The sequence below is a fragment of the Stenella coeruleoalba genome, assembly GCF_951394435.1.
Source record: "Stenella coeruleoalba genome assembly, chromosome: 7".
Lineage (NCBI taxonomy): Eukaryota > Metazoa > Chordata > Mammalia > Artiodactyla > Delphinidae > Stenella > Stenella coeruleoalba.
This window is the reverse complement of record NC_137153.1, coordinates 22,829,625-22,960,904: the sequence shown is the minus strand read 5'-3', so window position 1 is coordinate 22,960,904 and position 131,280 is coordinate 22,829,625. Positions and strand designations below refer to the sequence as shown.

The following is a 131,280-nucleotide window of genomic DNA, read 5'->3' as shown; positions in this document are numbered from 1 at the left end:
ACTCAGTGCCTGTTACACGCATGGGGTTTGCCGTCCATGGCGGGAGACAGGTTTTGCGCCTGCGAGCAGAGCTAGAACAGGCTAGAAGATCTGCCGCAGCACTTGGTACGTTAGCAGGTGAACCAACCAGCAAAAGGCGTCTGGAGGAGCCAGGGGCAGAGACGGTTTGAACAGAACAGAGTGGAGATAGGCGGGGGGGGGGGGGGGGGGTGGGGGTGGTGTGTGTGTGTGTGTGTGTGTGTGTGTGTGTGTGTGTGTGTGTGTGTGTGTGTGTGTGTGTGTGTCTGTGTGTGTGTCTGTGTGTGTGTGTGTGTGTCTGTGTGTGTGTCTGTGTGTGTCTGTGTGTGTGTCTGTGTGTGTGTCTGTGTGTGTGTCTGTGTGTGTGTGTGTAGTAGGGAACCCTCTCCACCCCCAGAAGTGTAAGTGCCTGGACTTGGAGCCTCTTATCTGCTCTCCTGTTACTCTTTCTCTCGCTGAGCTGAGCTGATAAGGAGTCCTTGCTTCAATGGTTCATCCTGGTTCTTTGCTGTGCAACAGGAAATAAAGAGGTTGAGCCTGGGCTTGGGTCAGAGTAGGACGAACCGCCGTCTGGTGGTGGCTGCACTTTCGGCATTGGATTCCCGTGCAGGGCCTGGGTCTGGCCTCAGGATTCTCTCCTCTTGAAGGAGTTGACTCGGTTTCATAAGGGAGCTGGTGAGTTTTCTTCTATGTGGAGAGAGATCAGGCCCAGATGAATCAGGTTCAGATGCTGTCCTATTGGGAGTGAAGTTCCCTATGGGGTCCAGATACACAGCAAGGACATTCGGGGAACAGCTATTTCAAGTTCATTGAAGAGACGACGGCCAAGCTCTCATTTCCCTTGAATACTTCCTTGGGTTTTTTAAATCGTGTCAAGCAATCTACAAGTTTTAGAATATCATCTATCCTTAATTCCACTGAGATCAAGTAGGGAGAGAAAATGTAGCTAATCAGATAGGGACTGGTCCTGATGTGGCTCAGGAAACTTGGTTCCAATTCTCATCTCCGCCACTAACTGGTGGCTTTGGAAACACGGGGCCTCTCGTTTCTCATTCATAAAGAGACGCAGACAGGCAAGGTGATCTGGAAATTCTGATGGTCTTAGGGCCCTTCTGAGCGGTCTGCTTCTCCCTTCTCTTGAACCCTTGCTGCCTCGTGACGGGAGTCAGGGCAGTGCCACAGCAAAGCCAAGCCTGGAAAGGTGGCTGGAGAGTCCCCAGTCCCTGCCCGCTGGGGACATGAATGTGGTGTGCGGAGGGCAGGTGGGGGTGGGAGGAAGGGGACGGGCTCAGCCTCAGAGTCTGCTGGGCCTCCCAGAAAGCGGCTCTTAGCCAGAGCCCTGCGGCTGCGTGGGCTCCGAGGTCGGGCACCCTGTTGTGAGAGGGCCCAGGAAGGGTGAAACTGCTGTGATTATCACTGCCTGCCCAAAGGGCAGAGAGAGTGTCCGAGGTTGAGCAGACCCCGGGAAGAGGTCAGGGTATTCTGGTTCAGTCCGCTGGCACTGTCATCAAGGCCATCGGAAAATAGAGAGAGCTACCAAAGCTGTTCAGAAGGGTGAGGCCACTGACAGAGCTGCTCACGCACAGGAATCCGAAAGCAACCTGGCTGCGGTTGACGGGGGAGTTTGGCAACTCTCTTTTCTTTTGAAGTATTTCACTGTTTTCTCTGCCAACGTCTCATTTTACTCAAGCTGCAGCTACTCTTGGGGGAAAGTGTGGTTCCTTCCCTCCTCCTGCACAGAAACAATAGACACCCGAGCATGAGAGCTGGAAGGAGTCTCAGCAACTGGTGGCAAAGCCTCCGTTTCACAGATGAAGACACGGAAGCTTTGGTGACTTGCCCAAGGCACAGAGTTCACAGGGGAACTTAGGACTGCTGTCTTCCGCGTTGGTAGTCTCTCAGTACACCAGGTTCCTCTTAAGGCAGGCTCTCAAAAACCGTGTAACTCCAAAGTACGCCACTTCCCGTGGTCGGTGGTGGGTGGGTGGTAGTCGGGTGTGTCAGTGCTTTGAGCTGGCAGCTCAGCTTCCTCTGGCTGTCAGTGCTGTGATTACACAGACTTCTGTGTGTAGAAAGCCACCTCCTAACTGGCTGGCCGGTTTCCAGTTTTTAGGGAAGCCAGGACAGCCTTCACACTGTTCCTTTGCTGATACGCACCATAACGGTAATCTTTCTTGACTGGTGTTTTTTTTTTTTTTTTTTTTTGCGGAACGCGGGCCTCTCTCTGTTGTGGCCTCTCCCGTTGCGGAGCACAGGCTCCGGAGACGCGCAGGCTCAGCGGCCATGGCTCACGGGCCCAGCCACTCCGCGGCATGTGGGATCTTCCCGGACCGGGGCACGAACCCGTGTCCCCTGCATCGGCAGGCGGACTCCCAACCACTGCGCCACCAGGGAAGCCCTTGACTGGTGTTTTATAGCAGGCACGTCAACTGTGCAGAAAAAATTCGCAGCTCTGGGCTGCCTTATATTTCCTGAAGGAGCCAGACTTAGGGCCCTTGTGAGATAACCAGTGCTGTGATTAGGTGACATGATACCCCCAAGGTACCCCCCAAAGCATGTTGTGAACTGCAGGGCGGATCAAACCTCAGTTAGTGGATTCCCATCCCTCTGCACAGTGTAATGAGTGTAGGCCTGCTTACTGGGCTAGCCTAGGATAATAATGGGCTAGCCTAGGATAACAGAAATGTATTTAGATTATACATGTTGGAAGAGAATTCAGCCACACAGAAGTACCATGCTGCAGTTCTCGACCCAGGAAAGTTAAAAATTAACAAACTCAAGGGACTTGCCTGGTGGTGCAGTGGTTAAGACTCCTAGCTCCCAATGCAGGGGGCCTGGGTTCGATCCCTGGTCAGGGAACTAGATCCCACATGCATGCTGCAACTGAGAGTTCACATGCCACAACTAAGGAGCCGGTGAGCCGCAACTAAGGAGCCCGCCTGCTGCAACTAAGACCGGCGCAACCAAATAAATAAATAAATAAAATTTTAAAACAAAACACAAACTCAAGTGATGTGCCTATTACATGTGAGCTAACAGATCAGAGGAGGAAAGAAGGAAGCTTTAGTTTGGGGCCCTGCCTTTCAGGAACTTAAAGTCAGAGGAAGGGTGTCTTAGTCAGTGCAGGCTGCTATAACAAAATGCCATAGACTGAGTGACTTACAAGCAACAACAATTTATTTCTTTTAGTTCTGGAGGCTGGAAGTCGGATATCAGAGTGCCAGCATGGTCTGGTTCTGGTGAGGGCCAGCCCTCTTCTGGGTTGGAAATGGCCCCCTTCTCATATCCTCACATGATGAAAAGAGGGCAAGGGAGCTGTCTGGCATCTCCTTTATAAGGGCACTAATCCCATTCATGAGGGCTCTACCCTAACGGCCTGATTACTGCCCCCCAAAGGCCTTACCTCCTAATACCATTACATTGGGGTTAGGATTTCAACATATGAATTTGGGGAAGACACAAACGTTCAGTCTATAGCAAAGGGTAATTCCAAGGTATCAGCACAATGAAGGATTAGTATAGCACTAGGAATTTGTAGAGCGGCGGTTGGATGGGTTGGGAGGAGAATGCCCAATCTTGGACTCTGGTTCCTATTTTAATGCAATAATAAAAAAAATGAACAGTGGCTAACATTTATTGGGTGCTTACTGTCTGCTGGACACTACAGGTTGGGCTCTTCAGAAGCAGGCCTGGAGACAGAGTTTGGGGTATCAGGGTCACCACCTGTGAAGGAAAAGGGCAAGAAGCACGATTAGGGAGAAGAGCTCAATCTACAATGCAGGCCCCCTAAACTCTTGGTCACACTGGTGGAAAATTCTAGAGCAAGTATTGTCCGTGAATGTCCCGTATCAAGCAGAAACAGCTAGGCCTTTATCCATCCCTACCCTTCTCCCTCAGTCATCAGGTACTCCTGGCAAGGGCCTGACCTCAGCTGGGTGGCTCTCTGCAGCTGGGGCAGCCTAGAAGGAGCTGACAGCTGGCTGGGAGGCTGTTGACTGCACTCCCTGCAGCTGGGCAGCAAATCCTTGAAGGGCGCCCTGGACAGTGCATCTCCATGACTCTCTGGCTGTGCTAAGATCTTTGAATGTATTTAATCTTCCCAATGAGACAGGTACTGTTACTTCACAAATGAGTTAACAGAGGCTTAGAAATGGTAAATAGGGCTTCCCTGGTGGTGCAGTGGTTGAGAATCTGCCTGCCAATGCAGGGGACACAGGTTCGAGCCCTGGTCTGGGAAGATCCCATATGCTGCGGAGCAACTAGGCCCGTGAGCCACAACTACTGAGCCTGTGCGTCTGGAGCCTGTGCTCCGCAACAAGAGAGGCTGCGATAGTGAGAGGCCCCAGCCCCGCGATGAAGAGTGGCCCCCGCTTGCCACAACTAGGGAAAGCCCTCGCACAGAAATGAAGACCCAACACAGCCATAAATAAATAAAAAGCCAAGTATTTGAAGCCCTTTAAAATAAAATAAAATAAATAAATAAATTTTAAAAAGAAATGGTAAATAATTTGTCCAGGGTTACCAGTGGATGATTGTGGTTGTGATTTATAATAAGAAATATATACGTGGTCTTTGTCCCTGTTTCTGGCACAGAGCTCCTAAAACCCTTGGAATTTCATAAGCAATGAGAACAAAAAAGATGTCTTGATGTTTATAAAAACTTCTTTCAGCCATACCTGAGTTTATGTTAATGAGGTGGCCAACCACATGATAAGAACATTCATGCTCCCCCACCCCCGCCCCAACCCCCAGAGAAGGGAGAGGGGATAGAGGTTGAGTTCAATCAGCAATGGCCAATGATCTAATCAATACTGCCTAGGTAATGAAGCCTCCATAAAATCCCAAAAAGATTCAGAGAGCTTCCAGGTTGGGTAACCAAAATGCTTTCACATGCCACCACATGGGGCCCCAAATTCCACAAGGATAGAAGCGCCTTTGTTTGAGACCTCACCCTATGTATCTCTCCATCTGGCTGTTAATTCATATTCTTTAATAGCCTTTTGTAATAAACCAGAGCAGGTTTCCTGAGTCCTGTGAGCTGCCCTAGCAAATTAATTGAACCCAAAGAGGGGGTGTGGGAATCTCTGATTTATAGCCAGTCCGTCAGAAGTATAGGTAACAACCTGGACTTGTGATTGGCATCTGAAGCTGGGTAGGGGAGGTCATTCTTGTGGGACTGAGTCCTTAACCTCTGGGACCTGATGCTATCTCCCAGTAGATACTATTAGCACGGAGTTGAAGTGTAGGACGCCCAGCAGGTGTCCAAGAATTGCTTGATGGTGTGGGGAAAACTCTCCACATCCCTACACAGTGCAGCTGGGTAAAGAACCCCTTTTAATGATGGAGAGAGGCTTTAGCTGGGCGAATCTAATTTTTGCATTCTTCTCCTTTCCTCTTTTTCTGCTCTAGTCCCAATTAGGGCAAGAGTTGGCTGTGATTCTGATCATCCTACCAGATTTATGAAGCGCACACACATACCATGTTTTTTCCTGAAAACTGCAGCTTTTCTGCAAGTTTCATATGAATAATTCCCTTTGATTGTAGGAGAGGACTGGAAGAGAAACTTCCAGAAACCAGAACCGAATTTGTTTTTGTTTTTGTTTACCAGGAGCACCAACTAGAGCTTCTGGGGGTGGGGCCCTTTATAGAATGGACCCAAATCTCAGATGTCTTTACCAGTTTCCAGGATTAGAAGCGAGCTGCAGGCATCGTCCTCGGATGAGAGGATGACGGGGGAAGAGGTGAGATTCCTTAGCGCCCTGTTCTGATTCTCTGTCACTGATACTGCATACGGGGTTCTCTGGCGTCAGGCTCCCGCAGGCCCCTCCCTCGTCTCAAAACACCGCTATAGCAATAGAACATTGCTTCTGGTCCTCCAGAGTCCAGCGCGGAGCCATGGTGGGAAGAGGTGATCTTTCTAGAAAAAGAGCCTCCAAAGTCGGAGTTATGTTCAGAGTCGCTCTTGTCCAGTCTCTACTCGGTGGGGTGCCCGTGAGGCTGGTAGAGGGCAGGCACTTGGGGAGGCGGGAAAGGGGCGGGGACTCGGGAAGGGGCGGGGACTCGGGGAAGGGGCGGGGACTCGGGGAGGGGTCGCGAAGGGGCCTGGAGCGCGCGCAGCTAGCCCTCTGGGAGAGCCGATCCTGTCCCTACTGGCGCTTACTCTGCGACGCAGGCTCGGCGCAGGAGCGGAGCTCAGCTCTGGGTCACCGGACCCCCGGGGAAGGAGGTGCGAGCGAATCCTGCGCTCCAGAGGAAGTGGGCGTGTGGGTACCCGGCCGCGGGGCTCTGGAGTGGGGCGCGTGTCTCGTTTTGCTGCGAACGCTGGATGCCAGGCGCGGGGAACCATCGGTCAGAAAAGTCTCCGGAGTCGGGTCTCCGGAGTCGGGTCCTCGGGGGAAGGCGACCGAGCAAGATGGAAAGTCCGCTCTTATCGGATCCTTGCGCCCCCGGTCGGGCCCTGCCTGTCCCACATAACGCTCCCCTCTCCAGCCGTTTCTTGCGCCCAGGCCTTTCATGTCCCCACGTCGGTCCCTGGCGCAGACTCTGGGCCCTTACTGGGCCCGTACTGGCGTCTTCCTCGACGTTGGGAGGAGTCCGGGAACCACGGACCAAGACCTCCCTGCTCCCTTCACCGGGTAAAAATCCAGGACGTCCTATTCTTTGCGCTGTGCAAGGACCTCCTCCAACAGCGGGATCCTGCCAGGGGCACCTCTTCAGCGCAGGGAGAAGGACCCCGCAGGAAGCCGGGGGTGCATTTGGTTGATTTTAAGGGAGAAGGCTGGTGCCTCCGTCCTGGCCTCACGACCTGGCCTTTGTTCCAAATCTCGGCCCTGCTCGGAAGCCTCCAGAACTCCCAGCCAGGAAGCCTTCACGGCGGCACCAGAGGTGACCAAGGCCCTAGTCCGGCAGAGGGCAGAGCAGGGGTGAGGCAGGCCCGCTCCGCGTTGGCGTCAGTGCGGGGCTCCTCTGATTTCTCACCTGTACGCTGCTGAGAAATGTCCTGGTGTGTGCTGGCGTCTTGCACTTTTGCCACCAGTGTGCACAAAAGGTCATCTTGGACCTCCTGGTGGCTCTGCTGGTGATGCCTTGGAAAGTGCCAACCCAGGCAGCTGGCTACTAGCCCTTTGGGGACGTGTGTGACATCTGACTGGCCTTTGGCATCATGTGCTCCACCGCCTTTATCCTGCCCTTATGCCTCAGCAGACCAGCCCCTTCAACTACCAGCAGCATGTGACCCTCCGGGCTGCTTTGGTGGCCATTGTGGTGACTGAAGGTGACACTTCAGTTTTCCTATCCTTCATCCCTGGCAAATGGAGCAGCTGGCATAGGGCAGAGCCCAGCCTAACAGTACAGGGCTCCCTATCTGGGTTCAAAGATGCACCCCGAGCCTCAGCTTCACCTGTGCAGTAGCCTGCTCAATGATGGTCATGGTGGTAGCAGGCTGAGGGCAGCAGGGGCCCATGCTCAGCCAGGACCCGCGGTCACTTGATGGACATTGTGACATCCTCCCTTCCCTTCATAGGGTAGGGGTTGGGCAAACAGGATGGAGTGGCCCTTTCTGATTTTGTCTAGAAATTGTGTTGGGTGGTAGAGAAAGGTCACCACCTAAGGCCGGCAGCAGGACCTGTGATTTTGTGGCCTTGGACCCTGGGGCCCATGGCTAGAGGAGATCAGGAGAGCCTTTAATCTGGTTCTTTTGGAGCTGGAGTTCCTAGAATGCCTCACCTGTATGCAGGGGGTCCCACCTCCACCAGCCTTATACCGCGCTAGGTGCTTTACGTGGGTTAACCTCATTATGGATTAATTCATCTCTGAGGCCTCAGTGAGACCAGAGCTCTTATCCCCATTTCACAGATGAAGAAACTAAAACAGAGAGACGGTTAACCAATTTGCTTAGAGTCACACAGCTAACAAGTAATCAAACCAGTATTCGAACGGATAGTCTGACCCCAAAACTTGCCCTGATGACCACCATGCTATGCTAGGCTAATGGGAGGAGGGAGAGTTTGGGATGGAATGCCTATCTTTTTTTGGCTATTTTAATAAATTACTTAGGACTTGCTTCCTTCTTATGTGTTTCTGGAGGCATTTACTCATTCTGTACAAAATACAGTCGTATGTGTCCTCAGTCTGGCTTTTCTCTTGTTCCACGGGCAGAGATGCTTGTTTGCTGTCACTGCGGTGGGTGGGTGTTTGGAGCCGCCCTCATTCTCACTGGGGACAACTGTGGGCTGGCTTTCTGTGTGTGCAGGGATGGGCCAGCGTGACCCAGTGCAGGCAGGAGACGAGAGATCTGAGTTCTGGCTCCATCACTGCAGGCAGGTGTGACGTAAGGGAAGATCCAATGGAATAATTATTTCTGTGTAGCCTGCCTCAAAGGGAGGTGTTGCAAAGAAATGGGCACTTTATAAATGCTTTCTGAAAGTATCAAGTGCTACCTAAATGAAGGGCATCATGAAGGTGGGGTTCTCCAGACTGCCTCCTCTGGAATCAGGGCCACTTCCCCCAAGTGGCTGAGCCATTGTCTTATGAAACCCCAGTCTCAAACACAAATCAGGCATCTGCCCTGCTGTGGCCTGACCCCCTTCCTACTTGGGTCTTTGAGCTGGGCTCTGGAAGGGGAGGAAAGGTTGAACTGGCTCTGCCATTTATTAGCTGTTTGAGCTTGAGAGCCCATCTTTTTATTGTTGGCTTCAGTTTGGCTTGAGAAAAATAAACGTTTTATTATGGCAGATTTCAACCATACACAATAATGAGGAGAATAGTGTACCTATCACCCAGTTTCAATAATGATCTGCATTTTGCCAATCTTGTTTCACCTGTAATTCCTCACTTCTCCCCTCCCCAACATATTTTAGAGCAAATCTAAGACATCATGCCATTTCATCCATACACACTTTAGTATGAAAAAACAGATGAAAACGTAACTACAGTAACAATAGGCACACCGGAAAAGTAAGAACAGTCCTTCATATCATCTAGTACCCAGGCTGTATTCAGATTTCCCTGACTTTATCAAACATGTCCAATAGTAAATTGGTTTGTCCAAATCTGGCTCTACAAAGGCCCATCTCTTGCATTTGATTGACAAGTCTTTTCTTAGCATTAGTAGTTCTTTTGTTTTCTTGGGTTTTTTTTTTTTTTCATGTATTAGAGTTTTGGTTTGTAAAGTTCTTTTGTGGGTGGTTTTTCCTCTTTCTTTGAGCTCACTCATCCTTGCCTGGTGTTTCTGTGCTTGCCTGCCCCAGGACACCCAGTTAAGAGCCAGGTTTTTTCTTGGCAGCTAAGAGCCATGTCGTTCCTGGGGATACCATTGACCCAGTTGGCTAGCAGGTGGCTTGCCCAAGGAATTCTTCACAAGGCAACATCTTTGGTCTTTTACCTTCCGGAAAAAGCCATAGATAGCTCCTTGGGGTGGTCAAATGTAGCTTTATTCTGTGTAACTGCATAAATGGGGACACTCCCCTTCTATCCCTAGCTTTACGTGGTTGGGCGGCTTTGATCACCTCCTCGCATGGGGCACTTTTATTCCTTTTTAATCCACGTGGACTGAAACCCCAGAAGCCTCTGCTGGTTTCCAGACCAGAACCCAGCTGGCTCGTAGCCTCAGCCACGAGCACGAGCATTCCCTGCACGGTGTTCCCCAGGCACAGTGACCATGTTTTGAGCACAGCTATGTCTTTCCCATCTACATGCTTTTATAAAACAATACCAAGTTGCTTGGAAGTCCGCTCACGTGATGTTCCACCTTAGGGAACATCAGGTACTGGGAGATCTTTTTTACTCATTCATTCATTCATTCATTCAACAAATGATTATTGAATGCCCACCAGGTGCCAAGCATTGTGCTTCTCTTCCTGTAACTCCTCCTGGCTTCTGCCTCTCCACGAAGCTGCAAGCGCTTCTGTGCTCCTTGGCCTCAGGGAGGTTGGTCTTTCAAAGCCTGGGCAGATACTGCCTGCTAGTCACTGACCTTCCTGAATTCTGTTCTCCTAGAGTTTGAGCACCTTTAGGAGATCCTACTAGGAGTCCCGGAGAGGAGAGGGGATCGTATTTGCAGGAGAAAGAGTAGAGGAAATTTGGGGAAACAGAAAAGAGATGGGGTCTGTGGATCCTAGCATCAGTGAGGACCCATCCCCCAAGTCATTGGCAAGACTTCAAAGGAAATGGGTTGTGTGTTTCACCGGGGGAGGCTGGATGCAGGCCCCAGGTTTCTAGTCTCAGCATAGATTCCTATGCCCCGTCCATGACACAGGAGCAGAGAGCCACCCAGAATCCACGGGACCACTATGGGCTTAGACAGTGAGGGTCCTAGAGGCAACCACTTCCAGTAGGTTCCATGTGAAAGTAACCAGAGTGAAAAAATCTCAACTGGTTATAGTTCTTAAACACAGACAAGACAGAGCAGCCAGAAAAGAGCCAGAGGGGGCTTCCCTGGTGGCGCAGTGGTTGAGAGTCCGCCTGCCGATGCAGGGGACACGGGTTCGAGCCCCAGTCTGGGAAGATCCCACATGCCGCGGACTGGCTGGACCTGTGAGCCATGGCCGCTGAGCCTGCGCGTCCAGAGCCTGTGCTCCTCAACGGGAGAGGCCACAACAGTGAGAGGCCCAAGTACCGCAAAAAAAAAAAAAAAAAAGAAAAAGAAAAGAGCCAGAGGAAGAGCATCGTAGGCAGAGGGAACAGCCATTGCCAAGCTCTTGAGTCAGGAGAGAACTTGTAATGGAGGAACAGAAAGGAGGCCAGCATGGCTGGGATGTAATGGACAAGGAGAAGGGTACCCGGTAGTGAGGTGGAGTTATGCTAAGGTGAGGCATTTCAAGCACCCAGGGCACAAAGCTTAAGGCGGCACTTGCTCTCAGGTTCATGGCTCCCTGCCTCAGCCTAGTCCAGGCCTGGAGAAGGCCAGATCACTTAGAGCCTGGTAATAAGTTATTTTAATACATTGGGGAGCCATTCAAGGATTTTATGCGGTGGAGAGAATGATGTGATTAGGTTCACCTTTTGACAGATCACCCTGGTAACTTGTTATGGGAGAGCTTCAAGACAATCCCACAAAAGGGGACTGAGGACCATGGCCCTGTCATTACCAAGTCTTAATATTCATTTTTCCTCCTGTCCCTCAGACCCCATTGTGGCAACAGGCTCTGATGTGTGGTGGTGCTTGGGCCTGGGGAAGAGAGATCTGGCTTTGGAGGTGGGTGTGTAAACATCTGCAAAGTCACGTCAGGTAAGGATCCCTGGCAGGAGCTTGGGGGCTGAGATGAGGACAGGCCTGAGCCCCGCAGCTCACGGGCCAGACCTCCCCGCAATCCCAAACCCCATCTGAATTCCTGTTACTCTGGCCCTTTAAGAAAGGAGCTAGAACTCAGGCTAGCCTGAGGCTATGGTCTCCTGGGAACCAAAGGACAACAAAGGCATCAGAGATTTGGGGGATAAGGACAGATGCCAATCTGGTAGAGCAGGACTGGGAGTGGATTTCTCATTTCTTTCTTCCTCTGGCCCCGCCATCACCTCTTCCAGCCCTGGCTCTTCTCCACACATTCTTGCTTACAGGAGTTTCTTAGTTGATTCTCTTGAATTTTTAGGTGAAAAAAAAAAAAATCAAATATTCTGCAAACAGTGATACTTTGGTCTCATCAAATTTCCAAACTTTCCAGTTTTTCTTTCATTCTTTCACCAAGTTGCTTTGGTGCTTGCATCTGCAAGCCACTTGAATTTTTTCTTTGTATTCTACCTATACAGAGTTTTTTTTTTCAATGCCCAGAGAAAATAATTTTACCACCATCTGTATCAGGCATCTAGCTATCTAGCTATCTATTTCTGGAATTCAGTAAACTAATCTGTAGATTCACATTTTCCTTTGTTTCAAAAAAATTTTGTTGCATTTTTTTTTCTGTTCCAATAGCTTTGTTTCCTTCCTCAAGTTTATTAATTAACCATGTGTTGCATCTACAATGCAGATTTCTGTATTTATATTTTCTGTAACTGTTTTAATCTTTCTGGTTTTTCTTGGAACTCCATGTAGTTTTGTGTAGAGTTTTCTATGTCTGAGACTGGCTTTTAATTCATAAAAGATTTCTTATAGTTATTTAGATTTTAAGTTGTATTAGTTTATGAAAGTAACATTGAAATATCTAGCTTTCATTAAGTTTTAAAATTTAATTTATAAATATTGTCATGTTATTAATGTATCTAATATACTTTCTAGAAAATGAAAACAACTTTGATTAACTCAAAATGACAGAACAAATTTATTTCTCTTATACATCTGGTTCCACTTTTACTCATATTTATGAAGTTATTAAACATTTAATTTGCATTTTATAAATTCGATATATTTGATTTTCCATTTTCATTAGTTGCAAACATCTCTTTAAATTTTTATTTTTTTGGCCACGCCACGTGGCTTGCGGGATCTTAATTCCCTGACCAGGGATTGAACCCAGGCCACGGCAGTGAAAGGACCGAGTCCTAACCACTGGACTGCCAGGGAATTCCCTAATTACAAATGCTTATTGAGCAGGTTGTAGAGTCACCTGCAATTATAAGAAATAATACAGGGAGATCCCATGTACCCTTTATCTAGTTTCATTCAATGGCAACAATTATTGTACAATATCACAACCAGAGTACTGACATTGATAAAATCTACCTATCTTATTCAATTTTCTCAATTTTACTTATACTGGTGTGTGTGTATTTAGTTATATATAATGGTATTATATGTGTAGGTTCTCATGTCCAACACCACAGTCAAGATGTAGAACACAAGGATTCCTCTTACAGTTCTTTTTAGTTACACTCATCTGCCTCCCACCTCCTCTCCCCTCTTCACCTTTTGTTCCCCACTTCAACTGCTAATTTGTTCTCTGTTTCTAAAATTGTGTCATTTCAAAAAGTTTATATAAATGAAATAGACTAAGTAACATTTTAGGATTAGATTTTTTTTTCTTTTTTTTTTTTTGCGGTACGCGGGCCTCTCACTGTTGTGGCCTCTCCCATTGCGGAGCACAGGCTCTGGACGCGTAGGCTCAGCGGCCATGGCTCACAGGCCCAGCCACTCTGCGGCATGTGGGATCTTCCCATACTGGGGCACGAACCCGTGTCCCCTGCATTGGCAGGCAGACTCTCAACCACTGTGCCACCAGGGAAGCCCTAAATTGAATATTCTTAAACTTAACCTTAAACATGGAGAGAACAGTTGGCTAGCTCATGCAAGCTGAGGTTACTGGTAGACAGTTTAATACCTGTAATACCATCTCAGGTTGCTTAGAGTGAGGAGATGTGAAATTGGGACGTAGACTCCAGAGCTGTGGGTGACCCCGGTGATCCTACCCATAGCAAGGAAAGGCGCACTGGATGGTAATTTAGGGTCACTATGGTAGCAGGGGACTCTAGGTCCTTCCCTTCAGATGGGACTGTTTGCAACCCCCTGTCCCCTGCATGCAGTCCTTTCATCATCACTCAATCATTCCTCCTGTTTCAGGTAAAACTACAGCACACACATAGCATGCGTTTCTAACTGATTGGATTCGTCTAGTTTGTTTAATGCCTGACTTCTGTGTCTGGCTATTGGCCACAGCATCAATTCTCATGACATTCTAAAGATGGAAGATCTTAGTCGGGGGTGTTCAGGAGCATGGACGTGGCAGTCAGGCTACATCTGGATTAGAGTGAGTTCCAACTCTGCACGTGGTAGCTGGTTCCTTGGCTAAACCTCAGGTTATTCCCCTGCAATAAGGGTAACCATCTCCATCTGAAGGGGCTGCTGCAAAAATTAAATTCATGCCATTTATATGGCCAACTTTGTGTAAAGAGTAGTTATCTTCATTTTCATAAGGCTTTACTCTTTGTCACTGATTCATTTTCAACTTTGTTGACTCCAGTGTTTGCTGCTTCTGTGATGAACATGATTGCCTCTTTTATGTCTTTCTATCCCTCTGACAGTTCACTTTCATGTCATTGTTGGTTTATCCATTGTGACATGGAAATCAGGCTTTCTTTGATTTCCCTGGGAATGTGAAGTAGTTATTAACTGAAATTTCTTCTCTTTTCTCAAGAGAACTTTCCAATATACCCTTATCTTCTTTTTCCTATTATGCTTTCTTTGTTGTTGTTTGTTTTTGCTGTAGAAATTCTGCATATCCTGCTGCTTTTTGTTCTGTTTGTTTATCTCTGACTGGGACCCATTCAACGCTCACCTGGTATTTGTCCCCAAAGCCTGTGGGTGGATGTGCCTTGATTTCCTTCCCCATTTATCTTGGCATCTCTTGGTAACCTCCACCCACAAGTGGAGGCCTTCGTGCTGATACTTTTTTTTCTGTTCAGCCTCCAAGTTATCTGAAGAGGGTGTGGTGGAAACTGGGTTCATGGGCAGCTTTCCTCTGACAGCTTTGTTTCTGAGTCTCTCTGAATGTGCTGAAGTCCTCTCTCACGGCCCAGCTCTCAAGGCTTGTGTCCTGGGTTTTTGGTTGGTTCCTTCATTTTGGGGAGAGATGGCCACTCTGCTGAGAAAGTTGGGCCTTTGTTTTCTAAGTAGAAGCACATCCTTCCAGGTCATGTGTGGTCCATGGCTGCTTGGTGGTCTTGCCTCTCAGCCTCACCCTAACCCTAACCGCCCATCATGGAAGCCTGGTCAGATAAATGGTACCATTGTGTGCCCCCTCGGCCTTCTCTCAGGCTTAATTCCACTTCAGTTAAGCCAGTGTGGAGTGTGGGTGGGGCTGGTGGAGTCAGAATCCAAATGGGTGTCCCTATTCTTCCTGCTGCCTTTTGCCCTCTACACCCCCAGGGGCCGGATGCCCCTCCAGGCCGGAGGCTGGGGCAGGGGACCTGTTAGGCCTTCAGAATCTCTTCTTACAACCAGGGCTGAAAAGGAGACTCATGACTCACCTCCCTGAGTTCTCTTTGCACTTGGTGTTGTCTTTATTCTAGATCCTTTTTATTCTTTTTTTTTTTTTTTGCCGTACGCGGGCCTCTCACTGCTGTGGCCTCTCCCATTGCGGAGCACAGGCTCCGGACGCACAGGCCCAGCGGCCATGGCTCACGGGCCCAGCCGCTCCGCGTCATGTGGGATCTTCCCGGACCGGGGCACGAACCCGCATCCCCTGCATCGGCAGGCGGAATCTCAACCACTGCGCCACCAGGGAAGCCCAAGATCCTTTTTATTCTTGAAAAACTATCCAGAAAGATAGTTTTTGTAAATGTGATATAATACCACCATCTTTTTAAAGAAATACTCTGGAAAAAACTGTAAGAGAGCAAAATGCATCTTAATTTTTCTTCATTTTTCTGTTCCCAGCTTTTCCTACCTGGCCTTTTGAGGGACACTCTCCCTGTGGCCTTGCCCATAGCCTACTGCAGGGCCCACTCAGACTGTCCCACCCCTGTACTAAAACCTGGGTCTTCAATGCTGTTAACTCAGGGGCCCGCTTGATTCAGGATGATAAAAGGCTTACATTTCAGCACCTTTCAGGGAAGAGGAGGATTTCAACCCTGGTCTCCTAGATTATAATAGCCCATCCTACACTGTCTGATGGGAAGTATTTCAAATCGTATTTAAGGTGGTGGGTGCTGGAGTCATTTTTAGATGTAGCAAGGTAGTATAATTTGATGGCCTGCAAATCACCATTCTAGTGTCTACCCCGCCCTGTTACCCAAAGGCTAGTACACCTTGTCAGTGACCCTTTGGTGTGAGTTGGACCCCTTTGCAGGTTCCATAAATAAGGGTCAAGGAAGGGCAGGGGTGGTCAAAGGGTGATGAAATTCTTGGTGTCCAGAAACTTCCTATTTATTCCTCTTTTACGTTCCTAGGGAGGGGAACAATGAACCGGAAAATCTGGTATCCCCACGACCTAGCATATAGGAGCCACCTCAAAGTATTTGCCAAATTTAATTGATCCTAGGAGACAGTGTGCTCTCCGGGGCAAACCAATCAAGAACACGCCTCTGTCGTTGCTGCCATGCCTCCTCCGGGCCGCATGGTGGCGCTGCGCCTCCGCCGAGGTCCGCGGCGCGGACTCCAGGGCGCGCAGGCTTCTGGGGACCCTCAGAGCTGCGGCGGCGACGCGCTGGGCGCCTGCGGTGAGTGCGGCCGGCGGGCCTGGGGGCGGGTCGCCCCGCTTGCTGGCTCGCGGCAGGCCTAGCGCTACCGCCGGGCCTCTCGCTTACGGGCCGGGGAGTGTCGATCGCGTCGGCTGAGCAGGCCCGAGGCGGCGGCGCGCGAGCCCGGGGACAGCGAAAGCGAGCGCAGCTGGGGCCGGGAGACCCCTAGCTGCCCCACTACTGCCCTGCCTGGCGACCCTCGCCACGTCCCTTCCCCGCCTCGGAGCCCGGCTCCTCTCCGATAGGAGAGGCCTTGGCCTTGGTCTAGGGTGGGCCCGGGAGGCGCTCTGATCGCGGCCGTGTCCGTTGCCCCGCAGGTTCTCCCACCTGTCACCCTGGCCCTTCTCTGCTTGGACGGCGTCTTCCTCTCCTCAGCCGAGAATGACTTCGTGCACCGCATCCAGGAGGAGCTGGACCGCTTCCTGCTGCAGAAGCAGCTGTCAAAGTAAGCTGGTGTGATGGTGGCGTCGGGCCCTGGGCTGCTGAAAAGGTCAGGGTTCGCCCAGAGCCTCCTGTGCCCCTTTGCCCAGTGGTGCATCCAAAGTAACGGGCTCGCAGCTGGCTCTGACCTTGGCCTTTAGGTTTAATAATCTGCTCTCAGGCCTCTCCCAGCTGCATCTTTCTTTTTTAAAAAATTTTTAATTATCTATTTTATACATATTAGTGTATATATGTCAATCCCAATCTCCCAGTTCGTATCGCGCGCCCCCCCCCCGGTGTCTCTACATGTGTGTTCTCTACATGTGTGTCTTTATTTCTGCCTTGCAAACTGGTTCATCTGTACCATTTTTCTAGATTACACATATATACATTAATATACGATATTTGTTTTTCTCTTTCTGACTTACTTCACTCTGTATGACAGTCTCTAGATCCATCCACGCCTCTACAAATGACCCAATCTCACTCCTTTTATGGCTGAGTAATATTCCATTGTATATATGTATCACATCTTCTTTATCCATTCGTCTGTTGATGGGCATTTAGGTTGCTTCCATGACCTGGTAAATGGTGCTGCAATGAACATTGGGGTGCATGTGTCTTTTTGAATTATGGTTTTCTCAGGGTATATGCCCAGTAGTGGGATTGCTGGGTCATATGGTAATTCTATTTTTAGTTTTTTAAGGACCCTCCATACCGTTCTCCATAGTGACTGTATCAATTTACATTCCCACCAACAGTGCAAGAGGGTTCCCTTCTTGCCACACCCTCTCCAGCATTTATTGTCTGTAGATTTTCTGATGATACCCATTCTAACTGGTGTGAGGTGATACCTCATTGTAGTTTTGATTTGCATTTCTCTAATAATTAGTGATGTTGAGCAGCTTTTCATGTGCCTCTTGGCCATCTGTATGTCTCGGAGAAATGCCTATTTAGTTCTTCTGCCCATTTTTGGATTGGGTTGTTTGTTTTTTTAATATTGAGCTGCATGAGCTGTTTATATATTTTGGAGATTAATCCTTTGTCCGTTGATTCATTTGCAAATATTTTCTCCCATTCTGAGGGTTGTCTTTTCGCCTTGTTTACGGCTTCCTTTGCTTTGCGAAAGCTTTTAAGTTTCATTAGGTCCCATATGTTTATTATTGTTTTTATTTCCATTGCTCTAGGAGATGGGTCAGAAAAGATCTTGCTGTGATTTATGTCAAAGAGTGTTCTTCCTATGTTTTCTTCTAAGAGTTTTATAGTGTCTGGTCTTACATTTAGGTCTTTAATCAATTTTGAGTTTATTTTTGTGTATGGTGTTAGGGAGTGTTCTAATTTCATTCTTTTACGTGTAGCTGTCCAGTTTTCCCAGCACCACTTATTGAAGAGACTGTCTTTTCTCCATTGTATATCCTTGCCTCCTTTGTCATAGGTTAGTTGACCATAGGTGTGTGGGTTTATCTCTGGGCTTTCTATCCTGTTCCATTGATTTATATTTCTGTTTTTGTGCCAAGACAGTAATATTGTCTTGATTACTGTAGCTTTGTAGTATAGTCTGAAGCCAGCTGCACCGTTCACTTGTAACCCTGAGCATCACCCGAGACCGAAGGGGCCCAGCACTGGAAGGGGAGTGGGGCCAGTAGCTCCCTGTCGTAACCTCTATCGGCAGGTCCTTTGCAGTCAGCCTGGGACCCGAGGGGGCAGAGGGAGCCTAGTGTTTAAGCCACAGTTAAACCGGGAGTGGACTCGGTGGGGCTCAGGCCTGGGGGCTGCACCTGGAGCCCCTGCTCAGCACCCCTTCCCGTTGCTCCCCAGGGTCCTTCTCTTCCCCCCACTCTCCAGTCGCCTCCGGTACTTGATCCACAGGACAGCAGAGAATTTTGATCTTTTGAGCAGCTTCTCTGTTGGGGAGGGCTGGAGGAGGAGGACGGTCATCTGTCACGTGGACATCAGGTGTGTATCCTGCCTCCTTGGAGGCCCCTCAGCAGCTGCTTGAGCGGGGGGCGGGGGTTGGGGGCTGGTCGGTTGAGCTGGTCAGTGTCTAAGAGGGAACCAGGGCCGGGAGGCCCCAGGCCACCACCTGTGTCCCCAGCCTCAGGGGCTTAGAGTCAGTGCTGCTTTCTGCTCCAGCAGCGGAGTAGATGTGCATTGTCTGTGGAATTCCTTTAGCAAATTCAGCTTATGCACGCTGGGCCAAAAGAGAGAAAGAGAGCGTGGTTTAAACAGCGAAGGTGTCTGCCCAGCGTTGCTCTCAGTGAGCTTGTGCCCCGCAGAGGCCACGGAACGTGCGAGTACATCTGGGCTTTCACTCACCTGTTTCCACATGCCTCTTGCAGGATCTTATCATGATGACTATGATCCTAGCTTTGAAAGTTACATATTTTTTTAATAACGCAGTTCCTAAATGCTAGTACGCACCTTACCCTGTGAGTAAGCGAAGACTCGGCGCTCTCATATTCGGTTTATAACACTGGAGGGAGAGCTGACTGCTTCGGGCCTGTTCAGGGCATCCAGCCTCCACTCTGATGCCTTGTTAAGGTGTTCTTGAGGGTCATTTTGGCTTTGGTTTTTGCCCAAGGCTGACTTGAGAGCCTCGTGCCTGAATGGCAGGTCGCTCCAGTAAACCATTTTCCTTGGGGCCCAAACACCGCCCTGATCACCGCCTGCTCCTGCTGCAGGTTACCCGGTTCAGATGGGCTCTCTGGCCCCTGCCGCCCTCCTGCTTCCCACCCTAGCAAGTACCGAGGTCCGAGGTCCACCTCAAGCCAGGGAGCGGCTGCTGGTCCCCGAGGAGCGCGGGCCGGCCGGTGGCATCGTGGACGCAAGCCGGACCAGGCTTTGTATGTGCCCCGGGCGCTGCGCAGGCAAGAAGAATGGGCGCCCCTCCCGGCCCCAGGGCTTCAGGGAGATGCTCCAGCTGGCGGGCTCCCAGAAGAGCCCGATGATATCCGTGCCGGGGACCCCACCTCCGATCAGGAACTTCCTGTGTTGGCGACTCAGGCAGCAGAGGTCCGAAAAGGCCGTAGCAAAAGTGAGAATGAGTCACTGCCAGACCCAGTGGCCACTGAGTCCCCAGGGCCAGAGGATCACTCAGGGATGGGAGACAGGTCGGAGTCGGACACACAGCCTGGGCCCGGTCTGCAGCCAGACTTGGAAGACGGGAGTGGGAGTGAGCTGGAGAGGAGCCTGGCGGCAGAGAAGGAAGAGGACGAGGTGGAAGAGGAGGGGCCGGGCAGCTGCTCCGAGGAGGACGATTACAGTGAGCTGCTGCAGGAGGTGATGAGGCTCTTAAGCCCGGAAAAGGGAGGGCGGAAGTGAGGTGGGTGTAGTCGAGGGTGGATGGGGGCCGAGGGTCATGGTGTGGAGGGGTGGGGGGGGGGGGCGGGTGCTGGCTGAGCAGGCCTGGGTGTTGGGTGATAGGGGTCCCTTAGGAGATGTGCGGGGAGGGACCCAGGGGCCTTGCCCACAGGAGTCAGGACTGACATGCAGAGGGCAGGAGGCTCAGGGTCTGGGATCAGGGGTGTGGAATTCGGTCCCAGCTCAATCATGTAGGTGCTATTCGACTGTGGGCAAGTCATTTGGCTTTTCTTAGTCTCAGTTTCCTCATCTGAAAAAATAGCAGGTAATGATACACACTGCCCAAGGTAACATAGATGTGCACATGTTACAGAATGCACTGCAGATGTTGGTCATGAAAATCACTCTTCTGCCTGAAGCTTTGTCTTACAGATCTTGTACCCTTGGAACTGTGTGTCATGTGTCCGCCCCTGAGCCTGGCCGCGGTGTCAGTTGGGAGGGCGGGCATCCTGTATCGCTATTTTACAGATGAAGGATGGACGCCAGAAAGCCTTGCTTATTATCACATCATTAATGAGAGAAGGAAAGATCCTGGGCCTGCCCAGCTCTGTGACTCACTGATGGCAACTTGGGGCAAAATTACTTAATTCGTTGACTCAGCTTACCCATCTGTAAAGTGGGCCTATAGAATAGGGTTTTCGGGATTCTGTGAAACATGATGTGTGTCCGTGCCAGTCACCCAGTGGGGACTCCCCTAAAACTCACGCTTCTCCATCTTCTGGCCCAGTCTGCCATCCTGCTGTCTTTCCCAGACCCCTACCCGGGGTGCTCACCTCCCTATCTACCCAGAAGCCTGCAGGACTCTCAGCGTGTGATTTTGAGAGCAGTCATTTGGAGTCATGTGTGTCAGAGCTCCCCTCGCTAAAGGGTCTGATCTCTCCCAGATAACGGACAACCTGACCGAGAAGGAGATTCAAGTAGAGAAGATCCACATGGACACGTCCTCCTTCGCAGAGGAGCTGCCTGGAGAGAAGGATTTTGCCCACGTGGTGGAGATCTATGACTTTGAGCCGGCGCTCAAGACCGAGGACTTGCTGGCAGCCTTTTCCGAGTTCCAGTGAGAGGCTTCGGGGAGGTGGGGAGGAGGGGGTGCCCAACTTCTGGAGAGGAGCCAGGACAGCCCTTTGTTGTGGGGGACAGTTGCCTGCCCCTCCCCCGGTGCCCAGTGATCTAGAAGGAAAGGCAGAAAGTGGACGTGGTTGCTCTGGGCTCCATCCTCCTGGGCAGTTGGCTTGCTGGCCATGACTTTGTGGAGGAGGAGAGCTGAGGTTTCGGTTGCAGACACTCTCCAGAGGCCCGAGACCTGGTCCTGCTGGCACCGGGCAGCAGATCTCCGTCCCGGTCCCCCAACACCCACGTGGTGGCCAGGACCCAGCGGGGCCCCTGCCTCCCCTGCTCCACGAGCAGCCACCCGTAGGTCAGTCAGCAGGATGGGGCCATTTCCAGGCAGGAACTATTCCTGGGGTGAACTGGGCTTGAGCGGCCCTGGGGCAGGGTCTGGTGGAGATGGGAGATGGGGATATAGTGAGAGAAAGATTTCTCTTGTTTCCCCGAATTCCTTGGATCCAAATCCAATCTCTTCTCCTTTTTTCTTTTTCTTTCTCCAAATGCTCATTTTCTTTTCTCCAGTCCCCCTTCTCTTTTCCTCCTTAGGCTTTAAAAACATCCCTTTCTTCAGGGCCCCCTTTCTGACTGCGTCCCGCACAGCCTCCCCTTCCCTCCCCAAGCCTGAGCTGGTGGACAGCTCGAGGGGCTCATCAGCTCTCCACCCCTGAGGGCGGAGCCAGACCGGGGCCACTGGTGGTTTCCTTGGCCGGCGTGGCGGTGCCACGGAGAAGCCGTGGGCCCTGGGACTGCTCTGGCTTCCCACGGGACCCAGACTCAGGGGTGCTTTCCTGAGCAGCAGAAAGAAAGTCGAACAGGGGCACTTGCATTGACACGCTTGTATTAGGTCCTGTGCCCACCACACAAACCCTTTGCCTCCAGCCTCGGACCCCATGCCCTTGGCCTGGCGTGACGGCACCCGTGAGGAGCTCCCTTCGCCCTTGGCATTGTGTTCTACGAGCTTTGCATCCTGGCTCCCTCAGTTCTAGGAGTGGGGGGCCCATCCGACCACGGGGCTGGTGTCTCTTTCTGAGGCGGACTGTCTGGTCTTCAGAGGAAGTCTGCGCCCGACGGCCGTCTCCTTCCCAGAGGAGACGGAACTAGTCTCGGGCTCAGAGTGTTTGAGGGTTGGAGGTGGGAGGGCACTTCCTGTAGCAGGAGGGGTTTTGCCCATTTGCTCGCCTCATCACTCTGTCTCTTCCCCGGCAGAGACAAGGGGTTCAAGATCCAGTGGGTGGACGACACACACGCGCTCGGGGTCTTTCCCTGCCTGGTTTCAGGTGAGGCGGGCCCTCCTCTGATTGCCGTTGGGGAGGGCGGGAGCCTAGGTTTCCCTAGGTGGGGATCCCCCAGGTCAGGGTGCAGGCTACCCTGAGCCGGCGGACTGGCAGGGTGTCTCCCAGACCCTCCAGAAGTCCTGGGGGGCAGAGCAGGAGCCGGGCCAGGAAGCTCACGGCCTCGCCTGTTCATCTTCGTGCCTTCAGTTCGGAGGTTTCAGATTCAGGTGACCTTTACTGAGCATGTAGGGCCAAGCCCTACGGACTAACACATACTAAATGAAAGCATATGAAGGCGCCATGTTTTATTTTTATAAATTTATTTATTTTATTTTAGGCTGTGTTGGGTCTTCATTGCTGTGTGCGGGCTTTCTCTAGTTGCGGTGAGCGGGGGCTGCTCTTCGTTGCCGTGCGTGGGCTCTAGGCGCGTGGGCTTCAGTAGTTGTGGCGAGCAGGCTCAGTAGCTGTGGCGAGCAGGCTCTAGAGCGCAGGCTCAGTAGTTGTGGCACACGGGCTTAGTTGCTCCGCGGCATGTGGGATCTTCACGGACCAGGGCTCGAACCCGTGTCCACTGCATTGGCAGGAGGATTCTTAACCACTGCGCCACCAGGGAAGTCCCGAAGGTGCCATTTTTATAGGTCAAAAGCATTCAAATACGGCAATTTCATACGGTTTGAGCAGATGCGTCTCATTCCGTTTTCATTACAGTGCCAAGAAGTAGGTCAGGTGACCCCTATTTCACAGATGGGGAGACTGAGTTCCCTGGATGTCAGTGTGTGGTCAGGGTTACTAAGACTCTTGGCGTCAGAGCTGGGGAGGCCAGCCAGCCTCCTGGCTGTAGCCCCGGACGGTGCCCGTCCTCCGTCTTGGCCACTTTCCAGAGCTGCCCCTGCCACGCCACTGCTCAGTTTGGGTGTATTTGTAAAGAGTTGGTACCCCGCCGCCCTTGGCTGGGTTCTCACAACAACAGCTTCTGAACACAGAGCTGGGAGTGACCATGGCCGGGGTGGGCCCAGTTCTCAGGAGAGCCTGGGGTTTCAGGGAAGGGGGGCAGTGTCTAGGGAGCAAGAGGACTGGGGCGAGGTAGGGGCGTCAACCCCAGGGAGGGAGCCACTGAAAGAGGGGGGGGGCAGGGGGAGGCCCAGAGGCTTTCTGGTCCGCGGAAAGGAGGAACAGTGGGCTAGGCGTGGCCACGGCTGCCTTCCGGGCTCCACCAAGCTGTGGGGCACGGGCGGCCACGTCCTGGCCCCAGTTTCCTCATCCCTACGGCGGCTTGGACCCGAAGCCCCTCCCAGCTCTGACCTGCTGTGTCTGTTAAGTGGCCTGAGTGCTCCAAGACCTGGCACAGCTTGGGGCAGTGAGGGCACGTGCCCTGGGAGGGTCTCGAGTCGGGGAAGGGTGGCGTTTGTTTTAAGCTCCCGGGCTTTGGAAGGCGGGGGCCTGCGCCTCCTGACGTCAGAACTGTAGGCTCCCGCGGCTCCCGACCAGCCGGGGCAGGAACGTAGAAGCTGGGCTCCGAGCGGGCTGTGCACCTGAGAGCGTGGGTGGCCCCGTGCAGGTCTGCGGGCTCGGGGGGCGAGGCCAGCTCGTGGGGCAGCCCTGTCCCTGAGCTCTGAATGGGTGTACAGAGCAGCTGCGTGGGCCTCGGGGTGACACTCGTGCTCCTGGGTCCTGCGGAGGCCTCAGTAGGAGGAAGAGGGCATGGCTCCAGATCTGTTGTCTTTCCACAGCTGCTGAGGCCCTGACCAGGGATTTCTCCACCCTCAAGATCCGGCCCCTGACGCAGGGAACCAAGCAGTCCAAGCTGAAGGCCCTGCAGAGGCCAAGTAAGGGAGCCTGTGGTCTGGGTGGGAGGGCTGTGCGCGTGTTCGGTTGGGCGGGGCGGGCCCTTCCCTCCGATTCCCTCCCCTCTTCAGTTCTCTGCTTTAGGGCTCCTGGGCTGCAGTGGCCAGTGGGGTGCTCCTCCCCACCCCAGGGGGGCCCCTCAGCAGTGCTGTCTGCCAGCTGCTCTGTCCCGGGCTTGCCCTCCGCTCACACCTCTCGTGCTGTGGCTCAGGGGGAAGCTTGGTCTTTCTGTGCGGCCGTGGAAGCCGTGTTTTGCTGTAGGGTAAAAAGCTTGGGCTTCCGTGTGATCCTGGCTCTGGTACTTCTGTAAGTTGGCCTTGAGCAAGTCACCTAACGTCTGCGACATAAGCACTGGGGTGAATAAGAAAGCCTGGCACACGTGCCCGCAGCGGTGAGGGGCACACAGGAGATGCCGTATAAGTGACATCTCCTCCCCTTTCCTCTCCTCCTTCCAGAAGCGCGAGGGGCGCCTTAGAGGCCGGTTTTCCACGGCTGCAAAGCAGTGGCTGCAAAACTGGCCTGGGAGAAGCCTGCCGAGGCCGTCCACATTCTTGTGGGTTACGTGGGCTTTGTCCCAGACTCCTTGGGGACAATAAACATCCTGTCTGTTGACCCAAGAGCTCCAGGTGTCCCATCCTGATTTGCTTTCCCTAGGGGTAGACAGGATTAACACTGCCGCCACAGAGAAACAGGAAGGGCGCAGAGAGGTGATAGGATTAGTCAGGACCCCACAGGGGGCCTGGAGCCCTAGGCGGCCCCCTCTCACCAGCATCTGGTCCTGCTCTAATGGCCTCTGAGGCCGCTGTGTTGCTGGGAGGAGAGGCCATAGCCTTGAATTCAAGTCCGCACCCCATGGGGCTTTCCTTTTAGAGCTTCTGCGTCTGGCAAAGGAGAGACCACAGACAAACACAGCCGTGGCCCGGAGGCTGGTGGCCCGGGCCCTGGGGCTCCAACACAGAAAGAAAGAGCGGCCCGCCGTGGAGCCTTCCCCGACCCTGAGGCCCTGAGAGGCCCAGGCGGCTTGGATTGGCGCCCCCCGACCCCCTCGTCAGCTGGGGCCCCAACACCGCAAGCCTTTACACGCACCAGAGCAGCCCTGAGCCATCCTTGGGGCGTCACTGTGGGGCATGGGGGGCTTTACCTTGATCTAGTTCCAGAAGTTGAGAAAAAAATAAAAATGTAAGAATTGTTAACGTGATTGCTTCAAAATGGGATGGTCTGCCGCTGGACACTAGGGGGCGCTGTTCGCTTCCCATTTGAGACCTGCTCTCCTCACTCTAGTTGACTGGGCTCGAGGATCCAGCTGGGCCTCGAAGGCATTTTTGCGCAGAGCCTGCCCAGCTTGGGGGTGCAGGTTACACCTGTTGTGTGACACATGCCCAGTCTCCCCCAGAGCAGCTGTGGGCTATTGGCAGTGCTGCGGGCACCCCCCCTTTGGACTGGTCCCAGTGTTACCAGTGGTGTGGGTTACACGGGTGGGGGTGGGGGGGGGTCCTTGCGGAAATAAACACGAACAAGCCAAGAGGCGAAATCTGAAATGCCCGCCGAGGTCTCTCCCCTCCCTGGAACGGCGGGGAGGGCAGCTTTGTGCGGACAAGGCCCCAGCACACTCATCTTCCCGGTTTGGGCAGAGTTGGTGCCGAGCGGTCCTGCCTGGCGCGCTGAGGTCATCGTGGACCCCTCGATTTGTTGGGCCACAGCGTGCTATGACACAAGTGGGAGCTCTGCGCCTGGGGGGAGAGTGGCTGGCTCGGGGTCCACCCTCACTGCACCCCGGGGACCCATGATCTACTTGACTCCCCCTCCCCCAGAGCCTGAGACTTAAGTCTAGGTGTCCCATCTGGTCCTCACACAACCACCGTGGCCCTGACACATTTCACTAAAACACAAGAGCTGAAGAAAGGCTGAGGCCTCTGTTTCTGTGGATTTTCCTGACCTCCTTAGACCGCGGCTCTCGGCAGGAGCTGCCCTTCCTCTGTGGTGTGCGTTGAACGAGGCCCCTGAGGCCACGCCGGACGGGAGGGGCCCAGGAACTCAACGTCCCTGCAGGAGCGCACATGTCAGGGTGCCAAGCTCCCTGACTGCCGACTAGGGAAAGGAGCTCTGCTGCTCAGGGGCTGCGTGCAGAGGCCCAAATGAAACACACATGCAGGTCATAAATCTTTTATTCCAAGTTTCAAGTATGTGTAAGTGTCTGTGGTGACACATGGCGATCGGTAAGTGTCCTCATCACCCAGGACCCTGGTTATAGCACCGTTGAATCAGTTACAGAACTGGAAGGACAGAAAGAGAAGTCACTTACACAGGCGGGCTGCTTTTCTTCTGAGCTATACTTTCAAAGGCCCAGATGCCCAATATGAAATGCCACTAAATTTGTGTTTCAAAGTCTGTGAAAATAGAATATAATAATAGTATCTTGAAAAATAAGAGGACACGGGGGTGTGTGGGGGAGAGAAGTACCAGCTCTGAGCTCACTGAATCAGAAGACGTGTGGCAGCATTACTTATATGTGTGGATAGAATAGAGGCAGTTTGTTTAATTGGAAGAGAAGTTTAGCTACTCCAGTTGGCTGGAAACGACCTAAGAGGAGGAGAAATGGGATTCATCCAGACCTCCTCGGGTTGATCACTCACGTTGCCAGCATGTAACTTGAGAAGAAAATGGCCCCATGTTATCTGTGGTGAGCCAGGCAGGTGGTGAGACTCGGAGTGGACTGTGCTTAGGATGGGACAAGCTGGTGACAACCTGTGCGCTGGGGTCCTGGACAGGATGGCTCTCCGTTGGCACTGCTCCCACAGCCCCGTGGACAAGCCCCAGCCCCAGAGGCCTTCCCAGCCTGCAGGTGTCAGGAACACGCCTTCCTCGCCTTCCTCCTGAGCCTGGCCGGGGCTGCAGGGGGTCGAGACAGGCGGGCCGGGCTGGATGAAGGGGAGCAGGGCGAGGCTGTCGGTCGTTGGGGAAGATGCACTGTGGCCCAAAGGCAGGAGGTGACCATGTCACTGCTTTACCGCGTGGAGAGCTGGTTATTTATGAGTCCACTGAAGTGTTCAAACTTTTTTTCTGTCTCTTCACTGAAGGAACCACCTGAAGGGTGGGCATCAGGGAGACAAGAGTTTGGCAAACCGGATGCACAGGTCACAGGGTCCCTGGGCCACCACCCTCCTCGGGCGGCCACCTCTATGTGACACCCCCAGGGCAGCGACAGGTGCTGGCCATCTCTAGGGCCAGGCCCATGTCAGCTGCTCTGTCAAAGTCGAGTGAAGGAGCGACTAAATCTAGTGCTTTTCGTTTTCTCCTCCACCGAGAGCGAGGCCATCACTTTTCCCGCTCAGCCTCCCCTTTTGGAACCCAGGTTGTATAACGCGAGGAAAAGCTTCTTTACTGGCAACCAGAAGCCACAGTGGTTGACTAGCTTCTAGCTCTCGACAGGAAAACGATACAGAGCCTGCAAATTGCTGGTGCCCCCATTTTTGAGGTCTCATGCGTAATGAGGTGGTAGCCTCAGCTCCAGCCCTGAAATAGCTTTGGGGTCTATGCTGGGCCGGCCCGGTTTCTGCCCCGTCCTTTCTCCTTAGCCAGAGCTGGCTATGAAAACCCGGTCTCCATCCAGGCCTGTGGTGTCTACAGTGTCCTTCCTGCGTGTGGAAACGCGAGGCTGGCCCCATTCCCTGAAGTCTTCACCCAAGTTAGGAAGCTGCTCTGGCTCCTGGAGAAAGTGGGGCAGCTCTTGCCTGTCTCCTGGAGTTGGGCTGCGGCGTGGGGGGCCTGGCGGGCCTGAGGCGCTGTGCTCCCCAGGGGGGCCCGGGGGCCTTACCTATGTGGCAGTTGTACATCCAGATGCGGTGGCCGTCATAGCGGGTCCTGCACTTCATGATGTTATTGGTGTAGTCGGACTCCGCCACCTCGTAGTTGGGGTTGATGACGACCTGGGGGAGAGTCTGGTTGGAGGGGGTCCCGCCCCGGCCACCCTCCGTCCCAGGCCCAGCTGAGATGCTGAGACCAGGCCTGCCCCCTGCAAGCATGGCCGGTGCTGTGTTCCAGAAGCAGCCCGGTGGGCGCAGAGCTGGTCGGAGATGAGGTCGGGGGGAGGGGGGCGCGCAGAGGAGGGTGAGGCCTGGAGGAGTGAGACCTCCGCGCACCTCTGTCTGTCTCAGTGTAATTCACACACACACACACACACACACACACACACACACACACAGTCATACCCCATCCTGGGTGCGCTGGGAGGTCTGGTACAGAGGCAGGAGCTGGGGCCTGGGGAGGCCACGGAACGGCTGTTGAAGGCGCCAGAAGGGAGCCGGGGAGTAGGATGTGCTGGGAGGGGTGGGGGCAAGGCCCGGGCGCTGTGGGGAGTTGGAGGGGGGCTGCCCTGGGTGCTGGAGACGACACTGCTCCCGGCGGTGTGACATTGGACATGTCCCTTCTGCTCTCCAGGCCTCGGTTTGCTCTAGGGGACCCCCAAGCCCTTCCCGCTCACCAGTGCAGGGCCTGGGCTCTCGGGGAGACTGGGCCTGCTTGTCCCCCTTCCTCTGCATCATCCTAGGAAAGAGGGCACAGCCCAAAGGAGCAGGGGCAGGAAGACCGTCATTTTGAGGGGGCTTCTGAGAGCGGACAGAAAAGGGGGATTTGGGGTGAGGAACCCAGAGGAGAAAGGGGAGGGAGGGGGAGGGGGAGGGGAGGGACAGAAGCTGGGCCTGGGGCTGTGGGCGAAGGTATGGAGGACACAATGGAGGCTTTTCCCGAGGGCCCTGCCACATGTGGAAGGGCTGAGAGCCCAGGGAGACAAGGGGGGCAGTGCTGCCCTAGGTCAGTGTGATGGGGGAGGGGTAGCCTGCTAGTTAAGGCACATTCTGTAGGTTTGGGGCCCTCAGGACCTTTCCCTCCAGAAGGGCCTGGATGTGACCCTTTAGTAGGCTGGTTGGGCCCTGCCAGAGCTGCTGTGGGAAACGGGCCAGTGGGAGCCCCCAGCCCTGCATCCTGGCCAGTGCAGGCCATGCTGGGGGCCCCAGGCTACCACCGTGACTCTGTGTCTCTAGGTAAGGCTGGTCAATGTCCCGCTCTGGGGTGACCTTACTTTTCTTTGATCTCTTTTCTACCGGACAACCTTAGCTGACCCCTGCCCCAGCCCATGTCCAGGATGGACAAACCCCCTGCACCAAGGCCCAGGCAGCCCCTTGCCCATGGACAGCCATGCCCTGAGGGAGCCCACCCAGGTGTCCCTGTGGGGTGACCGTGTGGGTAGTAGGGGCTATCAGGGCCTGCTTGACCCACTTGGGTGCACAGTCCCATCAGACTCTCAGATATATGGTTTCCAATCTCGTGGGGATCACTGGCTTTAGTTCCTTAGACAAAGGACCTGCTGTGGTTTACAACAGCGAAGATGTGGAAGCAACCTAAGTGTTCATCAACAGGTGACTGGATAGAGACGTGGTACATATATACACAATGGACTACTACTCTGCCGGAAAAAAGAATGACATTTTGCAACTTTCCACAACATGGATGGACTTGGTGGGTATTATGCTTAGTGACATAAGTCAGAGAAAGAAAAATACCGCATGTTATCACTTCTATGTAGAATCTAAAAAAATAAAACAAACTAGTGAACATAACAAAAAAGAAAGACCCACAGATACAGAGAGGAAGCTAATGGTTACCAGTGGGGAGAGGGAAGGGGCCAGGCGGGGGTACAAACTACTGTGTAGGAAATAAATAAGCTACAAGGAAGGATACATTGTACAGCACGGGGAATCGAGCCAATATTTTCTAATAACTATAAATGGAGTATAAGCTAGAAAAATATTGAATCACTATGTTGGACACCTGAAACTAATGTAATACGGTAAATCAACTATACCTCAATTTTTAAAAACTTGAAAAAAAAACCCACAAACAAATGAAAAATAAATAAATTGGCAGTGGCCGTGGCAACCTTATATTGAAAAAAAAAGATCTGCTGTGGATCCAGGAACCTAGTAACCTAGTAACGCATTGAGCCCTGCCTCTGAGACTCTGCGTACAGGCCCCTCCGGATGGAACGCCACCTCCTCCCCGGCCTGGCTTTCTCCTGCCGGGAGAGTACTGGTGCCTGCACTTGGGTCCACGTGGGAATGGAGAGAACCGGTGACTCAGGCCGGGGCTCTCACACGGCTAAAGCTCCACATCTATCACAAGGGACAGTCTTTTCCATGAACAAGCCCCTAATGAGTTAATTTGCTACTTGTCTAGTTTAGGAGTCGAGAACACAGCATACGGAGTCATGTGACCTGGGTTGGCCTGGCTGTGAAATGTGAGTAATGGTAACACTCATCCCTGGGGGATTACATGAGACCATGGGTTCACAGGGTGTAGGCAGGTTCTGGCCCATCACCGATCTTCAAGGAGCCGCAGTTATTAAATAGACGTTGTCAGAATACACGATGCTACACGTCCCCCAGGCAAAGGGACAGCAGACCTCAAGCATACACCACCACGCATGGAGTACGTGCACAGACACAGATATTCAGTTTTTTAAATAGAAAGCACTCTGCTCTTCGGTCGGTCCTCTCCAAGTCTGCGGTTCTGGGCTTGTGGGTGGAAAAACGCTTGGCTGTCTGATTTTCAGTCTCTGAAATTGACCAGGGAAACTTTCAAAACCCCTCTGTGGTCACTTCCCTGCAGGTGTTGGTTCCTCCCAGGACTGTCTATAGGGTGGGGACCGTGACTGGGCCCTGCGCTGGTTGAATGCCCCCTTAGGAAAGCTTTCAATACAGCTTTCTGGTCGCCCACTTGCCACCCAACCATCAAGCTTGAAAGCAAGACGGGTGGGGATGTGGGAAAAATGAGAAGGCGAAACGAAGCCTCCACAGGCAGGAGTGCATCTGTGCCCCAGAAGGGGAGATGGTGGGGATACAGTGCCCCTTGGCCCCTCCACCAGTCAGGGCCCTGGCTGGAGCCTGCAGCTATATGCGGGAAGGGGGGAGGCCAAGCCCTCTTAGTTCCTCCTCAGGGCGGGCCTTCCCCCTGGACAGCGCATGTGGAAGTCCCGGGAAGTCTCCACTCAAACAGTCACTGCAAAGGCTATCTCTAGTCCCTAACAGCCTACCATTATAGATTCATTTCTTTGCATTGAAAATTGCCCCCTCTGCAGATCCTCTCCTATGGGGCAAACGTTTCTGGGAGAGGCAAGTCACAAACACTTGGGAGTGAATGGCTCTTTGTGCGACTGCTTTTAGCCTTAACAGCACAGAGCAAGGCAGGGTGAGGGCGCTGGGAGAGATGGGGTGGAGGTGAAAGTACAGCTCCAAAGGACACAAGAGGTGTAGGTCGCCTTAGAGTCTGTGCACAAATTCCCGGCCTGAGGACCAAATCTGGCCTTCAGATGCATCTTGATTTGCAAGCACCAGGTGTCAACAATTGATGTCTCAGGAGGTCTGCAGTTCCCCACCGGTCTGCATATCTCACATACCTAGGTTACCTGGGTGACAGCGACAGCCTCCGGGCGTAGGACTCTGTGCACTTTAGATGGCCTGGCCTCCATGCGTTTTCTGCCTGGGCACCATCAGAAGGAGGCTACCCACCCACTTGCTAAGGCAGAGACACCTCCTCCCATCAGCGGGGGCCCGGAGGCCCTTCTCATGCCCCTCACCTGGAACAGGTAGTCTCCAGGGGGCACGTCGGTGATGTCGACCCACTGGCAGTCGATATCATGGCGGTACATGTCCCAGCAGCCCATGGTGATGCCCTGCTCGCCGAAGTTGGCACACTCATAACTCTTCTGGATGTCTGAAGGCAGGGGCAGAGGGAAGCCCAGTCACCACGCACCCATGACCCCTCTGCCGGAAGAGGCTTCCTCTGCCATCTGTGCCACCCTGCCCACAAAGGGCCCCGAGCAGCCCTGCTGGGTGGGTGACATCCCCAGACCCCACCCTCAGCATCTCTCTGTTCTCCCAGGCCGACAACCTTGGCTTCACCTGGGCTCGGCAGCCCATCCCTTCCGTGCTCTCCTTTTGATGGAATCCCTCCCTCTTTCCCTACCCACAACCCACTGCTCCCTCCTCCACGAAGCCTTCCCTGGCCACTCTGGCCCACCTCGGCCTCTCCAAGGACTATCAGCCTAGGCATGAAGCGTGTGCTTATCTGGGTACGTTTTTGGTGTTTATTGTTGAGCTTGATGCTGGGGTCATCTTGTCTCCCTCTGGGGAATCTGCACTTGGATGTGGACTCAGGCCTGGCTTGTTTCTCTGACCCTTCCTGGGTCAGTCCATTGTCTGGCGTATGGTAGGTGCTCAAAACCCATCTGCTGTGTGATTTCCTGGTATGTCAGGGGCCACGTCAACCACTGACAATTCGCACCCATTTACCGAGAGGCTGCCTCATCTGGGCGCTACTCTAAGCTCCGGCCATGCTGACAAGGGTCATCGAGTCTCCCCTGGGAGAGCCTGGTCAGGCCAGGATGGCAGGTGCGCGCACAGGTGGTCACGGTGCAGGCGTGGCAGCTGACTAGGGGTGTGAGCGCGGTGGAGAGGGTCTGGGAACCTCAGAGTGAGGGTTTAACTTGAACCTGGAGGTAAGAACCAGTGTGGCGGGGCACTTGTGTTGGGACCCAGGGAGAAAAGGCTGTAGCAGCCAGAGTGGGAGGGGACTGCGTGTCAGGTTCAAGGGTTTGGGCCTTACCCGGGAGGCCACGTGGACCCACCAGTGCCCGTCAGCATAACTCTGGGGACCCAGATGCCTTTATAGCCAGGCTTTGCCTAACCCCCAGCCCCAGGCTATAGTCATGGGATCCCCACTGAGGAAGGTCGCGGGGAGAGTCAGCAGTGGCCAGGGTGACACAGAGACCTGTGCCCGGCCTCGGCTTCCAGCCGGGTGAGTGCACGTGAGTCCCTCCGAAACTTCCCAGCACCATCTTGCCCCGCCAGAGATACCTCCTTCACATTCTGTGTCCTCCAAGCAGAAGCTGGCCTTGTGGCCCTCTGCCACCTTGGTACCATTGAGGTTTAGCAGGTCGTAGTGGGTGAACACCTCCATGCTGTGGTAGTGCCTGGGGGCGAGAGAGGGGGCCTGGATGTCAGTCTCTGGAGTGACGGCCGCCTGCAAGCGATGGCCCAGCTGGCGATTTCCCACTGGGGGCACCATGGGCAGAGCAGTGTGGTCCAAAGTGGCGGCCAGTGGGAGAGGAGTGGGCAGCAACAGGGCATTAGGAAAGGGGGGGTGGAGCTAATAACCATGGTGCTTATGTGGGCTCTGGAGGGACACAGCCCGCTCACCTCCCCAGGCCTCAGTTCTCTCATCACCTAAGTGGGAATAATGACACACGTAATGCACAGGATGTCGTGGAGAATAGTAAGATGAACTGATGAGCAGAGGGCCCGGCATCAATAATAAGCTCAATAAATTAGGACATTTTCAGTAAATGTGTGTAACATCTTCCGGGGTGCTAAAGTGGCTATCACAGCCCATGCCTGCTTGAGACATTTTCTGCAGACAAATGCAAGTCACTCTTCCCTGTCTTTTGAAAACCTTTAAGGTGGGAGTGTGGTCGGGAGGGAGGGAGGGAGACTGCAGAGGGGGAGGAGGGGTGGGAAAGGCAGGGGCTGATGAGTGGGACCCACGCGTGTCCTGAACCAGGCGACGGAGGCCGAAGTCTGTGCTTCTGGCATCGAGTAAATAAAAGAGGAGGCGAAAAGAGGGCTCTTAGGCCCTGTGGGAGGGAGAGGATGGCAGGCACACCCTGCGGGCCCTGGGAAGGAGTAGAGGGGGAGAGAGTCTGTACACCCCCGTGGCTCTTCCCTCGGCTGAGTGTTTACCTAATGGTGTGCCAATCGGTCACTTGGCAGGAATTGAGAACAGATGCGGATTCTTGGAAAGGCCTGTGTTTGGTGCAGAATAAACAAGGGAAACAGCTGCCGCATGTTGCCCTGGGGCCTTCCTAAAGCTCTCGGTGGCCAGGCCCGTCCTAAGCTGCTACCCATGTATCACAAGCGGCTGCAACGCACTTATCTCTGTCATTACAGGGACATTTGGAAAATGGGGAAAAACGGAGGAACAAGGTACCAAGGCTTGGGGAACAGAATCACATGTTTCATTTCCATGCGAGCTGAGTTCCCTCTGCAGGAAAGAGGGAATGATAGCACGATCCCCCATCAGGGGTTCTGTGAGGATGCCGTAGGAGAAATCACAGAAATACCTAACACGGGGCTTGGAACAGAGCAGCACTTAGTACCTGTCAACCCTCTGCTTACTACCACTACTCCCAGGAGCGATGGAGTCGTGTTTAATTACTGCCCCCACCATTACCATGGCTACGATTATCGCCAGGCCCGGACAGCAGCTTCCCCGCCTCCCGGGCCTCAGGTGGTCGGCTTCAGGCTCCCCCCGCTGGATCGGGAGCAGAAGAGGACAGAGGGAAGAGGGGAATTAAAAGGATAGGTTTTCAGGGGCTTCCCTGGTGGCACAGTGGTTGAGAGTCTGCCTGCCGATGCAGGGGACACGGGTTCGTGCCCCGGTCCGGGAAGATCCCACATGCCGCGGAGCGGCTGGGCCCGTGAGCCATGGCCGCTGAGCCTGCGCGTCCGGAGCCTGTGCTCCGCGACGGGAGAGGCCACAACAGTGGCCGCAGAAAAAAAAAAAAAAAAAAAGGACAGGTTTTCAGAGAGGAAATCAGAGGCTCTTTTCCCTTCTTCCTGTGTTGGGCTTGTGCTAAAAAAAAATGTCAGAAGTTCCTAAGTTGGGCTTTTCCCAGGTCACTCATGTTTCTGGGTAAAAGAATGCTGAGCCAGGGGCCCACAGGGAACGGTCACAAGGATGCATTTTGTGGCAGTTGAAGGGATGACTCTGAAAGAGTCTATTTTGGCTTCTTGAAAGAGCAAGGTGAGACATGAGGTCTGACTCATCGCCTAAAACATGTCTGCCTCTTTCAGAGACGAGTTTATGTTGTCATGTTTGCCGGCTGGAAAGACTGAAGAGGAATAGGTTTACGTTCCGTTGTCTAAACAAAATTCAGACAGAGTCCACAGATGGACTCTTGTAAGGCTGACCTTCTCCCGCTCCCCTGGCTTCCTGCAGACTCGATTTAAGAGTCGTCTTCCTCAGCTCCTCAGTTTTTCCCCTGTGGATATCGGGAGGGAAGCAGCTGGTTTGGAGCCTCCCCATGCTAGCTAGCTGAGGTCCGGGAGCCTCTGTGCTTTACCGCTGGGGCAAACGTGGACATCAGCCCCGGGGCCACGTTTCCCTCCCAGCTGGTTGGCTGTGGAGCCCAGGGGCACCCACCTTCCACCACCCACACACACATCCCAGGGGGTATGGATCGTGGCTGCTGGGAAGGTGATCAGGAGAAATTTCCTCTTTTCAGGCTGAGTGTCCTGAACTTTGGAAGTCTAAGAGGGGGCCTGATCCATGGGATAAAGATAGGGAAACTCCGATTTGCAAAGAAATTCCAGAAGTCTAAGGAGGGAGAGAACACCTGACACTAGAGGGAGGTCATCGTAATCTGGATGAGAGGAAGGACAGCTTTCTACCGTGAGACTGCAGATCACGTATTCTAGGACACGGTACTAGCCGAGGCAGGAGGTGCTGGGTGGACACGTGGATGACACAGCTAGTCCAGAGCAAGAAGGGAGGTTTGGGTATATTCTGTTACCCTAGGTCATCTCGGGCCCAAACAAAACTTTCGATCTGAGCATCAGTGTGCGTTGTAGAGATGTTTCACTCTTTTTCGTTTCCCACACCAGCCACGCGTCTTCCGGTGCCTCCAGGATGGAGAGTCGTGGCCGGCACTCAGTCATGGTTGGGAAAAGGCTCCCATCCCCATTTCAGAGAAATCTGGGGGTGTGTTCCAGCCTCAGGAGGTGTGGCCACAAAGGGCAGGGTCCCTTCTGCTTGCTCTGCCCCGCCCTCCTCATGTGCTAGGCAGCCCCTGGCTGGAACAAAGCCCCACGGGTAGGATGAGGGCCTAAAATTGGCTCACAGAGGCCGCACCGAATCTGTGGGGCTCTGACCTGATACGGGGGCTGCTCCGCACACGGTAGGGGGTGGGGCGGAATGAAGGAAAGTCCCCCCTTTGTACCCGGGCCATCCCTGACCGGAGGGCTGGCACCTGTGCTGGCTGTCACCTCCCTGCCACTCCAGCTCCCAGCTCCTCTCCCGGGCTTCCCCAAGATGTGAGGGGCAGGGAGACTGAGCCCTGGGACAGAGCAGGGGCTGAGAGCCAGGAGACGCCGGGTTGCTCTGTGCCCAGCTGTCAAAGCTGTAACATCGTGTGCCAGGGGAGCAGGTGTGGTCCCACTCCCTGAGACACAAGAAGCAGGACGGGGACCCCCATCCCGGGCCCAGAAGGGAGAGAATACCTGACACTAGAGGGCTTGTGCTAAAAAAAATCATCAACCAAGGGCCAGGTATATGAGAGAGAATGGTGCAGGGCGTTTCCCTCTAGGTCTGGCTGGGGAGGAGACTCCTAAGGGGGCCGTTCTTTGTTTCATCTTAGGGCTGTCAAAGAACATAGCTCTGTTCCTCATCATCGTATCAAGTAAACTGGGAGCTATCGTTTTCCCCATACACACTACTCTGAGCCAGGGTTCTTTTTTTTTTTTTTTTTTTTTTCTTTTGCGGTACGCGGGCCTCTCACAGCTGTGGCCTCTCCCGTTGCGGAGCACAGCCTCTGGACGCGCAGGCTCAGCAGCCATGGCTCATGGGCCCAGCCGCTCCGCCACATGTGGGATCTTCCCGGACCGGGGCACGAACCCGTGTCCCCTGCATCGGCAGGCGGACTCTCAACCACTGTGCCACCAGGGAAGCCCTGAGCCAGGGTTCTTAATTCTGGCTCCACAGATGGGCTTCAGCATCTGTAAATCTGCTGAAATAGGACATGAAATCGAGAAATAATTTTTCTGAGTGGAGGACGGGCCAGCTTTCATCACACTCCCAAAGAGACCCAACGGAGATTCGGGCCAGGATTCCTGTTGAAAGGTCCTCCCTGCAGCTCTGGAGGCCAGGGGTGGAGAGTTTCTTAAACCCTCTGGGGTCCTTATGGTCAGAGGTTCTCAGCCATGGTCCAGGAGGTCCAGGCCTGAAGGAACATATGCTTAGCCAGTATGTTCTTTCCCACCCGTCCCTCCCAAACCATTGATTGCAACATCTATAAACAAAGAAAGAAAACAGAACACAGGAAAAGCTGGGGTAGGGGTGGGGAGGACGGGGTCAGGGTTCCTGGAGCACCAGATGAGAAGAAGCACTTCCATGACGTCGCCACGTGTATTCTTAGGGAAAAGACCATTCCTTGGAGGGCAAGCCTAGGTCACAGGGAGACTCCTACCATGTGATGTCTGGGGGGAGTGCCACATGCAAGGCAGAGATGCAATTACCCTCTACTTGTAGGCCCACAGGGCAGCACTTCCGCCATGTATTCTCTGAAGGAAATCAGGCACCCATATGTCATGGGTTTAATTTCACTCTCTGACTTCCTCCCTGCAGAAGACCTCCATGCTTCCATATAAAGATCAAAACTTTTTTGGCTAATTAGGACTTTTAGGACATACGGATAGTAATTACAGTTGACCATTGAACAATGCCGAGGTTAGGGGCACGGGGCCCCTGTGAAGTTGAAAATCCAAGTACTGCTATCACTGCCTCAGAAACAAAGGAGTTGATAAATGACTCACCCGAGGGCAGGAAGCTGAAACCGTTTGGATAGATTCGGGACTCAAGCTCTAATTCTTTTGATTCCACGTATTGTAATCTCTAATCAGACATAAACTTTTCCCCACGCTGAGTTAATTTAAAAGCTGTATAGGGTTTCCCTGGTGGCGCAGTGGTTAAGAAACTGCTTGCCAACTCAGGGGACACGGGTTCGAGCCCGGTTCGGGAAGATCCCACATGTCGTGGAGCAACTAAGCCCATGCGCCACAACTACTGAGCCTGTGCTCTAGAGCCCGTGAGCCACAACTACCGAGCCCGCGTGCCACAACTACTGAAGCCCACGCACCTAGAGCCCGTGCTCTGCAATAAGAGAAGCCACCGCAGTGGCTTGCCTGCACACCGCAACGAAGAGTAGCCCCTGCTCGCCGCAACTAGAGAAAGCCCATGTGCAGCAACGAAGACCCAACGCAGCCCAAAATAAATAAATTAAATAAATTATTTTAAAAAAGCTGTATAATGAAAATGCATATAGTGAGGTACAATATGTATTGAAAACAATCCACGTGTAAGTGGACCCGTGCAGTTCAAACCCGTGTTGTTCAAGGGTCAACTATAAAGGAATATCAGCTCCCCTGAGTCCTACCATACTCCTTTTATTTATTTATTTATTTGGCTGTGCCTGGTCTTAGTTGTGGCGTCCGGGATCTTTAGTTGTGACATGCATGTGGGATCTTCCCCGACCAGGGATTGAACCCGGGCCCCCAGCATTGGGAGCACAGAGTCTTGGCTACTGGACCACCAGGGAAGCCCTCCACAGTCCTTTCTTTTGAAATGGGTTAAACAACTCTATCCCCAAACAGATTCGAATGTGACTAGGCCATAAGTTATGACATGAAAAAGCCGCACAACACAGATTTCTGATGAAGATTGGGCGGAGGTACCAGGCAGAACGCAGGCTTGGGAGTCAGAGAGGCCCCGAGTCGGAGTCCCTGCTCCACGACTTCACCTGGGGCTAGTCCCATGAACGCAGAGCCACCGTTTCCAGACTCAGGAAAACGAGGGTCCCCTGCTCTGGCACTTAGAAGGGGCTCAGTAGATGTTAGTTCATACGTCCCTAACTGTGATCACATCTTAGAGCTGGAAGGATGCCTGGTGGTCAGCCAGACCGGGGCCTCTCAGACTGCTGTGCACACAGTCCCCTGGTGACCTGTTAACACGCAGATTCTGCTGTGAGTCAGCCAAGGACACTGGATTCAGCACTGACTGCAGAGGCTGCCAGCCCGCCGGCCCCGCTCTGAGAAGCAGGGACCTGGTGCACAAGCTCCTGATTCTGAGCACAGAGACCACACTCCCCGTGCCCAAGTCTGTGGCCCCTCACGGTGGGGGGCGGGGCGTGGCTTCCGGGTTGAATGGCAGGGGTCTCCCTCCCTTCATTTTCAAAACTGTACCCACTCTGCTCCCTCTACCTGCCCAGCTCAGGTCTGAGCAGGAAAATGAGAACCATTACTGGCAGCCGGTTCAGGATGAGGGTAGGAATCAAAGCAAAGGGACAGAAAGAAGGGGGAAGGCAGGGAGATGAACAGGGAGGCTTCGTTTGGCTCCAGCTAGGGCTGGCTCTGGGATTGCACTCTGTTCTTGTCCACGATTTATAGAGCACTGGGAACAGAGCCACAGACTGAGGGCTGGAAGGGGTATTAGCAGTCCCGGCTGACGTGGCCCAGCTGGCCTGACATCATGCAACTGGTTAGAGGCACAGCTGGGTCGAGAGACCATGCCTCATGACTCCTGGCCTAGAACTCCTGTCTCCACACCCACCGCCTTCGTAGAGATGTTTAAAACTTATACTGGTACTTAAAGTACACTCCTAAACGAATTCAGAATCCAACAACTGCAAAACCCCAAGCACCCTGCAGAGCGCGAACTTGCTGTGGACACACTTGAAAACTGTCGACTGAGGGTCAATGGAGGGGCACGGGGTTCTCAAAACAAAGTTTGTCTCCAAACGGTAGAGACTTTGGAGCCAAGAGAGAGAGCGGACTCGGGGAAGAGGAGGTGGGCCAGGGCCCCCCGGGAAGAGAGAATGGCATCTGCAAATGTGGGAGGCCAGGGAGCCATCCCTCCACCTGGGGAGAACCCCACCCCCGGGACCGTGTGGCCTCTCGGCTCTCCCTAAGTGACCCTGTGATTCTGACCCCCATCTGGGTGCCTCGGGCTGGCGCAGCCTATGGCGCTGGCAGGGAGGGTTCACCTGTGGCAGTCATGCCAGATCCACGCGTGGCGGCCGTTCTTGGGTCGGAAGTCAGACTGGCCATTGTTGTGGATCTGGGAGGAGAAGCGCAAGAGCCGCCGGTAGCCCGTGGTGGGGTTGGTGTTGGCGGCCGAGGCCGCGAGGCAGTTCTCCTCCATGGCGCACTGAAGCATGAACATGGGCCGGTCCTCCAGGTAGGTGCTCTGCTGCACGATCTCTGCGTTGAGGACCAGGTCGGGGGCAGCTGGGAAGGCAGACACAGGATTCAGACAAGGCCAGAGACCCCTCACCCCTTCCTGAGTAGGTTCCGTCTGATTCCTGAGCTGGCACTAGCCTCCATCCCTGCTCGAGCCTCACTGTCTAGAACTGGCTCCTGGTGTCCCCCCTCCAGGTCACCTTCCTTGTGGATCGCTGCCCCCAATTCCTCTCCCCCTTCTCTGAGAGTCCTCCTGGATGCCTCTGCAGATCCCAGTGCATGTACGCAAAATATGGACAGTTGTTCAACGTGGGTAATGGGTGCACGAGGCTTCGATATATTATCTTCTCTCCTTTTGAGTGGCTTGAGATTTTCCATAATAAAAAGCCTTACAAAAACAATGAAATGGTGCTATGCAGAGAGGGAACACTCTTAATACCTGGGTCTGATTCTTCTGGGAATGATACAAATGTATTTTCCACCATGTGTAATACTGTATGTAGATTTATAGTCTGCTAATACTGTTTCCCTTAAAACAGAACTTGACATATTCCTTTGTTAATAAATATCCATTACCACATCCACTTCACGGCTCCATAATATTTATTCATAACCCTATCCCGTACTTTTAGATACAAGGGTTGCCTGAAACCTTCCAGTTAAAGATGAAGCTGTGATAAACATCCTGTAGCAAATCTGTGTATGTAACTTTATTTCTTTAGAATATATTTCTATAAATGAACCTGCTGGGGGGCAGGGTTGCATACTTTCCAGGCTCTGATGTATATCAGGTTCTACCAGTTTCCACTCGCACTCGTTGCTCTACATGAGCGTTCTCCCCCAGGTACCTCTTTTAAAACAAGCTTGGGGACTTCCCTGGTGGCGCAATGGTTAAGAATCCACCTGCCAATGCAGGGGACACGGGTTTGATCCCTGGTCTGGGAAGATCCCACACACCGCAGAGCAACTAAGCCCGTGTGCCACAACTACTGAGCCTGAGCTCTAGAGCCTGCGAGCCACAACTACTGAGACGGTGCGCCACAACTACTGAAGCCCGCGCGCCTAGAGGCCGTGCTCCGCAACAAGAGAAGCCACTGCAATGAGAAGCCCACGCACCGCAACGAACAGTAGCTGCCGCTCGCCGCGACTAGAGAAAGCCCGCGTGCAGCAACGAAGACCCAGTGCAGCCAAAAATAATTTAATTAATTAAAAAACAAAACAAAACAAGTCTGACTTACTCAATTAGTGCGTTGCACATAGCAGGTGTTACAAAAAAAATCACCAATGGCTATAATCTATGTTTGCTAAACAATTGTATTAGAAGGATTAGCTTCTTTACCAAAGGATTAACTGAATTTTTCCTTCAAAAGTGAGACTGTATTGACCAAAGGATTAACTGTAAGTTTCCCTTTAAAAGTGAGATTGCATTGAACATTTCTATGTACTTCAGTTCACAAAAATGTTGTATGTGAACCATTTACAAGACCCATCCATCTTTTATTTCCTGACAGGTTGCTTGTAAATTTCTGAAGTGGGTGTCATCTGTGAGCTTGGCTGCGCTCAAGTTCACCAATGCCCAGACCACTCCTCGCTCGTCTGCATCTCCTTCCCATGGTCCCCAGGCTGCACGTGGAGCCCAGTAGATTCTCAGTGATGGGGCCCCGCCGCCTCTAGAGAGCAAACCTACCTGCAGGGACTGGGTGTGGAACCGCAAGGGAGTGAAAGGGCACTCCAGTGGGATGAGGGGTAGGGAGGCTCCCATCTGCTGAGAACGATTTCCTCTTGGAGGGCACAGACCGGGATGCAGCATTGCGGGCCCTGTGTCCTAGACACACTTTTTTTTTTTTTTTTTGCGGTACGCGGGCCTCTCCCTGTTGTGGCCTCTCCCGTTGCGGAGCACAGGCTCCGGACGCGCAGGCTCAGCGGCCATGGCTCACAGGCCCAGCCGCTCTGCGGCATGTGGGATCTTCCCGGACCGGGGCATGAACCTGCGTCCCCTGCATCAGCAGGCGGACTCTCAACCACTGTGCCACCAGGGAAGCCCAGCACCTTTTCTGAGGGTGTTGTGGTCTCTTATTCATTGTCTGCACACTAGTCAGTACTCACCGGACAGCCCCTCAGCTTCCCTCTGAGCTGGGCAGAGGGGTCTCCACCGGCCCCTCTTCTTTCCGAGAGGAGGCCGGCCCTCCCTCCAGCTCAGGAGTCTTAAGGTAACATGGTCTAACTTAGCGGGTAGCTGGCTTTCAGCACCTGCCATGGAATGGGGCCTTGACCTCCCTAACGCCCAAAACATCCCCCAGAAGCTCACCCGAGGCGCGCGCTCATCCACCCGTCTATCAAGTATTACAGCGAGCACTGCGCTCGCCTCTCTGGACAGTGCTAACAAGGAAGATCTTAGATGATGGCAGCAGAGACAGACAGAGCACATATTAATTACTTCATTATAATTGTGACCAGAGCTCGAAGGAGAAATACGCGGCGTTTTGGGAATTATAGCAGGGGACCCAATATGGGGAGGGGTCAGGAAAGACTTCCTTGGAGGCCGTTGCATTTTAGTTGTTCCATGGAGGATGAGCAGAGGTTAGAGGGAACTGCTCTAAGACGCTAATCTCAGTAGCACATGCCAGGCCCCTGAGGCACGAAGGAGGACCAAGGCCTGCGTGTACTGAGGCGGGGTGGGCAGGGAAGGCGGCTTGATATGAGGCTGGACAACACGTGCCTGTGCAAGACCCTGCGTTCACTGAAGTCGGTGGGAAAGCTTGGACGGGGCTGGAACATGAGGCAGCACAAGCGGGGGACAAGCACTGACCCTGGCTTCAGGGAAGGGAAGCAATGGGAGGTCCCAGGGAGGAGCCTCTGTGGCAACACGGTGCACAGGATGGACAGTGGGATGCAAGAAGGTAAAGGGAGTTGAGAAACTCTGGAAAGGTAAAAATCCAGATGGCTCAACTCTGGGGGGTATGATGAGGAAGACAGAGTGATATCAGGGAGAACTTCCAGGTTTAGGCTGTAGTTGCTTGGATGAGAAAAAGTAATTACAAAGGGTTGCCTGAAGAATATACGTTCTCTTTCTGAATAAAGTATTAAGCCAGATCAGTGTTCCTGGCCCCAATAACTTTTGCCCCTCTGCAGACTCTGACTGATACCTTCAGTCCAAGCTGAGGGGTTCTCTGAGCAATAGCCCCATGAAAGTCAATTTTTGCCTGCCGTGAGGATGTGGCGGGCATTGTTGATCTCATAACTCTCAGTCTCATAATGAGAAGTTCCTTTTGATCTCAGTATCTAGAATAGTGGACTTCTCTTTGACTCATGGGTTTGTTTCTATTGCATACTGTGAATTATATTAATGACCAGGTTTCCCTCTTCCCTTTGGCTGCTAGGAAGCTCACTGTATAATTACAATAGTAAATGTATATGAGTCTATAGCAGTAAATGTATAGGACTGTATAGTACATATTTTTTATTAACCTCTCTCGGCACCATTTTGAGCCACTACCTTTTTGCCAATACCTACTTTTTTAAAAATCTGCTTTAATCTTATGCTACCTTGAATTTTATTTAGGTTTACATTATCTTAATTTCCTTTTGGAAAAAATGATATATTATAAACATAAATAAATCATTAAGCTAAGAAAAGTCTCCTGATGAGGGTGAGACCCCTTTGCTTGGATGCTCTCCCCTTGGAGGGCTGGTAAGGGTGGTCACTTCACTCTCTCCTCTCAGACAGGATGCGACAGCTTATGACGTCTGCCCAGAGAAGCTCGCACTGGAGTTGAGAGTCCTGCCTTACAAGGGTTAGGAGATGTTGAGTGGGTCTAAAAGGGGTTGATGGGAGAAGGGACTGAGTTCAAGTTTCATCTTCTCCCTAGTTCTCCGTGATGGTTAACAACAGTGCATCACTGTTCCTTAAGTGCTTGCATTTGTTGTCACAACAACAATCTAATTTCCAGTTTCTAGGAAAAGCAACAAAGACTGTGGATGACAGCCGTTAACTAACTTTGCCAAGATCAGCTAATAGTGGCAGGCAGGGTCTGGTCTGGAGTTCTCTGGCCAGACTCCAGGCCTCTCCTACCTCCCAGATTCACAAGGGAATCATATGATAAGGCAAGGACGGGGGGGATCCAGAGAATAACATGCCTGCAGCGCTGTCAATGGGTCCTCTCAGCATGGAAGGGAACATACTGAGATGGTCATTCTGAATCCTGGCTGGGGTGGGGGAGGGGTGGGGGAGGAGTGGGATGGGCTTCCCTTCTACATTGTCAAGCTCTCTAGGATTCCCAGGGAGTCACCAGGAGGCTGAATCACCCCCAGGGTGTGAAAACAGGCAGGAAATGATCTTTCTTTTTCTTTTGGCCACACCGCACACAGCATGTGGGATCTTAGTTCCCTGACCAGGGATCGAACCCGTGCCCCTTGCATTGGGAGCATGGAGTCTTAACCACTGAACCGCCAGGGAAGTCCTAGGAAATTATGTGTGGAGCAGGGCGGAAGGAAGGAAGCTGACACTCATCGAGCACTTAGCGTGTGCTTCGCCTGTTAACCCAGAAGCATGTTCCCCAGAAGAACAAGTTCTTAGTCACTAAATTCGCCTAAGGCCACTTAAATAATCTACAGTGACCCGGCCTTTGAACCCAAGGCTCCCAGACTCCCAAGTCCTCCCTCCTGCCTTCCTCTCCACTGTCATCGGGCAAGATTCCAGGGTGCGGGTGCGGGTAGTTCCTCTTGACCCCGACTCTTCCACTTAACACGAATCCATCTCTGCTTTCCTCTTTTGCTCGGCTCATAACAGATGCCTCAGAGCCTTGCAAGGAATCATCAGTGAGACTCTGATCCCCTACTGGAGCCTGGCAGGGAGGGTGGGCTATGACACCCAGGAGCTCTCACTTTCTGAGCAGGCAACTCCAGCCCCGTGCTGTACCCCGCCCTCGGGGCAGGCCACGTCCTCTCCATCGTGGCGGCAGTGCGCCAGGGACAGCTCCGTTCCTGAGCACTTCACTCCGCTCATGACCACCTTGTTGGCGTTGATATTTCCGTGCCAATACCAGGTCTCCTGGATGAATCAACAACAACAACAAAATGGGCGGTACGTCACCTAGAATTGTCATTTTCCCATATTCTATCAAATTTCAGCCTCACAAAAGTCCCAAGCCTTTACGATCCCATTATTCAGTGGAGACAGCCAAGGCACAAAGAGTCACTTACCCAAGTCATGCAGGCTGTTGGTGGCGGTGCGAGTGAGACCCTCACACTGGATTCTGCCCCGCCCCCCTTCTGGAAAGCACGGCTAAGGGTCTGTTCAATGCTGTGTATCAGGAATGGCAGCTCATGCTGCCCACTCTCTCTCCCTGAGCCCGGGGCAGACATCACTAATCAATCACAGCACTCTCCTCTAAGCCTGACTGTGCTCTCAGAATCCTTCTCAACACAGCTCCAGGAATACACTACCAATTGATCAGAATTGGCAGGAGAGAAGAAATCTATTCACATACGTCAATAGTTAGTTCCACATTCATAAATCTTATTGGTTCTGTTTCTCTAAAGAACCTGACTACACACCCTTATCCTCTAGAGAGAAAACTGGGGCCTCAGGAAGGGATAGGGCTTGCAATCAGGGGCAGATTTGGGACTGATATCAGGGGCAGGCGCGTTCACAGCCTCAGCTGTGAGGCCCAGGTGTCTTAGGAACGAGCCGACGGGGAACAAAAACAGTTGGACAGCCACTCTGTTGTAATGGGCACTGTTTTTCGACTCTCCTTGAAGAACCGGAGAGCACCCTAGCTTGTCATAAGCAGTATTAGCAGAAACATTACATGGCCCTGCGAAGCCAGGCTCCCAGAGGGCCCTGGGTACCAGAGGCCTGCCCCTTCTGGATGCCCAGCACCTGCCCTGGGCCCTGGGCAGCCCCCAGCAGGCAGTCAGGCTCAGCAAGGCTGCCCGAGTTCTCCCACGTCCCTTCCTAAGAAACCCCTTTCCCGAGCAGGCCACCTGGCCACAGAGGCTGAAATCAGGGTTAGCAAAGCAGGATGGGGGAGCTTCAGACATTTTCTTGTTCTGGGAGAAGCTGAAGGAGAGTGTTTAGAGCCAGGATATTGAGGACCTGGGACTCTTCATTCCACGTCACGGGGAGGCATAGAAGGGTGGCCGCTTTGCCCCAGATCACTGCGCAGCCGGCTGGTAGGGCTCCGGTTGGGAACAGACCCGGAGCCTCCTGGCTCCTGCTTCTCCGGCCCCCAGCCTCTTTCTGACAATGTTCTCCCATAGGATAGGGTCCAGAAAGCAATGATTTTGTCTTTCTTCTGATAGGGGGCAGGAGCTTAACTGCCCTCAGCTGAGTCCCTCTCTTTAAGGAAGGGCCGGTGGGGAGGAGGGTGCAGTGGCTGTGAAAGGGCCCTGGACAAGGCTTGGGGATTTACCAGCCAACCAAGGAGAGGATGCCTGGACGTCGACACCGTGGGGAAGCATGTTCTGGGTGAGCTAAGGCGTCTGGGGGGTTGGGCTGGGCGGTCTTCACTGCCCCACAGGACTGAGTGGCTTCTGTCTGCAAAAGGCACATCGGGATGGCCCGGGAGGAGCCCTTGGCATAGTGTGAATCCCGGCACGCAGAGCTGAGACCGTGAAACCAGAGTCCAGAGAGCACATGACCCACCCAAGGACTCAGGGCTGTGGAGAGCAGCGTGGGAGCCGGGATAAGGCTCTTCCTCTGAGTCCATGGCTCTCTGTCTCCTGGGGCTCATGGAAGATGGCGACTGACGAGAGATGGGCAGGATCAGACTGGATGGAGGGTTCAAGGCCCTCAAGGATTTCTCACCTGGAAGGCGTTGCTGGCAAACCCCAGGCCCAGCTGCCGGCAGACCACCATGGCCTCCACGATGCCCCAGTTCTCGCCGCACACTGTCCCCCACACGAGGGACCCGTTCCTCTCCACCAGCACCTCCACTCGGCCCTCATAGGGGTTTCGGCCCCCGTTCAGGCGCAGCTGTGGAGAGAAAGGGAGGCAAGATCGCCACGAGGGGAAGGCAGGCTGATGCCCCTCCGTACTGCCCTCAGTCCCCATTTCCCCAAGGCAGGGGGTCCTGCCTGCGACACAGATCCCGCAGCATCGCTGAGAGCCTACTGTGTGCCGCAGGCATCGTGCCCAGCATGGTCTTCTGTATTCGGCCCCCCTCCCCCACCGCACCGCAGGCATCCTGGGGCCCTAGAAGCCTGTGCAGCTGGGGAGGCCCACGGATCCCTCTGAACAGCACAGCAGAATCTGCTTCTGCTGCCCATGTGCCCACCAGGGGGGCTGCTCTTAGATCAGACACTTGGAAGGTTGCCGCCAGAGGCCTTAAAACGGTAGAATCCCCTGACTCTTTCCTGGACCCTTTTCTCCTCGCCACACCTCCTGCCCCCGGGTTCCAGATCCTGAGGCCATCTCCTCCCACGGCGTCCCCCGCTGTCCTCCCCCGCAGAACTCTCTTCTGAGACCCATACGGCCAGCTGCCTGTCCCACCGGGCACCTCGGAGACCCCAGATCTAACTTGTCCTCTTTTCTCTCTCCACCTAAAGCTGTGCTCTACCTCCCCCTCGTTCCCTATTTCAGCTAAAGCCACTACCGTCTGTCCCAGGGGCAGCACACCGTGTAGCGTGAAAGCAGGCATCACAATAGGTAAACGATAGGACACAGCTGTGTGCCCATAGAACCCTATATACACAAATAGGCAGAGGGATGGGTTTGGACTGCAAGCTGTAGTTTGCCGATCCCGAACCTATTCCGTTAGACAAGCCAGAAACCTGGGTGCAATCCTCAGCATCGCCTTCTCCCTCATCCCCCCACATCCCGTCAGAATCTTCCTCCGTAGATTTTATCTCCCAAGTCTCTCTCTGACATGCCCTCCTCCCTCCAGCTCCATCCATCCTTACCCTCTCGTCCCAGGCACCATCACCTCTCACCTGAACCAGCCCTCCCCACCTCCTGTTGCCTCTCCTCTTGCCTTCACTGACCCATTCTCCACGCGGAGGCCAGAGTGACGTTTGAAAAACACCCAAGCGCATTCCTCCCCTAGAACACGTCCATGGTTTCCCATTGCTCCACTACTCCCCTCTGCATCTTAATCACGTGTCTCTCTCCTCCCTGTTCTCCAACCTCCAAGGGCACGGCCTTCTTTCAGTTTCCATGGCTACCTAACTTTCTTGACCATGTCACACCGTAAGTCTCATTTCACACTGAAGCCTATTATATACAGAAGCCCTTTGGCCTGGCTGGTCCCACTCATCTTTCCAATCCTAGACCCAACGGCGCTTCCCTCCGGTGGGGGTCAGTGCCCACTTACACAGTCTATCACTCCCTCTACATCTCCTTCCTAGCATTCTTGACAATTATGGTCAAGCTAATTCACAATTTAACGTCTGTCTCCTCTGCTAGATTTTAAGTGCCAAAGAGCAGAGCTGTATTTGTCTGGTTTACTGGACGATCAATAACTAAGACAGCACCTCCCACATGTTAGGTATATGCCAAGACTATTTTTGGAATGGATGAATACACGATCAGTCTTACGGAGTGAAAGCGTGGACCAACTTAAGTGAGCCCAAGCAGGGAGATCTGGAATTTGGGGAAGGGTTCTGAAACTGTGGCCTTTCATCCAGATACCTTACCCTGCTTTCCTTTATGCTTCTAACAATTCATTCCTTTGAGATAAGGTATAACACTTCCAGGAATCCTCAACTGTTTGTTTGCCCGTCCTTAGCAACGGCACGACACCTCAGTCACAGGTCGTAATTCTTACGGACTTGGGGGCTGGGAGGGTCACCGAGGTCAGCCGACAAACAGACAAGCCGAGGGCAGACATGATACTCGATCTACCTGCCACGGTTGTTGAGCGGATGCATAAATGAGGTAGTTCATGTAAAGTGCTCAAACAGGGCCTGGCACCAAGTGAGTGCCAAGAACTATCAGACATCCTCACAGCAATGATCATCGTTAGGGTGGGAGTCCCAGCAGAAAGCAAGTCTCTCTTCAGGGGAGCTAGAAGAGGTCAGAGCAGGCAGGAAGGGGGCTGGCCTTCGGGAGGCAGACATTTGTCTTCCTGGGTAGCTCTGGGCTGAAGGAAACCCCGATGAAGCTGGACACTGGACACTGGATATGCATTGTACATCAGCCATGACTAACACATCTTTGGATCTATGTAAAAACACAAACAGATGATGGGAAGAGCCATCAAGAAAGTCCTAGAAGAAGGGCTTCCCTGGTGGCGCAGTGGTTGAGGGTCCGCCTGCCGATGCAGGGGACACGGGTTCGTGCCCCGGTCCGGGAAGATCCCACATGCCGCGGAGCGGCTGGGCCCGTGAGCCATGGCCGCTGAGCCTGCGCGTCCGGAGCCTGTGCTCCGCAACGGGAGAGGCCACAACAGTGAGAGGCCCGCATTAAAAAAAAAAAAACAAGGAAGTCCTAGAAGGGCCTGAAGTTCAGCAGGGGGCAAGTCACCCAGCTCCAACATGCAGGGGAAGGCCAGCAGCCCTTGGGCAGGGTGCGCCTTCAACCCATCCGGGATATCTCTAGAGGTAACTTCAAGCCATCCCCTCTGCTTATTTGAGTCCTAATACAGGCCTGTATTGTACCATATACTTCCTTTATGTGCTAACTGAACTCTGCCAGTAATGCTGGCACCTTCTGAGAGATGAAATGAATTGTGCGTAGTTCACAGGATCCATTCATTCATCCGGTATTTATTGAGCGTTTACTATATGACAGGCCCAGTGCTTAGTGCTGGGAAATTCACAGGCAGACTTTCAGAGCGCTTATCGTGTCTCTAGAGGCCCTGTGCAAGCCCTTTATGGACATTCGGTCCTCACAGCACCCCTAGGAGGCAGCAGTACCATGTCATCCAAATTTCACAGATAAGAAAGGAGAGTCTCAGATACAGTGTCTCTTAACCATCATGCTAGACCACCTCCAAACCATGCACGTAAGCCCCCTTCTCCAGGGGTGCCTTTGTCCCAAAGCAGGGACCACCAAGCCAGAACTGGGGACCGACTCACAGTCAGGACGGAGAATGGAGCACTGCTGCTGGGAGGTTGGGGCTCTGAAGCCTGGGCTTATGTTCTGAGGCTTTTCCTGTCCACTGGGGTCAGACTGAGCCCTGAGGTTTAGGATACTCACTAAGGCACCCAATTTTGTGCCTTGTGCAAACCATCTCCGGTCGCCTCTGAGTCGCTACAGCCTTGGCAAGGAGCGGTCTGCCAGCCCCCCACGCGTGTCCCCTCTCCCCACCCGCCTGGCGCCCTGAGTCTCCGGCCTCCTGGCCCGAGGACACTCTGTGTCCTGGATAGACAGACAGTGGGGACTGTGATGGCGACCGCAGGCCTCTCCTCTCGGCCTCAGGCTGAGCCCTCTAACAGCTTGTGTCCTGATTGAGGAGCCTTGAGCCTCCCTTCTCTTTGGGAGGTCCAAGTCCTTTCCCCTTTCCCTCGGTGTGCTTTCTAGAATCTCACCGCCGAGCCTGGTGACGCTGCAGGCCGGCACATGGATGCACCCTGGGGAGGTGGAGGCCGTGAGTGAGGACCCCTCCCGTGGGCCAGGTTGGCACTGAAGTTCGGAACGCCAGTGGGCAGTGATGATTAAAAGCAGAATGACGATCCGTTCAAGATGTCGGAGTAGAAGGACGTGCTCTCACTCCCTCTCGCGAGAGCACCGTAATCACAACTAACTGCTGAACAATCATCGACAGGAAGACACTGGAACTCACCAAAAAAGAGACCCCATATCCAAAGACAAAGGAGAAGCCACAATGAGATGGTAGGAGGGGCACAATCACAATAAAATCAAATCCCATAACTGCTGGGTGGGTGACTCACAAACTGGAGAACAATTCCACAGAAGTCCACCCACTGGAGTGACGGTTCTGAGCCCAATGTCAGGCTTCCCAACCCGGGCGTCCGGCAATGGGAGGAGGAATTCCTAGGGATTCAGACTTCAAAGTCTAGTGGTACTTGATTGCAGGACTTTGACAGGACTGGGGGAAACAGAGACTTCACTCTTGGAGGGCACACACGAAGCAGTGTGTGCATCGGGACCCAGGGGAAGGAGCAGTGACCCCATAGGAGACTGAACCAGACCTACCTGCTAGTGTTGGAGGGTCTCCTACAGAGGCGGTGTCGGGGGGGGTGGCTGTGTCTCACTCTGAGGACAAGGACACTGCCAGCAGAAGATTTGGGAAGTACTCCTTGGCGTGAGTCCTCCCAGAGTCCACCATTAGCCCCACCAAAGAGCTGTGTAGGCTCCAGTGTTGGGTCACCTCAGGCCAAACAACCAACAGGGAGGGAACCCAGCCCCACCCATTAGCAGACAAGTGGATTAAAGTTTTACTGAGCTCTGCCCACCACAGCAACAGCCAGCTCTACCCACCAGCAGTCCCTCCCATCAGGAAACTTGCACAAGCCTCTTAGACAGCCTCATCCACCAGACGGCAGACAGCAGAAACAAGAACTACAATCCTGCAGCCTGTGGAACAAAAACCACATTCACAGAAAGACAGACAAGATGAAAAGGCAGAGGGCTATGTACCAGATGAAGGAACAAGATAAAACCCCAGAAAAACAACTAAATGAAGCGGAGACAGGAAACCTTACAGAAAAAGAATTCAGAATAATGGTAGTGAAGATGATCCAGGACCTTGGAAAAAGAATGGAGGCAAAGATCGAGAAGATGCAAGAAATGTTTAACAAAGAACTAGAAGAATTATAAAACAAACAAACAGAGATGAACAATACAATAACAAATGAAAAATACACTAGAAGGAATCAACAGTAGAATAACTGAGGCAGAAGAACGGATAAGTGACCTGGAAGACAGAATGGTGGAATTCACTGCCGCGGAACAGAATTAAAAAAAAGAAATGAAGACAGCCTAAGAGACCTCTGGGACAACACTAAACACAATGACATTCACATTATAGGGGTCCCAGAAGGAGAAGAGAGAGAGAAAGGACCCGAGAAAATATTTGAAGAGATTATAGCCGAAAACTTCCCTACATTGGGAAAGGAAATAGCCACCCAAGTCCAGGAAGCACAGAGAGTCCCAGGCAGGATAAACCCAAGGAGAAACACGCCGAGACACATAGTAATCAAACTGACAGAAATTAAAGACAAAGAAAAATTATTGAAAGCAACAAGGGAAAAACAACAAATAACATACAAGGGAACTTCCTTAAGGTTAACAGCTAATTTCTCAGCAGAAACTCTACAAGCCATAAGGGAGTGGCATGATATATTTAAAGTGATGAAAGGGAAGAATCTATAACCAAGATTACTCTACCCCACAAGGATCTCATTTAGATTCGACGGAGAAATCAAAAGCTTTACAGACAAGAAAAAGCTAAGAGAATTAAGCACCACCAAACGAGCTCTTCAACAAATCAAAAGGAACTTCACTAAGTGGGAAACACAAGAGAAGAAAAGGACCTACAAAAACAAACCCACTGAGCCTGCGCGTCTGGAGCCTGTGCTCCGCAACGGGGGAGGCCGCAGTAGTGAGAGGCCCGCGCACCGCGATGAAGAGTGGCCCCCACTTGCCGCAACTGGAGAAAGCCCTCGCACGGAAATGAAGACCCAACACAGCCATAAATAAATAATTGTTATGGGTTTGCTTTTTTTTTTTTAATTTTAAGGAAATGGTAATAGGAACATACATATCGATAATTACCTTAAACATGAAAGGATTCAATGCTCCAACCAAAAGACACAGGCTCGCTCAATGGATACAAGAACAAGACCCATCTATGTGCTGTCTACTGAAGAGACTCACTTCAGACCTAGGGACACATAGAGTCTGAAAGTGAGGGGATGGAAGAAGACATTCTTTGCAAATGGTAATCAAAAGAAAGCTGGAGCAGCAATACTCATATCAGTTAAAATAGACTTTAAAATAAAGAATGTTACAAGAGACAAGGAAGGACACTACACAGATCAAGGGATCAAGCCAAGAAGAAGATATAACAATTATAAATATATATGCGCCCAACATAGGAGCACCTCAGTACATAAGGCAACTGCTAACAGCTCTAAAAGAGGAAATCAACAGTAACACAATAATAGTGGGGACTTTAACACCTCACTTACACCAATGGACAGATCATCCAAACAGAAAATTAATAAGGAAACACAAGCTTTAAATGACACAATAAACCAGACAGATTTAATTGATATTTATAGGACATTCCATCCAAAAACAGCAGATTACACTTTCTTCAAAAGTGTGCACAGAACATTCTCCAGGATAGATCACATCTTGGGTCACAAATCAAGCCTCAGTAAATTTAAGAAAACTGAAATCATATCAAGCATCTTTTCTGACCACAACGCTTTGAGATTAGAAATCAATTACAGGGGAAAAAAAAGGTAAAATACACAAACACATGGAGGCTAAACAATACGTTACTAAATAACCAAGAGATCACTGAAGAAATCAAAGAGGAAATCAAAAAATACCTAGAGACAAATGACAATGAAAACAGGACTATCCAAAACCTATGGGATGCAGCAAAAGCAGTTCTAAGAGGGAAGTTTATAGCTATACAAGCCTACCTCAAGAAACAAGAAAAATCTCAAACAATCTAACCTTACACCTAAAGGAACTAGAGAAAGAAGAACAAACAAAATCCAAAGTTAGTAGAAGGAAAGTAATCATGAAGATCAGAGCAGAAATAAATGAAATAGAAACAAAGAAAACAATAACAAAGATCAATAAAACTAAAAGCTGGTTCTTTGAGAAGGTAAACAAAATAAATAAACCATTAGCCAGACTCATCAAGAAAAAGAGGGAGAAGACTCAAATCAATGAAAAAGGAGAAGTTACAACAGACACCGCAGAAATACAAAGCATCCTAAGAGACTGCTACAAGCAACCCTATGCCAATAAAATGGACACCCTGGGAGAAATAGACAAACTCTTAGAAAGGTATAACCTTCCAAGACTGAACCAGGAAGAAACAGAAAATATGAACTGATCAATCACAAGTAATGAAATTGAAACCGTGATTAAAATTCTTCCAGCAAACAAAACTCCAGGATCAGATGGCTTCACAGGTGAATTCCATCAAACATTTAGAGAAGAGCTAACACCCATCCTTCTCAAATGCTTTCAAAAAATTGCAGAGGAAGGAAAACTCCCAAACGCATTATGTGAGGCCACCATCACCCTGATACCAAAACCAGACAAAGATACTACAAAAAAAGAAAATTACAGACCCATATCACTGATGAACAAAGATGCAAAAATCCTCACCAAAATACTAGCAAACAGAATCCAACAACACATTAAAAGAATCATACACCATGATCAAGTGGGATTTATCCCAGGGATGCAAGGATTCTTCAATATATGCAAATCAATCAATGTGATACACCATATTAACAAATGGAAGAATAAAAACCATATGATCATCTCAGTAGATGCAGAAAAAGCTTTTGACAAAATTCAACACCCATTTATGATAAAAACTCTCCAGAAAGTAGGCATAGAGGGAACCCACCTCAACATAATAAAGGCCATATATGACAAACACAGCAAACACCATTCTCAATGGTGAAAAACTGGAAGCATTTCCTCGAAGATCAGGAATGAGACAAGGATGTCCACGCTCACCACTATTATTCAACATAGTTTTGGAAGTCCCAGCCACAGCAATCAGAGAAGGAAAGAAATAAAAGGAATACAAATTGGAAAAGAAGAAGTAAAGCTGTCACTGTGTGCAGATGACATGATACTATATAGAGAGAATCCTAAAGATGCCACCAGAAAACTACTAGAGCTAATCAATGAATTTGGTAAAGTTGCAGGATACAAAATTAATGCACAGAAATCTCTTGCATTCCTATACACTAATGATGAAAAATCTGAAAGAGAAATTAAGGAAACACTCCCATTTACAACTGCAACAAAAAGAATAAAATACCTAGGAATAAACCTACCTAGGGAGACAAAAGACTTGTATGCAGAAAACTATAAGACACTGATGAAAGAAATTAAAGATGATATAAACAGATGGAGAGATATACCATGTTCCTGGATTGGAAGAATCAATATTGTGAAAATGACTATACTATCCAAAGCAATCTACAGATTCAATGCAATCCCTATCAAATTACCAATGACATTTTTTACAGAACTAGAACAAAAAATCTTAAAATTTGTATGGAGACACAAAAGACCCCGAATAGCCAAAGCAGTCTTGAGGGAAAAAAACGGAGCTGGAGGAATCAGACTCCCTGACTTCAGACTATACTACAAAGCTACAGTAATCAAGACAATATGGTATTGGCACAAAAACAGAAATATAGATCAATGGAACAGGATAGAAAGCTCAGAGATAAACCCACACACCTATGGTCAACTAATCTATGACAAAGGAGGCAAGGATATACAATGGAGAAAAGACAGTCTCTTCAATAAGTGGTGTTAGGAAAATTGGGCAGCTACACGTAAAAGAATGAAATTAGAACACTCCCTAACACCATACACAGAAATAAACTCAAAATGGATTAGAGGCCTAAATGTAAGACCAGACACTATAAAACTCTTAGAGGAAAACATAGGAAGAACATTCTTTGACGTAAATCACAGAAAGATCTTTTTTGATCCACCTCCTAGAGTAATGGAAGTAAAAATAAACAAATGGGACCTAATGAAACTTAAAAGTTTTGCAAAGGAAAGGAAACTGTAAACAAGGTGAAAAGACAACCCTCAGAATGGAAGAAAATATTTGCAAACCAATCAATGGACAAAGGATTAATCTCCAAAATATATAAACAGGTCATGCAGCTCAATATTAAAAAACAAGCAACCCAATCCAAAAATGGGCAGAAGACCTAAATAGACATTTCTCCAAAGAAGACATACAGATGGCCAAGAAGCACATGAAAAGCTGCTCAACATCACTAATTATTAGAGAAATGCAAATCAAAACTACAATGAGGTGTCACCTCACACCATTTATTATGGGCATCGTCAGAAAATCTACAAACAACAAATGCTGGAGATGGTGTGGAGAAAAGGGAACCCTCTTGCACTGTTGGTGCAAATGTAAATTGATACAGCCACTATGGAGAACAGTATGGAGGATCATTAGAAAACTAAAAATAGAATTACCATATGACCCAGCAATCCCACTACTGGGCATATACCCAGGGAAAACCATAATTCAAAAAGACACATGCACCCCAATGTTCACTGCAGCACTATTTACAATAGCCAGGTCATGGAAGCAACCTACATGCCCATCGACAGATGAATGGATAAAGAAGATGTGGTACATATCTACAATGGAATATTACACAGCCATAAAAAGGAACGAAATTGGGGCATCTGTAGAGACGTGGATGGATCTAGAGACTGTCATACAGAGTGAATTAAGTCAGAAAGAGAAAAAGAAATATCGTGTACTAACGCATATATGTGGAACTTAGAAAAATGGTACAGATGAACCAGTTTGCAGGGCAGAAATAGAGGCACAGATGTAGAGAACAAACGTATGGACACCAAGGGGAGGAAGTGGTGGGGGTGGGGTGGGGAGATTGGGACTGAAATATATACACTAATATGTATAAAATGGGTAACTAATAAGAACCCGCTGTACAAAAAAAAATAATTTTAAAAAAAAGCAGAATAAGTTTTAATTGGGTTTATCATTATTTTTTATCTCCCTACAGACTGTGCCCTGTGTTACTAACTGCACTGGGGGCTGATAGCTACCTCCGCTACCCCCTTCATAGGCCACTGCCCCCCCAAACTGACTTCATTTTGTTGCCCCAAGGTCAGTGAAAGATGAAGATGGGGGAGCCTAAAGAACCCACAGTTCACACTTTGTCCCACTACCAGAGAGCAGTGGGGCCCCAAGATTAAGTCTCAGTGTGAAGGCTCCTGTCTCAAGGGCTCTCTCTGGGAGGGTCCCTGTCCTCTGTCCAACACTGCCTGTGCAGCCAGAGTTTGTTGGCTGTGTGTTCTTGTCCTCGGTTTTAGGGCCAACAGAAGTCTGAGAGGCTCTTGCTAAAGAATGTGGCTGCACAGTTACTCCAGGGCAAGGAAAACTTGGAGTCACCAGTGGCGAGCTGGGGCCTCTCCTTGAAGCACTTCCAAAAGCTCCAAGCTGTGGCCGTGCGTCCAAGGCTAAGCAAGCCTGGAGCAGCCTCCGTAACAGGGAGCAGGGTTCCATCACCCCGGGAGGAATCCAGGCACCTCAAGATGCATTGGAGGCCTTTTCTCATTTTCTAGAAAACTGTGGAGGGAACAAAAGAGGCCAGCCATGAAGTTCAAATTCAGCCCAGGACACAACTCTCTATTTCCAGGGCCCCTGTCCTGGGTGTCCCATTCTGGAAGCAGCCTGGCTCAATGCTCTGACTCTACCAGCATTGGTGGAACCCCAAGAGGCCTCGGGGTCAGCCAGGAGCCTCTGGCCTGCACCCTCTCCACCTCATTACCTTTCAAGGATGCCAGGAGAGGTCAATCCTCCTCCACTGTTTTTTTTAAAAACAACCCAAGGTATTTCTTTTTTCCTATTCCTTTGATTCTCGGTGGCAGCAGTATGGGGTTTGAAAGAAGGGAGCGAAGTGCAGGCACCTGAAGTTTTCTGAGCGTGAATAGGGAAAACAAAACACCCACTTCCAGCCAGTGGGGCATGGTGAGGCCGCCCTGTGTTTTGATAACGTTGTGGTTCACCAGTCCCACACCTATTTTTGGAGGTGGCGGGTAGGAAGTGAGGTAACGCAACCCAGATGTTAACATGAAAGCAAGCACGGGCATTCTCCAACTCACATTCCACATGTGGGCTTGGTCCTGCTACCCAGTCAGGGCCAGGCTCACAGTTCAGAAGGGAACTAGAGGTCAGCAAAGGTGCCAGGGCCCCTGCGTGGATTAGCTCGCCTGGTAAACCCACCTGCCAGTCCCAGAGCCTCCCTGCCTTGGCGTCTCACCCCAGCAATGAAAGAAACGCAGCTCTGCTGTGGCTGGATGGACAAAACCACCCGGTTCCAAGTCTCTGAGTTTTATTAGTCATTCAATAGAGAAGTCAATTTCCTAATGAACTGCGGGCTGGAAGGGAAGCTAGGAATCACCTCTCTCACCTCTTTATTTTCTGAGGAGAAACTGAACCCTTAAAGAGATTAATTAAGGAATCAGCTAGTGCGTGATTGTCATGAACTGACTTGTGTCACCCCCCAAATTCATATGCTGAAGCCCTAACCCCCACGTTAGTCCAAATGTGACTCACTTGGAGGTAGGGCCTTTCAAGAGGTAACTAAGGTTAAATGAGATCATATGGATGGGCCCTAATCCAATAGGACTGGTTTCCTTAGACGAGAAAGAGTCACCAGGGTTGTGTGTGCACGGAGGAAAGGCCATGTGAGGACACAGTGAGAAGGCGGCCATCTGCAAGCCAAGGGGAGAGGCCTCAAGAGAAACCAACCCTGCCGACACCTTGATCTTGGACTTCCAGCCTCCAGACTATGAGAATATCAATTCTCATTGTTTAAGCCACCCAGTCTGTGGTATTTTGCTATGGCAGCCCCAGAAAACTAACACAGTGATAAAGCTTGGGAGTCTCGATTTTTCTGCTCAGCGGTGTTACCAATGCCCTTGGGAGCCCCAAGGCAGGCCCTGCAGAAGCCTGGCACACTGCCATGGGAGACGGCTCATACAGCCCACGGGGATTTCTTTCAGAGGTGACACCCTTCTTTTCCTTCCCGGGGGATAGAAATGGCAGATCCAGGCGTACAACTCTCCCATGCCCTGTGCTTGAGCACTGGGCTCGTCTTTTAGAGTCTGGAGGGCCCACGAAAGGGTGAGGGCTGTTTGTGCTGCGAGTGTGGTGCCCCACTGGCATGACCGGCCACATGGGCAAGCTCAGCTCCACCCACCATAAAACCCTTCTGGAAAACTTCACTTTCTTTGGCCTAGGTCTTTCCTTTGCGTTGCAAACCCCATTCCACCCAAGTCCGATCTGTCTGAAGAGGACGGTGCCCCAGCATACGGGGACTCTTGGCACGTCAGCTTTTATGGCTCTGTTACGGCCTTCCTGGAACGCTGCTCAGCAATTACAGAGGGCGAGCCCTCCCTGCAGCTGTGGGGCTGTGGCCCACGCTCCCGCTTACCCCCAAGCAAATGCCTGGCTTGGCTGGGTTCACATTTTTGGCCCCATTGGGCAGTGAACTGTTGTGGCTGACCAATCCAGTAGTGCCTTTGACATGCTGGTGCCAAGGTCAAGAATCACCGTCAGAGCAGGCACCTGGCTGGGGAGCCACTCTGTACCCTGATGTGTCTGCATTTGCTCATTAAAAAAATAAGCCTTCAAGAAGTTCTTCCAATGAGCCAGCCCTGTACCAAATTCATGGTTTAGTGAAGAGCATTAAATAGGGTTTACCAGGCCTTTTTGTAGGATTGGATAGACGACCTCCTGGCAAAGAGGAGTTCATCCTGTTGACTACCCCTGTGGGAAAGGTCACTCACACGAGGGGACACGATGCAGGTTTTTAGAGATGCCATCTCAGGAAGGGAGGGATGTGTCTCGGACATAACGCTGTAAAGGTTCCCTTTTCTTTCCCTCTGGAAGCCAACATACAGTCTTCGGTCCCCAGATACTATCTGTGTTGTGCTTAGATCTGTGTGATTCGCGGACCTGCTGTAATGTGGTTCCTCTGGGTTCTTGGAAAGGGCTTTTGCCAAGGGCACCACAGGTGCTGTACACCTTGAATCCCTCGCAGGAAGGATTGAGTTACAATCACCCTGTATGTCCAGCCCCAGTGCAGGGCGTGGCACCCAGTGGATCCCCAGCATCTGCCAGTAAGGCCAGTAGAGCTCATCCACGTGTCTCTTCATTTCGCTCCTCCTCTCACTGTTGGTGACGGTCACCAACAGTGAGAGCAGCAGAGCCTGACAACTTTCTGAGCTCATCATCAGAGCACCCTTCTACCACCTGTTGGAAAGCTTTAGCCTGAGGCCATCTGGTCTACATTTTCTGGGGCTTCAGTGACCAAAATATAACAGAGTTCGCTCTGGGAGTCCAGGCTCCTTACCCTTTTCTGGAAGCCCATGGCGGGGATGTTACATCTCACACCAGCATCTTCTTCATGGTTGCAGCCCTGAGACTCAGCATTGAACTTGCAGTCTATGATGGACTTCTCATTCCCGGTGCACTCGATTTCATTGAGGTGGATGGGTCCTATCCCTGGGGATGGAAAATGCACATAGGCTATGAAAGCTTCTAGGATGGGAAAGAAAGTTCCAGACAATAAGAACATGCCTCTCCCATCCTCAAAATCCTCCCAACCACCTCCTATAATCAGCTCGATGACCCAGGCCTCTTCTACCTGGAGAGAATTTTTTCTTGTCTTGGGAATCATTTCTTCCATGAGAAGAAACAAAAGTTGCTACTAACTTGTGTGACCCTGACCAACTCACTCAGCCTCTCTGAATATCGTTTTCTCACTGAAATAAAGGGGTTGGACTAGAGGACAACATTCCATGCACTGATGAATCCAAAAGGGGTGACTGTCACTGCGTAGTCAGGCTCCCCGCAGGAAACAGATGGCATTCTCAAATTGGATGATCTGAGTTAGAGAAAGAGATTTTAAAAATAAAGTTATGGACAGAGCGTGGGGAAATCATAGTGGACAGTCCAGTACTTGTGGGCTAATAATCCTGGGGTACAGAGGCCACCCCCAGGCCTGCAGGAGTAAAAGGAGGTGCCAATATCTGTCCCAGGAGAGCAAAAAAGCCATGTGGGGAGGCCACCTTTGAAGAGCCGTTACCCTCCGTGGAGGGACACAGTGGCCCACAAGGAGCGTAAAGACCTGACCCCTCCACTCTCCCCACCTCCAGTCTCCCCCAGGGCTCTCAGCTGGCCGCACCCAAGCCTGCCTCCCAGGACCCTGGACCATGTGGGCAAGGCAGAGAGTGGAGCCGTAAGGGCAGACGGAAGACATTCAGCAAGGACCTCTAGTGTGCACGCGGGAAGCTTCCCTTACAGGCACCGGGGTCACAGGGGGAGCCTCCCACTGCTGGGGAGAGGAAATTCTGTCTGTCCGGCATTCAGCTCAGCTCGGCTCACAGATCCACCTCTCCTCTGTCTAGCCCATCAAGATGGATCCAAGTCCAGTTCTTTCCGGGAGCTCCTGACTGCCTGGAAGCCCACCTTGGACCCTGTCTTGCCCTGCGTTCTCCTCTCTCTCCTGGTCCTTGCCACCCTCCTCTGGTTCGGGTCGGTCCCTCAGCACCCAAACGTGCTAAAATCTCCCATCTTTACAACGACCCTCCCCTGATCCTACACCTCCCTCTGGCCTGTCACGTTCCTTCCCTTCAGGGAGAACTTCTTGAAAGACTCATCTGCTTTTGTCCTTTCTCCTTCCAGCAGGAGGGCCTTCTCCAGCCTGTTTTTCCGCCAGCACCTCCCCATCTCAGGAAGTGGTACCTCCATGCACCTGGCCGTTCTCAGCAGAACCCAGAGGCACCGTCTCCTCCTCCTTTATCACAGACAAGCAATCCTTCACCATGTTCTGTTCGCTCCCCGCAAATCTCAGTGCTTTCCATTTCTGCCACCACGACACTAGTCCAACCCTGTCATCTCCCAGTAGGATGAATGAAATAGCCTCTAGTCTCCCTCCGGCTTTCTTAGTCCAAAATATTTGCCACGCACAGCCCAAGAGATCTTGAATCATGTCACCCCCTGTCTTAAACCCCTGTCATGGCTTCTCACTGCACTTCAGGGTAAAAGCCACAGTCCCCAAATGGTCCGACCAGAGATAGGCCTCCACTTAGCATTCTAGCTTTGCCTGCTCCTCCCTAGCTCGGCCACACCAGCCTCCCTTTGGCTGTTCCATTGAGCCAAGCATTTCCCTCCGCCTGGACCTTCTTCCTCCTCAGCAGCAAACTCCTGCTCATCCTTCAGGGCTCAGCTTTGATGCCACTTTGACGGCACAACCTTTCTGAGCCGCATCTAAGCTGGGTCCCCTCACGTAGCCTCCACTGAGCACTCTGCTTCGCACTGCACTCAAGCGCCTCCCTGTTCAATGTCTGTCTGCTTCCCCACTGGGTTGGAGGCCCCACGAGGGCAGGCACTATGTCTGTGTGCCTTGTGAATTCCCAACAAGAGCCTGGCAAACAGGAAGTGTTGCAAGCAGCATCTGAATGGATGTCCTTGGCTTCACTAAGTCCCTGCTGACGTCAGCCTCTGTGCCAGGTGCTGGGGACCCACAGAGGAATTAAGGCAGGCCCTGCCGTGACAAGCTCACGGTTAGTGCCTGGGGGAGGCAGACACTTACACAAAGACTTGTAATATCATGTGGTAAATGATAAAGATGGAGGTGACTTCGGGTGCTTTGGAGTCCAAAGGAGGGACCCCCGGCTCTTGGTTTCTGGAGACACCTGGTATCTAGGCTCACTGAGCCCCAAAATTAAATTCCAGGAGCAACCCACTGTGACAGGTAAGAGCCAAGTTTCCATTTCCTTGGAAATTCATAAATGATGAAGCTTCCAATTCCTTGGAATTTTATAAAATTTATAAAAACACATCGGTCACTGTGGCTGGAAATACCAAGGACTCTGAGCGGAAAGGCTATGCAAAATACAGATCCCCAACAGAGACTCTGAAGCAAGCAGAGCCTCAGCTCATGAATTAAGATGGGCTCAGAAACACAGAGCAACCTTGGATTTGAGTATCCAGTTAGAACAGTGGCTTGTTTGATGATTGTGAGGAGAGTGATGATGGTGATAATGGCAATGATGACAGTGATGATGGTACTGGCGGTAATGATGACCGTGTTGGTGGTGGTGGTGATGATGGTGGTGATGGTGATGATGATGATGGTGATGGTGGTGATGGTGATGATGATGATGATGGTGATGGTGATGATGATGATGATGGTGATGGTGATGGTGGTGATGGTGATGATGATGGTGATGGTAGTGATGGTGGTGATGGTGATGATGATGGTGGTGATGATGATGACTCCATGTCCAACCTGCTAGAACGATGTTATGGACTTGGGACCCACAACTCTGCAGGTTGCCATCAGATCTTGAAGATCACAGTAGAATAGACTAGGACAACGCACAGCCTTTTGCATGTTATAAAGGTAAGCATTGTTTCCAGAGACTTGTTTCGGCTTTACTTGCATGTGCTGGCAGTATTTCTGATGGGCGGTTTCAAGCAAAAGGGTTTGAAAGGCACTGCTCTGGAGCTGCCCCATCCAGCGCAGCAGCTGCCACCTTGCCGAGCCCTTGGAATGTGGTCAGTCCAGACCAAGATGGGCCGTAAGTGCAAAACGCATCCTGCATTTCAGAGAGTCAGTACCCTATCTGTGAACTATCTCATCAAGAGCATTTATATTGATTACATGTTGAAATCATAATGTTTTGGAAATATTATATATAATATTAAGGAAAATAGATTATTAAAATGAATTTCATCTGTTTCTTTTTTTTTTTTTTTGCAGTACGCGGGCCCCTCACCGCTGTGGCCTCTCCCATTGCGGAGCACAGGCTCCAGACTGCAGGCTCAGCGGCCATGGCTCACGGGCCCAGCCGCTCCGCGGCATGTGGGATCTTCCCGGACCGGGGCATGAACCCGTGTCCCCTGCATCGGCAGGCGGACTCCCAACCACTGCGCCACCAGGGAAGCCCCATCTGTTTCTTTTTATTTGTCCTTTACATGGCTACTAGAAAATGTTAACATCACATATGTGGCTCACATTATATGTCTGTTGGACAGCGTGGGTCTGGAGTGTTGGAATTTCTTTACCAAGTGTTTGTTCAGCTCACCCTACTTATGCAACTGGAACTAATCCATTCATTCCTTCCTTTTTTTTTTTGGCCACACCGCGAGGCTTGTGGGATCCTTTAGTTCCCCGACCAGGGATCCAACCCGTGGCCCCTGCAGTGGAAGCGCGGAGTCCTAACCACTGGACTGCTAGGGAATTCCCTCATTCATTCATTCCTGATAAAATGAATGTCCCCAGAAGATTATGAGCCAGGCATGGTGGGAGCCAGTTGTGTGAACAGACAGCTGGAGTTCAGATGTGTACAGGGGATCTCAGAACACAAAGCACAGTGCCTGACTCTGACCTAACATCCATGCTGGTGATAAGAACAGGTCTCAGAATCCCAGGAGGCTGGACAGACAGAACCTCAGACACCGTGAATCCAGGGAAGGATCTGAGACCCAGAAGGTTGCTCAAGCTCACCGAGCATGTAGGTGGCAGGGCCAGGACCAGGACTCAGACTGCCCGCCCCTCAGCACTTGCCCTTTCACTACCCTCGCTGTGGGTGTGGTAACTTGGTCCACCAGCTAGAGGCAGGGCTGAGGATGGACCCTGACTGTTCTGTGGCTTGACATCAAATGTGGACTTTTCCCTTTCTGCCTACCAGAGTTGACCTGCCCAATGTGGCAGGAGATGATAAATCATCCAATGGTTCTTTCAAGGACAGCACTGAAAATGCCAAATGTCTCTTTCTCCCGGAGTCCCGTGGGCCCTGGGAAAATTCTGGCTGCTCTGGGCAGTGAAATAATTAGGTCAAATAGCACACACCCATGATAAATGGAATGTTTATGTCATCTGGGGCTTGTTTCCTCCTCAGAATGAGTGGTCTTTGTCCTGCAGGCCTGGGGAGACCACAAACCAACACATTACCTAATTAGTACAATGGACTGTGGGAATATTCGAGATTCAAGGGAACCGCAAAGAGCTCACCACGACAGGGGAGGAGAAAGATTGTCACCGGGTCACTGACGGCTGGCACGAAGCAACGTTCTAGTCCACCCTAGACCCTCAAACTTCAGTAGACCCCAGGAAGCTTGCAGGGATTGGAGGTAGAGATGCTCTGAATGTGAGCAGGCTGAGACAGGTGGGTAGAAGGGAGAAGCGCACATCTGAGAGTTAGAGGACTCGAGTTTCAATCTTTCTCTGCCACTAACTACAGGTGTGACCTCAGGCTCGCTCTCCAGAGCCTCAGATTCCTCATCTGTTGTACGAGATGACCTCTGAGTTCTTCTGTAGCAGCGCCATCTATGATTCCAAGACTGTCTCTAGGGTCCACTGGGCTGTTATTTCCTCCAGGTTGTGGCCAATGACCTCACCATACTCCTTTCTGTGGGGTGATGGTGTTATTCCTGACAGTGTGGAGACATCCTCTCCTCACGGGATAGGACAGCCCACCCTCGTCTGCAGCCCACTCTCCTCCCTCCCCACCCCCTGCCAACCACGGCAGCCCCTGGTCTGCAGCAGCCTCCCTGGGGGTCAACACTGAAAAGACTCCTGCAGATGACTGGTTTCCTTTGCTCAACACACAAAGTCCCCCTGGGTGGGGTGAGGTGGGGCGCTGGACGCTCGCTGGGCTGCAGAGTCTGTTTGGGGCAAAGACTCCACCCTCTGCAGGACCAGGGCTGGCACAGGGCAGTGGTCTTCATGGGGGTCGGGAGGGGAAGTTATCTGTTGTGTTGCCATGTCATGTTGACAACATTCCTCTCAACAGGGTGACCTGCTTGAAAGCCTCCTATACTCTTGTTCTTTGCTCAAAGGAAAGATTTGTTTGAGACACTTAATAAAAACCAGGCCCCTTCTTTTGTTAGCATCTCATGACATTGGGAGCAGGGCATCCTGTTCCCAGTCTCTGGCGGCAGGGAGAGAATGTTTGTGGTGCTAACTCAGGGTGGAAAAGTAAGATGACATGCAGGATTCTTTTGTGCCCGGGGTGGTCCATAGCCTCATGAATTCTGAGGTCTTCTCCTGGGGGAAGGACCTGGAAATTCCAGCTTTTTCAGCGGGGCTGTGGGGAGTATTGGGTTAGGAGTTGGGCAGACCTCCATTAGAATATTCACTGGGTGCTAATATGCTGTCTCATCTTGGTCGTTTACTTCCTTCTCCGGGTCTCAGCTTCCAAATCCATAAAATGGGCACTCAATATTCCCTAAGGCCCTTCCAGCTCCAACTGCCTGGGGAGAGGCCTGGGATTGTCTAACAGAGCAGCAGCTGCTGGAGGGAGGAGGCAAAGCAGGAAGAGCCTGGAAAGGATGAGGCCAGCCAGCCCCCACTGGGCTCCCCATGTGACACTTTCCGTGAAGAGAGCCCACAGAACGTCCTCCCCACGCCTTACCTTGCCCCAGCCGGGAGCCTGTGATGGCCTCTTTGGCGCTCCCGAAGCCCAGCTCTCTGCAGACCACGCTGGCGGACACCAGGTCCCACTTGTCGTCGCAGACGGTACCCCATTCTCCGTTCTTGAGCACCTCCACGCGGCCCTCCCCGACATTGGCACCTCCTCTCAACCGCACCAGGGGTTGCTGAAGAGACACATGGTCCTGCTGAGCGCAGCTCACTCCCCTCCTTTCCCAACCCCTCCCCACTCCCGGGACCCAGGCTAGGAGCTGACAGTGCTCGATCTGCGTGTGTGCCCGCGGAGGGGTGGAGGCGCGCATGCTCACTCTGCGTGGTCGGCTCGGCGGTGCGCTCCCTTTGCAGCCTTCTCGTGGACCTTTCGTCCTGGGCCACTGGGAAGCCCATCAGGGACCCTCATCAGCTGATCACCCCACCCCATACTTGCTCGACGACCTTAACACCAACACTTCCCTCCACCCCCTCACTCCAGAAGCTCAAGCTTCAGAGCTACAGAAAGAACCTCCTACCCCCAAAGTCTGCAGACTCCAAATGGATCATAATTCTATCCTGCTTGTAACAGCGAGCTGTGGTCTAGCCCCGGGGGAGATTCCAGGGCGCTAAACGGACCAACCACAAGGATCCTGCTCTGCAGGCGGATGAGAGGCAGGAGAGAGAAGACGGAGAGTGAGCGGGCGGGGCCCCACTGAGGCGGCCAAGACTTGGGGATGGGCCGTGGCAAGGGGGTGGGGAGCCTCCCACTGGTGACGTCCCACATCGGTCCTGCAGCTGGGCTCGTGACCAGTCACCACTCCGGCTCCGCCACTCCGATTCTACTCCACGTCTAGATCAGCCCAACTCTTCAGAAGATGCAGCCCCACCAGATATGCAGAGAGTAGGTGGTTATAGTTTAGTTATGCCTACTTGCTCACTGACAGCCTGGAAGCCTTAGCACCTTATGGGGCTTATTTAATTGCACAGGAGTAAGACCTACTCTCCAGCAGCATCTTAATCCCGTTGGATTACACCTTACAAGATGGGAGACGGGTCATTTGACTCCATCTGCCCACATATCCTGCTTTGCATCCGTTTCTGTGCATGTGTGTGTGTGTGTGTGTGTGTGTGCGTGTGCGTGTGTGTGTGTGTGTGTGTGTGTGCGCTGGGGTGGGGAACTCAGAAGGCTGTGAGGCTCTGAGTTATTGCTGATGCCATTTGATTCAATACAGAAGGAGTAAGGGGTGACTGTGCAGCCCTTCTATGTGTGTTGGATCAGACCAGAGTCATTGTTCTACTCTGGCCTGTGCAGTCCACAGCCCCGGACGCCCTTCATCGCACCCACTGATGGTCTGGACGAGGCAGCCCTGGCTGGAGGTGGTGTTTTCAAGCATTAACATACAGCAGTCATCTCGAGGGCCAAGGCATCAAACAAGAGCCTGTGTCTCCAACCTCCAGCCAAGGTCCCCACCCAGATTTACAGACCTCAGGGACAGACCCTGGCACTAGAGGGAGAAGAAAAGAGGGACAGGGAGGGGTGCAAAACCCACACTGGCTTCGAGAAACTTTAGTCTAGCTTTAGAAAACAAGACAAATACAACTGCTGGCCCCAGCCCCTGACTGTTGCAGAACTGTGACCTCTCCCTTCCCCCATTTCCTTTCCTAAGCTCTCTAGCTGGATGTCAGGGTCCCCTTCCCATGGAGCGGGCCATCCGTGACTCAGGCGTAAGGCAGAGTCCCAGATAACCTTACCCTATCTGGCAGAGGCCAGGATGAGTCAGCTGGCCCTGGAGGAAAGAAAGAAACCAAGGGAAAATGTGATGTAAGCCTTTCTTGCTCTTTTTTTTGGAACTGGTTTGGTATGAGTTTGATTCCTTTGCTTTCAACCACACAGTAAGAGGAATTCCAAAACAGTAGGACATGGTATTCTGGATGACACATGAGGAAAGCTCAGGGGCTCAGGCTGAGGCTGTAGAAAGGATGTGGCTGTCAAAGCACGTGGCAGTGGGAGGGAAGTGAGGGGCTGCAGGCATGCCTCTGTGGCCTGGCTGCACACGTGTGATGTGTGGTCAGGTCTCTGCAGTTTGGAGGCCCTGGTGGGGACGGAGGGGGGACGGGGCTGGCTTCCGGACGGAAGTGCCAGGAAGACACCCCAAAGAGTTCCCACACCCTCCGGTTGATGCCTGGGCTCGCTGTGTTCACTCGCTCCTTTTGTTTAAGGGTTCTTCTTTTGTCCAAATATGCCACCCCAGCCTGGGAGGGGGCACCCAGTGTGGCTTATTGGCTCCTGCCCGGGTTTGTGGATCCCACTGGAAGAGTGTTATCAGCCCCTGTCCAAGAGCAGGTCATTAGATGTTGATGGACAGGAGAGATTGGAGAGGGCAGGGGGGTAGATAGCGGGAGAGACATTGAGAAGGGACAGTAGACACGGAATGAGGCTGCCTCGGCTTGGGGAGGGGTTGCTACTCCTGCCTTCCACTCCATCCCCCCTACCTGGACCCGCCTGACACACCATCTGCCCCCTTCAGAGTTTACTCTCTCGTCTTACCCCTAATGTGGTCGGAGCTGACTTGGAACCTGTCCTGGCCCAGGGGACCGATTGCCAAGTAATTCGGTTTCGTCTGATACAGGGAATCAGTCCCTACTAAATGATTAGCTCTCTTTCCTAACCATCCCTCTGCTCTTTCCAGGTGCTCTTCCCACCCACCGGCCCGTATTAGCAGTTTTCAGAGTATGCAAATCACAGAGACACTTTGTGGATATATGAAAAGAGGAACGTAGGAAATAGAAAAGCTGCCTAATGATTGTCAGGGGAAGACAGAATAGTGCACTTTCTCGTCTTCAGAGGATGTGTCAAGCCTGCCAATGGTTGGGCTAGTTCGCTTGTCCTAAGGAATCAGCCAGTTGAAGCGGGGATGTAATTGATGTGAACAGACGTACACTGACATCTCTTGAATACACCCACACACACACACACACTGGCTGGTTCACAAACGTATAACGTGATAACGAGTACAGATAACCCAGACGTGGGGATGGCACGTTTCCATTTACTATCACGGTGACAGCTTTTAAAAATGGTGACCCTTCCTGTTGCAGAATAAGCCAAAGCTCGTTGGAAAGTTGCTGATTTCAAGTGCTTTTGACGGTTGGATCGTTTTTCCAAAGGCTCCAGGATGCTTGATTCCTCTGGGAATTGTGCAGGAGCCCCAGGTGGCCACCCCCACCCTTCATGCGGTCCACATGGAGCCTGTGACGTCAGTAATGAGTCACGTTCCTCTCCAGTGTATCTGTCCCCCACAAAGGGGACGCTGGGCTCAGAATAGAGCAGTAGTGGAAGGACAGATAGGGGTGTTAATGATTAGGGGCAGGGGCTCAGCTTCTTGTCACACCCTAGAGGTGGCATCTATCGGAGAGGCTGGCCCTGACGGGTGTCCTCTGCCTTCCTGCCCTCTAGAAAAGTGGTCTTCGTTTCCTTGCTGTCTCTTGGGGGTCCCTCTCTGCTCCCTTAACCACCAGACCTCCCCCTCAGGTGCCAAGTGGCCAAATCACCTGCCCCATCCTCACCTCTGGCTTGTAGGCTTTCCGGAATCTTGAGGGTCCATCAGGGCTGAAGACCTGGCCAGGCACACAACTCACCACGGCCGGCAGCCCGTTCTCACAGGTGACATTCTTGACGGGGTCCAGCGACACCTGAGGACCCAGCCTGCAGCTGGAGATGTGGGCCTCCGTGCCTGTGCAGTCCATGGAGAACGGCCAATAGCGCTGCTTCTTGCGGGCGGCAAACATTCTGCAGAAGGTAAGACAGGGCAGGTGACCAAGGCATCATGGTGCCCACCCCTCCCTTCTTCCACAACTGGGCACTGGACCAGCCATTGTGCCAGCTGCTGGGGATCTGGTGGTGGAACCAGAGAGGCACGGTCCCTGCTCTTGGGATTCAGTCCTACTCCAGACAGAGCTCTGCAGGGTGCACCTGCCAGCACTCACTGAACACTTGGTCATGCTGGGCCCGCGCTGGGCACTGCGGAGCAGGACCCGGAAGGGCAGTGGTGGCCTCCTGCCCACAGGAAGCTCACATTCTAGAAGACAAGGGACTAACCGAGTGTAGTGAGATAATACTAAGGTCTACAAATACAAAATGCAGAAAGGGATCTAAGAGAGACAAATACAATGGAATATTAGCCATAAAAAAAGAATGACATATTGCCATTTGCAGCAACATGGATGGACCTAGAGATTACCATACTAAGTGAAGTAAGTCAGACAGAAAAAGACAAGATGTTATGGAAAAACCCAAACGAAATTTTTGGCCAACCCAATATTATATGGTATCACTTATATGTGGAATCTAAACAAATAATACAAATGAACTCATATACAAAACAGAAACAGACTCAACGGACATAGAAAACAAACTTATGGCTACCAAAGGGGCAAGGGGGGAGGGATAAATTACGATTTGGGATTAACAGATACACACGACTATATATAAAGTAGATAAAAAACAAGGACCTACTGTATAGCACAGGGAACTATATTCAGTATGCTGTAATAACCTATAATGGAAAATAATCTTCAGTTTTATATGTATATATGAAGAAAAGAAAAGTTATATATAAATATATATAAAAGAATATATATATAACTGAACCACTTCGTTGTACACCTGAAACTAACACAATATTGTAAATCAACTATACGTCAATAGATGAATAAATAAATAAAAGAGATGGGACCCCTGGTCCCAGGAAACCCCTCAGTCCTGGGCAATCAGAAGGGTTGGTCACCCAAATTCTTCAGATATCTTCAGCATGCTGTCTTGTTGTCCCCTGCCTTTATTTCCCTTTGTCAATTAGCAGGACAATTTGCGTGTAAAACTCTCTCCCACTGATAGAAAAAATTAAAGATGTGACTCCAACGAGAAGCAATGAGAAGAGACTTAAATTACCCCCTCTGCTGAATCAAAGTAGACTTGGTTTCGTCATGGAAATTATAATGGTGATGAAACGCAGCCACAGACCACATCAAATCTTCACCCAGTTTGATCTGCTCTTCTTTTTCTAGTTTCTTAGAGTGAAAGCTGATGTCATTGATTTGATACCTTTCTTCTTTTCCAGTACAGGAGTATACATTTCCCTCTAAGTACTACTTTAGCTATATTCCACATATTTTGAGATACTGTGTTTTCATTTTAATTCAGGCCAAAATACTTTTTAATTTACCTTTTGATTACCTTTAGGACAGAAGGGTTATTTAGAACTGGGCATACAGTTTCCAGTACTTGGGAATTTTCTAGATATCTTTCTGTTATTGATTTCTAACATAATTCCATCATGTTCACAGAATACGCTTTGTATGACTTGAATCATTTTAAATTTATTGAGACATAATTTATGGTCCAGGCTTATTTTATGCTCCAGCTAGGCTATGTTTTGTTTGAATGTGTACTTGAAAAAATTTTGCATAGTGCTGTTGTTGAGTGGAGTGTTCTCTGAAAGCCAAATAGGTCAAATTGGGTGATAGCGTTGTTTAGGTCTTCTATATCCTTACTTGTTCTATGCATTATTGAGAGAGTAGAACTGAAATCACCAGCTATGATTGTGGGTTTGTCTATTTCTCCTTGCAGTTCTGTCGGTTTCTACTTCGTGTATTTTGAAGAGCTGTTATTTGGTGCATAAACGTTTCAGATTGTTATGTCCTCTTGATGAGTTAACCCCTTTATCATTATTAAATTACCATCTATAGCCTTTAAAAAAAAATTCTTCACCCAGGAGTCAGTGAGGCTGAGGTTGTCTCCATAGCATATCCTAGGTAAGCTCTTAGCCTGCGTTGTGTGTTTTTATGGTTTTGTTTTTTGGAAGGCAGAATACGGATCAAGGTGAGTCAAAGTTTTTTCTAAAATGATAACCAACCAGTAGGTAATGAATTGCTTAACAGAAAGGTCACTGTGCCTCAGTTTCCCCATCTCCAGATCAGATGTAGCAGAGGGATCTACTTCATCAGATTGCTAGGATAGTTAAATGAGTTAATTCTTATAAAGCACTTAACCACAGTGCCCAGCACTTGGAAGGGCTGCCTAAGTGTCTATCAAATAAATAAATAAAAACTGTACCGGTTAAAGGAAAAAAAGAAAGATGAGAGAAGAGAGATGGTGGACGACTTCAAGGAAGAGTAGGTTTGAACTGGGCCTTGAATGATGGCGGGATTCGAAAAGGAGGAGGGTGGGGAGGACACCCTGTCCTCTCATGCTGTCCCAGGTCTTGGGGTCTATGTGCTCATCCCTGATTGGCAGAATCCAGTGAGATGCCAGGGAGAGCTGGACAGCATCACTGCCGGACTGCTCAGAGGAGGGGCCGTCCAGGGCAAGTTGGCCCCAGATGGGCAGAAGCAGGGTCCTGTCCCTGCTGGTCCAGCAGCCCTGGAAGTTTCTGCTTTGTTTCAGAGTGAATGGGATATGAACAAAGAGGAAGGAAAAACCCTACAGATGCTGCTGATATCTTTCCTTAATCAAAAATTGCTACTGGTAGTAATTCTACTGTACCTGTGGGTGCAATGACACAGAATCTTTGAAAAAAAAAAAAGGACTGTCTTGGGAGTTCCTTGGCGGTCCAGTAGTTAGGACTCGGTGCTTTCACTGCCGTGGCCCAGGTTCAATCCCTGGTTAGGGAACTAAGATCCCACAAGCCACGCGGAGAGGCCCCCGTCACCCAATTTTATTTTTTTGAAAGAAGGACTGTCTTGGAAAATTCAGGATGTGTGCTCAACATAGCTACAGACAGAGCACAGGACTACATAGGAGGACTGTTAATAATTCCAAGAGCCACTGCCCCTCCCCACTCCCTGGAAGGGCCCTGCACTTGAGGACACAGCCTCCAGCTTCTTTCCCATGACACTCCCACGTCAGACTGGAGAACGCACTCGGTGGCAGGGGTGGGGGGCGGTTACAGCTTGCTATGACACCCCTACCATTGAGTGAGCAAATACACCCAGGGGATGTCAGCTGCACAAGGAGTGGTCAGATCCCACTGGACTGGAACATCTTCTAGCTCCCAGATTTCCATGACCACAAGCTTCTCCCAGGAACAGATGTACTGAGCTCTTAATATAGAGCGAAGCACCCTCGGCAGACACAGAGCTGCTCCTTCCTCCCCAGACAGCCCCACTGCCCTCTTACATCAGCTCACAGGAACTTGCCCATGATCCTCCACAGGCTTCCACCACCAGAGCCCACCCCGCCCCCATGATTCACTCCCACAGGCCCCCCGGGATGCAGATATACGGGGATGCAGATATGAGGCGCTGGGGAGGATGCGTGGACAGCCCGCTCCAGGCCTGCTGATTGGTGAGCGACTGGAGTTACAGGACAGCCGTTGGCCAAGCGGGAAGCCTACTTAAGAAAGAGGTATCTAGCCCGATGGCTGGGTGGCTAGAAGAACACTGAGCTGAACTGATTCAACTAAAAAATGAGAAGTCCTCCTGGCTCTCCTCCAGCCAAGGAGGAAGCCAGACTTCGTAGGAATTCTGCCTGCTATGTGATTATGTCTATTCCAATTGTGCATTTTGGACCTAGGGAAATAACCACCGGATGGGTTCAGGGGCCCACTGGGCTCACTATGAGTGGACCTGAGGCCAAACTCCATTGATCACCCGACGTCCATACTCTGACTGTGGGCCCCAGGGATGTTTGGGCCCCTGGAATCAGTGTCAGTTCAGAGCCCGTGTCCGGTGGTTCCTGAAGGTTCTGATTATTTCCTTGCGCCCAACATACAGTGATCTCCTTTGGAGAAGGCTGGGCCAATGATTAACAGTATACATTTTTGGCAGCATGCCACAGTCCTTCTTCAAGGGGACCTGGCCTCCTCTTCATTCAAGGGCTTCTGGGTCTGTAAACTGGCTCAAGTCTGGATATTGTTTGAGAGGCCAGGCCTGCTTTTATGATTCAGGTTAGAGTTTTGTTCTCTTGACCTAGAACTCTTCTGCTCTGACACATCAAGAATGGAGTAGGGACTTCCCTGGCGTTCTAGTGGTTAGGACTCCGTGCTCTCACTGCCGAGGGCCAGGATTCAATCCCTGGCCGGGGAACTCAAATTCCACAAGACTCACGGTGTGCCCCCCGCCCAAAAAACGGAATTGAGGAGGCTTCCTATTTCACTTCTAGGAACACCACGATCCAGCCAACTAGATCAACTGGTCAATACCACAGGTCTGCAGGAGTCAGATCTGCTGGTCATTCAGTAGCCACGCCCACCTTGCCTTTGGCGTTGAATGCTGTCACTTGGCCCCTGCCGCCCCTGATCCAATTACCCGCATTGCGTTTAGGTTTCCCAACCTGCGGTGACTGCAGCTCCCACCCTGAGGTCTGGCTTACAGAGAAGAGCAATCAGGGAGCTCTTAAGAACGCCAGGGTTCCCCTCACACACTTATTCCTCACGGTCATGGTGAGAAGTCTGTCTTCTGGACTCTCTGGGAGAGTAGGTCTTAGATGACAAATCCACTCCAACATTCCAGTCTCCCCAAGCCTCTGAACCCCTTTCTCTACGTGAAACCAAAGTGGATCCGGCATTTCTATAATCTGCTGTGGAGGGCCTCCTTTTGGTCCCTGTTTCAGCCAACTCACCAAAGTCTTAGAGCTCTTCCTAACTCACAAGATGCAACATTAGATGCAGAATCTCTGCTCAGTAAGCTCGTATCCATAAATCAACATCAATATTGCGATCCTGCTTTAAGAAAAAGAAAATGACTACAAAATGTTCCTGGCCCCGGGGATGGGGCCCTGAAGCTTCAACTTTATCAATTTTGAGGTATATGCACAGCTTCCCAGTCCAGCATAGGAGTCAGCCCATGGCAAAGCAGCCCTTGGTGAGAGCCCCTGACTTCACTCTGGGGAGAGCCTGTGAGTGCAGAGGCCTCTGGGGGACCTGCAGGCAACCCCACCAGACTCTTCTGACTTGGCCGGGGGTGTCGAGGCTGGATGGCCAGCAGAGGTTCTGATGAAGAGCTGCAGTCCCGGCCTTGGGGATAATTCTAAGGCCACCAGACCTGCAGGTTAGCAGAGGAAGGCAGGGTGGAGAGGCCATACATGCTGCCCAGGTGAATTTCCAAGGCTGCAAAGTCCCTTAGGGGCCTGGTGGATGCCTGGAGACTACTAACCCCACCCCAGATAGAATTACTTTGAAAACAATTTCCTTCCTGGGGTGAAGGGCCTCCCTGGGAGACCACATGACCTGCCTTGGGGGTGTGGTCAGCAACAGCAGCGACAGACAGGCTGCTGCAGAAAAGGTGAAAGGGAGGTGGGGAAAGATGCTACCAGAAGGCCCAGATGCAGGGACCATGCAGGGTGTGGCCCCTACTCTGGCTCCCAGGCCTCTGTTGTCCTCAGTCTCTGAGCAGGGCTCACAGATACCCCTGTCTCCAGGCCAGTGATGCCCCAGTTCTCAGACTTACCAGCCAGCCGGTGGTGGCGGCCTGTGCAGTGTGACCCCGCCTCTAGGGTGGAGCAAAGCAGAAGCAGGTCTGAGGGTGGAGGTAGCAGTGTGGAGAGCTCTCCCTGGAGCAGACCTGCCCGGGCTGCCCTGCATCTCTGGCAGGAGTGGCTTTGTGACCCCCGACCCCACTGCCCTTCAGGCCTGGGTCTCCTCCTGTGCAGCCTGAGGGCTTGGGCCGGGTGACCTCTGAGGACCCCACATGCCCTGGGAGGCACCGCTTTTCGCTAACAGCTTCCTCCCACCAGCTACCATCTCAATCCCTAACAGCACCACCGAAGCACGGAAACTCTCCCCAACACGCTTCTCTCTTTTGGGGCCCAAATGTCAGCTGCGTCCCAGGGACTAACATACCACATCAGATATCTACAAGCTGAGACGGAGAAGGTTTCAGCCTAGCCGCCCTCCCATCCCCCCAGCCCCGCCCCTCTACACCATCTCCAGTGAGAGCGCTGGACCAGGAGCTAGTTTCCAGTGTCTGCTAATCATCTCCCATCTCAGCTGAGAGTACAGCTCACCTCCCACCACCTTGGATGCCTCCCAGACTTAGCAGCCTTTTTCCTGCCCGCATTTGAAAAAGCAAAGCCACAGACACACTGTAGGAGGAACAGGGAGGGGGTTTTCAAACCCAGCTCGTGAGAGGATCATGTGAGGCCCAGCTGCCAAAACAGACCTGAGATCTGAGATCCTTCCTCAAAAGCCAGAAGAGGACTCCGGTCCATCCGCAGTTCAGGAGGTAGCTTTCAAATGCCCTCTGAACAAGCCACGTGCTGCCTGGCCTCAGGCACCCCATCCTGCTCCGGGCAGGGCTCATGGCAGCCTTCCGGCTCCCGGGACTGGACTCAGACCTATGACAGGCTGGGCGCTCTGGTGTGTCCAGCAGGTAGGAGGCCTGTCAGGGGAGGGGATTTGCTTTTCTTGGCTCCAATGGGAAGGAAAAGCTGAGAAAGTGTCTCCAGGGAAGGAGCTGGCCAGCTGAAGGGACTTCTCCAAACTGTTTAGAAGATGGGGACCACCCTGCATGCCCCCATCCCACCCTGTGCAAACAGGAAGGTCTGGGCCATGTCTGAGGGCCGCCGGGGGTAGGAATCACCACCATGCTTACCTGCCCAGCCGGGCAGCTTGCCTCCAAGCACTCACCCTCCTGGTGGACCGGGGGCTCTGACCGGAGGCAGCCAGGACGAGCCCAGGGAGGGATGCAGCCTACACTGACCCTAGGGATCTGGAAGAAGAGCTGGGGCTGGGACCCCTGTCTGCCGGCTTGGAAGCCACCTCTCTCCTTGGCTTGAAAGGAAAGAGGTAGTGAGTCTGCACTCTTGAGGAGTGTGGACCCTGTCGCTGGAGACCTGGGTTTGGATCCTGGATCTGCCACTTCCTAGGTTTTTTTTTTTTTTTTTTTTTGGCCACGCCGCACGGCATGTGGGATCTTAGTTCCCGGACCAGGGATCGAATCCACGCCCCCCGCAGTGGAAGCGCAGTCTTAACCGCTGGACCGCCAGGGAAGTCCCAGCCACTTCCGAGATTTATCACCCCTCTCCGACTTCATTCCCTTGACTCTGAAATAGATCCCTGCTTCCTAGTGTTGTGAAGCTTAAGAGACTAAACACAGAGCTGCCTGGCATGGAGTAAGCACTCAGCAAAGCCGATTATTATCCTTATTAGAGGAACTAGGAAGACCCCACAACCAGCCAATACACCAGCCTGCCCTGAGCTGAAAACCCCTCCCTGGACACCCCCTCAGGCAAATTACTCTAAGTCTCCTTATGAGCCACTCTTTCTCCCCCTGGGAGATATTAGCTTTGGAAATCCTAACAGCATTGCAAGATTTACTCGGGATGGATAGAACCGAATCAAATCGATCGGTTTCTCAATTTCCTAACAGTTGCTGCAAGGCCCAGATTGCTCAGAATAATCACCTGCTGGGGAGACAGCAGCGGCCCAGGCCACTGCAGAGCTAACTCTACAACAAGGCAGGGCCAGAGCCCAGCCAGCTGCACTCCCCGCAGCCTCCTTACTTGTACACTTTGGCGTTGTAGCTCTTCTCCCCGGGGAAGCCAAACATGCCGCAGACCACGCGGGAGTTCTTGGCTGTCCAGTGCCTGTCGCAGATCTGCTTCCACGTCTTGCCCTCCTTCACCTCCACGTAGCCCTCCGTCACTGGGGTGCGCCTGCGGTAGGCGGAGAGGATGGCTCGGATCCGGATGTCCTCCACCTGGATATTCATGTTCTGGGAGGGAGGAGGCGTGGAAGGAGAGGGGTTACTTTCCTGGTCTGGCCGTGGAGAGGTGACGGCAGACCGGGCGCTCTGCTGGCCCCCCTGCCTCTCCCCTCGGGCCCTCGGGGGTCCCTGGGCGCTCTCCGCGAGCACACAGCACGTGTGCGTGGGAGACAGTCTGGCTGAGGGGACTGGAGGAGGGGAGCAGGTGTGACCTGGGCAATCAGAGACTCAGAGGACCCCAACGCTCCTCCTCTGTCTTATCAAAAACAGCAGAGGGCAGCAGCCTCCTGCAGGGGTCTCAAAACGAGAGCAGAAGAGAGACCGTGTTCCTTGAATTTCATGCTCTATAGTAAAGATAACTTGGATGCTTGCATTGTACTCCAAAGCATATGTATGCATGCGTGGGAGTGAGTGTGTGTGTCTCCCCACTAATCCTTCAGTAACACTGAAGTTTCAGGCAAATGAGACTCAGATACACTGAGGCTGGTGGGGCCATCTTGCACACTACCTCATAGCCCCCAGGTTGGCAATCTTTAGGGCGAAAATCCCAGGAGAGAAGGGGAGGGCGGCTGCGGGTCGAGGGTGGGCTCCCCTCCCCAACCCCTGACACTGAGCTGCAGTGTCCCTGCCCCAAGCCCACACCCGAGCCCCGGGGATTTGGTTGGATAGGGGGCCCCGAGAAGCCAGGGTGGGTGGAGGAACGCGGGCCTACCTGGGATTTCCAGTGATACCTCTTTTATGTTTTTCCAAGGCTCACGCAATCTGCCCCCAAACACTATGGGATCTCCAGAATCTCTCACTTCCAGCCCCTCTTCTTTCTGCCCCAACAGAATGAGGTCGTTACAGCTATTGTCATCCCCATTTTCCAGATAAGAAAATTGGCTGACTCCAGGGATCTCCCCAAGACCACGTAGAGGCAGGGAGCACCCGAGGTGCAGCGTGAGATGCTCTGTGAGCTGGGCCAGGTGGGGCCGGGCAGGGGTGCTGGCAGAGAGGAACCCGGCGACCCGAGTGCCCAAACCCCCCGTCCAGCCAGGATGCAAATGAACCAGGAGTTTGAACAGGACCATTATTTGGGTGCCCAGGGATTCAGGTCTCCTTGCCACTGGCTTCAGGGTGCAAAGCCAGGCCCTGCTTCCCCAGTCCTGCGAGGCAGCAGAAAGTATGTGGGCCAGGAGTGGTGGCATTTGGCCCTGGTTCCTGTCCATGCAGAGCGGAAGGAAAGCCGCCAGTGGCAGGATTATGTTTGCCTGATGTTTGCCTGCCTGCATCCTGGATCCTTTACAGCCCCCATTCAGGCCACAGGACCCGTGCCACCAAGACACATGGATGTGGGTGAGCAAGAAAGGGCCTGAGGTCTACACTGGCCCGTGGGCCAGCTCCCTCCTCTGTCCTCCCACCTCGGGAGGCCAGGCTGGAATTCCAGCATGTAAGGAACACGTGACGCCCAGAAGGAAAGTTACCACCGTGGCATCAGCCCTGCGGCTTCACGGGGCAAGCAGGCTAGGCTGACTTTATTAAATTCACAGATCCTCCCCCGCCCCTGCGTCCTCCACTTCCCCCCACCCCTGGCCTCTCTCCCCACCACCACCCCGCCCCCATAGAGCATCAGCGCAGCCTCACTAAGGGGAGATATGGAGTGTGAACCCAGAGGGAGGAAGCCCTGGGGGCGGGGCGGGGCGGGGGGACGGGTGGTGCTCAGCAGACCCTTGTCTTGATTCAGGTCAGCATCCCCTCAGCAGAAGTATGACTGGTGGGCAAGCCCGGTGGGCAAGCCCGGTGGGCTCTCGGATGTGGGAAATGAGGCTCAAAGAAGAGAAAGCGCTAGAACTGATGTCACTGTCCTTGTTCTCCCACTGACTCACTGCATGTGAGTGTGTGTGTATGAGTGTGTGTGTCTGAGTGTCACGAGTATGTCTGTGTGTGTGTGTCTCTGCACGTGTCTGTGTCTGTCTATGTGTCTCTGTGAGAGTGCACTGCTCGTGTGTGTCCGTGTGCAGGATGATGTGCAAGTGACAGGGCTGTGTGTCTCTGCGTTGTGTGGAGTGTATGTCTGTGCATATGTGGCGGAGGAGGATGCAGAGAGTTTTCCTCCAAAGCCCTGGGAGAGCAGTCAGGCAAGCATCACATTTGCCATTCCTTCTCCTCTTCTCCCTCCACAGAACCAATTCCTTCCCATCCTCTTGGGCTCAAATCCACCTCATTCATTCATTCATTCATTCCAGAAAATACGGTCTCTCACCTCCACGGGCCCTGCCAGCCTCCTCCTTACACCCCAATCCTGGGGCCCTCTGCTCTGAATCATAACGACTATGAGGGCTCTCATTTATCAAATACGAGCCAATTACACGTCAGACTCCGCACTCAGAACTTTACATTCATTTCCTTCCTCAATTCCCATGGCAACCGGTGAGAGGGCCAATGGTATGCCCGTGCTACAGGTGAAAAACGAGGAAACTTGGTGAGGTTTTGCACCTTCTCCAAGTTCACAGAGCCAAGAAGCAGATAAACAAGGATGAAAACCAAATTCTGACTCCAAGCCCGTGCCCCAGGCTCGTAACCCCGGGCCTCTGTACGGTCCTCACCCTCCCGCCCTCGCCCCATCCCTTGCCCGGTATTGAGTTGATCCACACGGGGCAGGGCCTGGGGCTCAGCCTTCTAGGGGGGCTCCCTTTGGGCTCTGCCCATTCGAAGTTGATACGTGAAGTCCACCCTGCGACCCGCCCGGAGGAGCCGTGAGTCAGGCAAGAGTGTACGTGAGGGGAGAGAGCCACCTCCCAGCTGCCCTTGGACTCAGGCCAGGGGGTGGCAGGGAAACCCTCCATGGCACACATTCAGGGGTTGCTGCTGGCTAAGGAGCTCACTTGGACTGCTCAGAGACCTCTGTGTAGGAAAACACACACGTATACACAGAACGGCCCTCCTGACCTCACTGCTGTGGAATCCCTTCCATAACCGCAAGTCTTAGGACTTTTTTTTTCCCCAGAAGTTCAACTTCAGAAGAGAAGTGAAGATTTGAAACACTAAAACATATACACGTTTTTCTTTTCTAACAAAAGTCTCTCTACACTTGTGAGTTTTACCTGAAGCCCAATAGCCCAGAAGCCAGCAATGCACCTGGCACTTTTTAAAATTCAAATGAAAGTCTGAATGCTGGTCCTCTTGCCTGAGGCAATAGTTCACTGGGCTCTCCAAAAGGCTTCCCTCCAAGGAATTCACAGAACCTTCCGGGCTTGTCCTACGCAAAACTCATCCTATCCCCCGGGAGTGAGGCTTCCAAAGGGGAAAATAAAGGTGCCCTGAGGCCATGCCCTGCCCTGCCTTAACTAGTGGGGTGGTGGAAAGAAGGGCTAGTGAAGAAGCACCAGGGCTGCGCTCCCAGTTTTGTGCTTGAATGGCATTTCACATTTGCCGCATCTGTGAATGAACTGCAAATTCCACAATGTGACAGCCTGGGGCTGTCGCCAATGAGGAAAAATCACCAGTTTTGAAAGTCTAGTTGGAGATTGCATCAGAGAAAGACACAGGGGGAGGCGAGGCAAGCAGCCCAGCCTCTAAGAACGCACTTCACAATTTCTCTGAAAGTCAGCACGAAGCTCGTGGCCTCCCGGGGAGGGCACATTTGCAAGGGTCAGATCTTAGCCCAACTCTCCCCCTTCCTTTCCTCTAGAAGTCGTAATTTAATTACATAATTAATTACATAATTTATCAGCTCAGGCCTTCCCACCTGAGAAGTCATCCTTGGAGTGGTGTCAGGTGGGAGCACCACGATGGAGATATACTAGTCCGCCGTCATCCCAACTAGAGCACGCGACTGGGTAGCGCTGCACAATCGCTGCTCACTTAGCAAGCTCCTTCCCTCTACAGCTAACAGGTTCCTGCATCTTGCTCTCAAAGCCCTTAGCTCTCTTTATCTGGCTATTTTTAGAAACTGGCCTTCCAGATAGAGATCCGTTTCCCCAGGTGCCATCTTGGCACCTTCCTCAGCACCTCAAACCAAACACACCCAGGATGCCCTGGGTCTTTCCTTCCTGCAGGCTGGAAGGTGACGCCCTTGCAGCCCTCAAGCCTCGCATGCCTTCTGCTCCCTCTCTCTTCCTCACTCTTATGGCCCATTCTGCCCCAGAAGTGCTTCTCCTACCCTTCAGTCACCTTCTCATTCCCACTTCTACTGTGCAGGCAGGAATGTAGTGGAAGTAAGAGAAGAGCGTCACAATTCTGTCATTTCACGGGACCCTGTATGTCTCCCCGGTCCGGATGAATGGCTGACCCAGTCCATCTCACACACGGCTGGCATATCCACCCAGCTGACCGCTGTGCGTTCGTGGGTTTGGCTCAAAACCTTCCCGTGGCTCTCCCAGGGCTTATGCTCCTAGTCAAGAGCCTCCCTGACGGGACCCACCTCATCCCCTCCGTGCCCTTTCTCCAGTCTCAAGGTGCCAGGCTGACATCACTTTTTTAACCCCAGCATCAAGTTGCTCCCCGCAATCCTTTTTTCCTTCCTCTCTACCGATCAGAATCCTCCTGACCTTCGGGAACAGTCTGGTTCATTCAATCGCTTGAAAAATACCTGTGGAGGGCTGTGACGTCCCAGGACGTCCCTCCCCCAAATATCTCATCCACATAGATTCGACTCCTTTATTCCTCTAGCATTTGCTTCCTGGGTCCCTCAATTCATTCTTGGCCTTTACTGACTGCCTTGTACCATCTGTCTTTTCATCGTGCCACCTCATCGGACTGTGAGTCTCTCAAGGACAGAATTGTGCTTTATTCATTCTTGTATTCCCCATGGCAACGAGTGCCAGACACGAGACATCGTGGGTCCTCACATATTCTTGGAACAAACTAATAATCATTTAAAAAAATCCAGTTACGGGAATTCAGCTTAACTAGAAACGTTGGGCTCTCCAGCCAAAAATGTAATAAAGACTCCCTTTATTCTGGGTTTAGTGCAAAATAAACAGAGAGGCTTGCCTTTTTTCACAGCATAAGCGCTACTTGTGTGATTTACCGATGGACAAGGAGATTGTCTGCACTTTATCCATGCGACCTCTTGTCATCTGAGCTGTTTAACACCCTCCCCTTTCCCCTTGAAATCTGAGGCTAATAAATAGTTATAAACTGAATTAAAAGCTGATCTGACCCTCAGTACACATTTAGATGGTTTAGCTATGTGGGTATCACAGTACAAGACATGTTGTACTGGAAGAAGCTGGCTACACTGTAATTATCCCCTTTTGATGATCAAATCGGAAATTCACAGCCTAAGAAACTGCTAGCCAGTGATTCCTACCGGCTACATAGATGAAAGGGAAGCGGGAAGGCAGTGCAGCAATCTCTGTGGCTCAGCTCTTTGTGATGGAGACCAGTCTGGGCGGAGGGGGTCGGGGTGGGAATGGCTTGAGAACTGAGGTCATGCTGAGGCACCAGAGGAAAAAGCCGGCAGTCAGTCTGGGCCCTCCTCCTACAAACCAAGAGCTTTGCAATGCTGCTGGAGAATCCGATGCTCTGTGTTTCATTTTCCAACCTGAAAGCAGTGGGGCGGGTAACAGAGGCTGCTTCTTTGGAGAACAGTCAAGACCTGCTGTCTGCAGGAAGCTGGAAGGACATCTGCGCCCGCAACCAGCCCCTCTGGCCCATCAGGGGTGCTGAGGCCACAAACCAGGCAGTCCGTGGGCCTGGCCAAACGGTCCACCACGCTCCCAGGTAGGGGACCTGACCTGTTGCTTCTCCTCCCAGCAACCATCACCAGGGTGACAAAGTAATGACTTGGGAAATCGTCTTTCTCCACTGTGGGGCAGCAAATCTGGGGAGGGCAAGACTGTCCTTTCAGTTCATTGATCCCTTGATTCCCAGGGCCCAGCATAGCGTCTGCTGCCCGATTAAAATGTAGTGGATGAACGAACGAACGGACACGGCATCCAGCTGCCTTGGCAACAGCCTCACGGGGATGGGGCCGGGGGGAGGCGTCGTCGCTGACCCCTCCAGCATGGCTGAGGTGACTCGAATGAACCACCTGGGCCCTTTGCCACCACCTTCACCCCAGTCACCTCAGGAGCCCCACCCTACAGAACCGATCTGCCCAACCAGGGCAGAGAGGGGCTTTCCCCGGCCCAGCTCAAGCCCCTACTTCTTCCACAGAGCCTCCCTCCCACTGATCTCAAGCCATTTATTTATTTCTTCTATAACCTCTCCCTTTCCAAGCTGCCACAGAATTTGCCATCCAGTCCACACTGTTCAATGTTGGAGTACATACCGCCATTTATTTATTTCTTCTATAACAAATTACAAGGCTACTTATTCGTCGATTTCATCTAATGAGTGGGTATAACATTACTTATCTCTTTCAACTCGCAAACAATTATAATATTTATAATTTTCAGAGGGTTGTGTGTACAGCACGCCGGCCAGGGATAGGGTTCCCAGATCTGCCAGGATGTGCACAATTTCAAATATTCTGTTCTGTTAGCTGCATAAACGCCCTTTTGCTTTTCAGATGCAGTGACCTATTTTTCGTTGGGAAAACAGGTCACCCTAGAACTACTTCTCTTGTTCCCCTTGTGGTTGGTGGCTGGTGAGCCCAGACCACATAGAGGCTCTCAATAAACAGAATCATGGAATGTTAGCACCAGACAGGATCTAATACCTCTTCCTGCCCAAGCTCTCCGTAGGCTGGGAGAGAAAACCCAGGAGAGCTACATGCGATGGCCCAGCTCGACAGTTCGGCAAGTCTGGGGATTGAGACGCTGGGGGCTCCCATTGTGGCCCTTTACTCCCTTGCTAAAGGGTCCGACATAAACTGCCCACTTGCTACCATCTCTCCTGCCACAGAGGGAAGCCGGCCAGCTACCTTGTGGCCTTTGGGGGAAGCAGGGCTATATTTAGCTTGGAGGGACCGCTGCCTTCTGAACTCCACAGAGATGAAAACAGACCCCCTTTCTTTAAACCACCCAGTGTAACCTGCTGCACGTCCTCTTGGGGGCGGGGTGTGTGTGTGTGTGGAGAAACTCCTGGCCGGGAAGTGTTTGGACCTTTCTAGAGTTAATTACTCCCTTTCAGGCGCCATGCCTCCACCCCTAAGAGCCCCCTCCCCAGATGCTGGGGAGATAAGGCTGCTGCTGAGGGGAAAAGCTTGAAGCATTTAGCAGCTAACTGTGGCTCATAAAAACCTGCACTTCTGGAATTTAAAAAATTCACAACAGCCTCCATCCCTGTGGTTAAGAGAAGAAAGAGCTTTTTCAGGTCTCAGCACCCCTCCAGAAGGAGGTGAGAGAGCAGAGGAGAGGGGTACCGGATTCTCCCCACCGTTGGAAGTGAATACCCTTCTCCTGGCTCCATCCTCATCCTCTCACTCCTGGCCCCTCCAGACTGCCTGGGCTGCCGGCTGTCACAAAGGAGAAATTGGGGCTCCGGGGCCACTCGGGGGATAGGCCACCCCTAAATCTCACAGCCGGGGCATTTCCAATCAACTCTGGGAACGTTAACTGCTTTTGCAAAAGAGCCTTTAAAATAATGGGCAGAGAAGAAGGTGGGGTGAGAAGGTGAGGAAAGGAAAAACCCGTTATGTTCCCTGACCTAACAGTCCACGGGCCTCAGCCACCAGCCTTTCTGTGAGCACATGACTTAGCAATGTGCAAAAGAGCCAGTGCAGAGAGGGCTGTGCACAAGGGCATCTGGATTTGTCATCTCTCCTTATCTAATGCTTTTTCCAACTTGTCCACCGCCGCAGACAGGAAACAAAGTCTCTTGATTTAAGAGCCTCTGAACTCTAGGGAGTTTCGGTTGGAGCTCTGTTTTCCAGGTTTAAAAAAGATATATTCACTTGAAACTAACAGTATTTTACATTTTATTATTTGCTCCTGTTTCCCTCTTTTGAAGAAGGTTTTGAGAACTGGCCCAAGACTCATTTTCCTGCAGAAAATGCTGTTTTACAGTGAGGTGCCCAGAGACCCCAGAAGGGTCAGCCCCTCTGGACATGCAGCTTCAAGTCTCAGCCTCCAAGGGGACCCAGACTCAGGGGTCCTGCCTTCCACTCTGGGGTCTAAAACTTAGACCACAGAGAAGGGGAGAAAGGAGACCCTGCTCGGTTAATTTTCTGGATGAAATGAACCCAGGTTGGTGAATCAGTGGTAAGGAGAATCTCTTGTAACACTTTATAGTCTGCAAAGCACTTTTCCAGAAATCATCTGATTTTCCCCCTTACAGAAGGAGTGTGTGCCGTGCCATTCTGATGGAGAAACCACTGCCCCTCTGGATTACAGACTTCGTAGCTGGAAGGGATTGAATTCAACCCACTCATCTTAAAGAAAAGAGTGGACTCGCTCTGTGCTCTGGCCAACAGGGAGCTCAGGGGCCCAACCTGTGAACTCTCCTTAGGTGGGGTCATCCATCTGAAGAAGAGGCACTTTTTCCCTCCTCTAGGAGGGAATTTATGAAGTGTCAAGGGGCCCCTGAGGATGCCCCAAGCAGATGTAGGAATCCACAGAAGCAGAGTTAGCTCATTGAGTGAAATTCCATCATTCAGGCCCCAGGGTTTAGTGACTCATGCCTCTGGCATCCCGGAGTGGGATGAACTTGGTCTAGACTGATGCAGTTTTCTTCCACTCTCTGCTTGGGGAATTCCAGTGTGCTCCGGAGAAGGAACAGGCCTGTGAGGGTCATCTATAATGGTCTGTGATCTGTTCCCAGTCTCCAGGCGTCAACGAGGGTGCATAGTATAGAACCCGGCTTCACCCTTTCAAAATAAGGGTGAGAAGAGATGGGGTGTCTTCGTGACCTTCACTAGCGTAATTGTTTATATCTGGGGTCACAAGATACAGAGAAGGTATTACCTGACACTTCACTCTTGGCTGCTTTTAAATTTATGGGCCCCCAACCAGGGGAAGTTGAGAGGAGTGGGGCTTTAATTTTCACTTTGATGTGGAAGAGTGCAGGTGAGAAGTGTCTGCTTTCAAGGCCAAAGTCATGACGGGCCAGAGAAGCGGTAGAGAGAGATCCAGAGCACACACAGTAGCTGGCATCCCTTCTCTGTGTGTGTGTGTGTTTGTGTGTGTGTAAGATGCATGACCCCAATTCACACAATGGTGGGCACTGCCAATAGCCAGCTAGTGTGCACCCCCTGTGTGGGCTGGGTGCGTTTTCACAGATGCAGAGAAACAAGGGATCTTAGAACTTGGTAATCACCTCGTCCTGTGTCCTTCCCATGTAGGGATCTGGCCGTGATATTCCTGGCAGGAGGTCATCCAGTTCCTGCTTGAGCTACTCCAGTGACAAGGAGCTCACCTCTAACAGGTAAGCCCCGTCCCCTGTGTTGTAGAGTCTTCAGACTGTGTTGAAATGTGCAGCCCCATCACTCAGCCTTCAAGAGTTTTCACACGGAACTGAAATCTACACCCCAATCCCTCCCCATCCATCTTAGTTCTGGAAGTTAGCATTAATCACACTCTTCTCCATGGTAGCACTTCAATAGTTGAAGAGGACGGACATGTCTCCCCCCACCCCATATCTCTTTTCTTGACACAGTATCTTCATTTCTTCATATGATGCGGTTTCCAGACCTGTCTCCACTCGGCTTGTCCCTCCTCCGGGAGACACAGTTAAGAGGTGACCCCAGAACTGCACTTAGTTCTTGGTCCAAAAAGCAAGGAGTTTAGGGAAATAAGTCTTCCCCCAGTGTATCAGTTTACATTCACTCTTCTAGCAGCCATACCATACCTTTGGCTTGTACTGAGCTTTTAGGCAACCGGTTCCCTTCAGGGATCTTTTAAATATAATCGGTGCTTTCAGTCACTTTCCCTGGCTTTTACTCTTTAGCTATTCCCTGCTCCCGCCTCCCGCCCCCCGTGAACCTTGATATAGGACCTTATATTCATCCCTAACATGTTCCAGTTTGGGTCTATTATTTCAACCTCCTGAGGTTTTTCTGAATCTCACTCCATGATGTTTTATCCCAGCAATCCCTCCTAGTTTTTGTGTCTCCTATAAATATTATCAGTATACATTTTAATCTCCACGCAAATTTCTGATACATGGTGGAAAGGCAGAGAGGAGCCCTGGGCTACACCAGTAGAAACCATCCACTGTGTTCACGCTAATTAATCAGCAGTTCTGGGTATCATGAGTCACGACTCCCCGCTAGCTGCATGTCCACCAAACCTACATGTCTTCCTCTGGTCCACACACATCTAACAGGGGACATTTCTCTAGCCAAGACGAGTGACTGCATGACTTAAGCTACGGACACAGCTATTACACGAGGTATTTCAGAGAAGCGTCTCACATCCCACAAATATTCCTGGTAGGTGGTCTGGGTGGCTCCCTACCCATCGGGCCAACCCTACCCGTACACATGAGCTTGAGCCACAAATTCCTGGATGGCAGAATCTTCTGGTAACTCTTCGAGGTTCTCATCAGACACCCTGAGATCCAGGCCTGTTGATGACCTGCTTTTAGCAGATATCAAAGGGCAGAGATTACAGGGGACTACTCGTCAACTGAAAATTTCCACAGCATCCCTGGCTAGACAGGAAAGCTTCTAGTAGATCTGGTCCACGGTAACCAGTCTGATTCGTATAACAGCAAGAGGGAGGCCTTCTAGGAAAATACAAAGCTTAGAGGTTGCAGAAGTTATCCAGCCCTTTAAACCAGACTCCCCTCAGCTAGCCTTCTCTGGGCTACTGTCAACTCATTTAGGACCTAGGCTCCTTGCCTTGGAAAGATCTTCCAACTTTCCCCGAGGCATGCATCTTGTCTTCTTGTGTTATAAGGGCTGGACGACAAGGGTCATGTTTACTTTCCCCGGTGGCGTCCCAGACCATGACGTGTGTACAGCAGGCCTCCAACAAATGTAGGTAGATACTAAGCTTTCCTATCACAGAATCTCAGCCCTTCCAGAATAAGAAAGTTCTCGCCAACGTATTTTTTCCCAGTCATTTCTCAGCCTATTCCACCCAATTAGGTTCTGCTTTCTCTATGACCCATCTTATTTCCCCCTTAAATGCTAAGCAGTAGAACTGGCCCATAGAGCTATTCCATAAACATTTCTCTGTTGAAGTGCCCTTCACAGAGTCCTTTGCCAGAACGATTATCTTTTTTTTTCTAGTGACAGATGAGCCTTCTCATTTTCCCAATCCAAAACCCACAAACATTTTGGCCCACTCTCCTTTGATTCAAGCTATCAGTGGCTTTCTTATGCCCAGAAGCCTGGATCTTTGCTTGATGATCCATGTGGATTACCCTGAGGTTGTAGGATGAGCAAAAGCCCATTAACAATGTCACACATTTGGCCTTGAACCAAGGCCAGCAGGTTGCCGAAGCTGTTGGTTTCAAGCAGGAGCCTAAAGAAGTCTCTTTCTACGGTCTGCTGGCCGTTTCAGAACTTCGGAAATGTAACGGTCAGTTCATTAGAAAGAAACATCTCAGTCATTGGTGATAGATATGGACTAATATTTATTTGTAGTTGATCAATACTGGGATTCCAAAATTTAGAGATCCCTGATTTAACTTGTTCAGTAGAATTATAATACTGTTAGATCCAATTACTACTAAAAAATTTCTGGGGACCACCCCCCGCCAAAAAAAACCCTCAAAGATGTCACACATAAGTTCACTGTCCTATTAGGCAGGGCAATACTATGAAGGAATGATTTGCTTCTCCGCATTTCTCATCACTGTTTAGTTTGATATTTTATCCTAGGATATTCTTTTTTTTTTTTTTTTGCGGTACGCGGGCCTCTCACTGCTGTGGCCTCTCCCGTTGCGGAGCACAGGCTCCGGACGCGCAGGCTCAGCGGCCATGGCTCACGGGCCCAGCCGGCTCCAGGGCATGTGGGATTCTTCCGGACCGGGGCACGAACCCATGTCCCCTGCATCAGCAGGCGGACTCTCAACCACTGCGCCACCAGGGAAGCCCTATCCTAGGATATTCTTCACCCAAGTGGATAATGATCTTTGGTTTTCATTTCTGGGAAGAAGAAAATTTGGGAATTGGAGATATTGCTCCCGTTAGGTACCCAGCATTATTTTTATTGGATATGATGGTGAATTAGATGTAAGCCCTGCCCTTTGGAGCTTCCAACATTGGAAAGATGAGATACATATGAGTGGGTGCTAATTATTTCATATGAGGTTATAAAGAATGGCGATGGAAAATGTGAAACTGGACTGGATAAGTCCACCCTCCAAATTATAAACTTCATGGTAAAGCAAAGTTGTCATCAGGAACTGGAAGACTAAATAAAGTACATCAACTCTGCAACCATCTCTTCTAGTTATCCCAAATAAAACAGCAGCATTTGAAGAGTGTGGTCTCATGCTGCCAGCTGAGAGAAGGCTGGGAATCCTTTTCCACACTATTATGCAGGCTTGGACCAGTTCCCAGCATACTCAGTGTGCTCCTGGAGCATATGAGAAAGACTGGGACAGACTGAGTCATGGGAGGAAAATGTAAAGACCACAGTCTGGGGAGAACTTCCTCCGGAGACCAAATAGGGCAATTTCAAGAGTCACCTCTCCTCAGCATTAGTCCTGAGGTCAGCTGGCGGCTAAAGCACAGTGAAGGCTCCTTGGCCTGGATTCATGGCAGATCCAACATCCCCTTGGGGGTTGGAGTCCCCTCGAGGAGGGAGCCTTGGCTGCCTCATCTTCCTGTCCTAAGCCCCACATATGTTGCACACAAGACGACTGCATTATATGTTTGTTCATTTTGTTCTCTGGCTGGAGAACTTGTTGAAAAGATCAATCTGAAATTTAGCCATAAATGTAGAAGGGTCACGAGCCCTTTTGCCATTCCCAAATGCTGACTTGGGTCAGGCTGGCAACATCAGAATCACCTGAGAGAGCTTAAAAATAATAACCTGGTCCCATAGTGGGAGACTCTCATTCAGGAGGTCTGGGATGAGGTGCCAGTGCATTTTAAAAGTGATTCTGGAGACTTCCATGGTGGCGTAGTGGTTAAGAATCTGCCTGCAAACGCAGGGGACACAGGTTTGTTCCCTGGTCCAGGAAGATCCCACATGCCGCAGAGCAACTAAGCCCGTGTGCCACGAGTACTGAAGCCCGCGCGCCTAGAGCCCGTGCTCCGCAACAAGTGAAGCCACTGCGATGAGAAGTCTGTGCACCTCAACAAAGAGTAGCCCCTACTCACTGCAACTAGAGAAAAGCCCGCGCACAGCAACGAAGACCCACACAGCCATAAATAAATAAATAAATGTATTTAAAATAAAATAAAAGTGATTCTGATCCCCAGCTAGATCTGGGACAACTGTCCTAGGGCAGCCAGTCCCCAGGATGACCCCAAATGACCAATACCCTCTGTAGTCACACCCTTGGGTAATCTCCTCCCACACTGTATACTGTTTGTCTGAGTGACCAATAGAATACAGCAGAAATGATGGCCCATCACTTCCGAGATGAGGTTATGAAAGACGCAGCTTCCCTGTTTTGCTCCCTCTCTCTTTCTCTTTTGAGTCACTCACTCTAGAGAAAGACAACTGCCATGTCTTAAGGACACTCAAGCAGCCTATCGGGAGGTTGTGTGGAGAGGACCAGAGGCCTCCAGCTGACAGCCAGAAGGAAGCAAAAACCTGCCGACAACCACAGGAGTCAACTTGGGAGAGGAGTCCCCAGCTCCAGTTGACAACATGACTGCAACCTCGTAAGATGTTCTGAGCAGAGTGAACTGGCTGACCACTCCTGGATTCCTGACCCTCAGAAGCTATTCAAGACAATCCATGTTTGTTGCAAAATATGAGGGGGGTGGGATAATTTGTTACACTGCCGTTGCTAGCTGATACACCTTCCTAGTCCAAAGGGCAAGCTCCCGTACATAGCACAGACCTTTCTAGCTTCATTTCACACTATTTCCACATTCATAATTACAGTCTTGAGTGGTACCGACCTGCTCATCCCCAGTTCACACCTCCGTGCCTTTGTGTCTTTGTCCAAGTCGTTCTCTGTGTCTGGAATGCCCTTTCCCCACTGATAGCAGCCTCTTCTCCAGAAATCCTTCCTCAACTGCCCTGGCACCAAATGAAATTGGTTTAGGTCCCCCCACCTGCCACAAAAGTGATCACACACACTTCTCAGAATCATAGGTGAGAAGTGAGATACATGGAAGAAGGAAAACATTCACATGAAGGAGTCATCAAGAGCACATGAACTTGTCAGACAGAGAAAAACAAATACCATATGATATCACTTATATGTGGAATCTAAAATATGACACAATGAACCTACCTACGAAACAGAAACAGACTCACAGACTTGTGGTTGCCAAGGGAGAGGGAGGGTGAGGGAGGGATGGAGTGGGAGTTTGGGATTAGCAGATGCAAACTGTTACATATGGGATGGATAAGCGACAAGGTCCTACTGTAGAGCACAGGGAACTATATTCAATATCCTGTGATAAACCATATGGAAAAGAATATACAAAAGAATGTATATATGTATAACTGAATCACTTTGCTGTACAGCAGGAATTAACACAACACTGTAAAATCAACTACACTTCAATTTTAAAAAAAAAGAGCACATGACTTGCCTCTATGTTGTTGATCAGCGAATTGTCAAACTTGAACCCAGGAATTCTTTTGTCACTGCACACCACACCCACATCTTCCGTGTGCTTGCAGTCAGTGACACCCCAGCCATTGGAGGAGCAGGCTGCGAGGGTCCCCTCATTGCCGGTGCAGTAGACGTTGTCCAACCAGATGGGCCCTGAGGAAGCAGAGAAGAGAGAAGCCAAACTCCACGTCAGAGTAGGTTTGAGTCTTTGGGGGCACCAAGGGCGTACACAGAAAGAGAGTTTTTCCCTAATTTTGGCAGCTGTGGGTGGTCATCAGTTGGTCAGTGTGTTGAGATATTGCATACAGTTCTAGACCATCTGGATTCCCTTGCCAGAGGGATGTGATTTAGGGATGTGGCAGATTGAACATGATTAGAATAGAAATCAGATTTAAGCCCAGAAGGCACGTGGTATAATGGGAAGAACAGGGACTTTGGATACTAAGCTGTTTGATAGGAATTCTGGCTCAGCCACTTAGCTGTATGATCCTGATCAAAGCTCCCTTTTCTCATCGGTAAAGTGGGGATAATAACGACACTCGAATGACAGGGGCGTGTGCAGATTAGAGATAATGCATGCCATGTGCCTAATTTATCATTGGTCCATAGTTACTCAAAAAATGGTAACGATGGGGCTTCCCTGGTGGCGCAGTGGTTGGGAGTCCGCCTGCCGATGCAGGGGACGTGGGTTCGCGCCCCGGTCCGGAAGGATCCCACGTGCCGCGGAGCGGCTGGGCCCGTGGGCCATGGCCGCTGAGCCTGCGCGTCCGGAGCCCGTGCTCTGCAGTGGGAGAGGGCACAGAGGTGAGAGGCCTACGTACCGAAAAACAAAAAATTATAATAATAATATAGGACGCTTGTGAGACATACAAGCAGGTAGGCAAGGGAGTGCTGCCCCAAGAGCTGGGTGAACTACATTTTTATAATCAGAGGAGAAGTGGGGAGGGGTAGAAGACCACCTTCTTCCTCATTCTCGAGTAGACATCAGGCTTCCATCATCATTCCCTCCTCCACGTCGGGCGGGGGGGAGTTTTTTGTCCCTTTGTGGCCCAACCAGGACTGTCATGGCGCTATGGAAATTAGCAAAACAGGTGGCAATCCATGCTAAAATAAGGTAACTCATCTCAGGTTTCAGTATCATGAGGGTCTTCTACTTTGGAATGTCATCTTTCTCCTGTATTTTTGTTTTTAGTGCGTGCAGAGGAACAAGTCCTAGGAACTGTTAACTTACTGACCTCAGTGGCAGGATACAGGTGTCATTTTCCTACCATTGTTTTATTGTCTTGAGGCCTGTCTCGTGCTTCTGTTGCATGGTTTTATTGCTAAGCAAGCTTGCTTTCTTGAGTGATCATTAACTTACAGGGGTCTCCCAAAGTTCCCTCTCTGTCCATGATCTCTTAGTGGGATTTTTAAACTATTGGATTATCTTACCCTATTCCTATCAAAATGGTGTAGCCCCTATAGAACACACTATGGTGGTTCCTCAAAAAATTAAAAATAAAATTACCATATGACCCAGCAATTCCCACTTCTGGGTATATATCCAAAAGAATTGAAAGCAGGGTCTCAAAGAGATATCAGTACACCCATATGCATTACAGCATCATTCACAACAGCCAGAATGTAGAAGCAACCTAGGTGTCCATTGACTAATTGTGGTCTATACATACACTGGAATATTATTCAGCCTTAAAAAGGAATGGCATTCTGACACATGCTACAACATGGAGGAACCCTGAGTTCATCATGCGAAGTGAAATAGTCCCGAAAAGGCAAAAACTGTATGAATCCACATATATAAAGTACTGAGACTAGTCAAAATCATAGAGACGGAGAGTAGAACGGTGTTTACCAGGGGCTGGGGGAGGGGGAGTTGGGGAGCGGTTATTTAATGGGTATAGAGTTTTAGATCTGCAAGATGAAACGCGTTCTGGAGATGGGCTGCACAACACTGTGAATGTACTTAACATTACTGAACTGTACACTGAAAAATGGTTAAGACGGTACGTTTCATGTTCCGTGCATTTTACCACAATTAAAATTTTTTTCAATGTTAAGTGCTAGAGGGTTTTCAAGTAGTGAGTTTTACTAGTATTACTACGCAATGAAAGGAAACAAAGTCAAAGCTCCCCTTTTTCTCAGGACTCCAGGAGGACTCTAGTACTGCGGTCCCCAACCTTTTTGGCCCCAGGGACTGGTTTCGTGGAAGACAAGTTTTCTGGGGCGGGGGGAGGGGGGGGGTGGTTCAGGCGGTAATGCGAGCGCTGGGGAGCGGCAGACGAAGCTTCATTCGCTCACCTCCTGCTGTGCGGCCCAGTTCCTAAGAGGCCACGGACCAGTACCAGTGCACGGCCTGGGGGTTGGGGACCCCTGCTCTATAGTATAATGGGGTCAGAAAACCTGGATTCAAATTCTCTCTGACTCAGGCTTGGGCAGCACGTGACTGGGTCAACTGCTTCACCAAGCCCATTCTCAAGCGAAAATAATGATACCAACAAACAGTTCGCCATGGAGCTTCAATGAGATAACATATGTGCCTGGTATGTGTTCACCCTCCCTTTCTCCTTCCTCCTTCCAGTAAGTCAGAAAAACAATGCATTCTGTTGTTTCCATGATGCGAGGAAAAAGCAGATAAAAAACACTCCCATTGTAAAGATGAGAAAACCAAGGAGAATCTGAGGTTCTTCAAGGTCAGAGGGGACCCGGGACCAGTCTCCTGACTTCGAGGCCCCGCTGAGACGTGTCTGCTGCGACAGATGGCTGCTCAGGCCTCAAAGGAGATCACCTCAGGCATACTGAGGGGAACAAAGGGCTTATTGAAAACATCTGGGCTGAGGTTTTCCAACTGGTTTCTCAGTTTGGCCTCGTTTCCAAGCCATCAAGCTCCACTGAAACATATGCTCCCTAATCGATTGCTGTTTCAACAACAAACCAATGTTTGTCTTGCTAAGTACTAGCAACGGAAAAGACCCTCCACGTGTGAAGCGGGGCCTCTTCTTTGGAACATTCTGTAGCAAAGCTGCTGAATGGACAGAGACGGTGAAAAGAAACAGAGCCCTCATTCCCTCTGCAGTGAGAGAAACCACCCCGGCTAAGGAGATGGGAAACAGGACAGCACACAGCTAAAAGCAGCAGGAAGCGCTGCAAAACAGATGCCCCAGGGCCTGCTTTACTTTTTGATAAGGAAGATTTGAAATTAGCACCCTGGAGCGCTAATGGGAACTATTATCCCAAAGAGTTGCTTTCCTAAGAAGCTTCAATTCACCCCCAATAATTCTACCCTCTAGGCATTCCCACCAGTTACCTTCTTAGATAGTGGCAATGTACATTTCTACTTAGCCCCAGATGCAGGCATGATAAACTCATTTGGCCTGATTTCATGATTTTTTTTTTTCCTGTATGCTTAATGCCTAACAACTAGAGGGTTCTGATTCCAAAGCAACCAGCTCTTGTTCTGCTATTGGAATGCGGGGTGCTTCCGGGCACAGTTCAGTACGTGCCATCTCAGAGCTGCTAGGAAAGTGGCACTAGGGACACAGATGGGGCTCAAACTTTGGATGCAAAATGCCAATCCGAAGCAAAACTCCATTTTACTCTTTCCACTCATTTCATCTAAGAAATCCTTCTCCTGATGAAAGGAGAAGAGACGTACAAACAAGTTAACAGATCATTTGGAGGATAAACATCATAAATAAAATTCTGTTTGAATGCCAGTCCTCCCCAGGGCTGTTGGGGCAGTGGAAATCATTCAACTTAGGCGCTTCAGGACCCCACTGTGATCATCTGCTGGCTTCGTCACTCTGATCTGAAGAACGAGGGAGTGAGGGGGAATCACATCTAACCTCAGATCTGAGGACAGGCAAAGGAGAGCAACCATCTGAGGTTCGGGTGCCTGTGAGGCCATCCAGAAGGTGAGAAATGGGGCAGCTGTCCCCTCTAGAACGTTCTAAAAGGGCCCATGATTTCTCTGAGCTCAGAGATGTTTTGGGAGAAAAAAATCTATTGAAAGGCTAGGCTGGAAAACCTAGAAGGTCCACGGATGTTCTCCCCAGCTTCATCACTACAGCCTGAACTTCAAAGGAGTTGATGACGGTGGCACTCCTGGGCGGGTGGCCTCTCACAGGTTCACCTACAGTGTTTCCAGTTCATCCACAGAGCCGACTAAACCCCATCGGAGCACACCCCAGGGCACTGGTCACTATGCTAACTGTTTTTAATATTCTTCAAAGTCAATCTGAATCAGCATTGGTGATGTCGTGGTGAGCACAGCTGCCTTCCAAATCCAACTGAATCAGTTGATTAATATTTACTGAGTGACCCCCTTGTACCCAGTGTTAAAAATCCTAAACTGACGCTGATGAGATTCAAATACATTTTACATTTAAAGGGTCTCTCATGAAAAACCAAGTACCGCTTTACATAGACAGCCTAATCCTTAAAGTCCTAGAGACATGACAGTTAAAATTTTTAGCATCAGTTTCTCCCTTCCTCTCTTTGGTACTTTTTCTTTCCTAAGTCTCGATGGTCTCAATAGCCCCAGAGAGGACGCTTCCAATACTCTAAGTTCCTATACCTCCTCCCTCCAATGACTCTCCTCCACCCTACATCAGCCAGCATCCCATGGTCACAGCTTAGACCTTGACATTACAAACAATTGCACTCCCTCCCCAATCGCCATTTCAACACTTCTGCTGTGCATCTGCACCTACAGCTCCATCTTTCTAGCACACTCACTCTAGCACTGCACTCTCAACCCACAACCCATCGATCCTAGCAGCTTCCCCCAGTCCTTCAATGGCTCCATGGAGTACCTTCCTACTTACCCAGTGTGGACTTCATGGACCGCGATTTTAATCGTTCCCTTGAAACTTCCCTCTACTCCTGTGAACTTTTCTCCCTTCGTCATCCTTGGATGGCAAAGTTTGAGCCAGGCTAACTCACCTCTCCAGCCCCCCCATGGCTGCTCCTGAGCAGGGGAACATGGGATGGGGAAAAACCATATCCACCTTACCTGATGACAGGTAAATTTTGTTTGGGTAGAAAGAAAATAAAGATGTCACTAGAAAAACCCCAAAGTCATTGGAAAACACTTGTTATAAAATAATTAGGCTTAGAGAGCCTGGAATAGAAAACATAAATCTGATGTTACCCCCAGAACACTCAGCAGAATAAGGGAAGATGTGAAAGGATGGAGAAGTGTCCAGAGTTTTTGTAACAAAGACAGCAAATGGGTTTTCAAACAGCGTATGCTAACTCATCTGTGCTGCTTTCGCTCATATCATAGTAAGGAACCCAGAGCCAGCTTCAGAGAACATTTTACTTTAACTGCCGTGTCTTGATCCGGTTATTCCAAAAAGACGTATTCAATTACACAGAGGTGAGACATGTATGAGGTGCTATTTCCTTCTCCTATAATTTCTAGAATAACCAAAAGCAAGGGTTGGAAGGGACCATAACAATGATCTATTTCAGTGACTCCCACACTTGGCTACATGTGCAACCACTTGGGAGGCTTCCAGAAGTTACAGAGTCCTAGATTCCAGCGCAGACCTTAATTCTGAACATCATGGGATAGCACCCCAGGGGATGCTATGCCGTTGGTGTGGCACTAATGCGTTTATCCAGGATGAGAGTTTGGGCACCTCTGATTGATTCCAGCAGCCAGGCCCACGCTGACACCTGTGCAGCTGCTTGGCCAGGTGGAAGAGCTGCTTTTGCTTTACTAACCCAAGGAGGGGCACTCCAGCTGGAGATTTTATTTTATTTATTTATTTATTTGCTTATTTATGGCTGCGTTGGGTCTTTGTTGCTGCGCACAGGCTTTCTCTAGTTGCGGCGAACGGGGGCTACTCTTCATTGGGGTGCGTGGGCTTCTCATTGTGGTGGCTTCTCTTGCTGCGGAGCACGGGCTCTAGGCACCAGGGCTTCAGCAGTTATGGCATGCGTGATTCAGTTGTTGTGGCTCGCGGGGTCTAGAGTACAGGCTCAGTAGCTGTTGCACACGAGCTCAGTTGCTCTGCAGCATATGGGATCTTCCCGGACCAGGGATCGAACCCATGTCCCCTGCACTGGCAGGCAGATTCTTAACCACTGCATCACCAGGGAAGTCCAGGTTTTATTTTTAAATAATGTCCTTGACCCTTATCTACTTTCTTATTTAAGACCACAGACTATGACAGCTTCAAGAATTCTTAGAGAGCCTAACTTTCAGATTAGGAAACTGAGGGCAAGGAGGATAAATGTCTTCCCACAAAGCATATAGATAGTTAGGTCGACACAGGACTAAGCCCAAGGTTCTGGGCTCTAACACCTGCCCTCCCTCAAAATTACCCACCCCCCCAATTTTTTTTTCAGTGTATTGACTTAAAAAGGGAGGAAAGAAGAAGCCAATCAAAGTGAAAAACCCAAAGCAACTCGGTTCCTGTCCTGGCCAAGCCCAGAACAGCGTGTTGGTATTAAAAGTGTGAACTCTACCAGGACAGGAGGGTGGAAGAGTCAGGGGACACTAGCCTATGGGCAGCCTTTGTGACAAAGAGCAAAAGGCACTCCTTCCAAGGGGGCGGAAGAAAGGCACCATCTCCCCCTGGCTGACGCAGCCCCAGGCAGGGCACAGGGCTCAAGAGCTAACCACAGACTGACTTCAGCCGCTCCCTAGGGTCACTAACCAGCCTGGTTTCCCAGGACCAGGAGTTTCCCAGGCTGCCAGGCTTTGTGCGCTAAAACCAGGAAAGTCCTGGGCAACGCAGGACCGGTGGTCACCGTCCCCCTCCCTGGCACCCCCCCGCTCCCACCTTCCACCACAGACACGGAGGCTGCCCAGATGGCGTATTATCAGGAATTGCTACTTGACAGTAACTGCAGCTCCGTTTGCCAGGCTATCCCCCTAGAAGCCTGTGCCCGGGCTCTCCAGGTGACCCCAGTGCTCGGTTCCCAAGCGCAGAGCGGTTTACCTTCCCCTTTGCCGTAGGAAGAGCTGGGGGTCCAGGACTTGGCCTCCACGTAGCCCAGCTCCCGGCAGACGACGTGGGCAGCGTGGATGGAGAAGTCGTCGTCACACACGGTGCCCCACCGGCCGTCGTAGTACACCTCCACCCGGCCCTCGCTGTGCTTCCTCTTCTGGCCCGCCAGGCGCAGCTGGATCTTGACCACGTCGGAGGGCACCTGAGGCCGGTGGTACTCCGGGGCGGGCTGCTGGAAGTACTCGGGGTAGTGGGGCCAGCTCTCGTACTGCGCCAGGCTCAGGGCGGGCAGGAGGGCGAGCACAGACAGACAGCCGCAAAGGCAGGAGCCTCCGGGTCTCTCCATCCCTGTCCTCGGGCTGGAAGACCTGATGGAGGGGGACACTTGGCGCTCAGGAGGGATGGGCAGGAGTTTCCTGGAAGAGAGGAGAGGTTCGGGTTACAGACATCTGGAAAACGGCCAGTGATTTCGTACTCTTTTGCTTAGGATTGAAAGATCATTCCGGATTCCAACCTCTTCTCTTCTCCCATCTTATGCTTCAGCTAGACAGGACTGGGAAGTCCTATTTCTTTGCCCACCACCTTCCCAGATCTTTGAAATGCTTTCTTCCAGGATGAGTCCTGGCAGGAAACAGAGCACACTTAGACTTCATTTGAGTAGAGTCTTTTGGTTTGGTTTGTTTTGTTAAATATTTATTTATTTATTTAGCTGTGCTGGGTCTTAGTTGTGGCACATGGGATCTAGGCTGCAGTACGTGGGGTCTTTAGTTGCGGCATGTGGGATCTAGTTTCCTGACCAGGGATTGAACCCGGGCCTCCTGCACTGGGAGCAGGAGTCTTAGCCACTGTACCACCAGGGAAGTCCCCATTTGAGTAGAGTTTTTTTAAAAAGACTAGGTACATTAATGGATAAAGAAGATGTGGTACATATATACAATGGAGTATTACTCAGCCATAAAAAATAACGGAATAATGCCATTTGCAGCAACATGGATGGACCTAGAGATTGCCCTCTGGTGGGCTACTGAAGCAGCCCCCAGGGACTTCCTTCCAAGGCGGGCTTATTATCTAGACCTTCTCCTCACCCCTCCCAGACACCTTCATATCCCCAAAGAGGTTACAAACGGCTTAAGGGCAGGACTTGTTTCTCATCCTTCTTTGGCTCCTCCAGAGTGAGCACGGTAGGTTGGAAGACATGTTTATGGAATGAAAAGGTGATTTGGTTCCAGGTACCGAGTGGCTGGAGAAACGCAGATGTGACAGCGTATGTTGAAGAGGGCTCGGGTACTCCCAGGTAAGGTGGCCTTCCTCCCTCTGGATGTTAGCTGACCTGGATGGAAACGGCATCTTCTGGGTGCTGAGAATAACACTACGAGGCTTTGAGTCTCCATCTTTACTTACTCACGGGCACATACCTGAACCTTCCTATAGCTCTGCTTTCAGGCTCCAGGCCTCCAGACACCCCGACATGCTGCCCACCCACACCCCAGATCTCATTATGTTTTATACTCTGGACCTCAAGATGGCTGAGACCACTAAACGAGGAGGTCAGAGGTAGAGTCCCTTAAACAGCTCTCACGCAGGGCCTGTCCTTAGCTGAACGGTGGAGTAGACCCAGAGAGCAGTCCTGAGGCGCTGCTCTAGCACTTGGGGAAGCCGAGGATGCCCAGGAGACAATTCCATCCCTTTACATAGCTTACGTCCCTGAGGGCTGCTGGGGGCTGAGTCCAGCCCACTCTGTGCACAGAAGGGAGGCATAAAGCTCTTTGTACCAAACAGGAGAGGGGCTGAGTGGCCCATCATCAGGCAAGGGAGAGCAGGACAGCAGAGTGAGGGGGTGGGGGGTGATCACAGACTCTGGAGCCAGACAGTCTGGGTTTGCATTCTCATTCTGATACTGACTAGCTGTGTGACCTTGGGCAAAATACTTAACTTCTCTCTGCTGTTTGATGTTTCGTAGCTATAAAATGGGTAGGATAATTATATCTAGCTCACCGAACTGTTATGAGGATTAAATGAATGGTACATAATAAGCCCTACAGGCGCATTTGCTAAATAAAAATTTTTAATTTTTATATTTTCAAGATTGTGGTCACCGTACCCAGGTGGAACCTACCTCTATGAATTCCAGGATGAGGTCCTAGAGCGGAAAATAAAAACTTAGTTCATATACCTTGATCCTTCCATAATTCAGAGAGCTAGGAAGACTGTCTTAAAGGACTGCAGGGGTATTTCCTGGAAGAGGAAGTAGACTTGGAAGATGGGGCCCCCAGAGGAAACCAGGACCAGCAGGTGAAAGCTACAGCAGCGCGTCATACATTCTCTATTAACCAGGTACAGAGGGTTAGGCCAATTGTATGACTCAGTTCATGGCACACCACCAACAAGGAAGGACCAGATAAGTGCCCAGAACACCTGGGAGGGATGATCTAACTTGGAGAGAGGCAGTTCCACATCTGTCGGGATGGCCAGGCAGTGCCTGGTCCCATCCTGGGTTTGGGGGCAGAGATGCCTCAGCTTTGGGGGGCAGTCAGGACCGAGGACTTCGGAAGGCCCTCTGGTTCACTGGAGATCCAGCCATCCTCATCCTGTGACTCACAAACAAGGCCAGAAAGTTGTGGGGTTCCTGCAACGGCCCTCTTCAGACCACAGCCTGACAGGCTAGTACGTGGCTCTGAAGGCGATGAGGGGTCATCGCCTCCTCTGCCCTGGCCACGTTTCATTCCTGTCCCAGCACATTGGCATCCACGAGCTCATCTATGCCTCACTAGAATCTTGAGACATGGGTGGAGTAGCCAGAGATGAGGATTCTTACTCTATGAGGGAGAAAATCAAGAAGCAGAGAGAGAGGAATTTTCTGCTAGACTTCACCGGAATTGCACTGTTCGTGCAGGCAAAGCCAGAAGTAGTCAACCCCAAGCTACCAAAACATCCATGATCCACTATCACATATTAAAAATGTCCAAATTCCACCTGGGACACAGATGCCTTTATAAGGCAGAACATACCTACGTTCCCGGCTTCAGTTCCAACACTTCTCTCCTTGCCCTCACTCCAGCCCTTCCCGTGTCACCCATCCAATCATATCAGCCTAGAGGGGCTTAAGTTTTCCCACCTCGATCAACGTGCTCCATTCCCACACCTCCCCTTCCCTCCGAAAAGTGTACGTCACAATCCTTCCTGTTCTTCAAGGAAAGCTTCCCAGATGCTCCTAATCAGAATCAATGTCTTCTCTGATTCTCTTTAAAATAGCATCCTGCTTGTGCTTTGCACCAGTGTCACATCAGGCTTTAGTGGACACTCAGTCCCAGGGGCAGAAGCCATCTCTTGTCATTTCCACACAGTACCATGTGTTTTTGGCTACGGCAGACTAGCTTGTAACAGATAAACCTTCCCACCAAGGACAACTGGAAAAGGTAGGTAAAACACGAAAAGCATGTATCTGAAGACACTGGAGAGGTGTCGAGGCAGCAAAGACTCAAGAATCCAGAGAGATGGGAAGTACAGCGAGGTAAGCCTGACACTCGTGCCTGCTTTTCCCCTGAAGCCATTTGCCAATTCCAAGGCAGTTGCCAACAGGCTGGGAAGCTAAGCAAAACTTCAGGCATCCTCCCAGGACTCAGGACACAAAAAATTGGAGTTCAGAGACTGCCAAGGAGGAAGGGCCCTGTTAAATAGCCCCAGGCTTTCAGATAGGGGTCCCTGAAGGGCTAAACTCTAGAAGTTAGGACAGAGTTACTTTCTACGTGTTAGAAAGATCTAACATCCGTATAATTGGAAGTCCAAAAGAGGACAGAGAGGACGTCTGGAAGAAATATTTGAAAAGATAATGGCCAAGAATTATACGAAACTGATGAAAGATAAGAAGCCCAAGAAGTACAGTTTACAAAAAAAAACCCATACCAGGGCACATCAAGATCAGACCATGGAAAATCCAAGACAAATAGGAACACTTACAAGCAGCCGGAGTATAAAAGGAATATTAACTTCAGAGGAGCAGCAGTAAGGGTAACAGTTGGCCTCTCAACAAAAAACAAGGAAACAAAGAAGATAATCACATGACAGTTTTGAAGGGTTGAAAAAAATAAATCAGCCTAGAATTCTGTACCCCCTGGAGAGAATAAAGGTTTTCACAAAAGTGGAGAGAGGACTTCCCTGGTGGTGCAGTGGTTAAGAATCTGCCTGCCAATGCAGGGGACAGAGGTTCGAGCCCTGGTCCGGGGAGATCCCACATGCCACGGAGCAACTAAGCTTGTGTACCACAACTACTGAGCCTGCGCTCTAGAGCCATGGGCCACAACTACTGATCCCACGTGCCACAACTACTGAAGCCCACGCTCCTAGAGCCCATGCTCTGCAACAAGAGAAGCCACCGCAGTGAGAAGCCCGCACACCGCAACGAAGAGTAGACCCTGCTCGCCACAACTAGGGAAAGCTCACGCGCAGCAACGAAGACCCAACGCAGCCAAAGATAAATAAATAAATACATAAATTTATTTTTAAAAAAACAAAAAGTCGAGAGACTTTATCATCAGAGTTCTCCAAGATGAAAATACTAAAGGGAGTTCTTCAGACCACAGGACAAATCATCCTAGATGTGGAATGAAGGAAATGGAAGGGGGAGCTATGCAGGTAAATCTGAATGAAGATCAACTGTGTAAAATAATAATGTCTTATAGGGTTTACAATATATGTGTCATTAAAATACCATGGTGAAAACAGCACAAAATGTAGAAGGGGATTAAATGGAAGTGTTCCAAGGTCTTTGCACTATCTGGGAAGTGATGAAAGTACTCTTTTCTATTAGAGTTCAGCAAATCGTAATAGTCTTAGTTAGATGCATACTGTAGTCTTTATGTAATCAGCGTAAGAAGAGAAAAAAAGTAGAATGAACATGGCAATAAAGGGGAGAAATGATGGAATTATTTTTTTTAATCCCGATTAATCCAAAATTAGAGCAATAAAGCAGAGAAAAAGTAACATAGAGGAGTTGTCACAAATAGAAAAAATAGTAAGATGGTGGATTTAAAACCAAATATATCAGTAATTTCGTTAGATGATACTGCAATGAAAAGACAAAGATTGTCATAATGGATTTAACAAAACAATATTTTCTATTTCCTATGGAAGACCAAGAGGTTTAAAGTAAAAGGATGGAAAAAGATTTACCACACACACATTCATCCAAAAAAAGTTGGTACGAAGTAAGATAAAGTCAACTTTAAGACAAAAAGTGTTACTGAAGACAAAAACTTATGATGATGGAAGAGTCAGCCCATCAGGAAGATATTAACTAACTCTTCTCAGTTTGTATATGCAGACTCCGCATGTATGAAATAAATATTGACAGAACTAATAGGAAGAAAACGACAAATCTGTAATCAGAGTGGGAGATATTACACACCGTTCATCAGGAGAAGCAGACAAAAAATCCTCGTACTAAAGAAGTGAACAATATGATAAACAAATGCGACTTAATTGACAAGTTTCTATCAACTGGACTCAGAAGACAGACTTGCTTCAAGTCCACATGCAAGATTTACCCAAATGGACCCTAACCTGGGTCATAAAGCAAGTCTCACCCCATCTAATGAAATCACACACAATGTGTTCCCTGAGTACAGTAGAATTAAGCTATGCACCAATCATAAAAGAATAACCATTAAATCCCCCAATATTTGGAAATGATGTAAAAGGAAAAAAAGTCTATTTCTGTTCATTTCCACTGAGGCCACAGGATCAAATTGATTTACTCACTCAATAAACATTCATTGAGCTCCTGGTACACATTAGACCTCATGTGGGTAAAGCAGACATGCTCTTGCCATGGTTCTAATAGGAACTGACAGGGCATTCATGTTCTAGCTGTGGTTTGCCTACAGGAAATCAGGGAATATTCATGGATGGAACCACCTGAGCCAGGTGGCCTGACCTTGAACTCAGCAAAGTTTTTCCTCTTGTAGCCAGTGTCTATATCCTCATCTGGCAGAAATTTAAGACAGAAAGTCCATGACTTGCCAAAGGTCCCACAGAGTGACAGACCTACAACCAATACGAAGCTAACATTATAAAGTGCCTCCCCTATGCAGGCACTGTGTATGAATCATGCCTTTTTATTTTCTGTATTTCTGCCGTTTTGATATCTGGGGTCTATGCTGACTCTGGAGAACGACTACTCAGAAACTACGCTACCCACTTTCTGGTTAATTCTTAGAGATGATAAAGGACTCACCCACAAGTGTACTCTGCATGTGTAAACCAATCAGTCCAGAGCTATACCTTCCCAACTATTTCCATTCTCAGGATCTCACACTCTGGGCCACTAACCCCCTGCCCTAATCACTCTAAGACCAGGTACCAGATAAGAAGAGATGGTCCCTATGCCCTTATGCCCCAGAGAGAGGTGAAATTATTCAACTAACCAATCCTTAACCTGATTAGCCTGCTTACCGTGACAGTCATAGTAGATGCTCTTACCCACATTTTCCCCTCACTCCTGCCTCTGACCAACCCTGGTGCTTCTTCCTGTGGCCCTGCATGGTGTGCCAGGCCTCCTTGATTCTAGGGATCTGTGACTATAACCTTCTTCCTCCATGACAGTCATTTCTGTGTCTGTGTCTTTCCACACCTGATTAAAACAAATCTTGGGTACATTTTAAAACGTACACATGATTTAATGTTTAAAAACATGATTCTCAACATTCTGCTGTATTAATTCACTTAATGGGGCAAACACCATTACTATCAAGGCACAGAGAGTTTCAGCAAGTTGCCTCAGGTTGCACTGTTGGTTAAGTGGCAAGGCAGGTTCTGAACGAGGGCAGCAGGCTGACCTGTGTCCTTCATCTTCACCTCTGTGCTCTAACAGCCCCAGTCCAGCATTTTCTTACCATCTCCCAAGCTCCCCCTCACGCGAGAGCTACGGAGGCCTGCAGATTGTCTATTCACATCTCAAAAAGAAATGGAAAAAGTATGTGGTTCTGTAATTTTTTAAGAGGAAATCGTAATCTCTGGATTTGCATATCTATAAACTGCTCCGCGCAACTTCTTGGACTCTCCAATCTGTGGGAATGAATGGCTAGTGTTCAACTCTTAAATCTTTCCTACAAAAGTGCTCCTGAATTTTTTGCTTCCTTTGTGGGGCTTCTCCTACTCTCCGGGGAATTGTAAAATATTAGACCCAGATGCTTCTCTTTTCTTTTTAAAAATAACTTCCATGGTTTTTTCTTTCTTATTGCAAAAGTTATACAACTTGGTGATACAAATCTGGAGAACACAAACAAGTAAAAAGTAGAAAAGAATTTGCAATACCCCTATTGGATAGAATGATTGTCAACACTCTGGTGTACACCCCTTCCAGACTTTTTTCTGTACATATATATTTCCTCTTAAAACGTACAATAATTTTCTACATACTCTTTTGTAAACTGCTTTTCACATTTACCAGTATATTGCAAACATCATGCCTCATTGACTTTTACAAGATTTTTATTACATAGTATTCAATCTTATGAATGCACCAGAAGATTGAATAATCTTACCAGTAAATTTTTTACTGCTGTTCACATAGCTGAAATGAATATCCTTGTAGCTAAAATTTTCCACAGTCTTGGGATAAACTCCTAAAGGCAAAATTTCTGGGTCAGAGGGCTGTTAAAAAGTGAACGCTTCTGCAAAACTATATTAACTGCCCCCAGAAGGACTGTGCTAGGGTACACGTCGGCCTGAAGTATGTAGACTTCGCCACAACCTCAAAATTCTAGCTATGACCACGCTTTCAGACCTTTCTCCATCTGATAAGGAGGGGGGGTATTCTGTTTTAACCAACGTTTCTTTTGCTACTAGTGAGGTTGACCTTTCTTTTCTTCAGGCTCTATTGGCCACCTGTATTTCTTTTTTTTGGAAATTATCTCTACGTGTTTTTTTTTAAATCCCCTTACTATTATATGTCTTATTGCATGGTAACATCCATTTTTCACATTGGCATCCATCCATCCCTCAGGAGGGAAAAATTGCCAGCGTCCAAAGCAGAGCTGCGGAGGATGGAGAGCAGAATGCCCTGCGGCTCCACCCACCGCCGAACCCCTGTCCCGCGGTGGGCTGCCACCCGCTGCAGACCAGAGGCCTCGCCCGCTCCTCTCAGGCTCCAGTTTCGTTTCTGCACTTGAACTTTCTCGGCAGGAGACTCCAGCTGCTGGGGGGCGAGGGTGGCCTGGAGGGGAATCCGTCCAGGGTGGTCCCCCTGCTTGTGGCCCCCGCTGCAGCGCGTCCCGTGACAAGACTGTTGGCAGCCTGATGACCCGGTTTAGAACCGAGCCCCACCGGGTGTCCCCAGTTGCGGGGACGGGGACCGGTGCCCCTCCCGGGAGCAGGCAAGTGGCCCCGGGCTGGCAGCCCCTTCGCGATCCGGCCGCCGCGCTCTGCGTCCCTGCTCCCCGCCCTTCCCAGCGCCGGCGGCCGCGGAGCCGGGGTGTCCTCAAGCCCAGGCGGCGGCCGCACGCGGCCCGGGGTGGGCGGCACACGGGAGCCCGCGAGGGCGCTTTGGGTGATCAGGGTCCCTGAGCGGGGACCGTGCTGACTCGGCCGCCTAGGCTTCCCGGCCCCGCTGCAGCCGCGCTGGAGCCGGCGCCTGAGGCCCCGCGGCCTCCCCTTGAAGCAGGCCAGGCTCCGTGGGAGCGGATGTCCCCTCTCTGCTCACATCACTCACGCGGAGCCGGTGCTGTTGGTGACGGGGGTCTCGGCTGGGCCCTGGGCCTAGCACGGTGCCTGGCACATGTTGGGCGCTTATTAAAAACCGGTTGGACAGTAACAGGGTAGGATAACTCAAAGTAGACCCATCCTCAGGATGGTTTTAAAATAAGCTCTACTGCTTTGATCACAGGTCAAAGGGCTATTAAAAGCGAAGTGGATGGAGGAGGCCCTTGGCTCCCTCATCTTCCATTGTATGGGTCTTCTTGCCCCTCAGCAACCCTTCCTCCCGGTACCTATTGGCACGATGTTGGGGATCTTGGAGTCAGAACATAAGGGTCTGAATCCTGACTTTACCACTTCCAAGCTCTACAGATTTGGGGGTACTTTTGGAGCCTGGATTTCCTCTTCTGATCATGGAAATAACCTTCTTTGCAGGTGTATATGTGATGATTAAATGAGATAACATGGAAATCCCTAGCACACAGCATGGCTTCATTCACATTAGTTTTCTTCTTTCCTTCCTGCCACTTCTGAACCCCTGAGCCTTGTTCTCAGTAGGTACTCAGCAAATATTAATTGAATGAATAAATATAAATTCCTATTCAAATCGTTACACCTTATCAAAACGGCCTTTTCCTTCTGACCTAATTGCACAGGAAAGAGAGCTGAGAAATCCATTCCTTACAAATTTATTGTATTAAGAAATTTAAACATGAAGGAGTAGAATTGTGACTTTTCTATGAAGAGGGAACTTTTATGTTTTCGCAGGGAATTCCTAGATATGAATTTTTTTTTCAGTAAAGATCACTGTATTTGTGACTTACAATCAAGAAGAAAATCAGACAATAAACAAGAAACAAAGTGCATAAGTAAAATAATATGTTAGATAGTGATAAAAGCTTCAGAATAATGAAAAAATAGTGTAGCATAAGGGCATAAGAGAGTGCCAGGGGTAAGAAGGAGGGACGTTTTATATATTTTTATATATATATATATATATATTTTTTTTTTTTTTTTTTTTTTTTTTTTTTGCGGTACATGGGCCTCTCACTGTTGTGGCCTCTCCCGTTGCAGAGCACAGGCTCTGGACGCACAGGCCCCGGACGCACAGGCCCAGCGGCCATGGCTCACGGGCCCAGCCGCTCCGCGGCATGTGGGATCTTCCCGGACCGGGCACGAACCCGTGTCCCCTGCATCGGCAGGCGGACTCTCAACCGCTGTGCCACCAGGGAAGCCCAGATATGAATTTTAATAGTTGAATTTTACATACTGTACAATGTTGGAAGTAAGGGCAATAGGGTTTTGGTGAGTAGGTGGACCTTCCACATGCCCTTCAAATCTGCTGACCTGAGTGCCTCTGAAATGCACTCTGTGTCGTAAAGGGGGTAGGCAGACAATGGGGTACTTTATGGGAAGTGAAGATCCCCTGGGATCATAAAATCTCACCCCAACACGGAATCAATGCTTGTGTCTAGACAAGGGTCATGGGTTATGAGGTTGGACCTAGTAGAGGCAGAGTGAGGCATGATCCCAGCCCAAAGCAGCTGATTTCCTGGGAGATGTGTCATCTCGTGACACACGCCAGTGTGTGCCCAAAAGGATGAGTCCCTAAACCCGGGCTGGACACTGCCTAAGGGCCCATCAAGGCCCAAGGCAGTGAGCACTGCTGCTACTCAGAGGGGAGAATGGGGGCCCTGCAGTGTCTGCAGGGTCCACAGGGCAAACCCACAGGGAACAGGGATTCCTCAAGTCCCACTTCCTCTGAGAAGCCTGATCCAGCGACCTCTGCCCTCTCGGCTCCCTTCCGACAATGCCTGCAGCTGTGCTCAGGAGGCTACAGGGGCTGGTCATCTCCTGCTCCAGGTGTACAGGCAGTCCCGGCATAGTCCACTGCCCCTCCGAGGCCATTTCCAAAGAGACGCCGGCCGCAGGAGGGCAGAAGGAAGGCTTGCGGCTTAAGAGGCTCCATCTTTCAGCAGAACAGTATCTTAGAAGGTGCTGGGAAGCAAATGTGCTTTACTTTTGGGGGCCTGGTAGTTTTATGATGCGAGGACTGTGGTGAGCCCTTCCACGTAATTCCCCCCACCTAGGACGTATAGACTTTCTTATTCTATACCTAATTTATGTATTCAATCCCCCTCCCCTCCCCCATTCTAAAAGGATGACCTCGGCTTTTATGCCACAGCCTGGATACCACATGAGCTGGCAATGAAGGTGGGATCCTGCTAATGAGAAAGTTAGATTTTTAAAAAATCCTATATTTATTGATTACTCATTCTGTATCAATGACTGTGTGAAAAGTGCTTTACAGGTATGAACTCATTTAATCCTCTAGTCTAGACTAGCGTTTCCCAATAGAAACATAATTCAAACCACATAGGTAATTTACACTTTTCTGAGAGCCACATTAAAAAAGTAAAATGAAATGGGAGAAACTAAGGCTAAAGATATATTTTGTTTAACCCAATATATCCCATATATTATCATTTCCGTATGTAATCGATGTAAAATTATTAATGAGATATTTTGCATTCTTGTACTAAATCTTTGCACTCTGGGGTGTACTTTACACTGACAGCACATGACAATTTGGACTAACGCATTTCAAATGCTCAGTGGTCCCCTGGGGTCGTGGCTGCCGTACTGGATGGTAACAGCTCCAGGCAACCCTCTGAGGGAGGTACTGTCAGCATCTGTATTTCCCTGAGGGAAACCCAAGGGACAGAAAAGCTATAGCTCAAAAGTAATCAAGCTGGGATTTGCACCCAGGCAGTCAGATACCAGAACTGCTACCTTTACTGACTAATTGTTCTTATCTCTGTCGCTGAGCAAGCGCATTCTGGTATATCAAGCACTGCCCAGGACCAATTTCCTTGAGAAAACTGCTTTGGGTCAAAGGATTTGAGTTCCATTAAGAAATGTACTAGGATCCAAAAGATTAAAAACAAAAGCAAAGAAAAGCTTGAATTTTAATTTAAAAAAAAACCCAAACAAACAGAAGTGTGCTATGTCTCTTACCTTTTCTGGTGCCTATTCATAAACAAATATGGTAAATTCTCCCTCTATTCTTCTGGACATTGGATGACATTTGGATTGATGGAAGTCCCATTTCCCCTCTTCACACCTGCTCTATCAGTTCTCAGTCAGAGATTTTGATTTCACTAAAGAAATCAACAATTCTGGTGGAGACATCTAACTGATATCATAGTTGGGAGAGTTTTTAGACGATGGGGAGATCTATCCTCAGTTTTCACCCTATGAACACCTCCAAGGTCATCAACAGCCCAGGAGTCTACGCCAGGGAGGGTGCATCACCATCCAACACAGAAACTCTAGGAACATCCTCTACCCTGAACACAAGCCACTGGGTCAGCAGAACATTTCTGTAGCGGGTTCACACATACCAAACGAAGCCCAGGTTTCACCAACCCTCTGCAGGCATGCAAAGTTCCACAAGAGGATGACCGATCTCGCAGAGTCTTCTGTTAAAACTGCATGTCAGTGAAGTCCAGGAAGAACTGCGGCAGATGGACTTACTTCTTCACATGGTTTAGCTGAGCAGTGGGTCATGATTACAGGGGTCAAGCCAAGATGCCCAAGGACCTCAGTATTTGACTAACAAGAATAAGAGTGCTAGAAGGAATCAGCTGTGACCATGGCTTATCAGAAAGTGGTAAGTTATCTCTCCCGATACGTTCTCACTGGGCTCTTGGCTAAGCAGTTGAGGACATTCTTACGTTCAATTCAATCCATTTAAGGATACGAGTTCACACAGTTGATACTAGTGTAAGCTTTGCCGACAAGAAGCCCTGTGACACCCAGGGGGTGTCTGGGAGACATGGGGAAAGAATTCCTTCACGTCCCCAGGACTTAAATCCCAGGCATTCCTGAAAACCATCAGCCAGAATCAGCTCACCTTCCCCAAGGGCCTCGAGCACCCCTTACATTCAGCGTCCCCTTCAGACAGCTTGCACATTCATCCTCCACAAAGAACGGGCTGCACGTGCCATCGCCTCCCACTGCCACTAAGCAGCGTGGCCCAGGGGTTTAGAGTCACACAGAACTAGGTTCAGATCCCTCTTCTATCACCTCTTAGCTCTGTGACCTCAGGCACACTTAGATTTTCTAAGACTCAGTATTTCATCTGTAAAATGGAAACGATATGTACTCAAAAGCAACTTTTTAAAGGAAGAAACAAGAAACACCTTCATTTCAGGACTCTTTCAAAAATCAGAGATCATGTTTCTTAAGTCCCTGAACCATAGTAGGTGGTCCCCCCCCCAAATCAGGTAAAATATTTGGGGTCCAACAGGTGCTGCCTGGTAGATTTGAGTCACGCTGTTCAAGTGCCAACTACAGTTCCGGTTGATGCTAAGTTGTATAATGTAAGTGGTTGTATTTAATTTTCTACTTCAGATTTCCCCAAGTGTTATTTGGGGAACTGGGAACTCCCGAGGATGACCTTAGGCAGTTCTTCCTGGATCCAGCTCTTGCAAGAACTTACTTGAAGACTAGAGATAGACATTTGCTCCAAAGAATATACGATATTGGAGAAAAGTTTAGTTACCTAAATCAAAAAGCATGTTCACATGTGCTATGTAAACTCTGTAGGTGCTAAATTGGGCCAAGTTCCATGGGAGGGTGGGCTCCAGGGAGTCTGCGATGCCTGCAGATAAGACTTTTAAGCAGGGCTGATGTCAATTTTCTTGGTCTTGCTGGGAGTTGGGGCTGAGGGTGTGGTCAGAGGGAGAGAAAGAGTTCTAAGCCTGTATCTTGCTCAAGTTTCTCAGTTCATCATGAACAGTGCTCCTTCAATTGTCTGATAAACCTCATTTGTTGGAGGACATCTTTAACTCCAAAATATATGTCACCCCTGGAACTTCCCAGTATACTGTAGAAACACTGATTTTTACCTTTTTTTTGAAATATAGTTGACTTACAATGTTGTGTTAATTTCTGCTGTATAGCAAAGTGACTCAGTTATACACACACATACACATTCTTTTTTATATTATTTGCCATTATGGTTTATCCCAAGATATTAAATATAGTTCCCTGTGCTATACCGTAGGACCTTGTTGTTTATCCACTCTATATGTAATAGTTTGCATCTATTAACCCCAAACTCCCACTCCATCCTTCCCCCACCCCCTCTCCCCCTTGGTGACCATAAGTCTGTAGAAACACTGATTTCTATGATTCCAGGCATTGCACTGATAATGGATGACTATTTGAAAATACTTTACTTAATTTTGACCCAACAGGGCTCCAAGAGGAAAAGGAGAAAATCGATAACTAGAATTTCCAGGGCCCTTTTCTAATTTTTTAAAATATTTTGCCTTCTTTTCTTTTTTAATAAATTTACTTATTTATTTTTGGCTGCGTTGGGTCTTCGTTGCTGCGCACGGGCATTCTCTAGTTGCGGCGAGCAGGGGCTACTCTTCGTTGCGGTGCGCGGGCTTCCCATTGTGGTGGCTTCTCTTGTTGCGGAGCACGGGCTCTAGGCACGCGGGCTTTGGTAGTTGTGGCATACGGGCTCAGTAGTTGTGGCTCACGGGCTCTAGAGCACAGGCTCAGTAGTTGTGGCACACGGGCTTAGTTGCTCCGCGGCATGTGGGATCTTCCCGGACCAAGGCTCGAAGCCATGTCCCCTGCATTGGCAGGCGGATTCCTAACCACTGCGCCACCAGGGAAGTCCCCAGGGCCCTTTTCTTAAGCTGCTCTTTTGACAGCTGAATTATTCTGTTTGGGAAAGAATATCAAAGGCCTACTCCAAAAACATCTCTCGGTCTCAAGATTTCCTTGGGGCTACTCAAATGTTTCTCTTCCCCCCAAAGCAATCCCATTCGAATGACGTCATCGTCTACCTGAGAAGAGGCATTCTGTGTTGTAGAACTTGCCGGTGCAACAATATTTTCTGAAAAGCCAAGTGGCTTTGGACTACCCCAATGCATTCTTAAAGAATACGACAGACCTCGGCCTCTTACCACTGACACCTGAGTGTCAAAAAATGCCCAATATGACCAACTATTTCCTAGTCAATAACAAAGACATGCATAAGTGGGGGAAAACACATTGTAAAAATTCTACACTATTTGTGCATTTAGCGCTTTTAGCAAAAAGCACTGCTCTGACCAAAAGTTGATCTCCTTACCTCCTCCCATCCACCCACCAACATGACTGTCTGGGGCACAGAACCTCCTAAAACGGGTCTCCCTCAGGCTCCAGCTTTGCGTGACTGGCCTCACCCTTTCTGAGGGCCCTGGTAGGTAGGGAAATGATTCCTTCCGCCCAGCACTTGCTCCACATCTTGTGCTCTGGAGCCCCCAGTCACTGGCCTGCTGACCCAAATGAGAAACATCGCATCAGCAACCATGCGGCTCCCCAGCCAGGAGCAGTGGTCCTGGCTGCAAAAGCCACTTGCTTAGTGTCACAGAACAGTGGAGCGTAGAACTCGGCTGGATTCTTTCACCCAGACAGAATGGTCCCCTTGATGTCTCTGCCAGATGTCAGCATTCAGCTACGGGGTCAGGGGAGGGATGGGGGCTCTCTCCTCCATCAGACCCGCCCCCGCCGCCTGCCAGGGGATTCCTGCTCGGCCAGCAGGAGTGATGAATGGTCCTCATTCACGGCCCAGAGCACACGGGAGAGGCTACCCCAGCTGTGGTCGGATGCTGCTTCTGGCCGTACACGGAACACATTCCTTTGTGGAGGAAGGCTGTCTTGGGTGGATGGGTTTGGTGCTCAGAGAATGAGGGAAGCGGGTGGAGACAAGGGGGCCCTTCTGAACCACCTCAGACAAGAATGCAGACTCTGACACCATGCTTGGCCAGGGCTGGTCCATTTGACCCCTGGCCAAAGATTCCACCTTGGTCCTGTCTATTTCTGGCCACAGAGTGGGAATGTTCAGGGCATGGTGAAATGGCCAGAGGTAGGCATACAAAACTGAATTTTTTTCAGCCTCCAGAAAGAGACCTTTGTCAGGCATAATTTTTTGTGACCGATTGGGGTTCCCCACAGTCCATCACTGCCTCTGGGTGGAATCTCATTCTGACCAGGCTGTTTCCTGGGGAGGATGAAGGTACAATTTCAAACACTTTAAAATGTGCCACTGGAGACTCTCAGATTGAATGGGAAAGCAAAAGCCAAATAAATATATAGTGTCTATAAGAGACACATCTTTTTTTTTAAAATTTTATTTATTTTAAATTTATTTTTGGTTGTGTTGGGTCTTCGTTGCTGCACGCGGGCTTTCTCTAGTTGCAGTGAGCGGGGGCTACTCTTTGTTGCAGTGCGTGGGCTTCTCATTGCGGTGGCTTCTCTTGTTGCGGAGCACGGGCTCTAGGCACGCGGGCTTCAGTGGTTGTGGCATACGGGCTCAGTAGTTGTGACTCGTGGGCTCCAGAGCGCAGGCTCAGTAGTTGTGGTGCACAGGCTTCGTTGCTCCGCAGTATGTGGGATCTTCCCGGACCAGGGCTCGAACCCGTGTCCCCTGCATTGGCAGGTAGATTCTTAACCACTACGCCACCAGGGAAGTCCCCAGGGCCCCCAAGAGACATATCTTATCTCTATAGCTTGTAGCCCATAAAGAAGGGGCAGGGGAAATCCAAAATCAGTGCTACTGCTTGAAGGTAGAGGAAGCAGAGTGAGGCGGATATGCCCATCGGGTTCAAATTAGCCACCCCCCCAAGCCCTAAAAAAAATGCAGCTATGGTTTGACCACAGTATAACATATAGTAATGGAAAGAACATGGTGCTGGCATCTGAGAGTGGTCCCAGGTTCAAATCTGCCTTCTGCAAATACAGAAGGGTCTTAGGGTTTTACAGCAGTGGTCCCCAACATTTTTGGCACCAGGCACCGGTTTCATGGAAGACAATTTTTCCACAGACTGGGGGTGGGGGGGATGATTTCAGGAGGATTCAAGCACATTACATTTATTGTGCACTTTATTTCTATTATTATTACATTGTAATATATAATGAAATAATTATACATCTCACCATAATGCAGAATCAGTGGGAGCCCTGAGCTCGTTTTCACTTGCCACTCACTGATAGGGTTTTGATGTGAGTCTGCAAGCAACTGATTTATTATGGTCTCTGTGCAGTCAGACCTCTCTGCTAATGATAATGTGTATTTGCGGCCGCTCCCCAGCTCTAGCATCACTGCCTCTGCTCCACCTCAGATCATCAGGCATTAGATTCTCATCAGGAGCACGCAACTTAGATCCCTCGCATGTACCGTTCATGGTAGGGCTCGTGCTCCTATGAGAATCTAATGCCACCACTGATCTGACAGGAGGCGGAGCTCAGGCGGTAATGCGAGCGATAGGGAGCGGCTGTAAATACAGATGAAGCTTCTCTCACTCGCCTGCTGTGCGGCCTGGTTCCTAACAGGTACCAGTCGGTGGCCCAGGGGGTGGGGACCCCAGTTTTGGTGGGTTCCATAAAATATATCAAGTGCCCAGGACAGTCAGTGACTGGCTCAGCCGTGTTCAATGAGTGGTAACTATTATAGTTATAAAATCCACAACAACCTGGAAAAATTCCAGGAGGAGTGTCACTTAACCCATCAACCACTCTTTTTTTTTTTTGGCCACACCAGGAGTCTTGTGGGATCCCCAACCAGGGATCGAACCCTAGGCCCCCTGCAATGGAAGCCTGGAGTCCTAACCACTGGCCCACCAGGGAATTCCCACCCATCGACCACTCTTAACACGGCATTTGGGTAACAGGTTTTAACCATCCTCCCACCCCTCCCTGACCCCCAACACATACACAGTCTCAGACACACTGTTTCTCAGAGCTATCCGTCAGTAGCCAAATTGGTCCAAATTTCTGTGCCACTTTGAAGGTGATATTAAAATTCATAAAAGGCAGGCAGGGGAGGAGAACAGAATTCGGGGCCAGAATGATGTGCAAATTTTTCAAGTAATCCAATCATTGCATTGTCTTGTTTCCAGGGGAGGAACTGTAGCTGGGGATGGGGTCACTGCATGCAAATCTCTGGAGAGGGGGTGTTGAGGGCTGGTCCAGGCACAGACACTGAGGTAGAGAGGGGCTCAGACAGTTGGGGGTAAGAGAAGCATACGGTGGGGGGGGAAGTGGGGGGAGTCCTGGGATGGAGGGAATGTACAAACAAGCTTTTCTTTAAATATTTTTTTGGCTACGCAGCGTGTCTTGTGGGATCTTAGTTCCCAAACCAGGGATTGAACCTGCAGAGTGGAAGCACAGAATCCTAACCACTGGGCCACCAGGGAATTCCCCAAACTAGCCGTTCTAAGAGATGGATCCTCAAAACGGCCAAGGAGCTCAGTTCTTAAGTGACATCCTCCCCAAGCCCTCCCTATTTAGCTTCCTTCATGCCTCAGGGAGCGCTAGTCACAGCAGGACTCAACCATGGCTTTAGACACCTTCTGCATCTCCAGAAGCTTCCAGGCCAAGCTCCCTTCCAACAAATGCAAGCTGAACCAACAGGCCTGAGCCCCTTCAATGAGAAATAGACCCCCGGGCCCAGTGAAGGAAGGAGCAGCTGGTACAGAGGCCATGGCCACATCTTTGGCTTGTCTAGAAATGTCTGGTGACCCAGGGGAGGGGGCAAGAGTGCTATACTAAAGTTTGTTAAGAGCCTATGATCTGGGATTCAGCTGTCCATAGAAGCATTGGAAGCCCTTCCAGAAGCCCAGTGAGTGACAGCAGCAGGTAACAACTGTCACCTCACCAAAACTGGCCAGGCTCAGCTCACGATGCCAGCTGGTACTGTGTCAAGATACTGACATCCAGGGGCTTCCCTGGTGGCGCAGTGGTTAAGAATCCGCCTGCCAATGCAGGGGACACGGGTTCGAGCCCCGGTCCGGGAAGATCCCACATGCTGCGGAGCGGCTGGGCCCGTCAGCCATGGCCGCTGAGCCTGCGCTCTAGAACCTTCAAGCCACAACTGCTGAGCCCATGTGCCACAACTACTGAAGCCAGCGCGCCTAGAGCCCGTGCTCCGCAACAAGAGAAGCCACCACAATGAGAAGCCCACGCACCGTAACGAAGAGTAGCCCCTGCTCGCTGCAACTAGAGAAAGCCCGCGCGCAGCAAGACCCAACACAGCCAAAAGTAAAAAAAAATAAATAAATTTTTAAAAAAAGATACTGACATCCACAGAGTAGTGGCATATACACAGAGAGCTTCAAGTTCTTGCTTTTACTGAGGAGGCAGACTTTCTCAGCTACGTTTGGAGCTGACCCATGTCACTGGTGCTGATCACAAGCCTTTTCTGGACCTCCTCCTAGAATGATTCTAATATTTTATTGCATCTCCAAACACGGCATGGCTCCCACTGGCAATTACAGGGTGCCTCCACTTTCCTTATCATGACATCCACTAGCTTCAACTCTGTGTTTAAGCATCTACTCATATGTATATATAAAAAATCCTAAGGAATATATTAAAAGACTATTAGAACGGATAAAAGAATTCAGCAAGGTTATAGGATGCCAGATCAATATACAAAGATTAACTGTGTGGACACACCTTCAAAGAACAATCCAAAAATTAAATTAAGAAAATAATGCCATTCACAGTAGCATCAAAAAGAATAAAATACTTAGGAATAAACTTAACAAAAGACATGCAAAATTTATACTCAGTGAATGATAACACATTGTTGAAAGAAATTAAAGAGGATTTAAATAAATTTTTCAAATTCCATGTTCATGGATTGGAAGACTTAATATTGTTAAGATGAGAATACAAATTGATCTACAGATTCATCACAATCCTTACCAGAATCCCAACTGACCTTTCCTTGGAAATTGACAAGCTGATTCTAAAAGTCATACGGAATTGTAAGGGACCCAGAACAGCCAAGACAACTCTGAGAAAGGAGAACAAAGTGGGAGGACTCACACTTCCCGATTTCAAAAGGTGCTACAAAGCAATGGTAATCAAGACAGGGTGATACTGGCGCAAAGATACAGGCATATAGATCAATGGACTAGAACTGAGAGTCCAGTGATAAACTCATATATCTACGATCAATTGATTTGGACAAGGGTACCAAGACCATTCAATGGGGAAAGAATAGTCTTTTCAAAAAATAATGCTGGAGTAACTGCATAGCCACATGTAAAAGAAAGAAGTTGGACCCTTATCTCCCACCATTTACAAAAATTAATTCAAAATGGACCAAAGACCTAAATATAAAAGCTGAAATTTGAAAACTCTTAGAATAAAACACAGCAGTAAATATTCATGACGTTGGGTTTGGCAATGGCTTCTAAGATACGACACCAAAAGCATAGGTAACAAATTGAAAAATACCTATATTGGACTTCATAAAAATTACAAACTTTTTTGCATCAAAAGACACTATCAAGATGCTTCATGAACTAGAGCAGCAGCAGTGGGGGTAGCAGAAAGGGTGTAGTGATCAATTATTTTTTTTATTTTGTTTGCATATCTGTCTCTCTCCTAAGACTGTGAATCCCTTGGAGGGCAGATACGTCTCTGGATCCCCTGAGCCCAGCACAGAATAAATGTTGAGTAAATGTGATGTGAACCGAGAAAAAAAAAATATCAAGAAAGTGAAAAGACAACCCACAGATGGGACAAAATATTTGTAAATCGTATATCTGACAAAGGTCTAGTATCCAGGATATATAAAAACCCTTAAAATTCAATAACAAAAGACAAGCAGTCCAATTTAAAAATGGGCATAGGACTTGAATAGACATTTCCCCAAAGAAGACATACAAATAACTGACAAGCGCATGAAAACATGATTGAAATCATTAGTCATTAGGGAAATGCAAATTAAAACCACAATGAGATACCTCTTCACACACACTAGGGTGGCTATAATTTGTTTTTTGAAGTGGGGAAAAGTAGGCGTTGGTGAAGATGTGGAGAAATTGTCAGCCTCATACAGTGCTGGATGGAATATAAAATGGTGCAGCCACTGTGGAAAATAGTTTGGCAGTTCCTCAAAATGTTAAACAAAGTATTATCATATGATCCAGCAATTCCACTCCTACTTATATACCCAAACGGATTGAAACCAAATGTTCAACCAGAAATTTGTACACAAGTATTCATAACAGTGCTGTTCATTATCACCGAAAGGTAGAAACAACCCAGATGTCCACCAACAGTGAACAGATAAACAAAACGTGGTGTATCCTCACAATGGAGTATTATTGGGTCATAAAAAGGAATGCAGTGTGGATACATACCACTACATGGGTGAAACTTCAAAACATCATATGAATTAAAGAAGCGAGACAAAAAAGACCATATATCACATAATTCCTTTATATAAAATAGCCAGGGCTTCCCTGGTGGCGCAGTGGTTGAGAGTCCGCCTGCCGATGCAGGGGACACGGGTTCGTGCCCCGGTCCGGGAAGATCCCACATGCCGCGGAGCGGCTGGGCCCGTGGGCCATGGCCGCTGAGCATGCGCGTCCGGAGCCTGTGCTCCGCAACGGGAGAGGTCACAACAGTGAGAGGCCCGCGTACCGCAAAAAAAAAAAAAAATCCAGAATTGGCAATGTAGAGACAGAAAGTAGATGAGTGTCTGTTTAGTGGTGGGAGTAGGGGGAGGGGAGGAGGAAGAGGCAATGGCTGAAGTATACAGGCTTTTCTTTGTGATGGTTGCACATATCTGTGAATATACCAACATCCACTGAATTGAACACTTTAAATGGGTGAACTGTATAGTATGTGAATTATATCTCAAGCTATTAAAAAATAATCTATTTAACTGACACTTCAGTTTAGTAGTATCTACTTACTAAGCATCTGTTACATGGCAAGCATTGTATTAGGCACTGAAATTCAAAGATGAATCTGACATGGGTTCTGCCCTCTAGGAGTTCACAGTATATTTAGAGATGTAAAAAGAGTACAGAAATAGGTACAGAAATAGAACTGGGAAGGCAGTGGTTACAATTAGAGATGAGGAACATTTAGAGAGTTGACACCTGGGCAGGTTTCGAAGGGAAGTAGGAGTTTGACAGGTCGCTGGTGGGGAAGGGAGATCATTCCAGGCAGGTCTGAAATAACATAGGATGTTCTGAGACCCGTGTGGGGTTCAGAGTTGCAAGATGCAAAGTGGAAGGGCTGGCAGAGTGGGTGGGGTGAGGAGAGGTGGAAGAGGTGAGCTTGGAGAAGCAAGCTTAGGGCCATGAGGAGACTTGAATATCATGCCAACAACAAATGTTGAGTTTTCCTTTTGGGGATGTGGAGCGACGATAGGTAAGTGGGAGGGCAAGGGGGGCAGATTTGTGATTGAAAGTAGGAGTCAGTGAACGACAGCCCTTGGGCCAAATCTGTGAAGTTTTTAGAAATAAACTTTTATTGGAACACAGCCATGCTCATTTCTTGTTGTCTGTGGCTGCTTTCCCACTAAAACAGCCAAGTTGTGGCAAAGATCGTACGGACCCATTAAGTCTGAAATATTGGCTATCTGGCTCTTAGAGAAAAAGTTTACCAACCTCTGCTCTAGAAAGATCCCTGTGCCTATTGGATAAAGGATGGCTTCCCACGGGTTAAGACCAAGGGAAAAGAGTCCAGTTAGGAAACTAGCAACTCTCCAGGTAAAGAAGATGCTGGGGTACCATGACGTTGCAACATCATGACGTTGGGATAACAGATGACACAGGGGGTTGATAGCGGGGTGGGGAGGTGGGTGTGGCTTTGAGAGCCTCCTGAAGAAAAAACACCTGGGGAATATCAATTTAAGAAAATTAACAGTGAAAAGGATAAGAGAACTCATGGCGTTTCACGGACGTCTGAATTTTAGTTTTTTCTTCTTAAATCATTAAAATGGTCCCTAAACCTCACGTTTAGTTGAGTGCTCTCAGACAGACCATCTGAACTCAAGGCAGCTTACAATTTTTTTAAAATTATTCTTACAATTTGGTTATGGGCATGCTGGAGCAATTCCAGATCACCTGATGGGCTGTCTTCCCCGCTTTGTGTGTTGCTAGAAGCCCAAACTCCACACCACATTCTTTGGCTCTGCTCTGAGGCTGCTGTTGGCACCAGGAAGGCACCATGGAGTTGGTTGCCAGGCATCAGAATATCATTCTTGACTGATGAGTTATTTTTAAATGCACAAGTCAAATATCATGTCTTACTCCTTTTTGTCTCTTACAGAGACTGGCAGAGTGTCTGGCAACTAGAAAGTCACTCATAAATCATTTTAGTTAAGAGAGAGCACCAGGTGGGAAGGGAAGGAGGAAGGAAGGAAAGGAGAGCAGGAAGGCAGGACGTGGCCACAGAAGTTCTCATTCATGGCTTGAAACTTGTGATCCAGGGAGTTCCCTGGTGGCTTAGTGGTTAGGATTCCAGGCTCTCACTGCCATGGCCCAGGTTCAATCCCTAGTCGGGGAACTGAGATCCCACAAGCCGTGTGGCAAGGCCAAAAGAAAAAAAAAAGAAAGAAACTCATGATCCAGCAGAAGCTGACCAAAGAGTAGGAGTTCTCCAGGTGGATGCAAACCTCTTCAGCCCAGGGAGAGCCTGGAAGAATAATACTTAGTGGTGATGTCCTAATATAGCTGCAACTGCAAATCGCAAATATGTTGTATTATCTTCCCTAAACATTTTAAGGAAAGAGGTTGCTTAAATCTCACAACTAATCCTGCTGCCTCTCAGATTATAAATTGTGTTTTTCAAAAATCTCTTCTAAACCATCTCACGGTAGACAAAATGAACATCCACTCCCAAGACCCTGAGGTGTAATGGAAGCAGCCCCATGCGGGCATGAAATGTATTTGGAATCTCCTGCTTTGCCTTTAATTCCGTGCCCTCTGGGTAATGTCCTATTCTTGATCTAGGTGCTTGTTACAAGGGTATGTTCATCTTGTAAAAGTTCATTCAGAACAGGTATTTGTACATCTACATTCATAGCAGCGTATTTCCGACAGCCAAAAGTGGAAGCAACCCAAGTGGACAGATGAACGAATAAACAAAATGTGGTACATACACACGATGGGCTATCACTCAGCCTTAAAAAGGAAGGAAATTCAGGCACATGCTACAACACGGACAAAGTTGAAGACGACATGTTACGTGCAATAAGCGAGTCACAAAAAGACAGTGTATGACTCCCTTTATGTGAGGTATTTAGGGTTATCAAAATCATAGAGACAGAAAGTAGAATGGGGCTTGCCAAGGTGGTGGGAGAATGGAGGGTCAGCGTTCAGTGGGTGCAGAGTTTCATTTTTGGAAGATGAAAAAATCCTGGAACAGACGGTAGTGATGGTTGCACAACAGTGTGAACGTATGTAACACCACTGAACTGTGCACTTAAAAACGGTTAAAACGGTGAGTGTTATGTTATGTATAGTTCACCACCATAAAACGAAATGAAAGTTCATCCGGTGTCGTATACTTAGGCTTGGTGCTATTTTACTTACGTCTGTTATTCTGGGGAGACGGGTCCTTTAAAAAGGTACTTTACTCAAATTTATATTTGTGTTTGTTTTAGAAGAGTTTTATATTTGTGTTTAGGAAACTATCCGCCTTACTAGGTCATGAGTCATGCAGGCACTCTGGAAAGCTGTGCTATGTTTATCTCGGGACATCCGTAGCGCCCCAGGGACGAGGCTGGAGGTGGGGGGTGTTCATGGACCCAAGTTCAAGAAGAACAAAGAAACGGAGCAAATGAGAGCTGTTCGCAAGTCGTCGACAAAAGTTATCTTCTCATAAGGCATACGCTGTATAGGAAAGTGGCATTATTTTTTCAGAAGATGCTCTTAGCATCATGTTGGCGACGCATCAGAAAAGACATATGGGAGCCATTGCCATGGGACAGCCCTGGGTACCGCTGTGTCTGCCTGTCTATCAAGTTCCGACACGAAAAAACTAAAAAGAAAATGTATCATCATTTGCGTACAATATTGTAATACTATAGGTGTTTAAAGTGAAGGGATCAAAAAGCCTTGGGCAAGGAGAACTTATTAACTGTGATCCTAATCACATCCTCATCATCTGCTGACGTCATTCTCACTCTACACCCATATGTACCACACACACTTACCTGGGTATACTCCTTCTGCCAAGGGAAGTGCAAAAGGGTTTTTAAAAGTCTGGATGGACATCTTATCCGAACTGTCACCATCATGCTTTATCACCCTCGAGCAAGTGCCTATTCTGAAAGGCTGGTTCTGGTGCCTAAAGACATCTCTGATGCTGGTGGTGGGGGAAGATGGGCCAGCACACCTGGCTGGGCTGTGCTCCTGGCGGGTCACACACACTTCCTGCAGGAGGACAGCTCGAATGACTAGGATGAGAAGGTCTGAAGACTCGCTTCAACCTAGACAGGGCAGAGACTTAGGAGGTAAGGAGTGCATTGTTGCGGATCTGTCTCTCTGGGCATCGAGTTGGCTTTCCTTTTGCTGGCCCACGATTGCCAGTCCTGCTGGTTCTATGGATCTGGAGCAGGACAGGCTGTGACTACTTCATCTGAGGCCTCATGGCCCCCGGGTCTGGAGTACAGGAGGGACTGTGTGACACTGACATGCAGACTGACCACAATGCCCTTCTCCAGAGGGAAATGAATAATAGTCATTACAAGCTGTCCTTCTGAACCCAGGCAACCCCAGGAGAGGGAAACTATACCTCCTAAAGCTCCCAAAACTGTAAAAGGAAGAAAACCACAGCAGCTGCTGACATGGAATCACCTCGAAATTCTACCCCCATAGAGACAGCCTGTTAGCTGAGGGGGAAGAGAATTCATGGATGCCAGAGGATGGTGTGGTTAAAGGGTAATGCTTTGTCCCTTTGGAGCTCCTACGGTTGAATAATGGGTTTGGAGCAACCAGTTTCTCTCTCCCTAACTGGCTGTTTTGTGGAAGGTCTGTTCATTCGATGTCTATTTCAGGGCAATGAACATGAGAGCAGAAAAATCTAGGCATCAAGAAATAAGAGATTCCTTTTTCCCACACAGCCAGCCAAGAAAGGAGAATTCCAATTCATGAGTCTCATTAATAAGATGTAAAAATGACTTCGTTATCACCCCTTTCCAAAGCAAATAAACACAAGTAGTAAAAATGCTAAAAGTAAAAAGTTCTGGTGTCCTATATCCTCATCAGACAATGGCAGAATAAACAAAGCTGTCCATAAATGAAGAACCTCAGAGGGGAGCCTCTCCTCTGCCATAGAATTTCGGCTGCCTCCAACTAAAGATGCCAGCTGCCAGAATACTTGGGCAATGATCAGCGAGGGGTAATTGTTCTCCGTGAGATTTCTTTCTGAGCCCTTTGTCTCTTGCAGGAATTCCAACTCCAGTCATTTCGCTCACCCTACTTTCAGAACTAGGAGCCAGAGAATGGAGAAGGATGACAGCTCCTACCTCAGAGAGGGCCACCCTGAGTTCTCGAGAGGTGAGTTGCTTTCCTACAGTTTTACAAGAAGCTGGGAAATAAGCCCAGGCTTCCTGACTTTGCAGCTGATTTACCTCCTACACCAAATGGCCAAGTACTCAGTATTTACACTGGGATTTCTGATAGCAGGTGTATAGGAAGTGGTAAGCCCAGGATGAAGCCAGAGCCGGGATGAACGCGTCAGAGCACAACTTATGTTCCTTGAGCAGCGCTGAGAAACAGAACCACCACTGCCCAGGACTAAGGATGCTGGGTCAAGTCCTGGCTAGGCCAGTCACCAACTGTGCCATCTGGACAGCTTATCTGTTGGCCAGTCTACTCAACTATAGCGTGCATTCAACAAAACCCACCTCGCTCTTTAGTGGGAAGTTGTAAGAATCAAATAACACGGTGGACAGAAAAGTGGTTTGCAAAGAATAACATACGATGAGCATAAATTATACAAATCAACAGAACTCCGGTCAACTGTAAAAAGACATTTGGGGGAAAATTGGGGGAAAAAATTTGAATTTTTCTGGACTAGGTATTAGATGATACCAAAGAATGATTGTTAATTTTCTTAAGTAATTAACGGCATAATGGTTATTTAATATTTTTAGAGGTCACGCTGAAATATGTAAGAATGAAATGATTTTATGTCTCGGATTTGCTTTAAAATACTTCCCTGAAAAAGAAATAAGAAAGGGGTAGATGAAGCAAGTGTGGCAAAATGTCAATAACTGTTGAAGCTGAGTGAGACGTATATGGGGGCCTTCTCCCTACTATTGTTTATATTTGAAATGTTTCCGAAGAAAAAAATGATGTTTAAATAAACAGTGTAGAATTTTCTAGGACACTAGAAAGCTTCACTAATGGTCACCACCAGCAGCACAGAAAATCTGCCTCATTCACAAGGCCCCTTGTACACTGGTCAGCCAGGGGTCAGAGAACAAGAATTTGGGAAAAGGCCAGGAGAGGCCAGACAAGGAGCCGAGCTGTAAAGGAGATAGATGAAAACATTTTCGTAGCCTCTCCCGTCTGCCATGCACCAAAATGTCAGCCAACCGGTAACATCAAGTGGATGCTTTGTCTTCAGGCTTAAGTTTCCTATTCAACTTTGCCACTTATTGGCTAAGTGGCCTTAGACCAAATCACTTTTTAGCACAAAGTCACGGAGAGGCACACACATGGGTTTGATGCTCACTCCAGGGACAGATACTAGGGACCAGGAAGGGGAACAGGACAAAGGGGGAGCGGGCGAGAGATGAATAATTTAGCTAAGGGAGAGTCCAGGGAGTCAGTCGTTCATCTGGGAACTGACCAGGGAAATGAGCACTTCGACTCCGTCCTAAGCCCCATCCCCGACCATTAAGTACACAATACACCATAAAGAACGAAATAATTCCACCAAGGGTGACGAACAGCCTTTTGGGGGTCAGGGACAGACAGGCTAGCGGCGGGGTAGGAGCGGGGCCTGGAGGAGGGGACACGGATTCGAGTCTCCACTTCAGCGCTTTTCCCTTTCCGCAAAAAGAATCCCTTGGACTGATTTGAAGATCTCCGCAGTTCCAAGACTTCAGGGGACGAAATTAATTTGGGGCATGTTTCTGACTTTCATTCCTCTCTCTCCTCTCATCAGGACTCGAGGTTTCCTAGCCAGGAGAAGTTCAGTCCCCTCCCCAGTGGTGTTTCGCAGCGACCCCTCGCCCCACCCTCGCTGATTTTTGGTGGTCTTTCCCGGGGCTGGGTGAGGGATGACGAAGTAGGAATCTCGCCTGTTTCTTCCAATCATTTCTATTCCGGTGCTGATTTACAGCGACACCTCTGGCAGGCAGCTACTCCAGAGAGCTCCAGATGGGGGGTTGGCTGGGCGGCGGGTTGGGGGGGGGGGGCCGGGGCGGCGGAAGCGCGGTGTTCAAAGCGCCTGCGTAAAAGTTGCGGGCACTGAGGGCAGAAGGAGTATCAGCGTTAAGACCAGGATTAGCCCCGGGGCGATCCTGCGTAGACCATCCGTGGGTTAGCTTGTGCTGGCTCTTTCCTACTCCAGGGCCTCCCCTTGATAATTGGCGGGAGAGGTTTCCTGGTACCCTGACCAGCCAGGAGTGAATACCTCAGGTGCGGACCGCGCCTCTCCGTCCACGGGACTCAGGGCTTTCCTTCGTTCACTAGCCCTCACTCCCCACCCCCACCCCCCAGCCCCGTGCGCTCCACATCCCCAAAGCCACAGCTCCGGAGACACCCCAGTGCGCCCCCGTCCCCCGCGCGCTCCGCATCCTCAAAAGCCAGAACTCCTGGCACCAGCGCAGCCCCCGGTGTCCGTGGCTCCACGGTGCACCCTCCTAGGCACCTAGCACGCACCGGGTCTCGTCTGACTCTGTCCTGTCTGGTCGCAGGCGCCCCTGGCGAGCCAGGAACCGAGCGCCCAGCTCCCGGGGGCGCCCCTGCTGCGTGAGCTCTCCGGATTCAGGCGAGGTGGGGCTGGGTGGGTCCGCCCGAGTCGGGAGCGGGACCCGTTAGCCTGCACGTCCTCGCGTCTCCGAGCAAGGAGCCTTCGCTCTGTGTGCCGCCTCTCAGCTCCCGGGAACCCCAAGCACTGCTGAGAGGCGGCCCGCGGGGAGCGGCGCCTGGAGACCCCACCGGGACCCCCGCTTTCCCGCGAACCGCCGTGGGGAGAGGGAGGCGCAGGCAGCGCTCTTACTTGTCAGCAGGGGTGCGCACTCGTTCGGCTGGGGCCAGGCTCTCCACGACGGCCCCTCTCTGCGCCCGTCGCCGCGGAGCCCCTTTCCCGAGCTGAGGGGGCGAGCCGACTTCTCCGGCCGTTGGAGAAACCGACCTCCAAGTCTAGGAAGCCGCGGGCTGGTGTCGCTCTCCAACCCTTTCCCCGGTACTTTTAACCAGCTTCGGACCGCAAACCCCTCCCCGGACCCACCCCCTTCCCTGAAGGCGGCCACCGCAGCAGGCGCGGCCTCCTGCCCCTTTTGTTGTAATTCGAGAGCAGCAGCTCCCCTGGCCTGAGGGGCTGTGCGGGGGAGGCTGCGTGCCAGCGGCGCAGCCCTTCCCAGGCTTTTCTCGCCCAGGTTTCCGGAGCCTGAGAAGCCAGGGAGAGGGCTTTTCCTCTGGGAGATTCCTCTACACGCCCCCACCCGCCATCCCGCCCCCCCGCCGAGCTCCCGGAATTTAACCCTTCGGTGTTCTTATCCACCAGCCATAGGGCTCGTGCCTAACCCATCTCCGTATCCAGAAAGCCCAGCACTGACTGGCACGTAGTAGACGCTCAATAAAAACTGATGACTGAAAGAGTTCAGATACTTTCATCTACCTCTCCTGGGTTTCTCCTTTACGGGCAAAGCATTTTCCGGAGGTGACTACAAACAGCCCCCTTTCTTCCAGCAGATCGAGCCTCTCTCTCCTCTGAGAATCCGTTTTCTCCTTTGTAAATTAAAGGCTTTGGATTCAGTGACCTCTAAGGTCCTTCCCCACCTGGCAGGGCCAGGGTTAGCAAGCCCTGCGATCAGGGGCCTGAACCCGATACAGCTAAGGGTGCATGTCGTGCAGAAGGACATTCCATGCCTGGCTCTGAGGCTCACACTGGGGGCAAAGTGAGGGGGTCATGCGGGCTGGGGGAGCCCTCTAAGGAGATTCCCAGGGCTTCCTAAGCAAGAGCAAGGTCTGGCTGGGCAGCGTGGTGATCCTCCTCGGGGTCCGTCCTCAGTGCCCTCCTCCCACTCTGCTCCCTTCCAACAAACCAGCAGCTCCAGCCCTGATAGGTGGGGACTCCCAGTCTCAGCCTCCAGCTCAGACTTGTCTCCAAATCTGTGGGCTTGTAAATCCATTGGTCTCTAGGACATTCCCATAGCCACAGCTAACCTAGCGAGCCCCAAACTTGGCACCCCAACCCCTGGGACCCCTCTTCAGCCCTCTTCCCTACCGTCCACACTGAATCAATCCCCTGGTCTGGTGGGCAGTGGAGGGAAGGGCCAGGAGGGAGATGGGTGTGATTCTAAAAGGGCAACAGGAGGGACCCCTGTGGTGTGGAACTGTTCAGTATCTTGACTGTGATGGTGGATACAAGAAGCTACACAGGTGGTACAATTGTATAGAACTTAATATACACAAGCACACTCACACTACACACACACAAAGTAAAACTGAGGAAATCTGAATAAGATCAGAGGATTGCATCGATGTCTCCTTGTGATATTGTCCTAGAGTTTTGCAAAATGTTGTGGGAAACTGTGCAAAGTGAATGAGGGCTCTCTCTGTATTAGTATTTACAATGACATGTGAACCTACAGTTACCTCAATAAAAATTTCAACTGAAAATAAAAGCTCAAAGTAACTCCAGGGCCCTCAGGATGTGGCCTGAACGCTTGATACAGCTGACAGGGCCCCCCTCAAGGGCATTTCCAGCCTGCCCGTCTCCCAGCCACACTCTCCCCTCACCCCCATAGATCTTACTAACTGTTCTCCATGACTGTTTCACACCCCAGGGCCTTTGCACATGCCATTCCCTTGCCTGTCTGCTCAGCAACACCTAGTTCTTTGAGATCTCACTTAGCTATCGCAGTGAGCACCCTACGCAGTGCCTGCACACAGCAGATGCTCAATAAATACCAGTGGAACTGAGCTCTCTCCTCTTCCCCCCACACTTTCTCTGATCCCTCTTCTTCTAATCCTACCCTTCCTGTAAAGAATTAACCAATAAGGTATAAAATGAAACACTTTATAAATGCTGTTTGGCCTGATTATGAAAATAATGCAACCTCCCTGTGGAACATTCAGAAAATATGAGAAAGTATAATGAAAAAAACTTTCACCCTGGTGTCCTCTCACCCACAGAGAAACGTTTAACATTTTGGACTATTTCTTTCATCATATCTTTTAAAACCAAATTGTGCACAGAATTTTTGTGTCCAGCTTTTTTTTTTTAAACGATATTGTTTTGTGCACATTTTTCAATGTCCTTCTAAATGGCTTTAGACTATTTCAGTCCCTAAAGCGACCACGTTCCATAGTGTCATTTCTCTACTCTTAGACATCAAGGTGTTTACGATTGTTACTAGCGTAAATTACACCAAGACAATATTGAGCAGCTACTATGCGGTTCCTGCTAATTGTTACGAATGAGAAAGCCGAGGCTCAGAGAGGCTAGGTGGTTTCCCCAGAGTCACAGAGCTGATAAGTGGTCAGGCTGGGATCACCAAAGGGTACATGACCCCTCTTGCAAGTTTAAGTGGCTGCACACCGGAGGCTTCAACAAGTCCGCTTGTGCTTCACTCACCAACCCACATTCCCAAGAGAAAGTGAGTGTTTGAATCTTGCACAGAGTAGCTCACTGATGCACTTCTGTTGAATTGGACCAGAGACCTGGGAGGCCACTTCAGGAAGGTAGTAGACCCTGGCTCTAGATGAAATATGAAGACTATATGCTTTATGGCTCTAAGTCTGTATGTGCCACCCTCATGTCCCAGGCTCTGTGCTGCCCCACAGGCAGGGCCACCCAACAGATTCTGAGTGCGTTTCTGCAGTCAGAGGACCTGGGTTCCAATCCTGACTCCACCACTTCCTGCCCTGGACGGGTGACTCCTTTGCTTCACTTGCCTCATCTGTAGGAAACACTTCACTCAAAACCTCCTAGAGGAATGAAAGGGCTGGATGCACAGTGGGTGCAAAACAGTCCCTGCCGCGTGACGCTGCAGCACATGTCGCTGTGCACTCC

General features: G+C 50.3%; 2 protein-coding genes across 2 annotated transcripts; one reads left to right on the top strand and one right to left on the bottom strand.

The window, feature by feature from the left end:
* Positions 1-15,842: 15,842 nt before the first annotated feature.
* On the top strand, positions 15,843-25,262 carry R3HCC1 (R3H domain and coiled-coil containing 1; the record flags this gene model as incomplete). Its single annotated transcript, XM_079927764.1, has 9 exons — positions 15,843-15,859; positions 15,924-16,101; positions 16,440-16,567; positions 18,361-18,498; positions 19,224-19,821; positions 20,787-20,959; positions 22,216-22,286; positions 24,014-24,109; positions 24,999-25,262. 9 exons carry the CDS (start codon positions 15,843-15,845, stop codon positions 25,133-25,135), a joined length of 1,536 nt encoding a protein of 511 aa, XP_079783890.1. The 3' UTR covers positions 25,136-25,262.
* Positions 25,263-26,000: 738 nt separating this feature from the next.
* On the bottom strand, positions 26,001-128,416 carry LOXL2 (lysyl oxidase like 2). Its single transcript, XM_079926834.1, has 14 exons — positions 128,260-128,416; positions 99,505-99,929; positions 92,532-92,707; positions 77,790-78,001; positions 69,860-70,082; positions 66,303-66,486; positions 60,230-60,381; positions 46,998-47,165; positions 45,074-45,239; positions 39,994-40,237; positions 33,038-33,153; positions 31,759-31,895; positions 27,943-28,054; positions 26,001-27,212 (listed from the first exon to the last, which is right to left on the bottom strand). Exons 2-14 carry the CDS (start codon positions 99,857-99,859, stop codon positions 27,133-27,135), a joined length of 2,325 nt encoding a protein of 774 aa, XP_079782960.1. The 5' UTR covers positions 99,860-99,929; positions 128,260-128,416; the 3' UTR covers positions 26,001-27,132.
* Between the last annotated feature and the right edge of the window lie 2,864 nt (positions 128,417-131,280).

What these genes read in the sequence shown, in the direction of transcription:
- LOXL2 (XM_079926834.1), bottom strand. Translation starts at nt 99,859, where the DNA reads ATGGAGAGACCCGGAGGCTCCTGCCTTTGCGGCTGTCTGTCTGTGCTC. An exon ending in TTGCCAGCAACGCCTTCCAG is followed by an intron (nt 45,240 to 46,997) that starts GTGAGAAATCCT and finishes TGATTCATCCAG; the next exon opens with GAGACCTGGTATTGGCACGG. An exon ending in ATCTGGCATGACTGCCACAG is followed by an intron (nt 33,154 to 39,993) that starts GTGAACCCTCCC and finishes TCTCGCCCCCAG; the next exon opens with GCACTACCACAGCATGGAGG.